Consider the following 144,179-nt stretch of genomic DNA (forward strand, 5'->3'; position numbering starts at 1 on the left):
CACACGATAACAGACCTACACTGTTGCATATACACATACAAAAAAGCCTTTGACGACAGACACATGAAGGAACTGAAGAAGCCAATCACTTCATCGTCGAGGTCTCGTGTGTCAATTACCCTGATAGAAGAAACACGTCAAAATGGCGTCAATTTCACGACAGGGTTGTTGGCAGAAAGACGTCATAAACTTTCGACAAAAATACATAATTTTGGTCAAAAGGAAGACGTAAAAAAGACTTCATATTTAGCCGCCCAAAAGGGCATAAATAAACAAAGATAACGGACGTCATTTCAATGTGTTAAAAAGTGTTAGCTGCTGTCAATTTTCCCTTCTTTTCAAGATAATATGATTTCAGTTAACTCTCTTTGGTGGATTTTACCCAGAGTTGTAGTTAGAGCTAAAACTGCGTAATGTGGGGAAAACAGCTGCTTTGGTTTCTTTGACGAGTTGTGCATTTGTATGTATATGTAATCTTTGTCAAAGCCTCTCGCTCTAGCAGTTGCATGAGAAGCGAGCAGAGGATATGGGAAAGCGGGGCAACTGCGGACATGGGACAATTACGGACACACGTGTTTCACAACCTTCCTGATACGTACGTGGCCTGATCCAGATTCCACCGACATTTCGATGAACAGATAACGAGAAACAGCAAAGATAATCAGCTCCATTGTTCTTTTTTTTTCGGAATTATCATTATTATTGGTAGGTTTACCCATAAACAAGGATGCATTAAAGAATCGGTTATAGTCAATTCTTTTAGTCTATTATGAGTGATTACCTTATATGCAAAAGATTGAGTGCGGACTGAGGTTGCTATCAATAGTACGGTGTGCATGAATATTAGCATGACTTCTTGAATGTAGCTGAAAATGCCATATGGTCAAAAGTCACTTGGTGTAATATAACGGACATATGTCTTCTCTTACTTTGATGTGTTTGTTATAAATAAGATCTTTTTAATCCAAATTTAGTGCATTTTATTAGTGAGAAAAGACACATTTTAGTCAATTTTGAAGTTTGTTATTCACTCTGATATACAAAACCTATTGATATAAATTCTAAATATATGTATGTGTGTATATATATATATATTTACTCACATATATGACATAAAACAACCCTCGACACAAGTAATGCGACGATGATACCTTCTAAAACATTTTTTTTTTTTAATCATGAAGAGCATTTTCACGTAGGTCCACCAGAGAAAGTTGCTATTACAGTTTCCTACTGTCATTGTACCATTTTCTCTGATAAACGTATTGCACATCAAAAACAAGAGCAAAAATAAAAAATAAAATCAATTGTCATAATGTTCATTTGTGCCTATAGATTTAAGATACTTTTCCTACAAAGAAGACAGTGATTGATTGAGAATTGTTTGTTTAATTGAAGATGATGTTTAATAAAAATACCTACATCGTTTGGTTGATTTTACTCCTTATGTTTCTCTTCTGTCATGCCAAAATTAAACACAGGATTTTGAGGCAAGGGGGTTTAGAAATTTCCCCCAGGAAATATTCCAAACATACAATATAATTTATAGGGAAAATATCACATTTTCATTTTTTTTTTTTTTTTTAGATAGGAGTTGAATCCAATGTTTATTATACACCCTCACCAAACAAATAAACAATTCGGCTGCGAAAACGATGTCCATAATTGCCCCCATTGTTGTCCAGTATCGCCAGCTTTGACGAACGCGAAAAAAAAATGGTGGTACTACCTGGTAGGACATTGGAACAGGTTATGAAATGATAGGATTATAGAATTAGGGCACATTAACACCAGATTCTGCCTTTAAAATCTTGTAACTGAAAAGTATGTCAAATAAAACCATTACCTTTATCAATATGGGCAACAGGTGGAAATGTTGGCTGGATTTCTTCAAAGGTTTTGTAAAAGTTCTTTAAAAATTCTTACAAGGTTTTCTAAACGCTTTTAACACATTTTTAGAAGTTTTTCCACACGTTCTTAAATGGTTTTCTGAATGTTCTCAAACGCAAAAGCAAATTCATGAGAGGTTTTTATTGGGTTTTGTCACGTTGAAAATATGTTTTATAAACGTCCGAAACACTGAACAAAATTTGTCCGAAAAAGTTTTAACAAAAGGTCTAAAGAACCTAATAAAAACCTTTCATGAATTTGCTTTTCCCAGACGAATGACCTGCTGAATGCCTTTAGACGTTTTGAGAACATTCAGAAAACCTTTTAAGAACGTTTGGAAAAGCTTCTAAAAATGTGGTAAAGGCGTTAAGAAAACCTTGTAAGAATTTTTAAAGAACTTTTACAAAACCTTTGAAGAACCCCAGCCAACATTTCCACTTGGGGGCTCATATGGTTAAAGATAATAATTGTATTTGACATACTTTTCATTTATGAGATTATAAAGGTAGAATATGGTAGGGTACATGTACACTAATCTGCATCCTATATAATCCTTTCATATCCTGTTCCTATGCCCTACAAGGTAGTAAAACCATTTGTTTGGACCTTCGTCAAAGCAGGCAATACCAGACAACAATGGCGGCAATTATATATGAACATTATTTTTCCAGCCAAGTTGTTTGTTTGTTTGTTTGTTTGATGAGGGAGGTATAAGGAACATTTAATTCGACTCCTATCTAAAAGAAAATGGAAATTAAATATTTTCCCTATAAATTATATTGTAAGTTTGGAATATTGCCTGAAGCAAATTTCTAAACCCCATTGCCTCAAAATCCTGTGTTTAATTTTGGCATGACAGAAGAGAAACATACCGAGTAAAATCAATCAAACGATGTTGGTATTTCTATTAAACATCATCTTCAATTAAACAAACAATTCTCCATCATACACTGTCTTCTTTGTAGGAAAAGTATCTAAAATCTATAGGTACACATGAACATGGTGCCGATTGATTTTATTCTATTATTGTTCTTGTTTTTGATATGTAATCATTACGTTTATTAGAGAAAATGGTGCATTGACAGTAGAACACCGTAATAGCGTACTTTCTCTAAAGGAACTATGTGAAAATACTCTTCATGATTAAAAAAAAAAGTTTTGGAAAGTATCATTGTGTTACTTGTGTTGAGGGTTGTTTTATATAATATATGTGGGTATATATATATACACACACACACACACATATATATATATATAACATTTATATAAGTAAGTTATGTATATCAGTGTGAATAACAAACTTCAAAATTGACTAATTGAATTTCATTGTACTTTCTTACTTATCCAATGCACTAAACTTTGATTAAAAAGAGCGGAATTATAACGAACACATCGGAGTAGGAGCAGACATTACACCTAGTGACCTTTGACCATAAATATATGGCATTTTCAGCTACATTGAAGAAGTCAGGATAATATTCATGCACACCGTGTTGATAGCAACCTCAGTCTGCACTCAATCTTTTGCATATAAGGTAATCACTCATAATAGACTAAAAAAAATGACTATAACCGGTTTTATAATGCATCATTTTTTTTTATGGGTGTACCTACCGATAATGATGATATTTCCGAAAAAAAAGAACAGTGGAGCTGATTATTTTTGCAGTCTCTCGATAACTGTTCATCGAAATGTTGGTGGAATCTGGATCAAGCCACGTAGGTATTGCTAGGTCCATGGTATTAGGAAGGTTGTGAAACACGTCTGTGCGTATTTGTCCTATGTCCGCAGTTGCCCCGTTTTCCCCTATCCTCTGCTCGCTTCTCATCCAACTACTAGAGTGAGAGCTTGACAAAGATTACATATACATATAAATGCACGACTTGCCACAGAAACCAAGAGCAGTGGTTTTCTCCACATTGCGCAATTTTTAGCTCTAACTACAGCTCGGGGGAAATTCCACCTAAGAGTGTTTACTGAAATTATATCCTGAAAAGAAACATTGACAGAAGCTAACACTTCGAATAATTATTGGCGTGTGACCAAGGAATACAAGACCTCGATGAAGTGATTGTCGTTGATTATTGTTTTGCAGTTCCTTCATGTGTCTGCTGTATAAGGCTTCTTTGTCTTCGTACAAGTTGCAACATTGTAGGTCTGCTTTCGTGTGGGTTGTTGTGTTGAAATGCTCTGCGACTGGATATTAGACATTTTTTTCGATGATGGTACACTTATGTGATTGTTCAAAATTTGTCTGAAGTTTGCGTTTCCCCAGTTTTGCACGTCAGACTGTTTATACAACCTCTTTCTGTTCCATTCTGCTTAAGACGGACGGTGGGTTTGTTCTGATGTCAGTTTGATTTCTTACGCAGTGAGAGAATTTGTCAACGGTTACATCATATACATATAAACCCATATCAGTAGTTTTCCCCACACTACGCAATTTCTAGCTCTAACTTCGACTCTGAGGAAAATCCATCAAAGAGAGTTTACTGAAATTATATCTTGAAAAGAAAGAAAAATTGATAGCTGCTACTACATTTTAACACATTGAAATGACGACCATTATCTTTGTTTATTTATGTCGTTAAGGCGACATATTACGACGCTTTTCTGGCGTCTAAATATGACGTCTTTCTTACGTCTTCCATTTGAGCAAAACTACTAATTTTTGTCGAAAGTTTACGATGTCTTTCTGGCGACAACGCTGACGTGAATTTGACGCCATTCTGACGTGTCTCTGTTATCAGGGTAATTGGCATGTGAGCAAGTAATACGAGACCTCGATGAAGTGATTGTCTTCTTCGGTTCCTTCATGTGTCTGTCGTCTAAGGCTTTTTTTATGTGTATATGCAACAGTGTAGGTCTGTTATCATGTGGTGGGACGTGTTGAAATGTTGTCTGACTGGACATTGAATTTGATTTCTGATGATGCTACACTTCTTTGGTTGTTGAATCGTTGTCTGAAGTTTGTCGTTTCCCAATGTTGCACGCCGAACAGGGTATATACATTACCTCTTTCTGCTGCAATGTGCAGGAGTCGTGCGGAGGGTTTGGCCTTGTGCCAGTTTGACTCCTTATGCAGTGATGGGGAGATTTTGACAAAGGTTACTGATTTAGTAAGAGAAACCAAAAGAAGTGGTTTTTCCCACATTGCGCAATTTGTAGCTGTAACTACGGCTTAAGTAAAATTTCACCTAAGGGTGTTTCCTTAATTGTTTCCTGAAAAGACGAATTGATAGCAGTTAGCATTAATATTTGGCGTGTGAGCAAGTAATACGAGACTTCTTCGAGTTTCATGAAGGAAAATGCACTAAATTATTGTTGATTGTATTCATGTCTTCATGTGTCAGTCATTGAAGGCATCTTTGACTGTGTATATGCAAAAGTGTAGGTCTGTTTACGTGTGATTGCTTGTGTTGAAATGCTGTGCGACTTGATATTGATTTGATTTGTGATGATAGTAGCTGGTACACTTCTGTGGCTGCTGAATCATGTCTGAAGTTGTCGTTTCCACTGAAGTTGCACGTGAGGGTGTATAAAATACCTCTTTCTGTTGCAGTCTGCTAGCGTCGGACAGAGGGTTTGTTCTGATGGTCGTATGACTTCTTATGCAGTGAGAGACTTTTTCAACGGTAACATATACATATAAATGAAAGTCTCGCCAAAGAGACCAAAATCAGTGGTTTCCCAACATTGCGCAATCTCTCGCTCTAACTACGGCTCTGAGGTTTAGATCAAAGAGTTTTTACTGAAATTATATTTTAAAAAGAAAAATTGACAGCAGCTAACACATTTTAACACTTTGAAATGACGTCCATTATCTTCGTTTATTTATGTCGTTAAGACGACATATTACCACGCCTTCTGACGTCTAAATATGATTTTTTTTCTTACGTCTTCTATTTAAGCAAAATTACGTATTTTTGTCGAAAGTTTACGACATCTTTCTGCCGAGAATCCTGACGTGAAATTGACGCGATTCTGACCTGTGAGCAAGTAATACGAGACCTCGATGAAGTGATTGGCTTCTTCAGTTCCTTCATGTGTCTGTCGTCTAAGGCTTCTTTGTATCATGTGTATATGCAACAGTGTAGGTCTGTAATCGTGTGGTTTGTTGTGTTTGAAATGCTGTCTGACTGGATATTGGATTTGATTTCTGATGTTGGTACACTCTGTGGTTGTTGAATCGGTTACAGCTCGTTATTCCGTAGGTTCGTTATTTCGAAGGCTCTTTATTCCTAAGATTCGTTATTCCGAAGGTTCATTGTTCCGAATTTCATTTTTGGATTAACCAATCTTCGGAATAACGAACCTTCGGAATAACGCCACAAATTTTCGGATTAACGAACCCTTTTTCATTTTCGGATTAACGAACCTCTAGGTATAGGGAATTTGCGTGTTTCGGAATAACGACCCTTCGGAATAACGAACAGCACCCGTTGAATCGTTGTCTGAAGTTTGTCGCTTTCTCAACGGAGACAGGTTGGGGGACATGGTTTGCATGTCAGCCTGTATACACTCTTACTGCTGCAGTCTGTTGGAGTCGTACGGAGGGTTTGGCCTGGTGCGAGTTTGACTTCTTATGCAGTGATCGAGAGACTTTGACAAATGTTACGTATACATATAAATGCCTTACTAAGTCACACGAAACATGAGAAGTGGTTTTCCCCCACATTGCGCAATATGAGGCTGTGACAACGGCTTTATGGAAATTCCACCTAAGAGTGTTTCCTTAAGTATCCTGAAAAGACGAATTGACTGCAGCTACTACCAATATCTGGAGTGTGAGCAAGTAATAAGAGAACTGGAAAAAGTGATTGGCTTCTTCCAGTATCATGATGGAAAATGCACTAAATTATTGTTGATTATTGTTTTCAGTTTTTCATTTTCCTGTCATCAAAGGATTCTTTGGCTGTGTATGCAACAGTATAGGTCTGATTTCATGTGGTTTCTTGTGTTGAAATGCTGTGCGACTTGATATTGATTTGATTTCTGATGATGGTACACTTCAGTGGTTGTTGAATCGTTGTCGTTTCCAGCAATGTTTCACGTCAGGCTGTATACATTACCTATTTCTGTTGCAGTCTGCTGGAGTCGGACGGAGGGTTTGTTTTGATGACAGTATGCCTTCTTATGGGCTTGTGCCGAAAGGGTGGGTTGGGTGGTGGCGCGCGTCGCGTTAATGGGAACACCACCCTTCGTCCAAAGCCCCCCCCCCACCCCCCCCCCCCGGTTTTGCCGAAAGGGTGCGTTGGGAGCGTTGGGTCGCGTCGCGTTGACTTGAACCCCACCCTTCGTCCAAAGCCCCCCCCCCCCCGGTTTTGCCGAAAGGGTGCGTTGGTACTTTTTCTCGAGTTTTGAATTTATATTCAACCTTCAAACAACCATTTCAAAGAGGCTATCGTCCGGATCGGTTTACACTCTATTACCACTTGGTCTACAGCCAATTGGTCTAATAGACTGTTTAATATCAGTTGGTCTAATAACCAGTTGGTCTAGTCATCATTTCGTCCAATTACTGTTTGGTCTGATTGTTATTTGGTTTAATTATTATTTGGTCTACAGTCAATTCGTCTAATGATAGCCATTTGGTCTATTTTTGGTCTAACACCAATTTATATCATCAAATACCGATTTGGTCTATTATGAGTTGGTCTAATTTCATTTCGTCTAATCATCAAATGGTCTAAAATAAAACCAAATTTGTCACACATCATTACTTTTGGTCCATTGCCCAGTTGGGCTAGCCTCTATCATCATTTAGTCTACACCCATTTAGTCTAATAACCATTGATCGTATTGTCATTTGGTCTAATAGGCAGCCTCCTGGTCTAATCAGGTACCATTTGGTCCTATCATCGTTTCGTCTATATGACAAACTGTTTTTTTTTTTTTTTTTTGGGGGGGGGGCTTTTTATTGATGTGTACACCAAATTTATATTGGACAAATTTGGTTTTATTTTAGACCATTTGATGATTAGACGAAATGGAATTAGACCAACTCATAAAAGACCAAATCGGTATTTGATGATATAAATTGGTGTTAGACCAAAATAGACCAAATGGCTATCATTAGACGAATTGACTGTAGACCAAATAGTAATTACACCAAATAACAATTAGACCAAACAGTAATTGGAAGAAATGATGACTAGACCAACTGGTTATTAGACCAACTGATATTAAACAGTCTATTAGACCAACTGACTGCAGACCAAGTGGTAATAGAGTGTAAACCGATCCGGACGATAGCCTCTTTGAAATGTTTTTTTGAAGGTTAAATATAAATTCAAAACTCGAGAAAAACTACCAACGCACCCTTTCGGCAAAACCGGGGGGGGGGGGGCTTTGGACGAAGGGTGGGGTTCCAGTCAACGCGACGCGACCCAACGCTCCCCAAGCACCCTTTCGGCAAAACCGGGGGGGGGGGGGGCTTTGGACGAAGGGTGGTGTTCCCATTAACGCGACGCGCCACCACCCAACCCACCCTTTCGGCACAAGCCCTTCTTATGCAGTGAGAGACTTTTTGAACGGTTACATATATACATATAAATGCACGTACGTATCACCACAGGAACCAAAATCATTGGTTTTCCCCACATTGCGCAATGTCTCGCTCTAGCTACGGCTCTGGGGAAATTCCATCAAAGAGCGTTTACTGATATGACGTCCATTATCTTCATTTAGTTAACGTCGTTAAGACGACTTATTACGACGCCTCTTTGACGTCCACATATGACGTCTTTTTTTACGTCTTCCATTTTAGCAAAATAACGTATTATTGTCGAAAGTTTGCGACGTCTTTCTGCCGACAGCCCTGACGTCAAATTGACGCCATTCTGACGTGTCTCTGCTATCAGGGTAATTGGCATGTGAGCAAGTAATACGAGACCTCGATGAAGTGATTGTCTTCTTCAGTTCCTTCATGTGTCTGTCGTCTAAGGCTTATTTGTATATGTATATGCAGTAGTGTAGGTCTGTTATCGTGTGGTTGGTTGTTTTGAAATGCTGTGTGACTGGACATTGCCTTTGATTTCTGATGTTGGTACACTTCTGTGGTTGTTGAATCGTTGTCTGAAATTTGTCACTTTCCCAATGTAGACAGCTTTGGGACATGGTTTGCACGTCAGCCTGTATACACTCCTACTGCTGCAGTCTGCTGGAGTCGTGGGGAGGGTTTGGCCTGGTGCTAGTTTGACTTCTTATGCAGTGATCGAGAGACTTTGACAAAGGTGAAATATACATATAAGTGCACACACGTCTCGCCGCAGAAACCAAAATCAGTGGTTTTCCCCACATTGCGCAACGTCTCGCTCTAGCTACGGCTCTGGGGAAGGTTACATATACTTATAAATGCCTTACTAGTCACAGAAAACAAGAGAAGTGGTTTTCCCCACATTGCGCAATTTGTAACTGTAACTACGGCTGTGGGAAAATTCCACCTAAGAGTGTTTACTGAAATTATATCCCGAAAAGACAAATTGACAGCACCTAGTACTAATATTTGGCGTGTGAGCAATTAATACGAGACCTCGAAGTGATAGTCTTCTTTCAGTTTCTTGATGGAAAATGCACTTAATTATGTTTGATTAATGTTTTTAGTTCCCTTATGTGTCTGTTGTCGAAGGTTTCTTCGTCTGTGTTTATGCGACAGTGTAGGTCGGTTTTCATTTGGTTTCTTGTGTTGAAATGCTCTGCGACTGGATATTGCATTTGATTTCTGATGATGATACACTTATGTGGTTTTGAATCGTCTGTAAATTTTCGCTTTTGCAATGTAGACAGGTTGACATGGGAACATGGTTTGCACGTCAGACTGTACACACTGTTTCAGCTGCAGTCTGCTGGAGTCGTGCGGAGGCTTTGGCCTGGTGCCGGTTTGACTTCTTATGCAGTGAGAATCTTTGACAAAGTTTATGTATATCATATGAATGCACGACTATCCACACAAACCAAGAGACGTGATTTTCTCCAGATTGCTCAATTTGTAGTTCTAAATAGGCTACTGCTTTTAGGACGTTCCGCCTACAAGTAAAATGGTTTTCCCCAGACTGCGCAATTTGTAGTTTTAAAATGCAATAATGCTCCGGGGAAGTTCCACTTAAAAGTAAAATGTTGAATTGTATAACACCAAGGTAGAAGACATCAAGTTCTCTAGCTGTGAAACTGTTCCTGCTTAGGCATTCCCGCGTTGGTATGCGTCTTTTCTCTAAAGGTCGACGCCGTCGATCGCTAGGAATACCAATTATAAGGCAAACTATAAGCTGTTATTCAAACTGTTGAGGGTAAGTATTAAAGAGATATTTATACTAAAATCGTTTCTTCAACATGTTTCATGCCAAGTTTTAGCATATCCCCATACACACACACACACACACTTACACACTAATATCCTTTTGCAAAAGGCAATTGTACCGTTGTTTACAATAACAGGGTAGAGTCCTTCGAAGTCCTTCGCTGAGTATTGCTATGCTTGGATCTAACTGTTGGCTTTGGTCTCTGTCTCGCGTGTGACTCTATAGTGGAGAGTGGGGCAATAACAAACGTAATTTTCAAAGTTACTCTTTGATGGCACTTCCCCAGAGCCGTAGCTAGAGCGAAACGTTGCGCAATGTGGGGAAAACCACTGATTTTGGTTTCTGCGGGGAGACGTGTGTGCACTTATATGTATATTTCACCTTTGTCAAAGTCTCTCGATCACTGCATAAGTAGTCAAACTGGCACCAGGTCAAACCCTCCGCACTACTCCAGCAGACTGCAGCAGTAAGAGTGTATACAGGTTAACGTACAAACCATTTCCGAAAGTTGTCTACATTTGGAAAGCGACAAACTTTAGACACCGATTCAACAACCACAGAAGTGCACCATTATAAAAAATCAAGTCCAATACCCAGTCAGACAGCATTTCAACACGTCCCACCACACGATAACACACCTACACTATTGCATATACACATACAAAAAAGCCTTTGACGACAGACACATGAAGGAACTGAAGAAGCCAATCACTTCATCGTCGAGGTCTCTTGTGTCAATTACTCTGATAGCAGAAACACGTCAAAATGGCGTCAATTTCACGTCAGGGTTGTTGGCAGAAAGACGTCATAAACTTTCGACAAAAATACGTAATTTTGGTCAAATGGAAGGCGTTAACAAGACTTCATATTGAGACGCCCGAAAGGCGTCGTATTATGTCGTCTTAACGGCACAAATAAATAAAGATAACGGACGTCATTTCAATGTATTAAAAAGTGTTAGCTGCTGTAAATTTTCCCTTCTTTTCAAGATATGATTTCAGTAAACTCTCTTTGGTGGATTTTCCCCAGAGTTGTAGTTACAGCTAAAACTGCGTAATGTAGGGAAAACCGCTGCTTTTGGTTTCTTTGGCGAGTTGTGCGTTTGTATGTATATGTAATCTTTGTCAAAGCCTCTCACTCTAGCAGTTGCAAGAGAAGCGAGCAGAGGATAGGGGAAAGCGGGGCAACTGCGGACATAGGACAATTACGGACACACGTGTTTCACAACCTTCCTGATACGTACGTGGCTTGATCCAGATTCTACCCGACATTTCGATGAAAAGTTAACGAGAAACAGCAAAGATAATCAGCTCCACTGTTCTTTGTTTTCGGAATTATCATCATTATTGGTGGGTTTACCCATAAAAAAGGATGCATTATAGAATCGGTTATAGTCATTTCTTTTAGTCATGAATATTATGCATGAATATTAGCATGACTTCTTGAATGTAGCTGGAAATGCCATATGGTCAAAAGTCACTTGGTGTAATATAACGGACATATGTCTGCTCTTACTTTGATGTGTTTGGTATAAATAAGATCTTTTTAATCAGAATTTAGTGCATTTTATTAGTGAGAAAAGACACATTTTAGTCAATTTTGAAGTTTGCTATTCACACTGATATACAAAACCTATTGATTTAAATTCTAAATATATGTATATATTATGCAAACATATGTGACCCGCTACAACAAAATGATCCTAAAGTCGGGTGAGGTCGATTATTTGAAAATTGCATGACAAAATTCCCTAATCCTTCTGCTTTAAATTGATATGTAACACAGCTTATGAAAATAATCGGCTGTGGAGATATCGATGTTTAAAAGAGGGCATGTCGAGACGTATGGGAAATCACTGTTTCGAGAAAAGCGCCCTAAAAGTTTTCCTCGCGACGCAATCGCGGTCAAGCACACGCAAGTCAGTTTTCACCTCCGGACAATAGAAGGTAAACCCCAGCAACCCCCGAAATGCTCATTCAAGCACAGCGTCAGCGGTCTCCTCACCGACCAATCAGTGACCAGAATGCCAGGAGAAGCGGCTGGGCATAGCGCACTCCGCCCGCACGCACCAGTCGACTTGGCAGTGTGCGAGCTTCACGCTTCGGTTAGCGGCAAGCAGCAAACTGACCAATGAGATCACTCCGGTCGTTGTTAGGGGCGGAGCCTATCTGTGGCGCTCAATCCAAATTTTCGAACCGGTTTCTGCTTGGTTGAAACGCCAAAAACATGGCCCAGAAAAACGCTATTTTTTGGTCTTTCCTTTCATCATTTTGCTTCAAAATTTCGACAGATGATAGAAAACATGTCAGACTCCAATAATATGTCAAAATCAGAAAATCGTAAGTTTTGACCAATTATGATGCTCTGACTTCAAACTCGATTTTCACGGCTTCGACCGTGCGCGACTTTAGGACCTTTTTGTTGTAGCGGGTCACATATATAAAACAACCCTCGACACAAGTAATGCGACAATGATACCTTCCATTTTTTTTTTTCAAATCATGAAGAGCATTTTCACGTAGGTCCACCAGAGAAAGTTGCTATTACAGTTTCCTACTGTCATTGTACCATTTTCTCTGATAAACGTATTGCACATCAAAAACAAGAGCAAAAATAAAAAAGAAAATCAATCGGCACAATGGTCATTTTTGCCTATAGATTATAGGTAGTTTTCCTAAAAAGAAGACAGTGTATGATTGAGAATATTGTTTGTTTAATTGAAGATGATATTTAATAAAAATACCAACATCGTTTGTTTGATTTTACTCCTTATGTTTCTCTTCTGTCATGCCAAAATTAAACACAGGATTTTGAGGCAAGGGGGTTTAGAAATTTCCTCGAGGCAATATTCCAAACATACAATATAATTTATAGGGAAAATATTAAATTTTCTTTTTTTTTGTTTCAGTTAGGAGTGAAATCGAATGTTCATTACACACCCTCATTAAACAAATAAACAATTCGGCTGCGAAAACGATGTCCATAATTGCCCCCATTGTTGTCCGGTATCGCCAGCTTTGACGAACATGGAAAAAAAAATGGTGGTACTACCTGGTAGGACATTGGAACAGGTTATGAAATGATAGGATTATAGGATTAGGACACATTAACACCAGATTCTGCCTTTAAAATCTCATAACTGAAAAGTATGTCAAATACAACCATTATCTTTACCAATATGGGCCCCAAGTGGAAATGTTGGCTGGATTTCTTCAACGGTTTTGTAAACGTTCTTTAAGAATTCTTACATGGTTTTCTAAACGCTTTTAACACATTTTTAGAAGTTTTTCCAAAACGTTCTTAAAGGTTTTCTGAGTGTTCTCAAAAGCAAAAGTAAATTCATGAAAGGTTTTTATTGGGTTTTGTCACGTTGAAACATGATTTATAAACGTCCGAAACACTGAACAAAATTTGTCCGAAAAACGTTGTAACAAAAGGTCTAAAGAACATAATAAAAACCTTTCATGAATTTGCTTTTCCCAGACGAAGGACCTGTTGAATGCCTTTAAACGTTTTGAGAACACTCAGAAAACCTTTTAAGAACGTTTGGAAAAGCTTCTAAAAATGTGGTAAAAGCGTTAAGAAAACCTTGTAAGAATTTTTGAAGAACTTTTACAAAACCTTTGAAGAACCCCAGCCAACATTTCCACTTGGGGCCCATATGGTTAAAGATAATAATTGTATTTGACATACTTTTCATTTATGAGATTGTAAAGGTAGAATCTGATAGGGTACATGTACCCTAATCTTTATCCTATATAATCCTTTCATATCCTGTTCCTATGCCCAACAAGGTAGTAAAACCATTTTTTTTTTTTTTACCTTCGTCAAAGCAGGCAATACCGGACAACAATGGCGGCAATTATATATGGACATTATTTTTCCAGCCAAGTTGTTTGTTTGTTTGTTTGTATATGATAAAGGACGCATAAGGAACATTTAATTCCACTCCTATCTGAAAAAAAAAATGAAAATTAAATATTTTCCCCATAAACTATATTGTATGTTTGGAATATTGCCTGGAGGAAATTTCTAAACCCCCTTGCCTCAAAATCCTGTGTTTAATTTTGACATGACAGAAGAGAAACATAAGGAGTAAAATCAAACAAACGATGTTGGTATTTTTATTAAACATCATCTTCAATTAAACAATTTTCAATCATACACTGTCTTCCTTTGTAGGAAAAATATCTAAAATCTATAGGTACACATGAACATGGTGCCGATTGATTTTATTATATTATTGTTCTTGTTTTTGATATGTAATCATTACGTTTATTAGAGAAAATGGTGCATTGACAGTATAGAACACTGTAATAGCGTACTTTCTCTAAAGGAACTATGTGAAAATACTCTTCATGATTGAAAATAAAATTGTTTTGGAAGGTATCATTGTGTTACTTGTGTCGAGGGTTGTTTTATATCATATATGTGTGTAACATTTATATAAGTAGGTTATGTATATCAGTGTGAATGACAAACTTCAAAATTAACTGAAATGTGTACTTTCTTACTTATCCAATGCACTAAACCTTGATTAAAAGAGTAAGAGCAGACATATGTTCGTTATATTACACCAAGTGATCTTTGATCATATGGCATTTTCAGCTTCTTTCAAGAAGTCATGCTTATATTCATCCAGACCGTACTATTGATAGCAACCTCAGTCCGCACTCAATCTTTTGCATATAACGTAATCACTCATAATAGACTAAAAGAAATGACAATAACCGACTTCCAAATGCATCATTTTTTTTTTAAATTGTTGTACCTACCAATAATGATGATAATTCCGAAAACAAAGAACAGTGGAGCTGATTATCTTTGCAGTTTCTCGTTAACTGTTCATGGAAATGTCGGTGGAATCTGGATCAAGCCACGTACGTATCAGGAAGGTAACCGTTGTGAAACACGCTCGTCCGTAACTGTCCCATGTCCGCAATTGCTCCGCTTTCCCCTATCCTCTGTTCGCTTCTCTCGCAACTACTAGAGTGAGAGGCTTTGAACAAAGATTATACATATAAACGCACGAGTCGCCACAGAAAGCAAGAGCAGTGGTTTTCCCCATATTGCGCATTTTGTAGCTCTAACTACGGCTCTGGGGAAATTCCAATTAAGTGTCTTTACTGTATTATATCCTGAAAAGAAAATTTGACAGCAGATAACACATTGAATTAATTAGCGTGAGAGCAAGCAACACTGGTCGCCGACTAATGATAATCTGATCTGCAGATAGTTTTCAGAGATTGAAAAGGGTTTCTTGAAGTCGACGGCCAATATGTTGATAGTGTTTAACAACCGGTTGCTCGAGTTATATCAATCTTGCTTGGCTTTATTCATGCTTTCGTAGCTCACATTACCAATCATTTCAGTAGTCGGCGATTATAGTCGGCGATCGGTTTTCGCTCATTTGACCATACAGCTAATTGTATTTGGTCAGCACTTTTTATGATAGCTATTGAATAATATAATTCATTAAATGATTGTAATGATCCAGGAAGGGTGATCCATACGTCAGGACCTATAAAGAAGTATGATGGATAGCATATTATGCATTTAATGTATAAACTGATTTGCTTTGTGCTTCCGCGTATCAAACGCCTTCCATAAATCCATAGAAAAATCTATAGCATGTGTTATTACTGTAATTTGAATATTCTCTGTCTAATAGTTGGAATAGTGCCAGATCAGGACAATGATTCTTTTTTCTGGAACCGCTTTAGTGAAAAGTACATCAGGGGTTTGGAAAAAGTGATCGGCTTTATTATATATTATTACGTTATGACAGAATAAATTGCTGAAGATGCCTGTATATTATCTATGACAAAAATGGTATGGAAATGGTAGGTTTGTCTGTAAATTATTGATGATATTATTTGGGACAGAAATTAGGCCAACTCCAAGTACTTTAAGCAGGAGAAAATCTTAGGTGCGCAATATAAGGATTTTCTAAGGTTTTCTATTTCACAGCAATAAGATTTGTATTACACAAGTAGGATTTACATGTGCCGCGGGGAGAAACGTAACACTGTCCGATTAGATTTTTCCCTGTGGTAACAGAAAAAAAAAAAAAAATCCCTGCCAGTTTTTCATACCTGCGTGTATGTTATCAAGCACTTTTATTTTCAGAAGTTTCCACACTTACTAGGTTACCAATTAACATAGGACCTACAAGGTCTATGTAGTAAGTTTGATATTTTACTGACAAGAAAGTAAGAAACAATGAAAAAGTAACAAAAAAAGTCATTAAAACAATTATCTTTTTAACTTACCTGTAGAGTAGTTGGCTAATACGTCTATTTTGAGGTGTGCCGAGGCTCATCTTTTTACTGATATGATTGGATTGTTGATTTTCCGAGCATTTTTCAAGTAACATGAGTGTCCCATATTTCTCTCCGTGTCCCATTTCTCCCCAGTGTAGTTTTGTGTAGTTTGACTTCTTATGCAGTGAGAGACTTTGACAAAGGTTACATGTTGTGGAATACACTAACTAAGCAATTTTATAGCGTGAGGGACAAGGTTTTTTTTTTTTTTTTTTTTTACACACAAATAAATAAAAATATGTTATAATGTGATAAGGTTACACGTAGAGAGGGATATTAAGACAAATTTGATTTTTTTTTTTTTTTGTGTGGATAAGTTGAGAGTCATGTGCCTGGGCGTGGTCAAGAAGTTTTAGAGGACCAATAACGAGGGAAAAAGAAATTCATCCCATAATTTTCACCAATAACAGATTAGACACAGTGATTAATATGATGATCATGATATAATCAAATGTTCTTAAAAATTTTATCATTTTCTCTGATTCCGTTGAGAACACCTCATTCCATTTCACTCTTGGGGAACCGCACACAAACTTCCAACAGTGAGTGTTATTTTGCTTATTGTGTAGGTCAATTAGAATTATCTAATATTCAAGAGATGTTTTGAATTTGATTGTATAGATATGCAGGTACAATTAATATATCCATATATCTTTATGGTTCTATGTTCAAAGATTACATATACATATAAACGCACGACTCGCCACAGAAACCAAGTGGCGTGGTAATCCCCACATTGGGCAATACGGCTCTGGGGAAGTCCCATCTAAGAGTGGTTACTGAAAGTATATCCGGAAAAGACATATTGACAGCTGCAGCTAACACTAGTATCGTATCGATTCCCGTGTGAGCAAGTAATACGAGACCTCAAAGAAGTAATTGTCTTCTTCCAGTTTCTTAATGGAATTGCCCAATTTGGGGATTACCACATTGTTGATTATTGTTTTCAGTTTCTTCATGTGTCTGCCGTATGTCGAAGGCACTGTGCCTGTGCATAAGGTGCAACATATTGTAGGTCTGTTATCATGTGGTTTGATGTACTGAAACGATGTTCGAATGGAAATTAGATTTGATTTCAGATGATGGTATACTTCTGTGGTTGTTGAATCGTTGTCTAAGTTTTTCGTTTTTTCAAGAGCTTGGGGACATTGTTTGCACGTCTTGCTGTATACACTACCTCGTATTGTTGCAGTCTGTAGTTGTTGAATTGTCTGAAAATTTGTGTAGTTTGACTTCTTATGTAGTGAGAGACTTTGAGGAAGGTTACATATTGTGAAATACACTACCTAAGCAATTTCACAGCGTGAGGGACAAGGATTTTGATGTATTTAAAAACAAATAAAAAAAAAGTTATAATGTGATAAGGTTACACGTAGAGAGGAATAGTAAGACAAAATGTGTTTTTTTTTTTTGTGTGTGTGGATAAGTTGAGAGTCATGTGCCTGGGCGTGGTGAAGAAGTTTTAGAGGACCAATGACGAGGGAGAAAGAATTCCATCCCATAATTTTCACCAATAGCAGATTGGACACAGTGATTAATATGGTGATCATGATATAATCAAATGAAGAGTTTGTTTGCAAAAACCGATAAGTCCATATTTGTCAAATGGAGATATTTGCGATCAAAGGTCAAGAAAAATAAAGAGAATAATAAGAATTTTTTTTTTTGCTTCTTTTGACCATAACTTCAAAAATGTACCTTTATATGTAGTGACCAATATATCATTTAAAAGGTATTATTTTGTACTTAATGGCAGAGACCGTACTTCAAAATCTTCAAAAATGGACTTATCGGTTTTTGCAAACAAACTCTTCAAATGTTCTTTAAAGTTTTATCATTTTCTCTGATTCCGTTGAAAACACCTCACTCGATTTCACTCTTGGACAACCGCACACAAAACTTCCAACAGTGAGTGTTATTTTGCTTATTGTGTAGGTCAATTAGAATTATCTAATATTCAAGAGATGTTTGGAATTTGATTGTATAGATATGTAGGAACAATTAATATATCTATATATCTTTATGGTTCTATGATTGGAGTATTTGATATATTTATGTATATTTGTTGGAAGTTTATGAAGTTGTTATTGTTTATATCCTTTAGCATATATGTAACCCCTTTCAAGTAACAACTTTTGTTGAGGTGAAGTATGTATTTTTGGATCTCCAAATTATTTTTCTTGACACACTTTTGGTTGTGATGTCACTGAATTCTAGCTTGAGTCAGGTCGTGTTAGCAGTGAGACTGACTGTTGATATTGCGCTCAAGCTATTGAAGTCTAGCCTCTTCCAGGGTGGCCACTGTGACAAGTAATGTAATACAATGCAATGTGTCCTGAAATGTTTCTACTTAGTTGTTAATGTAAATATTTTTGTTTTCTCTCTCTCCACTCATATTGATATAACATAGGTTTTGTATTAGTCTTTCGTAGGGAAGAGTAGGGAAGGTGTGGAATTCCGGTAGGATATTTTGTAAACAATTGGCTCGATCGATTTAGGTTTGGACTACACTCAATTTGCCTTGACAACTGATTTTTCTGTACATGAACTCTTTTTTTTTTTCAGTGATTTTGTGACACAATAATTTGTTTGGTTGAAGTTCAAAGACAGAAGTTGACAAGCATCGAATTCCATCAATAGTTTACGTATTTGAAATTCATCCACTGATTCTTTCGGAAATTAGCCGAAAGAAGGCTAATTTTTACATTCCACATAAGTGTGTCTCATTAGAAAACAAAGTACTGTAATGTGTTCTTAAAATAATCATAACTTAAGTTAGAACTAAAATACTGGTACAGTACTGAGTTAGAGAGTGACATATCCCCCGCCCTTGGGTCCTTCTAATAGTTCATTCTTTTGAAGATTTGTGGAACAATGTATTTAGACAAGATGTTAGCTCAAAGTTGAGAGTTACAGAGAGCAAGGGATGGGTGATCACTACAACAGTCGACCTATTCAGATAATTCCTAGACAGGACTTCTTAGTAGAAATTGTTCTTTTTGTTGTAATCAGCTGGGAGTGTTAGGTAACACTTGAGGCCAGCTTAAGATTACCAGAGACAGAAAGTCAATGAGCAGGGCCGCCGACAGAGTGAGTGGTGCTTGCAGAATTTGTAGCGGGCTATCATTTCCCGGGAAAATCCCAAAGAAAAGTGAATAGAGCGGTTTAATTTCATGACTACTGATTGTAGTTGAAGAGCTTGCTTCCAAAAGGCGCTAAATTCATTCCGGCTACTTGCAAATTAATCTTTTTTTAACTGCACATATTTCATCTTGTATATTCATTAGCTCTTGGCGCCTAGAGGAAGAGCTATCACAGTAGCTAATAAAAAAATCCTGCACACACCATTTATTTTTTTCATGATTTTTTTTTTTTTGGGGGGGGGGGGATTCAGTGCCTTTTGGAAGAACTCGTGGATTTAGCGCCTTTTGGAAGAAATATTTTTGAGTTGTTCAATAACATCGATATTAGGGAATGTCATTCATGTGCAATCCAGGTAAATGCTAGAGAACTGGATGATTTTACATCACAGTAGCCACACACACCCACACACACACACACATGCACACACAAACACACACAAACCCTCCCCCATCCACAAACACCTACACACACAAATGCACCAAAATACACACACATCGAAATGTGAAATCTTCCCCAGCATGCTGCTTTCAATTTTACTCATAGCAGCATACTCTACACCCATACATTCCACACATGCACAACAACACAAAAATACTCGGATCACCTAATGACATTTTGTACTGTCAAACATCATGAAGTCTGTACAGAAGGTGCAGTGACTCAAGGAAAGTGAGGACTTGCAGAGATTGTGAAATCATGGTAACTGATAGTATTTACTTCAGGTGGTGAAAATGAAATACAGGTTGTCATGCAGAAATCTGACTGCAACAGACATGAATACGAATCACTATGACAAGCTCTCACATTGTATGCTTTACCTAACTACTATGAAAGCATCCAAAGGCTTTGCGGGGGGGGGGACTAACAAAACATCTTTTGCTACTGTATTACCAATTAAGAAGGCATCAGATGTGCATGAAGCACATCTATGGGCAAAATTCTTTGTTTACACTGTATGCGTAAGTCAACAGCTATAAGGCCTACATCTAAGCATCTTGCTGCGCCTTCTTACCATGTTCATTCGTTTAAAAATAATAATAATAATAATAATAATAATTGAGTCATTCACAGCCAACACAGCAAATATAACTCAAGAAATGCATACCGTCGAGTCCATGGCAGAATATCTCAACTGGTAAAGGTGCCTGCCCTAGGAATCATAATGGCTTGCCATATGCTTGAGTCAGAGTTCCTTTCATCATTGGTGGCCACTATTGCTTCGTCCTCATCGCTTGAGATGTCCGCTGTATTCAATATCAAGGAATTCATTCAAAGCACTGGCCACATTTTAGTTAGCCCCTAGCCCCATTCCGGTCCCACCCCTCCACGCAAGCAATATCATCTGGTTGTTGTTTCCCAGGGATGTTTTCTCCTCCTCTCAGCTTATGTTCAATGATGTCAAAAACATTTAGCCACTCGTAGTATATTTCACTTACCAGCGTACTCAGGAAAGCCTGATTCAGAATTCAATGAGGTTAAAGAACAATGTGATGGTTTTGTTGTCCGGTTCAGTATGCATGAGCTCAAAAACGAACGATAAGCTCTGTGATTCCTCGAAATCCTCTGTTTCACTTTAGAAATCTTTGTCTTTGGTGTACTGCAATGAATGCATCCTGTCACTCTCCTGGGTAAAAGGCATTGTAAAATGTTTAATGTCATCGATGTGCGATCAGTGACACTTGCTGCTTGCTATTATTAGAGGTGGGCTATAGAGGGTGACATTTTCAGAACATGCTCATCACACCTTAATTTGATGACCTTGTGCCTACTGACACCATCTAAAAAAAAAAAACGAAAAAAAAAAAGCGAAATCCGGGGTGCCTCGGCCAAAATCATAAAAAAATCCAAGATGGCGGCAGTTTCGGCTTAAAAAAGACATTTTTGGGTGTAACTCGGCTATTTGTTTGGTCTATTGTGATGGTTTTGGTGTGTAACCCCATGTTTTAGGGGTGAAGGAAATGGAATATAATAATAATTTTAGTGTAAAACCAAATTTTCCACATAATACTAACCTTTCCCCATATTTAAGATTAAATTTTCCTTGTCCTTACCCCTACCCCAACCTCCATTTCTAGCACTTTTTTTTCTGTATTTTTATTTTTCAAGTCATGTTTACTGCCATATTCTTATTAACAAGTTCTAGCTATAAATCTGGTGTTTTCTACCAACAGTACAGCAAGAAATACAAATAACTTACGCTATACACGATGTGTCGTGCATGGATGCATGGTAACTGTGCAACCAGGGCTAATACTGTTCTGCTTTATAGTGCCCATTAACATTTGTTCCTTAGACCTTTAACAATTTAGTCAAGGTGTACAGTTCTACTGAAGGTGTACAAATTTGTAAAATGACTTTAAGAATAAGCCTTCTATGATATGCTGATTGTTCAGCAAATAAGAAATGTTTCGACCGGATGATGTACATAATGTGCATCTGCCGTTTTGCCTAGAAAACACTTTTTTAACCATAACTCGGTCATTTTTTTACCTTTTAGCCTTGTTTTTGGTGTTTCACCATCATCACTTGGTCCCTTATTTCTCATGCCTGCTTTTCCCTACCATGTATAATTGCAGTACTTCTGTAAAGCAATAGATTCTTCACGTTTGATGGGAAATTTGATACCATTAGAAGGGTGATTTATCCAACCTGTTCTATGAAAAACAAATGTTATGTACAATGTACATGGTTGATGTTCCTCACATAGCATCCGCGTTATGGTAAAGTCATCATCTCACTCACTGTGACTGAAAGTGCCTAAAGCTGAGGTAATTAATGACTTTATTACTTCATAGTTCCAGTTCTCCTTTCCAATTCCAAAATGTGTCCCAAGCACAACAAACAGTTAGAGTATGTGCATTAGCTGTCTGTTACAGGAATGTAAAACATGGGGAGGCCCATTTGCAATGTTGATGAACTTAAGTATACCTGGATACGCAAGATCCCACCAAGCTCAAAGCTATTTGTGACCGCGCATCACAAAACGAACAAAAAGTCGCATACACTGATTTTGTGTGAGGACAGAAAATGGGTGAAATGGGTCAACTTAGCCAATTTCATATTTTGTGAAAGAGCAAGTCTCCTTCTACATTATGCTAAAATTTGGGATCATAAAACGGGCAGGAAAGTGTGTTTTTTAGCAGTTTATCTCGGAACATTTTTGGTAGAATAGAGTAATAAGGTCTGTCTTTAGAGTCCCCTTTTCATTATTCTTTAAAAAAAATTGTACACACTCTTCACTTTCAACTCTAATAACTTTTGAAAAGATGATGGTGCTGCTATGAAAGTTGGCATTAATTATGGACAGAATGTGTTAATAAGGCATGCTCAATTTCAATTTAATCTGATAATCCCTTCATTCTTGTTACTCCGGCAGTTTACATCCTGGTTTTGGTTTGTTTGTTTGTTTGTTTTTTGATCCCATTCATCGCACAGCCAGCACGGCTTCGTAAAGATTAAGCGCTCAAATAGACACTGTCTTTCAGAGCCTCTTTTCTCAGTTCACACTTTTCCTGAGTGTGTGCTTTCTTTCAAGTATTTTTAGATAGGTTAGGAAAGTCCATTTGATTTGAGTTATACATCATTTTAAATCTTAAAATCTTCTCTTTCAGAACGTGCTCTTATCTAAAATATCACGTCTGGCGACTTTTTACTTGTTTTGTGGTGCAGGGTCACATTTTATGTGGAGAGCTATCATACAACAGACTCATATCCCATTGAAATTATTGTGTGCCCACAAGTGCATAAGGTCTTGATACCAAATTTCTGAGGTGGAAATGAAGGTGAACTTGACTCTTCTATTAGCTGAAAGAGAGTGAGTCTGATAATCTCCCTGCCTCTGATCTGCCTACTAAAGATGACATGGTGATTGCATTCCATCGAAAGTCAACCAACAGCATCAAACAACCAACTGCCCATTCCAACCCTGAAGAAACTGTTGATAGTGAACATGGGGAGGCCCATTAACAATGTTGACGAACTCAAGTATACCTGGATACCCAAGATCCAACCAAGCTCAAAGCTATTTTATGTGGAGAGCTGTCATACCACAGACTCGTATCCCATTGAGATTATTGTGTGCCCACACGTGTATAAGGTCTTGATACCAAATTTCTATGGTGGAAAAGAAGGTGAACTTGATGCTTCTATTGCCTGGAAGAGAGTGAGTCTCATAACCTCCCTGCTTCTGATCTGCCTACTAAAGATGACATGGTGATTGCATTCAATCGAAAGTCAACCAATGGCATCATACAACCAACTGCCCATTCCAACCCTGAAGAAGCTGTTGATAGTGAACTGGGCATCAATGAATTCTGCATTGTGATATTAGATCCAAAGGTGCACAAACTAATATCATGGTATGTGTTGAGACCAAGAGCATGAGGCATATGGAAACAAACACATGGAAAGAATGAAAACGACAGATGAGCATCAGTTCTAGTGATTCCCAAAGCAAACTGATGTACAGACAGTAAGCGCTGCTGATGCAGAGATCATTCTTCCATGTACATTATAATGTAATTGGCTTAAGGGATACATCATCCAGTCGAGGCATTACCTTTGTGCTGGACAATTGGCATATCATACAAGGCTAAAATTCAATTCATTTTACAATAAATTCAATTAGTGCACCAGAACTGTACACTATGACTACAGGTCTAATGACTAAATGTAAAAATGTTAAAATGTGACCAATAATTGACACTCTATAGCCCACCTCTATTTTTTTTTTTCACTAACTGTAGTTTGTATGACATCCAAGGATGATTTGCCATTAACCTGAATTGGGAGAATAAGGAGAATTATTAAATCAAACCTAATTAATACTGATTGCTAAGAATTTCTGTCCACAAGTAGCGAACACAACCTCAAACTTCCATTTTGATACCTTTATTAATAGCTGCTAGACAGCCATAGTGATTTAGAGCAACACTTACTCTACTTAAAGACCAAAAAGAAAGAGACTACACTTGTAGTTTGTTTTACAGATTTTTGAACATAATTTCTTAACGTTTAAATCAGCCATTAAGAAAAATACTAATGCAATCATATCAAGATCATAAAATCATCCAGTGAATATTAGACAGGCTCTATCTAATTGTGGTTTGCAGGAACTTTGCAGCGATGCGACTACAATGCCTCCTACACAAGCACTGCACGTAAAGAGGCACCTTATAAATTCATGAAGACAATAATGCAATACATGTAGCTGATCTGATTGTGCCTGCAGTATTTTCACTTCATGAAAAATAAACAGAGAACGTGAACATGAGAATGAATTGTGTCAAAGATTACAATTCACACTTAAGACATGCCTCGCCCAATTACTATGTGCACTGCACGAAGTGAACAGTGAACAGTTACAAAGTAGGTATCCAGGTCATTACCGTACCATTGCAACACAGCAGTACTGTGTAGAATAGTCTTATATAGTATGATCTACAGATAACTAAACTGAGGAAATGAGTGAAGGTGCACCATGCAACTTCATACAACTCAACAGATAATTAGTGGTATACTTGTGAAATGGACCCCACCACTGTCTCTCTATATCGGTACTAGAAAATACGACAACTTACCTCTTATACTCATGAATACAGCCCCACCATGTGGTGTTCAATATGGTGCTTTCTTGCACAGTACAGGCCTAATACTAAGGAATGCGGCCCCACCAAAAGACGCTTTAATACGCATGATTGATACAGCAACAGGACCAATTTCCACTACATGCAATTTAGCAATACACTTCATTTTATCTTTGGAAAGACTTTATGACCTTGATTAATCTTACCATAGGTAACAACCCTACACTACCCTGGTAACTAACTATACACAGCCCAGCCTGTCGCTATAAGCCCACCCTAGTATACTAGTAGTATGTTAGTACCTTGCTTGGTACTGCATCGCCGACCATTGTACTAGATCACAAGGTTACAGGTAGCCAACACACCGATGCACGAGCCCTGTGGTGGTGGGGCCCATTTCACGGTGTGTTTTTTTTTTTTTTCCAGCAGATTGACTTCAGTGAATGATTTATTAGAACAATTCCTGATATATCCACAATTTGATTTATACGTTGCTAATAATCAACTCAATTATGTTCTATGTTGTGTATGATGCACATCTCGGTGTCAACACTAAAATGTACAAAATGGACCTACTTAATCTCGGCGTCGTAAAGAAAAGTAAACTCACCTTTCACAACTAATTTTCCACTGCTAAGCCTTGCTTGCTTTAAAGGGACTGTATATGTTTTGGTTGAGACGTAATTTCAGGTTTCTAACATGTTTTGGTTGGATAATGAGAAACCTTTTATGAAAAAAAAATATGAAAGAGCATGTAATTCCATGAGGAATTTAATGTTTATTTGATGAAAGCTGATTTTGAGATGGCTGAGATATCCAAAACAGAGCGATTTTAATAAGTGTGTGACCCACACTTTTTTACGATCGCATTGTTTTACTTTGTTTTTGGATGTTTCAGTCATTCCAAACCTAATTTTCATCAAATAATTTTTGAATTCCTTTTAAAATGAGATGCTCTGTACTATTTCAGAAATGTTTTTCTTGGTATTTCGAAAAAAAAAGTTAAAAGCCCAATTCTCATCTCCACCAAAACTGTACCATCCCTTTAACACTGCTTCATTTTTCCACTTTTCGCACCAATTTTTAAGATCACCGGCAGTCTTGGGTCTTTCATCTAATATGAAACTGTCATGTACTTTCGACTTTCGCCTTTGCTATGGTTCTGTACAGCACTACAGACAACAGTGGTCTAGTGATCTATGAACGTGAAGAATTGCCATTGAACTGTGTAGTACAGTATTACTGCATGTAATACTACAGAGTAGTAGTATGTTCTCATTGGTCAGAGCACCCCTAGCTGGCATGTTTGTGTACCAATCACAGGCAGGAATAGAGAATTGGATATATATTTCGTCTTTTGGTTGAAATGAAAAAGGAATTAGCGCCTTTTGGATTTCCTGAAACAATTTTGATTCAATTTGTAAATGACAAAGCTCTGTTCGAATCATGCGAAAGATGCTGTCCGATGAAAATCGGATATTTTGAATAGCGTCTTTCGTATAAGCTGTTCTTTTATTTTGATAGAAAAAAAGACTTGGCCGGTCTTTAGGGTTAGGTATCTTTTTTTTTTTGTACTGGGGTAAATTAGTTAGGTACTACGCGTCTGGGGCGTGGGATGTACGAATGACAGAGCAATGGTTAGCAACGTCGATGGAAAAATAAGGTCCATCATTGAACTAAAATCAGAAAAGAAAAAAGGAAAAAAAAGAAAGCAAACACTTTTTCAGATCGTATTTGTCATAGAATATTTCAATAAAAATCAATGTGTTGTATACCATATAAAAGGTGATATAATTGACTATCAAAGTAGTTGGTGAACATAAATGGGAAATTTACGTATGAGTGAACACATTATTTTTTGTTCTCAAAGGCACAAAAGTACAATTGCAAAATTTGACATGTTCTTCATTTTGTAATTTCCTTCCATTTAATGATGACAAAACACCAATTGAACACACTGAGAGACATGAAATAGAAAAAGTAAGTTTTCGTCTCGGTATTTCTTTATAACCTCAAACAAATCAAAGTACGAAAGTAAAGGAAAAATATAATATGAATTTTCTATCAACTTAGACGTCAAGTGACAGAGGGAGTAAGGGCACAAATATGATTGAATAAACATAATATCTGTATTTCATTCTTTCAATTTAGTAATTTAAGAATTCATGAGACAAAATCAAGAACCAAATGTGTTCTATAATTTTTCTAATTTGAGAAATCAGTTCCATTCATTCCATTTTTGCTTATATTGCTTCATCTCTCATTTCATTTGAATTTGGAATTGGCAGAAGATTCTTAATTTTCCTCCATTATTTTAGCCTTTATTGATCTTTTGAGTTTCAAAGATTTAACAGAGGTCATATGTGACCGTGCACCTCAAAACGAACATATAGTCGCACACACTGATTTTGCCTGAGGACTGAAAATAAGTGAAATGGGTCAACCTAGCCGAACTTGACTTTTTCATATTTTCTGAAGGAGCGGGTCTTCTTTTACATTATGCTAAAATTTGGTATCGTAAAACGGGCAGGAAAGTGTGTTTTTATAGCAGTTTATCTCGAACACTTTTGGTAGAATAGTGTAATTAGGTGTGTCTTTAGAATCCCTTTTTCATTTCTGAAAAACCTTGTCCACACTCTTCACTTTCAACTCTAATAACTATTGAAAGGATAGTGCTACTGCTTTGAAAGTTGGCATTAATTATGGACAGAATGTGTTAATGAGGCTTGCTTAATTTCAGTTTGATCTGATAATCCCTTCATTGTTGTTACTCTGGTGGTTTACTTCCTGTTTTTTGTCCCATTCATCTCACAGCCAGCACGGTTTGGTAAAGATTAAGCGCTTGAATAGACACTGTACTTCAGAGCCTCTTTTCTCAGTTCACACTTTTCCTGAGTTTGTGCTTTCTTTCCAATATTTAGATAGGTTAGGAGAGTCCATTTGATTTGAGTTATACATCATTTTAAAGCTTAAAGTCTGCTCTTTCAGCATATGGTCTTAACTAAAAATTCATCTCTGGCGACTTTTTGTTTGTTTTGAGGTGCATGGTAACATATAGCTTTATTTTTTCAACTTAATTCATGTGTTTTATTAGGTTACATTTGTCTTTTGTTCTAATTGTTACAATGAGGAATATTTATGGAGAGAATGCATGAATGACAACTTGTTCATTTTTGCAATTTTTACTTTTGTACCTTTGAAAAAAAAAACAGGTGTTCCCTCATGCGTAAAGTTAACCTTTTTATTGACATACCATGTTTATAGCCTATTACAATTGTAAGTAAATACATTACCTTTCAGCTAAATATACCATGAGAAATATAAACTTGTAAAAGTGTTCACGTTCTTTCTTTCTTTCTTTTTTGCTGAGTGTAAATTATGTTGGTTTCATAACTTTGTTGTGAAATAGCAAACTCTCTGTTTATAACATCTGTCTTAACTACAAATTCCACAACCTTATTCAGTGCCATCCTTTCATTTTGGTGATTACCTTCATTTATTTTTTTTTTTTTTTGGGTTTAAAAACCACCTTACGTGAGCATATAGAATCCAGTTAAACAACATCGAACCCCTTTCTGTACATAATGTATTGAGTAATATAAGTATGCTAGCACTACATGTAAAATCTCAATACTGTGTAGTAAGTTACAGTATAAGTATGCACTCATAAACTAAAATTGACCAAGGTATTACAATGTGATATTGTACAAATTGCCAAGTTATGTTACAATGTGATTTCAGAATTGAGACTCCACAATTAAAATTGTCTCAACTGATAACTTCTGGTTAAAACATTGTGTTTATTGGTAACTTGCTTGCCGTAGAGTAGTTAACGAGTGTTGAATGAACGACGGTTGAATGGCGATTGTTCGATGTTCTGGTAATGTTATCGTTAAGTGGTTAGATTATAGATTGAACATATACTAATAATCTAATACATGAACTCCACCAGTTCATTTACAGCGCTTACCTCGTCATCGAAGCTCGGAGGAAATGAAAAAAAAAAATACTACGCTACTCGTGAGACGTTTGAGAATAAGTATGTGAAATGTGCAATGCTGACCAAGTGAGTGTGATTGACATTGTGGAATGATAGCCTTGTATGAGTGTGTGGATGAGAGCAGGCAGGCTAACTACGCTGATCTGGATATAGTGTGACTTGAGGTCGTGCAAGTGGTAATAAAGTTGATAACAATCATTAGGTGAGAATACAAATGTTTATGGGTCAGAATTTTAAGCGATGTACAATGAAGCCAAAGCAACACCATATTTAAAAAGTTGTAAATACTCAAAATCATTTATCTTACACGAAAGAGTATAATTCAGGCTATGAACCCAATTATATCAGGATCTTTCCAGAGGAACAAGTTTTTATTTACTACGGAAGTTTATCATGTCCAGAGCAGCGAACGTCAGTGAGTTTCAGTTCAGTTCAGTTCTGAACTGAACTGAAACTCATACGATAGTTAAATCCTTACTCCGAAATAATACGATGCTTTTCAAGATGTATCTGATCTAGGCAGTCTCTATACCCCAACAAACATAGCATAAATTTCATCACGGAGGTTCACATATAACTCACGGACGTTCGGAACAAACAAGACACTGAAAATGCAGTTGTTTGGAGTTGGAAACGCATTCTATTCACATCAAACAGCGATTCCATGTCGAGAACAAACTCCTTTGTAAAATCCTGAATAACTATTACTATTTCTCAATTATAAAATCTTGTTTATCTTTTCATGCTGAGGAATTAGGAAAACAAACACTTTTCCAACTCTCATATAGAAAAACGTACAAACGTACGTGTAATCTCAGTGACATAGTTCATCTGATGAAACATTACGCCTCCTCGATAGTATGTTCCATCAAGCAAATCAGTGAAGTCTGTAATTATAACCACTACCATTTGTAGATTTACACTTCAGGTTTAAAGAATCAAAGAAATGTCATGTCTTGTCGGTTGTAAGCATGCCATCGGTAACCTTTGAAAATTGAAAAAAAAAAAAAGAAGAAGCTATTTTCTGCACACATTGCTTTCAGTACTATTTAACAACCAAATAAATGGGATCATGTTTTTGGTTATAACTCTAGATGTCTTAACTGAAGATCGGTTATTAACCCGAGTCCGCATGAAAAAAAAAAAAAGAAATATATATATATGGAAGAAGATCGCATTGAGAGTTGACTGATTTCAAAAATTTAACGTTCCCATGTAATCGCGATATAGTGCATGTCCTCGAGAACGAATACATTGATCAAAATTTAGTAATCACGAAGTAAAGATTCAAGTTCTATATTTGTTATCTAATGTCTAAAATTCAGAGTTTGCTTATAATGAACAAGGTCATAGCTGAATCTGACAAAGACTTGACAAAGAAAAACAGAAGAAATGTGCTCCGTTATCGAAATAACGAAGTTTAGCTGCGGAGGGCAAACGCTTCACGTTTCAATGTGTATAAGAAGAAATCCATCTGCGTTTGCTCCTTGTGTTACACACTGGTACCGAGGATAATTTTTGTTATTATATCAGTCAGAAATGATGCAAGGTTAGTTACTGCGAAGTTTCGTCATAGCAAAACACACTAAGTCCATATTCGATCCAACTTTGATGGATGGATGTTTGTGACTTCGATTTATACAATAATAATTTGTTATAACGAATATTTTGTAGCACGTAATTCCGGAGGCTCGTTGTTCAGAAGGTTTGTCAATCCGAATGATAAGGTTCGTATAATCATGAAGCTTTTTTTTATTCGGTAAATGATAGGAATCTCCGAAGGTTAATCGAAAGGTTTGTATACACGGGAAGCATCTGTCACTAAAAAGCGGCACTGTTCTTCTATCTCGTACTATGTACTGTATACGCCATATATTTCGCGATTTTCGCGAATCAGGAATTCCCGACAATTTCGCGAGTGGTTAAATTCGCGATCGTGGTGTCTGTGCTGAACGGAGAAATGTACATGCGTACGTCACATTCACATTGGAGATCAGAGTCAATATTTTTGCGTGTCTTCAATTTCGCGAATAGCACCTGATTCGCGAAAATAAAAACCCCGCGAAATGTTCGGCGTATACAGTAATTCATGGACTTATTCTACCAACGAACAACCGTAAGCAAAATATTTTCCTTTTATTATTACAGGTAAATTGAATGTTGAACCTTATTCACTTTTTGGTATGAGAGACTCAGTGATTAAGTGATATTTTTCAAGTAACATTAACTTATCGTACAGTTATGTATTTGTTATTATCATAAATTTCCTTTCTCGGACCGTCCGTGGGCGAAACGTTCAGAACCTATAGCAATATAAATTGTCTCCAAAACCTCATCAGAAAGAAATTTAAATGCACGGAAATTACAGATTACGCAAAATTCCAGTTTCTTATGACTTAGTTTTCAGTGTTTATAGCTGTATTTATAAGGGAATACAAGCGTAAACTTGCTTGTAAATTTTGAGCTGTTTGTTCATTATGATCACCGCCTGAAAAGTTCTCAAACTACTGCTTTAAGCTTATTGTTTACTTTATAAAACTTCACTTTTCGTTTCTTGAGCTGAAAGTTTCAAAAAATAAAGGACACTTTCGAGACAAGTTATCCCTATCAGTCGGATTGTTCACGTCACGGACGTTCGCTGAAGTTGTCACGGACATTCGTTCTCCCACTAGGGTCATGTTCCACTAATCGACAGAAAGTGCGTAGCCTTTTCCTAAATCTTTCAAAATTTTGAAAAGGTATTTTCAATGCAAATTACTATAAAAATTTTGCACCCTTTCAACGTATATATTTTTCAGAGAGGGAGTAGAAGGTGGATTTTTAGAGAAACTATTCAAATTTTGTTCGGTTTTCGATGAATCGTATAGTTCAGAAACTGCAGACGAGCCCCACTCCACTCCAAACGTGGCATGCAACTCCTTGGCTAGAGAGCCAGAGGTAAAATGTACCTGCACCATCAAAGTAAGATGGTGCCCCACTCGATAAAGTTTTAGTTATCACTGACGTTCTTTTTTTTTCTCTCGGAGGTTCGTCCAAAAAATGTGAATTCCGTTCGCATTTGACAAGGGATGGAGTAATACTCAAACAAACATGTTACCATGTGGCTAGATCTTAGTTGATTACGGCTCAGAACATTATCGCCAATAACGTATAATGGGCTACAATCTTAACTAGTAAATAGCGGAAGCACGTCCGTGACGAAAACTGAGTATAATCTTGTATGAAGAAATGTTACGTCCCATGTACAGCCAGTAGACGTACAATTTTTGCAGGATATGTACATTACGTGGAACACCAATTTTTCGTATACATTACTCTTACAGTTAGGACAACAAAGTAGAATTTGCAGCAGCGATAGACATGGAAGCATCACGGACATTCGTCTGTTCAGGACTTTGATATTTCAATTGTTCTCTGTTATTTCATACATGCCCATGGAGTTCTTGTAATTTCGTGGTACACACCCATGATATGTCCGATTCAGAACACGGTCAGATAATAGATACCACGTAGGCCTACCTTAAATAGGCATATCATTGGTTTGAAAAATAAAAACTATCGTGAAAATAGCTTTTTTACCATAATGAAATGTTTGCTTTTTAAGTCCTTGTCAAATGCAAAATATCAGTCAAAAGTAAACCAACCCATATATTTTCCTGAAAGGAAATTTACCAGGCTTTCCTTTGGGATGGTATGAAAGAGACTGGTTTCTTATATGATCCTGATGTGTTCTAAGGAAAAGAGTGTCATGAGTTGCGAAAATTGGCAATTGTACATCGTTCAAAAATCTCATTCTTGTACAAATATGGTCATGAAAAGAAGGTACACTTACCGATAATCGACACTTGGTAATCTAGCCAGAAAGCAACATCCACACACGAACATTAACATTCATTTTAGTACGTGCGATATGGCTTGGTAGTCAGTGTATGGTAAAGAGGCCAAGTTCATTCAGTCCACTCTACATGCACATGGTATGGCTTGATAGCCAGTTGATTACGAAGCACGGTAGCCTTCCAGTCATACAGATATACTATGTCGGTTATTACCACAAGGCAACTCAGACATCGAGGTCATGACTCGCTAAAACATGTGGCAGCATACTACTATGATGACGGCGTGAGGGGGTCTCACGTTACAATATACATATAAATGCACGACTAGCTACAGAAACCAAGAGCTGTGGTTTTCCCCTCATTGCGTAATTTGTAGCTCTAACTACGGTTCTGGGGAAGTTCCATCTAATATTGACAGAAAGATCCGTCTGTCCGGAGGACTCTTTTATATTTTGCCATTAACGCTGTCCTCCGTAGACAGACGGAAGGTACCAGTACCCATTGCTGTGTGGATATTCTTAACCACTGTCTCTATGGAAAATTGGGCGAGGTACCTCACCCTTCTCGATTGCGTCTAATTCACAGCCCTAGGTCGGCAAATTTAAGCTTGTATAGTTATATCAACTATTCAAGAATAGACTACACTCACCAGATCAATGAATAATCCAACATTTCAGTAGAATTTTCAACGTAAAACACACATCAACCAGCCCGTCGCGTCGTCACGTTCAAACTCTAGAAACATACAGTATGAATCTATTAGCCAATCACATACGAGGTAGTTTCTACGTGTTTTTTTTTTTATTACTAAACACGTACCTCGCATATGATTGGTTTACAGATTCAAAATGGCGACTTACTGCTAGCGAACGGCGATGTTGCGATATGGATAAAAATTTTGCATTGTAACCGAGTTACTGTGAGTATTTCGATTGCACCATGTGAGAAATTAACCCCAAATATTGCTGGATAATGTGTTATGTCGTGTCAAACTTGTTTGAATGTAAAAAAGCTGTCTGAAATTTGTTTTATCGTAACGTTGGATCTGTGCGCGTTACTCCACACAAGAGCTGGGATCATTGACTTCGGTCTGTATACGGAGGGGATCCGTGAAGCCAGACGCAGTCTCCGCGGAACATTCCCCGACGGACAGATGCAGACCGATCTTTCGGTCAACATCTGAGAGTACTTACTGAAGTTAGTCCTAAAAAGAAAGCCCTGTGCGTTGTGCATAGAATTGACCGAAAGATCGGTCTGTATCTGTCCGTCGGGGAATGTTCCGCGGAGACTGCGTCTGGCTTCACGGATCCCCTCCGTATACAGACCGAAGTCAATGATGCCAGCTACTGTGTGGCAGTAGCGCACAGATAAAACGTTACGATAAACCAAATTACAGGCAGCTTTTTTACATTCAAACAAGCTTGACATGATATTACACATTATGCAGCAATATTTGGGGTTAATTTCTCACATTTTGCAATCGAAATACTCACAGTAACGCGGTTATAATGCAGAAATTTTATCCATATCGCAACATCGCCGTTCGCTAGCTGAAAGTCGCCATTTTGAATCTGTAAACCAATCACATGCGAGGTACTTTATTAAGTAAAAAAAAAACACGTTGAAACTACCTCGCATGTGATTGGCTAATAGATTCATACTGTATGTTTCTGCAGTTTGAACGTGACGACGCGACGGGCTGGTTAATGTGTGTTTTGCGTTGAAAATTCTACGGAAATGTTGGATTATTCATAAATCTGGTGAGTGAAATGAATTCTTGAATAGTGAATGTCACTATACAAGCTTAAATTTGCCGACCTAGGGCCGTGAATTAGACGCAATCGAGAAGGGTGAGGTACCTCACCCAATTTTTCATAGAGACAGTGGTTAAGAACATCCACACAGTAATGCCTACTGCAACCTTCCGTCTGTCTACGGAGGACGGCGTTAATGGCAAAATACAAAAGAGTCCTCCGGACAGACGGATCTTTCTGTCTATGCATAGAACAGACGCGCACGCTATATTACACTAGTGTTATGAATGCACGAGGTCATGACTCGCTAAAACATGTGGCAGCATACTACTATGATGACGGCGTGAAGGGGGTCTCACGTTACAATATATATACATATAATGCACGACTAGCTACAAAAACCAAGAGCTGTGGTTTTCCCCTTATTGCGTAATTTGTAGCTCTAACTACGGTTCTGGGGAAGTTCCATCTAAGAGTACTTACTGAAGTTAGTCCTAAAAAGAAAGCCCTGTGCGCTGTGCATAGAACAGACGCGCACGCTATTTAAATTACACTAGTGTTATGAATGCACGCATGCGTGTTTCTCGAACTGACCTTGTTTCGGTAGAAGCCACGCCCACTATGTAAAAGTTATAATGTGATAAAGTAAGATGTTGTGAGGAATATGAAGAGAATTTGGATTTTTTTTTTTTGTGAATAAGTTGAGAGTCACGTGCCTGCTGGGAGTGGTCAAAAGTTTTAGAGAACCAATAACAAGGGAGAAAGAATTTCATTTAATTATTTTCACCAATGACAGATTGGACACAGTAATTAGTAATGGGATCATGATTCATAATCGAATGTCTTTTAAAATTCTGTTATTGTGTTTTTCTGACCAAGTTGAGACCACTTCACTCCATGTCACTCTTGGGCAACCGGACCCAAACTTCCAACAGTGAGTGGTATTTTGCTTATTTTGTAGGTCAATTAGAATTGTCTAATATTCAAAAAATGTTTTGAATTTGATTGTATAAATTTGTAGGAACAGGTGAATATATTCATGTCTTTTCTGGTTCTATGATTGGAGTATTTGAAGTATTTCTGTATGTATATATATATATATATTTTTTTTTTGGAAGTTTATGAAGGTGTTATTGTAATAGCCTTTACCATCAACTTTGATTGAGGTGAAATATATATTTTTAGATCTCCAAATTACTTTTGTTGACACACTTTTGGTCATGATGTCACTGAATTCTAGATCGAGTCAGGTCGTATTAGCAGTGAGACTGACTGTTGATATTGCGCTCAAGCTATTGAAGTCTAGCCTCTTCCAGGGTGGCCATTGTGACAAGTAATGAAATACTTTACATTGAATCGTCTGTAGTTTCTCGTTTTCCAAATGTTTTCACGTCAGGCTGTATACACTACCTCTTTCCCCTGATAGCAGACTGACGTCAATACGACGTCTTATTTGGTCGCAACTGGTAAAAACTGGTCGCACGTCATATTAAGGCACTTAAATGGCGTTCGATTTACATCATTTTTTTTACGTATTGTTTACGTCATTTCAGCGACGTATTTATGACGTAAAAATCACGTCTACCAGTCATGATGAATTTGAGCTCGCCATTGCTGCAAATGTCGAAACTTTACTCAAAAGTCCGTTTCCATCACTCCTATTACAGTCCTTGAACCTTTCATTCACTAGACCTACTCAAATTACGTGTTTGAGGACAGCGCGATTGTTCCAAAATCTCTAAACCAGAAACGTCAAAACTTTCAGGGGTAACAACGAACGCATGCAATTGCCTTGCACACGGATACGAATGGGACAACATGATAACATGCTCGCACAGATCTGATTGTTCACGGTACAGTCCTGAGTCGATCAGCTGCTGACGAAACGGCCTTCAGCGTTTGCATATTCATTACTTTTGCAGAGATCCACGCCCATGGTTTTCCAACTTGTATTCGGGAGGCAGCAGCTTGTGGTCTCGCGATGTGGGAGCAGCGCCTTTTCTTTTTTCCCTTCCTTTTTTCCCTGCATGGCGCGATGAAAAGGCTTTTCGCTACGTGCCTATGAGGGCGCAAATTGAAGAATTAAAAAAAGAAATAAGGCAAGAATCGAGACAAGTGTATTCACAGGCTTCTTGTCGTCTGGTCGTACCGTGCTCTGTGCCTCGGCACTGCTCGCTACTCCCAGGGAGGTGGGAAGATCTCTTCCCACCTCCCTGGTGCGAGGGGATTCCCCTGTGATTGCATCGGCACGGTGAGTTTTCTTTCTGCCGTTGGTTTGCTTTTTCTATTCACTTGTTTGGGTTTGCAGTGTTTTCCCGTAGAAAATTCGCGTTTCTTTGATCATGGGGGTTTTGGCTCTTGCTTAGTTTGCTTGGCAACGTGAAGCGAGAGTGCGACAGAATCAAGGCGATCGCACAACACAGAACACCGTGAGTTCGATCACAGACGTGAGAAAAGAGTAAGAGGAAGGGAGGGGAAACATGCAGATGAGACGCGGAGAGAAAAACGCGATGCCGGACCAATCCAACGGTCGTTTGTGGCAGCAGACATCTGGCCATTCTCCCGGCTTCTAGCGGGGGACTCTTTCCTCTTCGTATAGAGGTATACAGGGGTCGCGCTCATTCCCCCCCCCCTTTTTTTTTAACTAGCCAGGTGGACCAGTTAGACTCATTTTTGGTTAGGCCGCAAAATTTTTGACTGGTCAACAATTTTTTTTACTAGTCCTTTTTTTTTTTAATCGCATGACTATTAATGTCCATTTTGGGAGGGCCCCGAATCCTTTTCAATTATCAAATTACAACCAGCTACCCAACACGAATATGCATGGTCTCTCCCCGGCATACCCCTCCCCCCCCCCCCCCCGCTCACATGATGTTAACTTATAAGGAAATGTCATGGGATTTTACTTTGAGTGACCATCATATCGAATAAGGGGTTTACCCCTACAGTGGTTTTCTAATTACTTGTTAAATAGAAAACAATACGTTGGTGTTGATGGTGTCGAATCCATGCATGGAGAGGTAAACAACGGTGTAACTCAGGGCTCAGTGCTGGGGCCACTGTTATTTTTAGTATGTGACCGTGCACCTCAAAACGAACATAAAGTCGCACACACTGATTTTGCGTGAGGACTGAAAATAAGTGAAATGGGTCAACCTAGACGAACTTGGCTATTTCATATTTTCTGAAAGAGCGGGTCTTCTTTTACATTATGCTAAAATTTGGTATCATAAGACGGGCAGGAAAGTTTGTTTTTTAGCAGTTTATCTCGAACATTTTTTATAGAATAGTGTGATTATGTGTGTCTTTAGAATCCCTTTTTCATTTCTGAAAAACCTTGTCCACACTCTTCACTTTCAACTCTAATAACTTTTGAAAGGATAGTGCTATTGCTTTGAGAGTTGGCATCCATGATGGACAGAATGTGTTAATGAGGTATGCTTAATTTCAGTTTAATTCGATAATCCCTTCATTGTTGTTCCTCTCGTGGTTTACTTCCTGTTTTTTTTTTTTTTTTGTCCCATTCATCGCACAGCCAGCACGGTTTGGTAAAGATTAAGCGCTTGAATATGCACTGTACTTTAGAGCCTCTTTTCTCAGTTCACACTTTTCCTGAGTTTTTGCTTTCTTTCGGCCAATATTTAGATAGGTTTTATAGGAGAGTCCATTTGATTTGAGTTATACATCATTTTAAAGCTTAAAGTCTGCTCTTTCAGAAGATGGTCTTAACTAAAAATTCATGTCTGGCGACTTTTTGATTCTTTTGAGGTGCAGGGTCAAATAAATTAACGATACTGTAAATTGTTCAGAAATATTGCAATTTTCTCTTTTTGCTGACGACACTGTATATAGTATCATATTCTCATAGAAATGTAAGCGCATTTATATCTACCCTGAATAATGAATTACAATTGTTGAATGAATGGTTTAAACGTAATAAGTTATTTTTAAAATTTTACAAAAACAAAGTATGTTTCATTACACTCTAAGAGAAAGAAAATTTCTGTAAATTCTGATTTGAATAAGATTGAATATGTAATTATTGACAGAACTCAAATTATAAATTTTCTTGGTATTTTCATTCATGAATCTCTTGAGTTGAAGCACCACTTAGAAAAACATATCTTCGAGAATATCAAAATGTGTTGGAGTGTTATCTAAATTGGTAGACTTTGTACCTAGAAAAAAATTATTATGCAATAATATTACCACATTTTAATTATTGTAATGAAATATGGGGTAAGACATATAAAACTCATGTTGAGAAATTACATATGATACGAAAGCGTGCGATAAGATTAATTTCTAAGAGCACTTCTCGCAGTTCAAGTTTGCCAATCTTTGTCAAGTTAAAAATTTTACCAATCTATGAACTTGTTCGTTCTAATATATTAGTGTTCATGTTTAAGTATCATAAAGGTATTCTTCCAACTTTGTTTCATGATATGTTTAAATGGTATTTGTGTTTTCATGATTATTCTACTCTGGAAAGATATAGCCTGAGAATGCCATTATCCCGTTTAATAGTTAGAACTCATTTAATTCGTTTTACAGGTGTAAATGAATGGAATTCACTTAGTCCAGATCTCAAGTCCAGCACTTAGTCTACACTTTCTCGCTTCAGAACATTATTCAAACAACATACTTTTAAGAAACTGTTATCCATGACTGAGTAGACGGCTTGCTACCAAATTTCTCCTGCTCTTCATTTCTTTCATCCTCACATTGATACTGAATGAATGAGTGTGTAGGGCTGATAAGTTTTTTTTTTTGTGTGTGTGTGTACTTTTTTTTTCTTTTTTCTTTGTTTTCATTTTGGCACCATATGGTATTTAATAACTGTATTTTGTATAAACTTGTTTTGGGCCCCAAACAAGAAGCACCAGATGCCTCAACCGGGCCCCGGCATTAATTTCTATAATATGTGCATGTATGTTTATACACATTGCTTTTGTTTTTATCGTGTACATAATGTACTTTTGATTTATTTTGTGCCGAATAAAATTTAATTGAATGAACTTACACACCAAGCACCATAATGTCAGTCATGATGAATTTGAGCTCGCCATTGCTGCAAATGTCGAAACTTTACTAAAAACTCCGTTTCCATCACTCCTATTACAGTCCTTGAACCTTTCATCTACTAGACCTACTCAAATTACGTGTTTGAGGACAGCGCGATTGTTCCAAAATCTGTAAACCAGAAACGTCAAACTTTCAGCCGTAACAACGAACGCATGCAATGAGCGCAGCACACGGATACGAATGGGACATGGGGTCGGGTCATTAGCTATGACAACATACACACACTGATCTGATTGTACACGGTACAGTCCTGAGTCTTCTTGTCGTCTGGTCGTACCGTGCTCTGTGTGCCTCGGCAGTGCTCACTACTCCAAGGGGATTCCCCTGTGATGAGCTGCACAACCGTTGGATTGGTCTGGCATGAAGTCGCGTTTTTCTCTCCGCGTCTCATCTGCATGTTTCCCCTCCCTCCCTCATACTCTCTTCTCACGTCTGTGATGGAACTCACGGTGTTCCGTGTTGCACGATCGCCTTGATTCTGTCGCACTCTCGCTTCACGTTGCCAATTGCATCGGCACGGTGAGTTTTTTTTTTTCTGCCGTTGGTTTGCTTTTTCTATTCACATTTTATTTGGGTTTGCAGTGTTTTCCCGTAGAGAATTCGCGTTTCTTTGATCGTGGGAATTTTGGCCCTTGCTTAGTTTGTGGCAGCAGACATCTGGGCATTCTCCTGGCTTCCAGCGTGAAGAGGAATACAGGGGTCGCGCTTTTTGTCCTCTTTTTTTAAACTATAGCCAGGTGGACCAGTAAGATTCAATTTTGGTTAGCCCTCACAGTCTTTACTGGTCAACAGTAATGTTTTACTAGTCCGTCTTTTTTTTTTTTAAATCGCATGACTAAATGTCCATTTTAGGAGGGCCCCAAGTCCTTTTCAATTATCAAATTACAACCAGGCACCCAACACGAATATGCATGGTTTCTCCCCGGCCCAACCCCCACACCTCCCCCCCCCCCCCCACATGATGTTAACTTATTAGGAAATCAGATGTCATGGGATTTTCAACAAATCGTATTCTGTGATGAACTTGCTGTTGTGGTTGCTATACTTTTTGGGGCCATCGCATTATTATCATATTTATTATCATTATTTCGTCATCCTCATTAATCATCACTATGTTTTGAAACTGTTTTAGGATAGGTTAAATTATATTGCGGGTAAAAGGGAAGACATACAGCCTACAAGCCTTTTCGGAAATGTTGTTGTTAATTTATGAACGCACGCACGCCGTAATCACAAGAAGTGAACAACAGGTATATTATTCTTTCTTTTTTTCTAAACATACGTTTCAGTAGTGACAAATACGGGCTTAATGATGAGGATGATCGATTCGTTTTATGCTAAGCATTTTTGAGGGATAAACGTCACGTGCTCACACGCAAAACCGGAAAAATATAAAATAATAGTAACTATCTATTAAAACTCACAATCTCTGGTATACAGAGTTGACAACCTCTGGAAGCACAGATTAGTATTCAGCAGTTCAAAAATCTCATGTTTCCATAAGAATTCATATTTGTTTAAATCTCCTTCGTTTTGCTATTTCAAAACCTAAAATAAACTCACCGACGTATGAAGCCGAGGGGCGCTAAATAAACATTACGACACATGCCGAAGTATCGTCGAGCTGGTCACAGCAGCACGATTATAAAGATTCAGAACAACACGATGTTCAGCGTTGATTGATTGTATAAGATATTTGGACAAAACGCAATAAAATTTTCCTCATTTCCGGAATTATTGGGGGACAAAATGACATAATTTGCAGATGGTCCCGAGTTGCACGCGTCACTCATAGCATGTTTACATGTAGGCCTGTATTATTTTACGTTGTCAACATCTAGACCAATACCTTATGTCGATTTTACTAGTGCTTTCTTCGCGAGCGAGCGAAGTGAGCGAGCGCTTCAGAAAATTCTGTATACATTTTCCTAGAAGATAGAATATTTTATGTTCATCTCTGTTACCTGTCTGAGGGCGGGGGTACGAACGTCATGCAATATGCCAAAATTAATACAATCAAATTTCTGCTTCCTCCATTTTTCCCTCAAATTTCAGGGGGGGGGGGGTGATTGTACAGGCCATCCCCCGTCCATTAAGGAGGGGGGATTCATCCCCCCCCCCCACCCACCCCCGGATTTACGCCCATGGTCCAAACTCTTTCAGTAGACGCGTAGGAACATCTCTGGGGTGTGATGCCTTTGACAGTCAGGGAGACAGCCGATTATTTAGGGAATGGAGATATTCGCGAATAATCGGGAAAGTTGGACTTAATGAATTATTCATGACCTTTCCGCAGTCTCTGGCCGAAGCTCGACGCGTACAAAGTCAATGGCTATCACTGCATCGTTTTGACATGCATGTCTTGAAGAATTCACTCCCCCCCCAAAAAAAAAAAAAAAAAAATCCTCATTTAATGTTGATAACTTCACACAATGAAAGATGAATAAATAAAGTTTATCTCCTCCAAAAATCAGTATTCACGTATAATGAGGAAAATTTGTAATTGAAAGATGAAAACGCGAATCCAAAGTGTATTTTTTTTTTATCTTCGTGTCACAGTTTCTTTCCAGGCGTTCTTATTTTGCAGCGATTATTCAACGAAACGCAGGGACGGACTGTGTGTGTGTGTCTGCAATGCGCTATGCATGAATCGCGTTAACACAGTGCACGCACGTACCGTGCGTACGTGAGCGCTGTTACCGCTGAGCTTCAACGTCTATGGGAATTGTGGTAGCCTGTCATGTTTTTGCCGATATTTCTATCAAAAATTCGGTAATCATGTAGAAATGCACACCTACCGTTCGCTTCGCCGTTTGTCAATAAAATGTTGTGCAGCTATTGCAGATGCTAAATTGAACCATATCAGAGAGTTTTCATGGAATTAGAAAGCCGAAAAGGTAAGAAAAATGAGAAATTGGACTTGAAAAGTACGTCGGTCGCGAACATAGTCTCCGATGTAAGCAGTGCACCGATTTCGCTGAGAACGATGTCAACGATTATAATCCATTCTGGTAGTCTCTAATTAGCCGTTTACTAACAATATCGAACTTGACTCGTGCAATACGTGTAGCCCCTATTTTCTTTTTCGTATTTTTTAGTTAGCTCACCTGAGTCGAAGGTCCAAGTGAGCTATTGTGATAGTTCTTTGTTTTCATTGCCACTATCATAATTATCACTTCTCAAATTATTGATACAGATTATTCATACCAGGATTTAGACATCGATCCTTTCTCTAAATATTGTGGCAAGTATTGATTTTATCATGACAAAAGTTGATAATAATAACTTAATTTGAATAGTGTTGAAGGGAATAGAATGAGGTTGAAGGAAAAGTGGAAGAAAAAGGTTAAGCTATTTATTACGGTATTTAGGAGGGAGAGAGAAAGAGAAAAGATGATGAGAAGGAAGTTGAATTCAAAGGGGATTTGTTTCTAGTTATCTACATAATTTATAGGCCTAATTTAAATAATAAATTAATGAGAACAGTATTACAAAAGTGCATGTTATGTTATACAATCATGTATTAACGTTAAAGGGAAGATAAACCCCAAGACCAATGTGGACTGAGTGAAAGCAGCAACATTAGTAGAACACATCAGTGAAAGTTTGAAGAAAATCGGACAATCGATGCAAAAGTTATGCATTTTTAAAGTTTTGGTGTTGGAACCGCTGGATGAGGAGACTACTAGAGGTTATGACGTATGAGTGGACAACAATACCAAGAAAATATAAAGAAAATTCTACAAAAAAAATCCATTTTTCATGAAAATTACAAATTCCATCAACTTGATATTGACATATGTTAAGGGTAGCAATTATTCCCCCTGCTTTCTGAGAGAGGTTGGTCCATTGCTCTTTCATAATTCTAGAAAAGTGAATTTTTGTAATAGTGTACCATGCAGATACTTTGTCATATCGTCAGGGTCAGGCATATGTTGTAGTTCATTCCACTATAACTTAGTGATCCAACGACCAAATTCCCTCACGAAAGAATCACGAATTGGTCTAAACGAGCGTGCCTTTGCCCTTTCCGGTTTGATCGTGTTGAGTGCTCGAACTTTCACAACACGACAGTCACTTGTTGCAATCGGTGTTAGCTGTTTTGTGTGTGTTTTTTTTTTTATTATGCACCCGCCTGTGCAGTTATTTATATCTGTATTACTGCTATATTGGCACCCATATCACCACCCCCTTTAAAGATGTACCAGTCTTTTACTATTCATTACTTTGTCTCCGTTATCTTCTGTTCTATTCCTGCTTCACTTAACTCCAGCAGCTATGTCAAATTGCTTGTGTTCAACGATGTGAATACATCCTGTATTTTGCATTTCCGTTGTATATTCTTATATGAAAAATTATGTATGATATGATTCATGATGAAAAAAAAAATTACCTGAATCTTATTTTGATGTGCCTGATTTAACTCAAAATATAAAAATGGTACATTTTCTGATCCATTTTCGTTAGTTCATTTCAATTGTAGAAGTTTGTCGAAAAATTTAGATAATTTGAATAATTGAGTATATGAATATAAGAACGACCCAAGTCCATGGAAGATCATTTCGAGTAAACTAAAAAAAACTTCATATCTTTTTTATTTGTCCAATAATATTCTATTTAACTGTGATGGGAAGGCGACATTGTATATACAAATTAGAACATACATTATTATGACAATTAACATTTACATTAATTGTGGAGAGGCCATTTTGTGTGGTGGACTTGGGTCGTTCTTTGATTCATATACATGATATTCTGCTATAGAGATGGGAGAAGGATGAGAGAGGGCGCTATTATATGAATGTAATAATGACCCAAGTCCTTCATTCTTACATTAATATAAGATTTAAACTCATTCATTTCAGGCACTTCCGGGGGTAATTAGGATTTATCATTTATACACAAGATGAGTCCATGCATAAGCTACAATTTCCCATGTCAAACTGAATTTGGCCAAAAATTGGACTTGGGTCGTTCGTATATTCATATACTCAATTGTAAGCAGAATTGATCATAATTTTAAGGTAATAGGACTTATTGAAACTTGGTTAAATGAATCTTCTTCAGTTGAAGTTTATAATTTAGATGAATATAATTTTGTAGCAATAGAGTTAACAAACGAGGTGGTGGAACAGATGTATATGTTCATAATTCTTTACATGCATTTAGTAAACAAGAGTTGACAGTTACTAAGTCGTTTGAAAATATTTTTGTTGAGTTAGTAAATTACAGTGCAAAATGTAGAAAATAAAAAATACAAAAAATGATGTGGTATCTCGTCCCCCGAATTATGATAGTGATATTTTCTGAATGAATTTGCAAATATGTTACATAAGGTTAATCCACTTTTATGTAATTATTTCACAATGGGTGATTGAATTAAGACTTAGCGAAAATGTGTTTAAATTCCAAACTTGATTTTTTATGGATATTTTCTATAGATTTTATTTGAAACCTTTGATTAACAGTCCAACTCTGATAACTGCAACCTCTACCATTTTGTTGGATGATATATTTACACATGTTAATATTTGTACTCACTCAGGAATTTTTATTAGTGATGTAAGTAATCACCTGCCAATTTTTGTCGAGCCCACCTGAGGTGAGGGGAGACTAGATCGCCTGCGGCGTCTGTCCGTCCGTCGTTCGTCCGTCGTCCATCCGTCCGTCCATCGTCCGTCCGTCCGTAACGCTACAAAAACTTCAATAACTCTTACTCTGGGCTTCGATTGCAATCAAACTTCGAGGGAAGAGGGGTCATACAAAGTTCACATTTTACCATAAATGTGACCGTGCACCTCAAAACGAACATAAAGTCGCACACACTGATTTTGCGTGAGGACTGAAAATAAGTGAAATGGGTCAACCTAGCCGAACTTGACTTTTCCATATTTTCTGAAAGAGCGGGTCTTCTTTTACATTATGCTAAAATTTGGTATCATAAAACGGACAGGAAAGTGTGTTTTTAGCAGTTTATCTCGAACATTTTTGGTAGAATAGTGTGATTAGGTGTGTCTTAAGAATCCCTTTTTCATTTCTGAAAAAACCTTGTCCACACTCTTCACTTTCAACTCTAATAACTTTTGAAAGGATTGTGCTACTGCTTTGAAAGTTGGCATTAATTATGGACAGAATGTGTTAATGAGGCATGCTAAATTGCACTTTAATCTGATAATCCCTTTATTGTTCTTACTCTGGTGGATTACATCCTGTTTTTTGTCCCATTCATCGCACAGCCAGCACGGTTTGGTAAAGATTAAGCGCTTGAATAGACATTGTACTTTAGAGCCTCTTTTCTCAGTTCACACTTTTCCTGAGTTTGTGCTTTCTTTCCAATATTTAGATAAGTTAAGAGAGTCCATTTGATTTGAGTTATACATCATTTTAAAGCTTAAAGTCTGCTCTTTCAGAATATGGTCTTAACTAAAAATGCATGTCTGGCGACTTTTTGTTTGTTTTGAGGTGCAGGGTCACCAATGAAGGTCACCTGAAAGTCAAAGCTCACAGGCAGGTGTCAATGAACTTTTAGGGCCCAATGTGAAGTTTTTTTTATGGCGCGTTTCTATTATTGGTCATAACTTTTGATCCATAACTCCATTTGTGACTAAACGTGGATGGCAGATGTCCCTCGGGGAGTGGATGGTCACCACAAGGTCAATGGTCACAAGCATGGTCAATGAACTTTTAGAGCCCAATGTTAAGTTTTTATGGTGCACTTCTATTATGGGTCATAACTTTTGATCCATAGGTCCGTTTGTGACTAAACTTGGATGACAGATGTCCCTCTGGGAGTGGATGATCACCACAAGTTCAAAGCTCACAAGCAGGGGTCAAAGAACTTTTAGAGCCGAATGTTAAGTTTTTATGGCACGTTTCTATTATGGGTCATACCTTTTGATCCATAGGTCTGTTTGTGACTAAACTTGGAGGGTAGATGTCCCTTGGGGAGTAGATGATCACCACAAGGTCAAATGTCACAAGCAATGGTCAACTAACTTTTAGAACCCAATGTCTAGTTTTTATGGTGCTTTTCTATTATGGGTCATAACTTTTGATCCATTACTCCACTTGTGACTAAACTTGGATGGTAGATGTCACTTGGGGAGTGGATGGTCACCACAAGGTCAATGGTTACAAGCATGGGTCAACGAACTTTTAGAGCCAAATGTTAAGTTTTTATGGTGCGTTTCTATTATGGGTCATGACTTTTGATCCATAGGTCCGTTTGTGACCAAACTTGGATGGTACAACATTGTAGATGTCCCTTGGGGAGTGGATGGTCACCACAAGGGCGCGACACATTTTGGCACTTGCCTTGTTTGTGTGTCCTCATCCATTGCCAATTATACAAACAAATCATTTCCCACTTATGTAAAGCGTAATATTACTCAGTCCAATATGATTCCTTATTTGAACACATGGAAAATGTTGAATGGAAAAATTGCATTGATAAACGAAGTGTTGATTTTAAGTATAAGAGTTTTTATGTTACTCAGTCAAATATGATTCTTTATTTGAACACACGGAAAATGTTGAATGGAAAAATTGCATTGATAAACGAAGTGTTGATTTTAAGTATAAGAGTTTTTTTTATGTTTGCAAGTATTCAAAGATATCTATGATGAATGTTTCTCTTACGAATCATATGATTTTAAGAAGAAGAATAAGAATCCATGTTTGACCAAGGATTTGATTACGCTTTGTCATGAAAGAATGAGCATGAATAAAAGATATGTTAAGAAACCTACCCATTATAGGAAAGAGGTATATAATAAATTTCGGAATTATGTCACATTTGTGACAGTGCACCTCAAAACGAACATAAAGTCGCACACACTGATTTTGCGTGAGGACTGAAAATAAGTGAAATGGGTCAACCTAGCCGAACTTGACTTTTTTATATTTTCTGAAAGAGCGGGTCTTCTTTTACATTATGCGAAAATCTGGTATCATAAAACGGGCAGGAAAAATGTGTTTTTCAGCAGTTTATCTCGAACATTTTTTTGTAGAATAGTGTGATTAGGTGTGTCTTTAGAATCCATGAAAAACCATGTCGACACTCTTCACTTTCAACTCTAATAACTTTTGAAAGGATCGTGCTACTGCTTTGAAAGTTGGCATTAATTATGGACAGAATGTGTTAACAAGGCATGCTTAATTTCAGCTTAATCTGATCATCCCTTCATTGTTGTTACTCTAGTGGTCTACTTCCTGTTTTTTGTCCCATTCATCGCACAGCCAGCACGGTTTGGTAAAGATTAAGCGCTTGAATAGACACTGTACTTCAGAGCCTCTTTTCTCAGTTCACACTTTTCCTGAGTTTGTGCTTTCTTTCCAATATTTAGATAGGTTAGGAGAGTCCATTTGATTTGAGTTATACATCATTTTAAAGTTTAAAGTCTGCTCTTTTAGAATATGCTCTTAACTAGAAATTCATGTCTGGCGACTTTTTGTTTGTTTTGAGGTGCAGGGTCACATTTAGAGTAAAAGGCAAGCAAAAAAATAAATATTTCAATGAAAATATTCATCAAGTAAAAAATGATCGAAGATCAACATAGAAAATTATTGATAATCTGTTAAAGGGTAAAGTCTTGACATTGGGAATGATAAGATAACAAATATTACAGATAACGCTGATTTTTTGATGATTTTTTTTTGTTAGTATTGGTAAGAAACTGCAGATATATAATGTTAAGGGAAATGAAAATTCATATGATAAATATTTGAAATTTCTCAATAAAAATAGTATCTTTTAAAGCCAATATCTAACAAAATATGAAGAGTTTGATCGCAAAAACCGATAAGTCCATTTTTGAAGATTTTGAAGTACGGTCACTGTCATAAATTACAAAATAATACCTTTTAAATGACATATTGGTCACTATATATAAAAGTACATTTTTGAAGTTTTGGTCAAAAGAAGCAAAATTTTTCTTGATGTTCTCTTTATTTTTCAAACTCTTCATGACGATTGTAGAGAAATTGAAAAGTAATGTAAGTTCAGGTGTAAACGGTAAAAAAGTAATCAAATTTGTAATCTCTGCTATATGTGAACATTTTTTTTCCAATGACTGTATGTCTGTTGTTGTTTTTTTCCATCGAAAATAAAATCGCACGTGTAATACCTATTCATAAAAAAGGGTAACTGTTACGAGATGAATAATTACAGACCAATATCGGTTTTTAACTTGTATATTTTCAAAAAATAAGGGAAATGTATGTTTAATAGATTAATTGAGTTTATAGATTAACAAAGCATTTTGATAAAAAGTCAGTTTGGATTTACAAGGAGTCATACAACAACCACAGCAATATTAGGTCTTGTGAAAAGATAAATGATGCCATTGATGGAGAAGAATATGCTCTGACAATATTCATTGATCTTACCAATGCTTTTGATATTATAGATCACTTTATTTCATTACAAAAAAATTGAGTATCTAAATAAAAGAACGACCCAAGTCCTTGGAAGGTCATTTATAGTAAACTTATGAAACAAAAACTTTTTATCTTTTTTAGTTATTTTGTCCAATAATGTTATATTTAACTGTGATGGGAAGGTAACATTGTATATAAAAATAAGAAAATATATTATTATGACAACTAACATTTACATTAATTGTGAAGAGGTCATTTTGTGTGACGGACTTGGGTCATTCTTTGAATCATATACAGGATAGGCTGCTATATGAGATGAGAATAGCGATGAGAGAGGGCGCTATGATATTAATGTAAAAATGACCCAAATCCTGGACTTGGGTCATTCTTACATTTATATAAGCTTTCATTCATTAATTTCAGGCACTCCCGGGGGGTAATTAGGATTTATCATTTATACACAAGATGAGTCTATGCATAAGCTACAATTTCCCACGTCAAACTGAATTTGGCCAAAAATTGGACTTGGGTCGTTCTTATATTCAGGTCTTCAATTATGTATCATGGTGTACATGATCCCCCCCCCCCCTCCCCGACGATCTTTGAGATAAGTACTTAAAAGTGCGAGTGGGGGCCACTTTTAAGTAGTTATCATCAATCATTACAGTTAACTGTAGTTAATCGAATGGAATCTGATATCAGAAAAATGGCCTAAATTCATGTTTCTTTGTGCTGTAATGCCCGAAAATGGATTTGATAAAAACATAAGAGTTCATTCTGTCACCACAATGTTCTCTTCCCTTTGTAAAAGATGTTTATATCACATCATTCTTCCTTTTTTTTTCTGATTTAGTTTGCACCTGCTTTGCTATAAAAACATGAACATGTACATAGCGATCGAAGCTGAGCTCGAGTGGTTTCTATGTTAGCTGACCCCAGTCATCCCATTCAAGTGCCTGGTTTTGTCGACCCCAGTCATCCCATTCAAGTGCCTGGTTTTGTGTAGAACAAAAGAGTCTATGAGCCCATCAGCGCACGCTCTATTCATAGCTTGCGCTCGAGCGATATTCACTGGCACATGTAGTTGACTATGGAAAGGGGTTACATGTACCGCTTGACTGCTTTTCGCTCAGGTTGCTTACCAACCTGTTCGTTCTCTATCGACGGGCAAAAATAATCTCGTTAGGAGGCATTTAATACACTCAAAGAATTGCGGAAGGAACGGGATGATGCAAATGTTGTAAAAAAGAAATTATGAAAGCGGAAATAAATGAAATGAAATGAAAAAAAATAATGAAATGAAACCCTTTTCTGTACATGACTGATCTAGGTGATGGTCCGCTGAAAGGTCCTCGGTAGACCCTCAAGGGGGTGCACGTCACGAGACCGACACCCACGAGTCATACTGTAACAGCCAACAAGTCATACAGCTCACAAGTCATACAGCCCACGAGTCATAGAGCTCACAAGTTATGCAGCCCACTAGTTATACAGCCCAGGAGTTCGACACTGAGTAAATTAAGCCCATGAGTTCGACATCAAGTAAAATGAGCCCACGAGTTATATTGCACATGAGTTCGACATTGCGCACAACAGGCTCGCGAGACCGACGCTAGGCAAAAGAGGCCCACGCGACCAAAACTAGGCAAAGAAGGCTCACGAGACCAACAGGATGAACAGCGCCCCCTATAGAACAATTAATTGTATGGGTGTCCAGATAGTGGCATAAAGAAGGAATATGAGATGGAAAAGGAGAGTTGCTTGGGGTTTACCCCGTCAAAATGCCCTCCCTCACACCCTGAACGGTTCAAGATCGTTAATTGTGTTTGCGTAACTATGTGTTTGTTTGTGAAAAAAAAAAATAAACAAAATTCGGTAAAAGTGCATGAGATGTTTCAACACTACTTTTGAAAATGCCAAAACACCCTCGTTTCCCTATCTGCAAAGCCAATACCGGTATATACCTACGTAGAAAAAAAATGATAAAATGATGTGGACATTCGGATCAACATACTAGAAAAAAATACCCAGGTATTAAATGAAGTTCACTACATTTACAAAATTGTCAATGTTCAAGTGCACAACTGCTTTACATGGTGGGGATGGAAGGGGCGGGGGCAAGTCATCTGCAAAGGTGTTGAAATAATGAAAAATCACAGAAAATAATGTAATTGTCAATAAAGACAGCGATAAGAATTCGGAAAACGAAGATGCATCCATGAAAGTAACTTTTCTATTTCATGAAAAATGTACTGTTTTGAGAAGAATAATTTTACAAACACAAGCTACTGAAATCGGGGTGAATCGCTGCGATAAAAAAAAAAAGCAACGTTTTCATCTGTTATATTTTCATACATTAAAGTTATAGAGAAAATTAAAAATCAAACTCTAAGCAGGCGGGTAAAAGCGGGCAGACAGGATATCCAATAACATGAATAAGGCCTACTTAACTTGTGAAGCGAGAAAGAAAAGGGCGAAACAAAAAAAAAAAACAACTTATATTCTGTCCACCGTCTAAGCAGAAATTAGGGAAGCCTAATGAATATAGCATGATGATTGGGGGGGGGGGGGGAGAGGTCCTATAAAAAGGACAATTGTATCAAGAAGAAAAAGAAAACAATGGTAACTATGTCGCTCCCCGTAGCGTGTCAGAGCTGCCCCCTAAAAGCCACACGTGTAGAAATACATACTTAATGTCGTTGATATGTAGATGGTGCTGTGACAGCGTAACGAAATTTCTCCCGCCAGTTAGTATGTAATTTCCCCTTGTATTTGAACACCCTGTACAGGTACATATTTGTAATTGACATGTAGATGGCGCTGTTCATCTTGTCGGTCTCGTGAGCATTATCTGCCTAGTGTCGGTCTTGTGGGCTTTCTTTGCTTAGTGTCGGTCTCGTGAGCCTTTTGTGTCTAGTGTCGAACTCAAAGGCTGTATGACTCGTGAGTCGTATTACTCATGGGCTGTATGACTCGTGAGTCGTATTACTCATGGGCTGTATGACTCATGGACCTATTTTAGTTGTCGGTCTCGTGAACCGTATGACTCGTGGGTGTCGGTCTCGTGGGACGACTTCAGGGTGCACGTCACGAGACCGACACCCATGAGTCATACAGCCCTCAAGTCATACAGCTCACAAGTCATGCAGCCCACGAGTCATACAGCTCACAAGTCATACAGCCCACTAGTTATACACCCCGTGAGTTCGACACTGAGTAAATAAAGCCCATGAGTTCGACATCAAGTAACATAAGCCCACGAGTTATACAGCCCATAAGTTTGACACTAGGCACAAAAAGCTCATGAGACCGACACTAACATAGAAAGCCCATTTACGAGACCGACACTGCGCTTAAAATGGTCACGAGATCGACACTAGGCAAAAGAGGCCCACGAGACCGAAACTGGGCAAATGAGGGTCACGAGACCGACACAAGGCTAAAAGGCCCACGAGACCGACACAAGGCAAAAAGGCCCACGAGACCGACAGGATGAACAGCGCCACCTATAGACCAATCAATTGTACAAAAGGGTGTCCAGAAATTAATGGCATAAAGAAGGTATAAGAGATGGACAAGGAGATTTGCAAGGGTATTACCTCGTCAATTGCCCTCCCTCACCCCCTGAACGGTTACGATCTTTCATTGTGTTTGCGTATGTGTTAGTGAAAACAAAAATGAAATTCAGTAGATGTGCATGAAATGTTTCAACATCACTTTCGAAAATTCCAAAACACTCTCTTTTCCCTATCCGAAAAGGTCAACCCGGTACACACCTACTTAGAAAAGAAACAATAAATGATATGGACATTCAGATTAACCAACCAGAAAAAATACCCAGTATGAAATAGAATTCACTACAAGAAAATTATTCACAAAATGGTCAGTGTTGTAGTGCACACCTGCTTTACATGATATGGGGGGGGGGGGGTATATAGTCATCTGCAAAGACGTTGGAATGGTATAAATTCACAGAAAATAATGGAATCGTCAATTAAGGCAGGGTTAAAAATTCGGGAAAAGATGCATCCAAGAAAACAACTGTTCTATTTCATTAAAAAATGTACTGTTTTGAAAATAATCATTATTTTACGAACACAAGCCACTGAAATCGAGGTGAATCGCTGCGATAAAACAAAAATCATCCGTTGAATTTCATACATCAAAGTTAAAGAGAAAATAACAAATAAAACTCTAAGCAGGCGGGTATAAGCAGGCAGATAGGATATCTAATAAGGCATACTTAACTTGTGAAGCGAGAAAGAAATGGGCGAAAAAAATTACATCCTGACCACCGTCCAATGAGAAATTAGGAAAGCCTATTAAATATACCACGATGTCATCTAAACTTAAACCATTGATCGTTCTTGTCCTCTTTCGCTTTTTCATACATTTTTAAGGGGGGGGGGTGGTCCCATGAAGAGGACTATTCTATTTAAAAAAAGAAAGAAAAAAGGTAAAAATGTCGCTCCTCGTTGCGTGACAGAACTGCCCCCTAAGAGCCACACGTGTACAAATACATACTTCATGTCGTTCATATGTAGATGGCGTTGTTATTGATACAAAGTTGCAATCCCACGCTCGACAGCGTAACGAAATTGCATGCGCTAGTAGGCAGGCAGATAGGATATCTAATAAGGCCTACTTGTGAAGCGAGAAAGAAAAGGGCGAAAAAAAACAACAACTTATATTCTGTCCACCGTCTAAGCAGAAATTTGGAAAGCCTAATGAATATAGCATGATAGCATCTAAAAGTAAACCATTCATCGTTCTTGTCCTCTATCACTTTTTCATTTCTTTTTTCTTTTTTTTTTTTTTTGGGGGGGGGGGGGAGAGGTCCTATAAAAAGAACAATTGTATTAAGAAGAAAAAGAAAACAATGGTAACAATGTCGCTCCCCGTAGCGTGTCAGAGCTGCCCCCTAAAAGCCACACGTGTAGAAGTACATACTTAATGTCGTTGATATGTAGATGGTGCTGTGACAGCGTAACGAAATTTCTCCCGCCAGTTAGTATGTAATTTCCCCTTGTATTTGAACACCCTGTACAAGTACATATTTGAAATTGACATGTAAATGGCGCTGTTCATCCTGTCGGTCTCGTGAGCCTTCTTTGCCTAGTGTCGGTCTCGTGGGGTTTCTTTGCCTAATGTCGGTCTCGTGACCCCTCTTTGCCTAGTGTCGGTCTCGTGGGGTTTCTTTGCCTAATGTCGGTCTCGTGACCCCTCTTTGCCTAGTGTCGGTCTCGTGGGGTTGCTTTGCCTAATGTCGAACTCATGGGCTGTATGACTCGTGAGTCGTATAACTCATGGGCTATATGACTCATGAACCTATTTTTGATGTCGGTCTCGTGGACTGTATGACTCGTGGTTGTTGGTTTCGTGGGATGACCCCATGCAGACCCACTGCCTTCGATACACTTAAAAAAAAAAAAATCACCTTGTACCTTGGACATTACCTCACAGCTTGACGCGGATACCCGCTGATACCGAAGGAAAAATTAGCAAGAAGAAGAAGAATAGGATCCACATTGTTTTCACCACTCTCGCGTTTATGAGATGGTTTACTGCCATCTCGTCTGTTGCGCTCTTCTCTTCACCACTGGATTGTGTTAGATACGTTTTAAGCCTATTGTACCCACTAAAAACAAACACGCTGAAATCTGCCTTCGTCATTGAACCTGAATTTTTTCTTTGATTCATTTCAGAGTTATCTGAAAGAGGACGTGAAATCACCATGTTCGGATATTTTCTCGCCTCCGTACTGTTAACTCTAGTGGAGGAGTGCCCTGCTAAAGCGGAAAAGCTGTGTTGTTCCAGCAACGGCAATTTGAGCAATGTCGTGACGCTATCCTGGTATAGGAGCACTTCGTTGAATGGATATGAAGATGGAGAGCCTGCGATAGCAACATGGTCAATTCCTAACACCACATTTGTTATTTCTACAAAATACGAAGTTGATAATTCCGGTTGTCTGCATATCTTTAACGCGACAGAGGATGACGAGAGGGTGTACAAATGTGACATTCTACACAAAACGTTTTCAACGATGACTATATCGCACCAATTAACACTCTCCCGTAAGTACTTGGCAGAACTGTTTTAGACCTTTCATATTCATGGGAACAAAGCCGGAAATCTAAGGGGAAAAAATACCAAAAACAGATCGAAATAACTGTATTTTTGCTTAGCCCCCCCCCCCCAAAAAAAAAGAGAGCAAAAAACAAAAGACAGAAAAGTATATATCTTCATATTTCAGAAACTGAGGATCGGTTTATGTTTTTATCTAATCCCCTCAAAAATTACAAACATATAAATTTAACTTTATTTTACTTTCTGCTATTCATAAGTGGATGATCGGCACTAAATTTAGCATCTTAATACATTGTATAAGAGGACTATTGAACTTCATCCCCATTTGATACAATCAAAATTGATAATAGATAGGGCCTGAGCCAACAAGCGAAAACAGTCAACTGTGTAAGGTTACATGTTAATCGGAAATTGGTCTGCATTTACTGATATTCTTAGTAGTTTATTGCAGGCTCAAATCTACAACATTGCTAAGTGTTCGCGGGCCCCAAAATGGGAGGTACTTCGAGTAGCCTTCTCCGTCTTTTTTGTAGGGCGCATCCATCAGCTTAGCTGTCCATAAATTGATGTAATGTTTTAGAACGCTCCCATTTCTTTTGTAAATATACATGTTTAGCGAGAAAACAATGACGGGAACATTATTACATTTAAATAAATGTTATTTCTTTTTTAGATTCATTCTTATTACAAATCCTCAAACTTGCACTGCACTCAAACCCCGAACATGCACTGCACACGCACAACACACACACACACACACACACACACACACACACACACATACACAAAACACACACAAACGTACAAACAAAATAAATATATTGCATACTCAGTACATTTACATACAAGGAAAGAATGCTGCATTTAACATTTATTTTTTCATCATGAGATGACTCATTACAATATTCTTTCCGAGCATGGTATGATTATGTTATCCCTATAAAAGAAAACAAATAAACAAACAAACAAACAAACGAGAAAACACTTTCAGAATTTAATATTTTTAGTTCCCCTATCAATCCTCTTTCAAGTCCCTCAAATGACTTTTTTTGTGGTGTATCTCAAAATGATTATTACAATCCTTCAGCATATTCTTAGTATTTTAACTTTGCTTGAATGCTTGAAGTTTAAATGTATAAAAAATGAAATCATGTTCATCTTAACATTTTTTTTTACCTCTTTACATTATTTTCCTTCTCGTATTACTAAAGATACATCTGAAATATGGCTTGGTCACAATCTCCCAATATTATGATTAATTTTGATAGATAAGCGATGTTTCATTCTATTAATCACAAGAGTGGTCAAAATGGAAGGGTAGGTTTATCTATTTCATGTGTATTTGTAACCAGTTGTGTGTAAAACATTATCACGAAGTAATATATCTATTGAAGATTGCAAATGTTTGTTTGGGGGGAATATTTGATAACGCGAAAAATTGGATAATCATGGGGTTCTATATAGGCTACCAAGTACCACAATCAATATTTTTTTTTTCTTGATAGAATATCTCAAGAAAAAAAAAGAAAACAAATCACACAGTCGTCTTAGATTATGCGCGATTACAGTGACATGATGAGTTTAGGGTTTCATTGCAAAGAGGTGACGGCAAAACTCAATTTCGATCATAAAGGCATATCTTTCTTAAAGAGTGACTAATCATGATACAATTCTACACAAATCAATTGTTTTCCTACCTGCGGGGCAGCTCTAGTTTAGCATAATATGCTTCAACTATTTCTGATTGGCGGCATTAGAGATGTGATCAAAGGAAAGACGAGTATTGTTACTCCATCTCTTGAACATACTTGGCCTTAAAGGGACTGTACAGTACTGTTTTGAACATTCCTTAGTGAGATAATGAAAAGCCTCTTATGAAATATGAAAGAGCATGTAATTCTAAGAAGGAGTCAACGTTTATTTGATGAAAATTGATTTTAAAATGGCTGAGATATCCAAGAAAGTGCTAATAATAAGAGGCGACATGCCACAACTTTATGAGGATTTCTTTGTTTCACCTTGTTTTTGGATATCTTAGCCATTTCAAAACCGATTTTCATCGAATAAACTTTTGATACCCCTTAGAACTGCATGCTCTTTGACATCTGAAAGAGTGGTTTCTGAATATCTCGCAAAATGTTAAAAGCTAAATCTACACCTCGGCCACACTCTTATTTCTGCGGCGTCAAAAATAACTTGGAAAGTGTGAAATGTGACTCGGAAATGGCGCCAGCTGGGAGTCAACTCCTTCCGTGTGAAAGCTACTTGGACTTCCGAATCAAATGATTTCACTCGGATTCCGAGTCACTTTCCGAGTCATTTCTGTGGCGTCAAATTAACTCGGAAAGTGTCAAATTTGACTCGGAAAGATCAGAATTTCACTCTGATACGATGTCATTTCCCGCATTGTAAGTAACCCATTTTGGTGTAGTATGACTCGGATTTGGTGTGCATTTTTTCTAGAGGAATGCGGAATGGAGGAATACTTAAGAGTTTTCATCGGTGAGTACCCACCTCATTCGCAACACTCATATACATCAATTTTATTTGGGGCAAATTGAACTTTCGACACGGACACATTGACTGGTAATGGCGTAGCCGTAGGCCGCCGCACGGTAGGTTCGCGTCTGTTGTAGATTGGTTCTAACATATAGCATATTGCCCAGGGCCACGTACAAAAGGTACGAGCTACAGTACGGACGCCTACGGCTACGCCATTCAGTCAATGTGACTGTTCATTTTGCCCTAAATAAAACTGACTGTGTAGACCATGTTTCAGGCAATTATTTATATGAGTGTTGTGAATGAGGTGGGTACTCACCAATGAAGACTCCTATGTATTCCTCCATTTCGCATTCCTCTAGAAAAGTGCACACAAAATTGTCCATCTTAAAGACAAAAAGTTGCAAGACATCTCGCGTTCGCGGCGGATCGTCGAGAAATGACGCTTTTTTTCCGCGGGGGTACTACGTCACATAGGACACATGACATGTTTTGTCCGATTGTAGCGCGCATATGCCATGTACACCGCGCTGGGTATTTGTGATGTGACTCTGCGCACGTGTAAAAAGTCCGATAACCAAAATGATAACTCGGATTTGAGTCAGAAGTACACGGTTGGTGTTAAATTTACACGGATCGGAGTGAAACATTTTTGACTCGGATTCAGAGTTGAAATTTTGACTCGGCAGAAATAAGAGTGCAGAACTCTACACACCCTTTAACTCTTTGTATGCCATTATGGAAACCCCCTGTGTGCCACGTTGTTCTGAGACACGAAGGTAGTCATGCTTCGAGAAAGACTTCTGTTTTTCCAATTTGTATAACTTCTACAAATTTCTGTTAAGATGAGCATAATATTAGGCAAAGTTAAAGAGGAACGCTAAGCTTTGTTTCGATATAAATTGTATGACGACTCTATTTTTAATTTTTCTTTTGAATGACTAGTTGCTACATTACTGTAAAGGCATGACTTTTGCACATAAAACCGTGACAGAAACTTAGAATATACGAGCAAATCTAGTTGGGAACATCGCTTGATAGTCAATCACCACATAGAATGCAAGCCGTATATGAGAGGAACAAAAGCACGAGAAACGCTTTCATTGTGCCGCGGGATTAGCAGTAATTAGCGGTTTATCGATCGGTCTTGGCGGCTTTGTTTATTGAGCAGAATATGCGAAGTTGGCACGCCGTCGACTGAGTCTTACGTGCGAACGTGGCACATAAAGAGTTAAGCTGTGGTAGTTGTGCGACGAATGAGACCAAAAAAACAAAAAAAAAAAAACAAAAAAACAAACAACAAGCACAGGATGTCAAACACCATATCAACAACACTGAAGGGATTATCAGATTGATCTAAAGTTGTACATGCTCTATCAACACATTCTACCTAACCCTTTGCCAGCTTTCAATGTAGTTGCATCATTTTTATTTTTATTTTTACTTACTAGAGGTGAATGTGAAGAGCGTCGTTAATGGATTTTTACGAAATGAACAGGGGCCTCTAGGACACACCTAATCACAATATTTTATACAACACATGTATGGAATCTTGCCATCTGATTGGATGAATGCGGGTCACATGACATTCAGAGGAATCAGCTATCCAACGCTCACTCTCAATGGCAGTGCAATAGTCGACTATTGAACGGTACAAGCGAGCCGGCAGTGCAATAGACCCTAGGACACACTGAACTTGTGTATCGTACACTAGCTAGCTGGCATTGATGGCGCATACGCGCACCCGTAGGGTTTGGTTTGCACCCGTAGGGTGTGCGCTGCGCCAGCACGCAACCAGTTCACCACCACCGTACCAGTCCACCGTTATACACGCATGGCCATGCCATAAAGCGCCACTACGTTATCATGGCTACGTAAACCTACTTGTACCTCTTCTCACCCGAGCTTTGTTCTCGTCTCTGATGAGGATCTCCGCGCATTGCTAATCATGAGTGAAGTGCAGCAGCAAATACTAAGAAAGTGGTCAAATACAGTATGCTTTAAATAGTGGTAAGCAAACTCTCTAGCCCTATATATAGGGTTTAGTTAGACCTTTTTTTCAAGACCTAGGCCTACAGCAGATCGAGCCATCCAGTGGCAGTACGCTACGTATAGCTATAGTAGGCATAACGTTTAATAGGAGTAGGCTTTCGCATAGTTCTCGACCTAGGGCCTACTTATTTAGGGTTAAAGCATATCTACCTTGGTCTAGACTCTAGACCATGCCTAAATATTTCAATATCATGTGTTGTATAAAACAAATATTCAATGTTTATCATTCGTGCGACGGTACCGAATATTACATTCGGTGCAAGTTTAACCGTTCTATTCAACTCCGCTTCGCGTCGTTGAATAGAACGGTTAAACTTGCACGCTCATGTAATATTCGGAACCATCGCACTCATAAACATTGAATATTTGTATACTATAAAATAAGTGTTCTAGAAACACTGCTAAAGTTGTAACTTTCAATTTGTTTTTCGACTAGTAACATTAAACTAATGTAGGAAAAGAATTGCTTTTTTCAGAAATATGAAATATCAAAGATATACCTCTAAGAGTCGAATATCGCACATGTCAAAGCACTTTTCTCATTCAAGAGTAAAGTTTATATGTTAAACATAGAAAATAATTTCTGTATCTTATATCATACTTTGTTTACATAAAAATAACATTCTTGAAAACGGCTTCACCTTTTCTTCTTTTTTTCCCCAATGTAGTGCCAACCACGCCCATAGTGAAATTAACGTCGCAAGCACCAAGAGTCTCAAGCCAGCCATTACCTAAATATGTTTTCTCTCACGGCAAGTCATTCTTAGACATTATTCCCTTAAAATTCACTCATCACGAGCGTTTTTCTTGGCTGAATTTACCTATATATCGCTGAATCTCTTGTTAGATGTCTTATGAACTAGTTATATATTACCATTGGGCAATTCCTTTGCAGGTAACTAAAATATTATTCTCTTATCTTATTTCCTTATTCGACTGTAACATAATTATTATGTAATTGATCTTATTGTTAATTGTACAGATAGATCGGTGTTGTACCGAAAGATCACTGTAAATAAACAGTCTGCACAGTATTGCATTGTTTCTTTTGCGCGATCGTTCTCAGTGTGTTTTTGATCGTAACATAAAGCACAACAAGGCTCGAGAAGCTTTCCGGTTGCTTAGGCAATCATGTGATTTCTTTGCTTCACATAAAATCCAACCTGTAATTTTAGAATTTGGAAGGATGGTTAAAATGAAATACTGTTTTCATAGTAATAATTTGTAATTAGTAGTTAACTGTCTAGGCTTAGAATTTTTTATATTTCATTGTGTTTTTCGGGTTTAGCCCATCTTGCTCATGAAAGTATGAGAACATAAAAAAAAAATAATAACATGCAATAGCGCTCATACTTTGTACAAAATGTATTGTAACGACATTTGCTATCAGGTACCCGAAGTGCAATTATATTGCAAATTATCACCCAGCGCAACACAGCACGCAATTCATTGAGACAGGTTTTTTTTTTTTTTTTTTTTTTTTTTTTTTTTTTTTTATTCAATTCAATTTATTTCCACAAATCTGATAAAAGAGACAATCACATTGCACATGACAGCATACAAGGGACATCATGAAGGCAAAATAAAAAATATATAAAAAACATAGGCGCTATATCAAGAGAAGTGGAGGAATCAACATAGGCTTAAACTAGCCTTTTTAAGTCAATCACCAAGAAATACATTAAACTATGCATTGACAAGACAAAACACATCATAAAAATTTAAACAGAAGACATTACAAAGTACAAAACCGACAAGAGACAAAACAACAAGGCAAGTTAGCATAATATGTTAATCCTTATACATAATAATCTAATTAAAAATCATACAAAAACAGACAAATTATTGACTTAGATGTATGCAGATGATACTGTTATGATGTTCAGTGATCCAAATCCTGAAAGAATAGAAATGGTTTTGAACCGAGAACTCAAGAAAGTGAAGTCTTGGTTAGATGAGAATCACCTCACACTCAATGTAGATAAAACACAGGTACTTGTTGTTGGCACACAACAGAAGTTTGTTCAGTCCAATCTGAATATGGTCTTTAAGGTGAATGATGTAATTATCAAACAGGTCCAAAGTGTGAAGTATTTAGGGGTCTGGATGGACCAGCATCTTAGCTGGCAAGAGCAAATCAAATATACCTCAAAAAAGATAGCAACCAGATTAGCATTACTCAGACGAGTTAGAAAATATCTAACTCTTGACAGCGCTAGATTGCTCGGTAATGCACTGGTCCTACCTTACTTTGACTATTGCTGTAATGCCTGGACGAATTGCAATCAGCGCAACAGGTCGATACTGATCAAACAACATAAACAAATGGCAAGGATAATACTGAAAGCAAATCCTTTAACACCTTCCTCTCAAATGTTCAAAACTTTGCATTGGATTCCCATGGAGGAACGTTGGCGGTTCCATCGGGCTAAGCTCTTATATGATGTAATTAATGGTTCTGCTCCATCCTATTTGATTGATCGCTTCACGCTATGCAGTAGTACACATCGGTACAGGACAAGAAGGGCGGGCACCCATGGTCTTGTTTTGCCCAGAGTCACCTCTGAGAGTGGGAAAAGGGCTTTGTCTTTCTCTGGAGCTATGCTTTGGAATGCACTTCCTGCAATTATACGCAGTTCTCCTTCAAAAGCTACCTTTTGCTGTAATTATTTGAAACATTTCGCCTCATAACCTGGGTTATTTGTTATCTGATATATGTTGATCTTGTTAGATCCATTTTCTGTAATCTCTGTTGTATATTTCTGTAGTGTTATTTGTCTGTTTCGTTTGACTTTTATGAATGAGTTTGTGACACAGGGCCTCTAGGGAGAACAGTGCATTGACTACTGATAGGGCCACCCTGTATAAATATGACTAAATAAATAAATAAATAAATAAACTTAATAAATGCATTTTATATCTTTTCTTAAATAAATTCAGACTGTTGGTACACTTTAAGTCATTAATTGGCAAGGCGTTCCATAAAGAAGAACCAGCATAACATATTGTTCGTCTGGAGTGATTATATCTATAATTTGGGATATACAAATTATAAAATTGCCGAGTATTATATGTATTTCTAACCTGATTAAAGTAATATAATTACCGAGAAATTTGGGCAAGATATTATTAATATAAGAGTATATAAAAATGCAGACAGCAAATTTGTTAATATCATACACTGTTAATAACCTAAACTTGTTAAAAATGGGCTGTGTATGAGTTAAGGGTTGAGATTTTGTAATAATTCTGATTGCACGTTTTTGAAGAAAATAAATACGTTTCAGTAGATAATTGGCACAATTTCCCCAAATAATGTTACAATACAAAATACGTGGTAAAATCATAGTATAATACAAATTCAAAAGAACATTTGAAGGTATTATTCCACTTATTCTGTTGATTGCACTAACAGCTCTAGATATCTCACAGCATGCTTCATCTACGTGATTCTTCCAAGTCAAATGATCATCTAGTACCCCCCCCCCCCGGAAAAACGCAGTATCTACATCCAGCTCCATTTCTCAACAACCGAGATATTCGCCATTTTATATTTTTGCCAAAGCCCTTGGAAAATATACTCTTTTGAAAAAATCCTTCATTGTGGAATTGTAGTCTATCTAGATACCAATTTTCCTGGAAAATATCATTTTGTGTTTTTGTTTCGTTTTTAAGTTATTGATGAAAACGTAGATACTTTGGGGAAACCCCATGCAATTGACTGATTTCCCCAAGGAAAAACGCAGTATCTACAATGGAACGAATTTCCCCAAGGAAAAACGCAGTATCTACAGCGGAATGACTAGGATTAATCTTCTGCCATAATTATGTAGGCGTCTATGCATGTATACATCATTGTAAAAGTATTCATGATGCACCATCCTCAACCTTGGGCCCTGGGGGATGCATTTATGCCCTAATTACAGAATAGGCTTCATAACATTAACAAATAACAGATCGTTCTTGGGACGTTTTACTTACATTCCCAGACCGATCTTGCTGTAACGTTACGTGTTTAATATGAAGCTTGCCAGGGCTGTAATGTGATGCTACATGTAGCATCACATTACAGCCGCTAACTAGCCGCTAACTAGCATCAAGCATACTAGATCTTGATCTGTACAGTCTAGGCTAGAGTCTGTCTAGACCAAAATAAATCTAAATCGGATGTCTGGACCTAGATCGATCTGGACTAGTTTTATATCGTTTATTCTAGGCTGGCTACGTAGCAGGCTACACGGGTCTACAGCCTCAGGCTATTATGCACGATACTGACAGAAAAAAAAAATAGCCTAACTGGGTTAGAAGGTTTAGTCTAACCCCTACACGAGACAAGAATCTTCAATAAGAAAAAAAAAAATACATCTAGAACCGGTCTAGATTGAAGTGACATCCGCTTTCTATACTGATATAGGCCTATTCCTTCTGTCTGGATCGAACCAAAGTTTTTCTTTTATGTCATGTAAATTTGTAATGTAACTTTTTTTTTTCACTTGTAAGTTGTAACGTTAGCATGCAGCATGGGATCATGCATGCATTTTACGCAACCCAGTCTCACCAGGGTCTACATACGAAATAAAATACAACTTATTCTTAGGGTAACTGTCTCTATTTTGTCCATTTACATATTTTTCACATAGATCTAATCTATTGTCAGGTATAAAATTTGATTTTAAGACAGTACGGTATGGAGTAGGAGTAGATAACTGAACATTGACACATCACTGACTTAACAATTATAGTAGGATTCTAAGTGGTCAAATTTTAACGTTAGTTTTAGACTTCTTAGATCTACTTAGTACTTAGTTTTATAAACAGGCCTGCCCTAGTAGGCCTATTCTAGTCCCACACTAGATCTTTCTTTAGACTTTCGGAATACGGACCCTGAAAGTTCTGATTAACGTTAAGTCTAACGTTAGAAAAGAGATGCAAGCCTCAAACGTCACTGTCTAGACAAGTCTTAGACTTAGACTTAGATGATCTATATCTACTGTCGTAATGATAGGGTCTAAGCATGTTACGAAGCGAGGTAAACACAAATGTATGCATTTGGGTTTACCTCGCTTCGTGTGACAAACATGCATTTGAGTATTTGAATATAAGAACGACCCAAGTCCATGGAAGACCATTTCGAGTAAGCTAAATAAAAATTCATATCTTTTTAATTTGTCCAATGATATTCTATTTAACTGTAATGGGGAGGCAACATTGTACATACAAATTAGAACATATTATCTTGACAATTAAAATCTACATTGATTGTGGAGAGGCCATTTTCTGTGGTGGGCTTGGGTCGTTCTTTGATATTATGGACTTGGGTCGTTCTTTGATTCATATACATGAAATTCTGCTATAGAAATGAGAGAAGGATGAGAGAGGGCGCTATAATATGAATGTAAGAATGACCCAATTCCTTCATTCTTACATTAATATAAGATTTAACTCATTCATTTCAGGCACTTCCGGGGGTAATTAGGATTTATCATTTATACACAAGATGAGTCCATGCATAAGCTACAATTTCCCATGTCAAACTAAATTTGGCCAAAAATTGGACTTGGGTCGTTCTTATATTCAGGTCTTCATTTGTTTTTACCTCGCTTCGTGTGACAAACGATCAGCTTTATTTGTTCAATATTGAAATAGTTTTGAATAACTTACTCATTATCTGCAGATAAATTTTCATTGAGGGCAAGGCTCACGAGTAATTTTCCCCGCGACAACATTTTGTTTTAATCCAAGTACACACTGTATGCTGACCAGCCGGGCCCTGTGCTGACTGCATGCTCAGTGCAGTGTGCAGCTAGCTGCAAGCTGCTGTCATTAACACTGTTGTGTTGTTCAGTTTCCATCCGTGAAGATGGCTGGATAGCCCATATTCAGCTACACTAAGCTGGTCTTCCGTAGGGTCCAGTTGGATGTGGGGTGGGACCACTTCACCGGGTTAGACACCCTGCTCTTTGCGATGAATGAATGAAGCGGGATCTTTTACGTGCATGAGCTGTGACTCTCTCATACACGGGACCTCCATTTTATGTCCTATCCGAGGGACAGAGTGTTTTGCCTCTTGCTAGAGGGGACGGTATGTTTACACACAACATTGCTCAGTCCAGACTCGGGTTCGAACCCGGGCCGCGTGATCGTGAGGCAGACGCGCTACCGACTGAGCCAACTCACCGCTCTGTGCTCTATTGTTTTAATGTGCACTCGGTTACTCTTAATCACACACTGTATTTTATATTAGGATCACGATCTCATCAAAATATTTACTAATCATTATTGTTTCGGTTAGATATTTTGAACATTATGTCTAATTATTGAGCAAGTATATCTAAAGAAAGTAGTTTACGTTCAAATTACAGAACAACCGGCAAAGAATTCACATATATTAATAACAGTGTCTGGTAATTAAGACTAGCTTTGTAGATACTGCGTTTTTCTTTGGGGAAAGTGCAAGTTAAGTGTAGATACTGCGTTTGGCAGCTACGGAAAAGTAGCTTTCCAATCTGAATATGTCATATGAACAAGGATTGCCCACTGACTATATTTGTGCTAAAAAAAGTGAAAATCGACAAATATGTTAGATACTGCGTTTTTCCTTTGGGGGGGGGGGCAGAGTATTACTCATAAGAATCTATATAGCTGAATGTACAAAGGGAATACTTGTGCCTGCAATACATATATTTACATGTTCCGTATTATTTATTCTATTTTTGGTTCTAAAAATCATTCATACAGTCCTATCAACATTCAATTTCAGCTTGATAGGTGTGCTAAAGACCATTGGTTTATTTTATTCAATTCAGTGTTTGATATTGCACATGTGTCCCTGAAATCTTTACCAGAAATAAATAAATTGTTATCATCAGCATATAGAGTGGCTTCTAAAATGTTACAAGCATATTGCAAATAATCAATGTACAATATAACAAGCAAAGGGCCTAAAACAGATCCCTGAGGTACACCAACATTGATAGACTGTAGATAGGAGAGGAATATCCATTAACACAAACATACTGCATACGATTCTGAAGATAGTTCTTGAACCTGTCTAAGTTTATCCCTCTGATGCCATAGTACTGTAATTTGTCTTAAACAGAAAGAGGTTTGAGAAAGATAACCAAAGACGACATCTTCTGGGTATGTTTATTAGGTGATACGCTATTAGCGTATCACCTATTGTGATTGTCAAAATCTCTCTTTATTTTTAGGTGATACGCTTTTAGCGTATCTAATATTGTGTTTGTCAAAATCTTCCTTTCTTTCTTTTTATTCTTCTTTCTTTCTGGCACATTTTGTGTCGTGAATATCTCAACATTGACATGACGGAATAGCATGACATTTTCAGTCAACATGTCTCATGACAATATCTAGCCACAATAAGGTTTTCATGACAGTAACGTATCTATGACGTCATCTAGGCGCCATTTTGTGATTTTCGGACATGTTACATGATCGATCATAACTTCATAACTAAAGGACATTTCTGTATCATTTTCGGTGGACATAAAGTTCAGGTCACGCTCAATCTTACTTTGTAATGCTAATTACCAAGGACATCTTTACGCGCGCGTACGCGCGCGTCAAACTTTTTAAAGGCTCAAAACAACTTCCCAATGGGAAATCTCGAAGTTTCAGACAATTTTAAGCGTTCCGCGCGTTCGCGTCCGTCCGCGGATTTCCGCGCGCAGTGCGCGTAAGCAAAATGAAAATGCACATTTTTTGACAGATTTGGATTCCTGATACATTAAGTAACAATATCCATTGATTTCCGATCAATTTCGACCTATAACAAAGGAATGCGCTGGCGTCAAAGTTGAAATTTCGTGTGCGCGTCTATGTGGAAATATAGCGAAAAACATGTCTTTATTTATTTCGCCATAGCTCTTTAAAACGTCAGGTGACCCTATATTTTTATTGCATATTACAAAAGCATATGAATTGAAAATAACGTTTCAAGTATCATTATTTCCATAATTACAATATGACGTCATCATATCGTCATCTGAAATCAAAAAAGTGGAATTAATTTTTTTAAGGTACTGTTTCTGACATTCATTTGCTCGTATCTCTGTTGTTTAAGCTCAATATTATCCCAAATTCAGATATGTTGTACTTTGAACATTTGCCTTTTAAGTCCATGTCATGCTTTTGATATTTGATGATGTCATCATACCTTAAATTGTGATTAAAGGTAAAGACGCAAAGTCGGACAAGTTTACGTGTATTGTCTATTGGAGGTGATTTTTTTTAAAACCATGCATTGACTTAACAATGTTTAAGCACCTTTATCTCAGCTGATTTTGCTTCATTTCCTCTGAAACTTTAGTATGTTTTAGCTGAGACAATAAGCTGCAGTAATCATGCATTTTATTTTTTGAAATCTTCTCATCAGATTGACAATTTTGCAGTTTAAAACTGAAAATGAAAATGGAATGTGGACAAAACAATTCCTCATGTATCTTTCACATACATAAGTTTACGTTCCCCATATTTTCTCGTCGAGACGTATGGCCGAGTGGATAAAGGCGACGTCTCAGAGACTTGAGGTTGCAGGTTCGAACCCCACAAGATCACGACACAAAATACTTAGCTATTTTACTTTTTTTTCTTCAATTTTATATTACATATTCGTCCATGTAGAAATCACGTTCGTATATAAACGCACCTATACACACACACAGACACACACACACGCCATATCCCTCTTTTTTTGTGTGTTGGAGACCACATTGCTTCGATTGCAGCAAAATTTTGCAGGTTGACTTTGTCAAACCGATCATAGTATATATATAATGACGACGACTGAGGTGTTGTACTTTGAACAATTGTCTTTCAAGACGATGTCATTGTTTTGTAATTTGGTGACGTCATTACACTGAAAATTGTGATTAAAGGCAAGGTATCAAAACCAGCCGATTATAGGTTTTATGTCTGCGGGACGTATTTTTCCCAAGTTGCCAGAAATGGCATAGCGACCTCAGTTGTTACAAGGCCGCTTTTCCGTCTAGCAATGCAATAGATGTTCACACGGCCACGTTAGTTGAGTGGCATTGACTTTCCCCCTGTTATATCTATACATTGGTGTTTTTTAGGTGATACGCTTTTAGCGTATCTCCTATTGTGTTTGTCAAAATCTTCCTTTCTTTCTTTTTATTAGGTGATACGCTTTTAGCGTATCTCCTATTGTGTTTGTCAAAATCTTCCTTTCTTTCTTTTTATTCTTCTTTCTTTCTGGCACATTTTGTGTCGTGAATATCTCAACATTGACATGACGGAATAGCATGACATTTTCAGTCAACATGTCTCATGACAATATCTAGCCACAATAAGGTTTTCATGACAGTAACGTATCTATGACGTCATCTAGGCGCCATTTTGTGATTTTCGGACATGTTACATGATCGATCATAACTTCATAACTAAAGGACATTTCTGTACCATTTTCGGTGGACATAAAGTTCAGGTCACGCTCAATCTTACTTTGTAATGCTAATTACCAAGGACATCTTTACGCGCGCGTACGCGCGCGTCAAACTTTTTAAAGGCTCAAAACAACTTCCCAATGGGAAATCTCGAAGTTTCAGACAATTTTAAGCGTTCCGCGCGTTCGCGTCCGTCCGCGCATTTCCGCGCGCAGTGCGCGTAAGCAACATGAAAATGCACATTTTTTGACAGATTTGGATTCCTGATACATTAAGTAACAATATCCATTGATTTCCGATCAATTTCGACCTATAACAAAGGAATGCGCTGGCGTCAAAGTTGAAATTTCGTGTGCGCGTCTATGTGGAAATATAGCGAAAAACATGTCTTTATTTATTTCGCCATAGCTCTTTAAAACGTCAGGTGACCCTATGTTTTTATTGCACATTACAAAAGCATATGAATTGAAAATAACGTTTCAAGTATCATTATTTCCATAATTACAATATGACGTCATCATATCGTCATCTGAAATCAAAAAAGTGGAATTAATTTTTTTAAGGTACTGTTTCTGACATTCATTTGCTCGTATCTCTGTTGTTTAAGCTCAATATTATCCCAAATTCAGATATGTTGTACTTTGAACATTTGCCTTTTAAGTCAATGTCATGCTTTTGATATTTGATGACGTCATCATACCTTAAATTGTGATTAAAGGTAAAGACGCCAAATCGGACAAGTTTACGTGTATTGTCTATTGGAGGTGATTTTTTTTAAAAGCATCAATTGACTTAACAACGTTTAAGCACCTTTATCTCAGCTGATTTTGCTTCATTTCCTCTGAAACTTTAATATGTTGTAGCTGAGACAATAAGCTGCAGTAATCATGCATTTTATTCTTTGAAATCTCCTCATCAGATTGACAATTTTGCAGTTTAAAACTGAAAATGAAAATGGAATGTGAACAAACCGATTCCCCATGTATCTTTCACATACATAAGTTTACGTTCCCCATATTTTCTCGTCGAGACGTATGGCCGAGTGGTTAAAGGCGCCGTCTCAGAGACGTGAGGTTGCGGGTTCGAACCCCACAAGATCACGAAACATTTTTTTTTTATTTTACTTTTTTTTCTTCAATTTTGTATTACATATTCGTCCATGTAGAAATCACGTTCGTATATAAACGCACCTATACACACACACAGACACACAGACACACACCATATCCCTCTTTTTTGTGTTGGAGACCACATTGCTTCGACTGCTGCAAAATTTTGCAGGCTGACTTTGTCAAACCGATCATAGTATGTAATGACGACGACGGAGGTGTTGTACTTTGAACAATTGTCTTTCAAGACCATGTCATTATTTTGTACTTTGATGACGTCATCACACTAAAAATTGTGATTAAAGGCAAGGTATCAAAACCAGCCGATTATAGGCTTTATGTCTACGGCGCGTATCTTTCCCAAGTTGCCAGAAATGGCATAGCGACATCAGTCGTTACAAGGCCGCATTTCCGTCTAGCAATGCCATACATGTTCACGCGGCCACGATTGTAGAGTGGGCATTGACTGTTTCCGGGGATGTCCCGTGGCCGAGTTGTTAGAAAAACGGTTTTGCATGCACGCTCAATATAACTTCAAGGTGCCTATATCACATTCTTTTCTTTGTCGATCACAGATGACCGACACCTGATGACCCCAAGCGTATCACCTAACTCGTCAGCGTGACGAGTTTCATATCTCGTTTTTTATTCTTCTTTCTTTCTGGACAATTTTGTGTCGTCAATATCTCAACAATGACATTACGGAATGACATGAAATTTTCAGTCAACATGTCTCATAACAATATCTAGCCACAATAAGGTTTTCATGACAGTAACATATCTATGACGTCATCTAGGCGCCATTTTGTGATTTTCGGACCTTGTCACATGATCGATCATAACTTCATAACTAGATGTCATTTCTGTATCATTTTCGGTGGACATGAAGTTCAGGTCACGCTCTATCTTACTTTTTAACGCTAGTTACCCAGGTCTTCATTACGCGCGCGTACGCGCGCGTCAAAATTTTAAAAGGCTCAAAACGACTTCCCAATGGGAAATCTCGAAGTTTCAGACAATTTTAAGCGTTTCAAACATTTTCTCGCGTGCGCGTCCGTCCGCGCAATTTCGCGCGCAGAGGGCGTAAGCAACATGAAAATGCAATTTTTTTGACTGATTTGGATTCCTGATACTTTGAGTAACAACATCCATTGATTTTCGATCGATTTCGACCTATAACAAAGGAATGCACTGGCGTCAAAGTTGAAATTCCACGTGCGCGTCTTTCTGCAAATATAGTGAAAAAACATGTCTTTGTTTATTTAGCCATAGCTCTTTAAATCGTCCGTTGACCCTATATTTCTATTGCATATTACAAAAGTATATGAATTGTAAATAACATTGCTAGTATCAATATTGCCAGGAAAACGCGATGACGTCATCATATCGTCATTTTAAATAAAAAAAAGTGGAATTGATTTTTTTGAGGTACTGTTTCTGACATTCATTTGCTCGTATCTCTGTTGTTTAAGCTCAATATTATCCCAAATTCACATATAATGTACTTTAAACATTTGCCTTTCAAGTCTATGTCATGGTTTTGAAATTTGATGACGTCATCATACTTTAAATTGTGATTGAAAGTAAAGATGCAAAATCGGACAAGTTTACGTGTTATGTCTATGGGAGGTGATTTTTTTTTTAAACCATCCATTGACTTGACAACGTTTAAGCACCTTTATCTCAGCTGATTTTGCTTCATTTCCTCTGAAATTTAAGTATGTTGTAGCTGAGACAATAAGCTGCAGTAATCATGCATTTTGTTCTTTGAAATCTTCTCATGAGGTTGACAATTTTGCAGTTTAAAACTGAAAATGAGAATGGAATGCGGACCAAACGATTCCTGATTCATCTTTCACGTACATAAGTTTACGTTCCTCTACTTTTCTCGTCGAGACGTATGGCCGAGTGGTTAGAGGCGTCGTCTTAGAAACGTGAGGTTGCACACGTACGGGTTCGATCCTCACAAGAGCACGAAAGAAAATAATTTTTTTTTTTACTTTTTTTCTTCAATGGAGTACTACACCTTCGTCCATGTAGAAATCACGTTTGCATGTAAACACACCTATACGCACACACTCACACAGTATACCTTTGTTTTGCGTTGGAGACTGCATTACTTCGACTGCTGCAAAATTTTGCAGGCTGGGCTTTTCAAACTGATATAGTATATTCAACAAAGTGAAATTTGTTCATATCAATTCAGTAACACAATGTAGTCGTGGTTACTTTGTGCTGATTTATACATGTAACAAGCTATACATTTTTAAAAAGGTATTCAGTCTTCTGTATTGATGATTATTTGTCATTTAGTGGTTTTTGTGGAGTTTCAGATAGTGATAAAAAGTATGGATGATAAGTGCAGCGATAATTCCTACAGTTAGTTCAAAGTTGTGTTACAGATGTTTGATACATACATTTAGCATTGTGTGTGTGTATATACGTGTGTATACAGGTTGGCCATATAACACATTCTAGACAATTAATCTTAATTGATTAGCAAACGTGATCAGCTATGGAACTAAATATGGTACTAATGTGTGATGTTAATGATTCTAATTAAACTGTGACGAGTTTAAAGGGATAGCATAACTGTGTGTAAAAATAAGGCAATTATAAGGAAATTTTAGGGCAATTTGATAACCATACCTATAATAATTTCATACAGGTACTAATACCTGCCTCATCTTCGTATGGTAGATCGTCGTGTCAGTAGCAAACTGACAACGTACGATGAATGTGTTATATATTGAACAACTGTCTTTCAAGTCCATAACGTTCCCCATATTTTCCCGTCGAGACGTGTGGCCGAGTGGTTAAAGGCGACGTCTCAGAGACGTGAGGTTGCGGGTTCGAACCCCACAAGATCACGAAACAAAATACTTAGCTACTTACTGTTTTTTTTTTCTTCAATTTTTTATTACATATTCGTCCATGTAGAAATCACGTTCGTTTATAAACGCACCTATACACACACACAGACACACACACACGCCATATCCCTCTTTTTTGTGTGTTGGAGACCACATTGCTTCGACTGCAGCAAATTTTGCAGGTTGACTTTGTCAAAGCGATCATAGTATGTAATGACGACGACTGAGGTGTTGTACTTTGAACAATTGTCTTTCAAGACGATGTCATTGTTTTGTAATTTGATGACGTCATTACATTGAAAATTGTGATTAAAGGCAATGTATCAAAACCAGCCGATTATAGGTTTTATGTCTGCGGGACGTATTTTTCCCAAGTTGCCAGAAATGGCATAGCGACCTCAGTCGTTACAAGGCCGCTTTTCCGTCTAGCAATGCAATAGATGTTCACACGGCCACGTTAGTTGAGTGGGCATTGACTTTCCCCCTGTTATATCTATACATTGTTGTTGTTTTTTTGTCTTACCATTTCCGTGGATGACCCGTGGCCGAGTGGTTACAGAAACGGTTTCGCATGCACGCTCAATATAACTTCAAGGTGCCTATATCACATTCTTTTCTTTGTCGATCACAGATGACTGTCATCTGATGACCACAAGCGTATCACCTAACTCGTCCTCAATGTGACGAGTTTTCATGTCTCGTTATGTTTATTTATGTTTATTATTAAGTTTATTAGTAGTCTGTCGAATCTCTAGACCTCTCTAGATCTCTAGACCTTTACATTAGTTACGTTCAGACGGCAGGCCCTAACCTCGAGGTTAGGAAACCTCGAGGTTTAGCTCTTGCCCCCTAACTACGACGTGTGTCCACACGACGAATCTTAACCTCGAGGTTACGAAACCTCGAGGTTAAGCTTCTGCCCCCCGTAACTACGAGTGGGTCCCACTCGATGTTAAAACCACAAAACCGGAAGTTTCAGCCCACACTGCTATCAAGGCGTCTATTTATTCTTTAGTCTAACCCTGTCGGACTCGCTTACAGGTACTCTTTTTCTCTGTCATGGTATGCAGAGATAGCACTGCACTGATGACTTTATGCCTTTATGAAGATATTCGTCGAAAACATTTTTTTAGTGTCGGAGAAGAATATAGAATACAGTAGCGAGTTCGACGTGTTCAGTTTCAGAGATCAAGCGCATGGGAAGAAAAGATGATGTTGTTGTGTCGTGCGTCATAGGTTTTTCACGTGTAGTGTATTTGTGGTGTACGTTTGGGAGGTTGACCCGGAAGCAAAGGGAAATTGTGGGGGCTGGAGTTTACGGCGAGGTCACTCTTAACTTCGAGTTCGTTGTTTTCCTCGAGGTTTGCTCGATGTTTCGAGCCACGAGAAATCTTCTGGTTAGCGCTCTAACCACGAGCCGCGGGGGGTCCTCACTCGTAGTTAAGCACCGTGTGGACACAAAAAACAACGAACTCGAAGTTAAGAGTGACCTCGCCGTGAACTCCAGCCCCCACAATTTCCCTCTGCTTCCGGGTCAACCTCCCAAACGTACACCACAAATACACTACACATGCGCCCGAGGTGAAAATCCTATGACGCACATCACAATTACAACATCATCTTTTCTTCCCATGCGCTCGATCTCTGAAACTGAACACGTCGAACTCGCTACTGTATTCTATATTCTTCTCCGACGCTAAAAAAATTGTTTTCGACGAATATCTTCATAAAGGCATAAAGTCATCAGTGCAGTGCTATCTCTGCATACCATGACAGAGGAAGCTGGTGCCGCCGGTGGGGAAAAGAGTACGTTGGACTAAAGAAGAAATAGACGCCTTGTTAGCAGTGTGGGCTGAAACTTTCGGTTTTGTGGTTTTAACATCGAGTGGGACCCACTCGTAGTTATTGGGGGCAGAAGCTTAACCTCGAGGTTTCGTAACCTCGAGGTTAAGATTCGTCGTGTGGACACACGTCGTAGTTAGGGGGGCAAGAGCTAAACCTCGAGGTTTCCTAACCGCGAGGTTAGGGCCTGCCGTCTGAACGTAACTATTGTAAACGTTTAATACAATAATTATACAAGTCCCATTGGCGGAGTAGTAGCAGTTATTTGTGAATAATAACTATCGTTATTTTATAAGAATTTCCTTCCTCATTTGTTTGTTCAAAACTAAGAGAGCCGGCGTGCTGCAATATTCTTTACCTTTACAGCCCTTTTCTTTCTCTCTGAAGTAGACTCTAATGTTTCTTGAGCTGGAACTTTCTGTCCCCTTTTCCGGTTCAAGCGCAAACCCATCTGCTCTTATCAATTACCATTTCCTTGACCCTAATCCTATCCCTAACCCTTTTCCCAATCGTCACACTTAAATCCTGGCAATACCCGGTTAGAAGATTAGGGGGGGGGGGGGGCAATGTCCAAGGGGGGGGGGGGGGTTGTTGTGTTACGCTTCTTCTTTTTTTTTTTCTTGGGGGGGGGGGGCTGGTAGGTTAGCAAAGTCTAAATAACTTAATATGAAGCATGCATAAGTAAGAAGCTGAAAGTATCATGTCTTGTTTGGTTGTGTGAGGTAAGCTCAGATTGAAGAAAACCTTGTACCTGTATTTTGTTCGTTTGACATCATGTTGCTTTGCCTTTGCTACATTACCTTGCGCGGGCACACAAACACACACAAACACACATTTACCACGAATATGACGAAAGAGCCGAATCTGCCCAGAATGCCCCGAATACTTCCCCGAATCCGTCCGAATCGTTACCCGAATACAGAGTAGAATACAGGCGAGTGAGCCGGATAGGCCAGGATACGGCGGAATAGCAGACGGAGAACAGAATGCTCTCGAATCCACCCGAATATGTGTATTCGGGTAGATTCGCAACTGATTCGGTTCCAGACCAAGGCTTAATAGATGATATTCTAAATGTGAACTTTCATTTCTATTTTTTTTCTTCCTTTGTTAACAATCACCTCAGCAGTGGATGTCACTTCACAGCCATCGAGCGTCTCAAGTCAGCTATCGACTGATCATCGCGTCTCTAAAGGCAAGTCGCACTTATGAAAATTATTCCCTATCCAAATCATAATGTTTACGGATTTCAGCACCTCCTGTAATGAAATGGTTCTGCGTCTTTTGGAAATAAATGTCCACATGTCATATGGGTGCACATGCTCGTTCTCGCTTATTGGGCCGCATGTATCTTGCCATAAATCGTGTTCAATATGATGTTTGAATGATCATGAAAATTGATTGCATAAACAATTGTTATGCAATCTGTTTTTTTTTTTTTATGTTTTTATCATTCATGGAGTCAAAAGGGGCCTGAGCTTTCGATCCTAGCAGAATCTTCGTCAGAGGCAAAATGACCAGAGGCAAAATGTTCTCCGTCTGCTATTCGGCCGTATTCTGGCCTATTCGGCTCACTCGTCTATATTCTAACTCTGTATTCGGGTAACGATTCGGATGGATTCGGGGAAGTATTCGGGTCATTTTGCCTCTGACGAAGATTCTGTTAGGATCGAAAGCTCAGGCCCCTTTTGACTCCATTTTACTCCATTGGCTCGCCACTATTGGATAAGCAATACTTTTCAGCAGCTTTTTTGTTGTTGTTGTTGCTACACTTTTTATCATTCACATAGATGTATGTGAGAATTCAATTCAAGAAGGTACAGAATCCGCTTCTGATGGTAGGGAGTACCAAAAAAAAAAATGACGAAAATTCAATGTTTCTGACATTAGGGTCTGAAACATGATAAAGTTCCTGGTTGAATAACTTCAGAAAAGTGATCAGTTAAATGTACCAGGATGTGAGCCTCGGGCATCATCGCGTTTGATGAAAAACTGGAAATTTCAAAATTTTATGTACAAAAGCTATGGCAAGTTGTGAGGGTATGACATGCTTACTCTGCCATTTGCCATTATATCATTGCCATAATTATTCATATTGACTGTTCAAGAACTGTTTCGTGAAAAATTAGCGAAAACTTCAAAATGTCATAACTTCCTTATTTTTCACCCGATTTAAATCAAAATTTTACCATTGAATTCGTAATATTTTCCTCTTTCTAATCAACTAAACTTTTATTTGAACTGGATTTCTCTTTAAGTGTCGAGAGCATTTAATTTGAAAACTAGCAGAATTATACCTGTATGTAAAATAGGCTGTAATTATACTCTTAGGACAGATCAGAGCACCCTTTGATAAAATTTGCCAGCTACGACAACTTCTTAGTCTCTGTTACTTTCAATAAAATCCTGGGTTCTGATTGGTTGAGAAGCTTTGATCACTGACTTGTTTCCATGGACCTGCTTGGCACGACCTACAACGATTGGTAATTGTGTGGGACTGACTGCTTGTCAAGACTGACGACTTTTATAAAACCGTGCCGGAACGTGTCAGAAATTATGGCTTTATGATATCGAGGGCCCCTCGCTTATGTTAAGTGAATATGAATTGCAGTGAAATCAACTCTCATTTAGTTATGTTTTTCGTCTTATGAGTTATAACGGTAATGACACGCAAAAATTAATGATGACAGTGCAAGAGAAAGGTATTTTAATGTAGATGAGCTTTGTCTTCTGACATGGTGTTATAAGCTTATGGAAAAAATTACAACGGGTGGTAGCTTTCGGTTGGGGATTTCCACGGAGAGTAATTATCCTATAGGAGGGTAGTTGTCAAGTGGGTAATTACCCGGAGGTAGTGATGGGGGGGGGGGGGGGTGTCCTGGCGGTACTTATCGGGGGGTAGTTATCCGGGTGGTAGTTATCCTGGGGTTAGTTATGGGGGGGGGGGGTAGTTATCCAGTGGGTAGTTATCTGGGGAGTTATCCAGGGGGTAGTTCTTTGGGGGGGGGGGGGGGGAGGTTGATATCGGGGGGGGGGTAGTTGCCCTAGGGGGGAATAGACGTGGGGGAGGGGGAATTATCCGGGTGGTAGTTTACCATCCGGAGGGTAGTTGACCTAGGGATAAGTGCCCGGATACGTGGAAAACCAATTTTATGCTAATCGATTTAAAAACCAGCAGCTACCTTTGATTGAGCATGGAACATTCTTCTATTCTGTTAATTCTAGTAATATCCTCCGTTGTTGAAATATGGTCTGACAATTATAAAAGGGAGCAGATGTTGGATATAATGTCCATACATAAATGACCAAAGGGGCCGACCAAAGAAAACATACCTGGATCTTGGGTGGTAATCCCTTCATTGTTGTTACTCTGGTGGTTTACTCCCTGTTTTTTGTCCCATTCATCGCACAGCCAGCACGGTTTGGTAAAGATTAAGCGCTTGAATAGACACTGTACTTCAAAGCCTCTTTTCTCAGTTCACACTTTCCCTGAGTTTGTGCTTTCTTTCCAATATTTAGATAGGTTAGGAGAGTCCATTTGATTTGAGTTATACATCATTTTTAAGCTTAAAGTCTGCTCTTTCAGAATATGGTCTTAACTAAAAATGCATGTCTGGCGACTTTTTGTTTGTTTTGAGGTGCAGGGTCACATATAAGCCCTCAGTTTGTCGTCATCGACAACGAAATGGGCAACGATGTCGACAAAATTCAACAAAATTTTACAAGATTTGTGCAATTTTTCAAGTTTCACCCTTTAAGTTTGTATATTTTTGTGAAAAACTTGTTAAATGACTTGAAATTTGGTCTGGATATTAAATGAATATCCCGTTTTACGAATACAAAAGATTTGGGCCTAATTGTAAACCGATCTACTTCTGTAGACATTCGAGTTCGCATGCGCGGTGTCTGGAAATTAGCCTCCGAAATGCCTTTTTTTGATGTCCAGTATAAAAAATGATTTACAACGAATCTTTTTATCATGTAAATTCACAACTTTAATCAATTTTTGCAATCAGCAATCACCTGATTGAATAAAGTTGCCTTAAAATGAGAAATCAAAGATGACTATGTGTTTTTTTTTTTTTCATGATGACTTTGGTCACGACATCGAAGATGAAGACGACGTCAAAGACTAGAAATACGACATAGCAGGGATTCGTTTACAAATCTCATTTTCACCTGATTGATTTTAGCGATAAATTTACCGTAAAGGAAATCAAGATAATGAATTTTCAATTCTACTGGCATTTTATCTCTTTGAAATAAACTCAAATCCTGCTTAAAGGGGAAATCCAGTCTAAAAATAAGTTAGTCTGATGAAAAAAGAGTAAAATCTTACGAGTTCAGTGGTAAGAATCTGACTGTAACCTGATGAAAAATAAGGAAGCTACAATTTTTTGCTAATTTCTGCAAAAACATTTTTTGTACAGTCGATAAGAATATGCAAATGAGTGACCATGTCACAACCTCACAATTTTCCATTGATCGTGTACAAAAGATAAAGAAATTCAATGTTTCAGTCATTGAAGTCTGACAAATTATGTTATTCCTGGTTGCATAACTTGGTAATAGTGATGTTAGATATATCATGATTTGAGCCTCGAGCATAATTGCGTTTGAATGAAAAACTGGAAATGTCAAAATGTTATGTACAAACTATATGGCAAGATGTGAGCGGATGACATGCTCACTTTGTCATTTGCATATTCATATCGACCGTTCAAGAACTATTTCTTCCAAAAATAGCGAAACTTCAAAATTTTGTATAACTTCCATATTTTTCATGCGATTTCGATCACAATTTTTACCTTTTCTTATCGGACTAACTTTTATTTGGACCGGATTTCCCCTTTAGATAAAGGCTTATAACTAGTTTCACAATTAAAACACTTATCTCAACTACGCTGAACTCACTGGCACATTAAACTGTATCAGGCGTGGAAAATATTTTTGACATGAAATTGCATCCACATTGAACTTGTCACCGAAATGACACTATACATGATGCATAATAGAGACAATGGACTTTTAGAGGCCTAAATTACTTTAATGTTTGTTTAGGTTTTTTTCTTTTTTTTTTAAATTTGGGAATGCTAACTTGTGGGTTCTTGGCGGTTCTGTGGCATAGTGGGTAAAACTTTCGACTCTCGATCGGAGGACCCGAGTTCGAGTCACGATTTAATCACGATGTACAATTCCTCGATGGTAATGACATCATTTTCATTTTATTTCGAAAATTTGAAAATATGGACTTGCAGGTCATCGACAATGAAGTTGGCATACATGAGGTTGACAAGTTGACAAGTCCACGCAGTTTTTTTGCAAGTTCTCATGCTAAAACATCTAAATATCCATTATTTGTGGTATAAATGAAATTAAATCTAGTCTGGATATTAAATAAATAACCATGTTTAACAAAAACAAAACAAATAAGGCATTATCTTAATTCAGGCATCTTCTGTAGACATTTAACTTAAAGTCAATACTGTTGTTAGATCAGCCATGGTGTCTTATGGATGTCCAGAAGCTGACGCTGATTCACCGGGTGCACCTCACGAGTTCGACACCCACGAATCATACAACCCATGACTCATAGAGCCCGCGAGTATTACAGCCTGTGAGTCATACAGCCCATGAGTTCGACACCCTTGAGTCTTACACCAGGCAAGCCAGGCCCACGAGTTTGACACGTAATAAACAAGACCCATAAGAAAAACATATTTACGACCCTGCGATGTGAATATCGAACTCGTGGATCGTTTTTCACTTGTGAGGGTTTGTTTTTTGTTTTTTGTTTTTTGTTTTTTGTTTTTTTTTTTGGGGGGGGGGAGGGGGTTGTTGCTTGAAAAGTGTGAAACTCGTGGACCTTGTTTTCCAAGTTTCAAACTTGCGGGCCTTGTTTTCCAAGTTTCAAACTTGCGGGCCTTGTTTGTATACTGTCGGACTCGTGGGCCTTATTTGCCCGCTGTCAAAGTCATGGGCTGTACTACTCGTTTGCTGTATAATTCGTGGATGTCGAACTCATGGGATGACAACGAATCACTTTGCCATCCTTTCAAAGTCTGAAATTCTTTTGAGCTCTGAATCGAATTCCAATGTCACCATCATTGTTATTTTATGAGTGTATAGGTTTAATGAATTCATTTTTGCTCCTGTCACTGCTTCTATGCCAGTATCGGGCTTTGATACATCAGCAATGGTGCCTTTCAGAACGTCCACAAGCTGATGCGGCATCACCTCCCCTGAGGTGAAGTCAACAGAGGTCGCATTAGATCTTCATCCTTCGTCTATCCATGATCTTCATTTTGGTCCGTTGCTAGCTTCCATATTCTTAGTTTGATAATTGCTACAGAGGACATGCTGTTCAGAGACGTCTCTGAGAAGCCAGATCAAAAGTTTTTGCCTTTGTGACATAAATCATTTTACCGCACTTAGACTGTATTGTCAAGAATCGCAGAGCACTCACCTCCAAATTCTTCTGTTACCATGCAAAGCACAACAAAATATTTTCAGTTCATCCATCACCTCAGCTGTCCCATTTCATGATTCAGCCCTTGTATGTACATAATTTCTAGGACTCCACGCATTTACTGGCTGCAATACCACTAGTGCCTTATAGGTAAGGGGAAGATAAAAACAATGTCGAGACTGATGAGTCATTTCATGCTGTATTTCCAAAGCTTGGTGAATCTTGAAATGTTAAAGCTGAGATGATGATGAACTGGAATGATTTACCTGTGCCTTGTATGGTAACAGAAGAAGGTGAATGCCCTCCAAACTCTTTTCAGTCCAAGTGCGGTGAAACGGCTAATGTCACAAAGTAAAACATAAACAAAAACAAGCAAAAACAAAAACAAAAACAAACAAAACTTTGATCTGGCTATGATACTGCCCTGCTGAAACGTTTTAGAGCAGCATGCTCTATGCAATTATCAAACAAGAATATGAAAGCTAGCAACAAACTCAAACGAAAGACATGATGGACAAAGGATGAAGATCTAATGCGACCTCTGTGGACCTGAAGGGAGGTGCTGCCGCGTCAGCTTGGGGACATGCATCCTGGAAGTTAATGTGGCTGATGAATCGGAGCCGATACTGGTATGGCAACAGTGACATGAGTAAAAATGGATTAATTCAACGTATACCACACTCAGAAAATGACCATTATGGATATTGGAATTTGATTTGGTTCAGAACGCATTCGCAAATGAATATCAGACACTGACAGGATGGGGAGATGATTCCGCATCAGCTTGGGGACATCTTGTTAGGCACCATGACCTATGAATCGGAGCTCGATACTATGATAGTGACAGTGAAAGTAGTGAAAATTAATTCGTTCAACCAATAGAATCACAGAGTTACAATGATAGTGACATCGGAATTTAATTGTAACAGTGTTCATGGGCAAACGAGTGTCAGACTTTGAAAGGATAACTTAGAGCTGGTAAATGACTCCATCAATTTCAACATATCGGTATTAAACCGGTGGTAATCATTTGAAGCATTTCGATGTTGGACCCTTAATAATTTCATCGGAAGTAAATCATGCTGGAAAAAATACATAATAATTAGCAAATAATTTTTTATGAAACATCATATAACCAATTCTACTGTGAACAAAGTTACATTTACAAAGTTTCTTTATACTTTCAGATGGAATATGAAAATTTTAAAAAGAGGTATCACAAATATAATTGTTGGTGTTGACTATTAAGTATGAATGCTAATGATATTTCCAAAGCATAAGTTACGAAACCTGACTAAACAAAAAAATACTCTTGAAAAAAAAAGGCTATTGGAATTTGAGTATCTAACAGCAACCAACTTTTAGCAAAGAATGGATGTATTATATGCCTCATTATGATCTATGAAATCAAACTCTTATTACTGAACTATCATTGTCTAATAACCATTTCAGATAATGTCCCATGAATTGGGATATTGCTTATAATAAACATGCCTTTATAGTTATATTAAATGATTTGTCGTGGTAAATTATGATAGAATTATGTTGTCATTATGATTAATAGAAATGGTGACAAGAGAACTGTATAGTTGCCTCCAATTTCTCATTTTAAGCCAAATTTCTCTAAGTAATTTTCATTTATATTTTCTTTCATGCAAATTATAATACTTGAAGATTTTGATCTTTTGACGAAAAACTGATTGCTAGACAGCAGAAAAGAACTTACGGCGGCTTGTTTCACACACCTTGCATGCACACTAAACATCTTAAAAGACTTCAGAATTATTTAAAAAAACATACTAAATTCTCTTTAAAGGATTCGAGTTTGTTGAGAAGGCAAAATGCAGTTGTAATCAAAATGTTCTTTTCCTCATAGCTAATGGTGTTAATCTTTAAGGGTCGTCTTAAAGTAATTGCTAAATTCAGTTGAATTTGGTATTTAGACGAAACTCCAATGTGAATTTTGTCATCGACGCCGCTGTCTTTGCCGTCATCACTGAAGTCAAATGTATTTCAGCAGGTGTTTGATGATTTAAACAAAATGATTAAAGTTCCGATTCTACTGGAAATATACGAGTTAATATATCAATTTACTAGTCACCAAAAAGGACACTTTGTTGGTTCTTATTTCGCACTCCTCCTGCCCTCTTGAACATCTACAGAAGAGGCCAGGATTAGAATAATGGCTCATTAAATGTTCTTTTTTAATGAAAGATGGCTGTTTATTTAAAGGAAAAGTTCAACTTGACAGACATGTGACATGTGGATTGAGTGAATACACCAGTATTAGTAGAACACATCAGTGAGAGTTTGAGGAAAATCAGACAATCCGTTCAAAAGTTATGAATTTTTGAAGTTTCTGCTCGCTCACTGCTGGATGAGAATACTAATACAGCTTGTGATGTCACTGTCATGTGTAGAACGATATAAAGAAAATAAAAATAAAATTCAACATATCTTCACTTTTCTTACAAAATAAAGAACACTTGACTTGTCTCTGTCAGAAGGCAGGAAGAATAATATCCTTAATATAAGTCACTGACATGTGGAAGAAATATGCACGTTTTTCAAAAAATAAGATTTTGTAGAATTCACTTTATATTTTCCTTACATTGTATATGTGACCGTGCACCTCAAAACGAACATAAAGTCGCACACACTGATTTTGCGTGAGGACTGAAAATAAGTGAAATGGGTCAACCTAGCCGAACTTGACTTGTTCATATTTTCTGAAAGAGCGGGTCTTCTTTTACATTATGCTAAAATTTGGTATCATAAAACGGGCAGGAAAGTGTGTTTTCTTAGCAGTATATCTCGAACATTTTTGGTAGAATAGTGTGATTAGGCGTGTCTTTAGAATCTCTTTTTCATTTCTGAAAAACCTTGTCCACACTCTTCACTTTCAACTCTAATAACTTTTGAAAGGATAGTGCTACTGCTTTGAAAATTGGCATTAATTATGGACAGAATGTGTTAATGAGGCATGCTTAATTTCAATTCAATTTGATAATCCCTTCATTGTAGTAAATCTGGTGGTTTACTTCCTGTTTTTTGTCCCATTCATCGCACAGCCAGCACGGTTTGGTAAAGATTAAGCGCTTGAATAGACACTGTACTTCAGAGCCTCTTTTCTCAGTTCCCATTTTTCCTGAGTTTGTGCTTTCTTTCCAATATTTAGATAGGTTAGGAGAGTCCATTTGATTTGAGTTATACATCATTTTAAAGATTAAAGTCTGCTCTTTTAGAATATGGTATTAACTTTAAAAATTCATATCTGGCGACTTTTTGTTTGTTTTGAGGTGCAGGGTCACATATGTGACCGTGCACCTCAAAACGAACATAAAGTCGCACACACTGATTTTGCGTGAGGACTGAACATAAGTGAAATGGGTCAACCTAGCCGAACTTGACTTTTTCATATTTTCTGAAAGAGCGGGTCTTCTTTTACATATTGCTAAAATTTGGTATCATAAAACGGGCAGGAAAGTGTTTTTTTGTAGCAGTTTATCTCGAACATTTTTGGTAGAATAGTGTGAGTAGGTGTGTCTTTAGAATCCCTTTTTCATTTCTGAAAAACCCTGTCCACACTCTTCACTTTCAACTCTAATAACTTTTGATAGGATAGTGCTACTGCTTTGAAAGTGGGCATTAATTATGGACAGAATGTGTTAATGAGGCATGCTTAATTTCAGTTTAATCTGGTAATCACTTCATTGTTGTTACTCTGGTGGTTTACTTCCTGTTTTTTGTCCCATTCATCGCACAGCCAGCACGGTTTGGTAAAGATTAAGCGCTTGAATAGACTTTGGTTATCATTGAAAAATAAAGGCATGGGGACCACTTTATTAGGATAATACCCAAATGCTATTCCCCCCATATTCGCGAAAAGGTCGTTCCGGAAGTGACGTCACAAAACGTCACGGGGCGAGTCTTGGGACCTAACTTTTTTTTTTTGTTAACATCACTTTTCTGACTCTCCAGACCACGGGCTACATGGAAACAACAATGAATGTTAGGTGCAGAGGGGGTGCACGTTGACCCCTACTAGCCCATGGCCTATTGATTTCTCGTGAATACTCATGACTCACGATGGAACGTGACGTGAGGTGATGGGAGGAGATGCGAGGTGATGCAGGGTGATAGCAGGTAATAGGTGTGATGCGGGGTGATTGGAGATGATGCCGAGTGATAGGAGGTGATAGGAAGTGATGCTGGGTGATGCGGGTGATGCGTGTGACTGAAGCGGGGTGATGCAGCGTGGTGATGCGGGGTAATGGGAGGTGATGCTTGGTGACGCGAGATGATGTGGGTTGTTGCAAGGTGATGTGGCGTGATGCTGGGTGATGCATGGTGATGGGAGGTGATGCGGGGTGATGCTTGATGATACGTGGTAATGCTGGGTGATGGGGTGATGTTCAGACATATTGCTTATAAAGAAAAAACCTGGTTATGTTCACGTCTTGTGTATTGAATGTGTTAAGTAATTATAATTGTTCAAGATAAGGGCATGTATTCTTAGGTTACTCATGCATATTAGTGTAGACGTTATAACAAACTTCTGCCTCCTCAATTATCAGACCATATTATCAACAATGGATGACATTAACTTTTAATAGAAGTGAAATTTGGCACCTTTTTATTATTGATTATTCTCATTTTTACCACAAAATCAATGTTTGGCTTCAGGACGTGAACACGAATAAAAAAATCTTAACGCTAAATCAATATCCATTAGCATGGTCCGAAGGATTTAATTTGTATAATTGCTTATGTCGGTGTTCACTGAAGCGTAACATAAAGGGATTTTTATTCAAAAAAAGGTCGAAATAGAAGAACGCTTCAATACTTAACCAAAGGTAGCTATTCTATTTTAGTCACGTAGCATAAAAGTGCCTTTTAAGACCAACATGCTCATTGAGGCGTACGCTTTTGAATGTAATGTCATATGAATACTGATACATTTACATCTGGTAAATACACAATGATAGAAATGTTATTCAGTATATTAACATGCAGCGCACGAAATTAAATCAATACTTACTGCACAATTTAAGTGTGGTATTAGCTTTGTAATGTGCTCTTTCAACCGTCAATTGACACATGACTGTGTGCAAACATCGTAATTAGCTTTCGAAAACATGAATTCAATCGCTTAAGTTAAAATGTACCACATGAAACACGTCAAAACTGCAATATTGGCAATTTACACCCCGTGGTCACACAACTGCGAAATTTTGCCCAAAAGTCATATGGTAAAATATTAGGCACATAAGTTGTATTTTACCTGCCTCTTTATGCTGGAAATGTGAAATTTGTTCCGATATCACTAAATTTAAGATATAAAATTGACTTTGCGCACTTCAAATATTTACAATTTTGCCTTTAGAATAGGCTCACTAAATCGTGACCGACTGATATCTACTGAATATCGCATGAAGGGTAGCTAAGGAATACTGCAAATATGCCCCTTATTCAGATTTTCTCCAAGGTTTTAGTTTATAACTGAAATTACAGTAATTTGCTTTGGGAGGAACTTATTGTTTATTTCGTGTTTAGTCCACATCATCAACCTCGTTGAACCTTCAAGGTCGTCAGCGACATTGTCAACCCGTTGCAAGACAGCCGGCATCATGATCGCCAAGTCCGTCATTAGGGACTTTTACACTGTGTGGACACGACGGTGTTCAGGCCGCCCGAAATTGCGAGCAAACCTTCTGGGCGAATCCAGTCGACACCAGAACAAACAAAATAAATAAAAAATAAAACATTGAAATACCAGTCGACGGTGAGTACGAATCGACAGATGTGATGACGTCATAATCGTCACTCCAAATACCAGCATCGCACGCTGCCATTGTCACTCCCGTCCTCAATCTGGGAGGACATGGAATCCTTATTCGAGGACGCGTTCTTGATTCTGGGGCTGGAAGTGTCAGAGAACCTGGAACATTCGCAGTAACATGAAATAACGTCATCACGTCGTAGTCCACGTTCTAGACGGGAAATCTAAAAGTCCCTATTATTCGTCGCAGCAACGATGCAGAAATCATCGTCGTGCACCAGCATTCTTCACCTTGCGTTTGCTAGCCGTAACGGGGCTTTAACCACGAACTATCATTTTTCAAAGTGTGTGTCTGAGTGTGCTTCTGTATGTTTGCGTGCGTGATTTCTTTCGCCCGTGTAAACTTAAAAGATTAATTTGAATACCTGAATATAAGAATGACCCAAGTCCAATTTTTGGCCAAATTCAGTTTGACATGAGAAATTGTAGCTTATGCATGGACTCATCTTGTGTATAAATGACAAACCCTGATTACCCCTGAAGTGCCTTAAATGAATGAGTGAAATTTTATATGAATGTAAGAATGACCCAAGTCCAGGTCTTGGGTCATTTTTACATTCATATTATAGCGCCCTCTCTCATCACTCCTTTTCCAGGCCCATTCATGTATACACAAAATAAACATGACTTCCTGGACAGTGATGAGAGGTTAGTTTGGGAAAAACGAAGGAATGGAAGCAAAATAAGAGCAAAAGGCTTTAGAGCAGTGGGGGAAAGGTACAAACATGATAAAAGAACCAATTTCTTGCCATTTTAATATGACAAAATTATTGGGGGGAAATGTGGCGAAATTCGTATTTTCAGTGCGCATGTTAGTAATAGGCCTATATGTATGGTCTGAATTCAGGAGTAACTAGAAATGTAGCAATCAAACCATTTTAGAAGGTGGGGGAACTAGTGAAATTACAGCATTTTGCCTTACCTTTGAACAAATGGCCAAACAGATTCAGAGAACTGATGTCTAGTAATACGTGTGTATTATTACTTTATGAAGATACTCTCCCGCACTGCAGAGACACGAGGAAAATTGTGACATTTTGCAAATTAAACTTGACTAATGACCTTTGACAGGTGACCTTAGGTATGTGCAACCATAAATTGATGGGGACAACTTTATCGACTTATTCATGTGCAAAGTTTCAACTGGGTACCTATAGTGGTTCCTTAGTTATATCTTCCACATATTATTCCTTATAAGAGACGGATGGAAGACGTTTCCACGCATTTAACACATACACATAATTATGCACATTATAGCTCCATGTATACACACAGACGTGCATACACACACATGACGAATTAGTATAGTGATGATGGACATTATACTATGGTAGACAACTACATTTGTAGGCCATACGGATTTAAAGCTGAAAAAAGTAACAAAACTCTCTTTTCTATTGCTTTTACCATACCATTAATATAGCAGCCTACCCTGTATATGATTCAAAGAACGACCCAAGTCCATGTGATTCAAAGAACGACCCAAGTCCACCACACAAAATGACCTCTCCACAATTAATGTAAATAATAATTGTGATAATAATATATGTACTAATTTGTATATACAACGTTGCCTTCCCATTACAGTTAGATTAGATAATATTTGACAAATAAAATAGATATGAAGTTTTTTCAAGTTTACTCGAAATGACCTTCCATGGACTTAGGTCGTTCTTATATTCAGATATTCATTTCCAGAACTGCTTGCCTGTGTAACTCAGAGGATGCGAAGACAGTTTGCCATCAAGCTATCTTATATTATTTACTATGTAATTTAAGATTTATTAAGCCTTTATTAAGATACTGTAAACAAATGAATCACTTGAAAAGTGGAAAATCGGGCAAGTCATACAGACCCACAAACCAGCAGACAGATACTTCCAATACCAAGGACCTATAAGGAAGCACCATGACAGATTTACCACACATCACCACACGATTAAATAAAATCAGTCTAGGGTATGAAAATATACACTGATGTGTAGTTTATCATCGTATGCCAGATAATAAACTGCCACATGAAACTCGTCGCATTCTGGCGCATTAATTATAAAAGGAGGGTGATCCCAGTTTCAGCCAACACTGGCGCTTGACAGATTTTCATCTGTCAGAGTAACCGTGCTAAAAGGCTTCATCAAGATCCTGATCGTGCTGATTGTGAAGATGGGTCCAAGGAAGAATACGACTGGTCAACCACTCAAGGTAAAGATTTCGTCTGGATTCGAAGATGCATCCCTCTTTAGAATTGTAATTGAGAACAGACTCTCCTTTGCCTCCCAAATTTGGATGCGGTAATGAATGTCCTGATACCTTCGTCAACTTGCCTCCATTGTCGTGAGCAGAAGGCAAGAATCCATCCCGCAGGCGACCATAAATCCTTTGATGATAAGCCGGATAAATGGGATAATACAAACATCCCTCTGGGCGCAAGGACGAACGCTAAACCGAAGATCGTAAAATTCATGACCGATGACCAGCAGTTTCCTCGAGGAAGACAAAGGAGACCGTTTTCAGCTCCTCCAAACTTTATTTCAGGTTGAGAAATATCTTGAATATCTTCTGCTGTATACAACCGTTTCTTGCGTTTCATTAAAATTGAGCAATGCAACATCCATCTGCGTTCACTTCTGAGACTCTGGAACCAGCAACAACCAGCAACGCTAATTCCTTTTTTTTTTTCCTTGATCATTTAGCTACCAGATTTCGGCAGATGAAAGACAAAACAGTACACTACAAAATTACGCCAACAACTAAAATTCGATGGGTACGACCGATTTTGGTGATCTGACTTCAACATCAATGTTCCCGGCTCAACCGTCAGCGACTTTTGGATCTTTTTGTTGTGGAAGGTCACATATATGTATATTATTGAGCATGATTTGATCAGACGTATATTACTTTACTCAGATTTTTCCCCATTAGCGTGCATGCTATTACAAATGCATTACATATACTTTCTTTTGTACTCCCAAAGAAGTTTGATTTTTTTTTTTTTCGTTTTGTGATAAAAATTGTTTCGAGTCAATCCATTCAAGTTTACGAGATTTGACTTGGTAGTAAACTGTTTTACGTTACACGTAATATGTTATTAGTTGATTTTCTCCTTTTCTCCGCTTTCGATGTTTCATAATACTTATTTGTTTTGAGAATTACATGTAATCGGCTTATTTTTTTTCTCTCTCTCTCGCTCTCTCTCTCTCTCTCTCTATATATATATATATTTTGAACGTTCTCATGTTAATTTTCGTTCATGATTTGATATATCATATATATATATATATATATATATATATATGTTTTGAACGTTCTCATGTTAATTTTCGTTCATGATTTCATATATCATCGCATTCTTTTTTTTGGAAAAGCAACCATTAAAGGATGCCGTGCCCACTAGTACATATCGGAATTTCTATGATATTGTATTGCTATGTTTATGTACATAGACATGAATAATAATATTGTACAGGTATACCTCTAGCAGTTTTAGCTGAATTTACAAGACCATCTTTCTTCATGAATACCACCATTAAGTTCGTGACACTTTGAAAAAAAAAAAAAATGATCATGTAGCCAAACACCGCTGACCAGTATAGCCAATGTAGATAATGCGCGCACTGTACTGAATATGTTATCTATAAAAATAGAAGAAACAAAAAACAAAATAAAATGAAAACAAAACTAAACAAACAGACAAGAAACACTGACATTTTCAAACTTTTCCTCTTTCGATAAGATACTGTTTAATGGAAGTACCATGAAAAGGAAAATAATTTAGTTTTTTATTTACTTATTTTTTTTTTTTTATAGATGTCGACTTGAATAACTTGTACATAATATTCTTTCCATTGCGGAGTGTACAAAGTATAAGCTACTGCTTATTACAACAACAAAATATGCATGTTATCCTTTGCAATGCCATGTCACTTCCAGGTGAAGGCCGTGACCGTGACCGTGACCGTGACCGTGACCGTGACCGTGAGATAGATGGAAACAAAAACATCTTTGAAGTGATAATGGGTGTTGTCACGCCAACTGTGCTCATCCTTTGCATCGCTTTCATCATCATCAAATACAGGAGACATCTTGCCCACAGAAGTATGTAGCTCAAGAAGAACTGAAAAAAAATATACCGTCTTGTATTTTCATGTAAATTATTTTGTACAATGTAAGTGGTTGCAAACACATTCAAGAATATAATGTTGAGATTGAATACAATCTGGTGCGCAAATAATTAAACATTCATGTAGTTCTGACATTTCAAAATATTTGTTTATTTTGTCATTAACATGTATTCTTCTTGTAACATGGTTTGAATGCGTTAGCAAAGTTACATGGTAGAAATTTCTGCTTCCACTCCAGAAAACTAACTTCCATATTAACCCCAGCTATACCACCTGTCAACACATCTTGGATGGCAGAAATACATGTTTACATCCGCCAAGGGAGGAGGTTGTGTTTTCGTTACTTTTGGTTTGTGTGTGTGTGTGTGTTCGTTAGTTAGTTAATTTGTCCGTGTGCAAAATAACTCAAAAAGTACTTGACGGATTTGGAGGAAACTTGCAGGAAAGGTTTAAAATGATACATGTAACAAATTATTAAAATTTTGATCCGACAATTTTTGGGGAATTTACAAAGGATTTTTGACATTTTGAAAGGTAGGGTCAATGAACTTGGGAGTTCAGGCTGCGCGTATTTTAGGTTTGCATGCGCGCACTAAAGTGCGTGCTATAGTTTCTGCATTTCGTTCAAGATTTTCGCCAATTATATCAAATGTATATTATCTACTGTGCTTTGCTGTTGATTTGTAAATAATGTAAATAGTAGTTATAAATTGTATTTTTCTTCGTTTTTGTGTTATTACTCTGTGCTATGATTTGATTTTCCCCAATACTCTATATTTGAGTGACATGGGAAAATAAAAAAACATTGTCATTGTCAAACATTGTCATTGTCATTGTCATTGTCATTGCAAAGGCGAGGCGCGCCGTGCAGCTGAGGGCTTATGACGTAACAAAGGCTTCTATATTGGGAAATCGGGCGAATTTCAGCACACAATGCTACTATGGAAGAACAAGATCAGTGATGGAAATGAGTTGCATGCTTGGCGGAGATTTGCGCTCTCAGAGTGCTTTTCTAGTGTCTTAATGGTACAAACAGGAGTGCGTCATGAGAACGAAATACCACATTACTATGATGTATCTGATCCAGGTAAAAATAAATGTTATTAGACCAGGGTATAGGTGGACACGGAACTCGAACCCAATTGGTAGTACACATGTATATGTAGCAAAACACTTTTTTTTTTCAAACGTTTTATTGGGCAACAGTCACTTAACTCTTTATGTGCCATGGTGGAAATCCCCAGAGTGCCACATTATTCTGAGACACCAACATTGGCATGCTTTGAAAAATATTCTGTTTTCGAATGTTATGTTAAAGGGTGTGTACAGTTCTGGTCGAGGTGAGGATTTAGCTTTTAACGTTTTGCGAGATATTCAGAAACCACTCTTTGAGATGTCAAAGAGCATGCAGTTGTAAGGGGTATCAAAAGTTTATTCGATGAAAATCGGTTTTGAAATGGCTGAGATATCCAAAAACAAGGTGAAACAAAGAGATCCTAATAAAGTTGTGGCATGTCGCCTTTTATTATTAGCACTTTTTTGGATATCTCAGCCATTTGAAAACCAATTTTCATCAAATAAACATTGAATCCTTCTTAAAATTACATGCTCTTTCATATGTCATAAGAGGCTTTTCATTATCTCACGTAGGAATGTTCAAAACATGAATCCCCACCTCAACCAGTACTGTACAGTCCCTTTAAGCTGGACATATAGTAAATAATGTTGTAGAGAAATGCCAAGCTTTGCTTTGATATTCATTGTATGAAAAATGTATGATTGTTTTTCTTTCAAATGACTAGTAGCTAATATTACTGTAAATGCATGACTTTCGCATACAAAACAGTGACAGAAACTTAGAATGTACACGTAAATTCAGTAGGGAACATCGCTTCATAGTCAATCACAACATAAAATGCAATCTCTATGTGAGAGGAACCGAAGCGCGAGAAATGCTTGTATTGTACTACTGCGGCATTCGGCGATTTATCGATCGGTTTGGGCGGGTTTGTGGGTTTGAGCAGAATATGCGAAGTTGGCACGCCGTCGACCGAGTTGGACGTGCGAACGTGGCACATAAAGAGTTAAAAACAAATTTCAATGGAGCTGAAACTGAAAAAATAGCAATAGCAATATTCTGCCATCCAAGTGAAACAAATCACTTTGATTGTATTACATGTATTTCTTTCTGACATATCAGAATACCTGATTTAAAAAAAATGATCAGAAATGTCACACACAATGGTTTCAAAAAAGTATTATGGCAAATATACAATAAGCACACCTGTTTTTGTTCTATGAGCACACTTGTCTCACACGCTTTCTGTCGGCTGAGGTCCTTCAGCACATAGACATGGGCATACTGTATACAGTACAGTGTATTGCCAATATACCTGCAGCATTAAGTGTCTGGCATACATCTTATCATTGTGCTGCTACAGTTGTAGTTACGTACCTACATACTATGCGTGTACTTATAGAGATAGTATTTTTTTGTGTTATTATATCTCAACGACAGAAATAATTTTTGGTTTCATGTGTCTATGGTATGAGATTTTTTTTTTTTTCTCGCTGTATGGTAGCAAAATTACATCTCAGGAAAGGTTGTTGTTTTTTAATTTTCATACAAGATAGCTCGTTCAACCTAACATTATTACACTGAATACAATGCACACAATATACATACATTTTTTGACGGAAGCGAAAAAGATTCAATACACTTGATTTCTATTTGTTAAAAAGTCAGCATTTATATTCACAAAATCTACAGTGTCAGTTTTTCTCAATCTCAGCTGGTATACAAGTGTTTTTATCCAAATTAATTGAATTCAACTCTTGAATACAGGAGCAGATGGTCAAGGAACGGAACGCCAAAACCTGTAGACCAAGGGCGGTGAGTTGGCTCAGTTGGAAGCGCGTCTGCCTCACGATCACGCGGCCCGGGTTCGAACCCGAGTCTGGACTGAGCAGTGTTGTGTGTATTAAAACATACCGTCCCCTCTAACAAGAGGCAAAACACTCTGTCCCTCGGATAGGACATAAAATGGAGGTCCCGTTTGTGAGAAAAGGTCTACCAAGCGCGATTCAACCTCGGGAAGCAATGTTCAAAGCACAAAACCGTCTTCATTAACGAAAACTTGACGAAACGACGAAAATCAAGCGAGACCAGACCGGCCGTAATCTGGCAGAACTCCCTAAGTCGATTTTGGTCGATTTTCAGGTTTTGAGTGTTTTGTGTGTTTTTTCTCATGCTCTTTCAAGTGGGCCAAAAAATAAGTTGTGATTCGGTACACAAAGTTATTTTTAGAAAGTGATTTTGGCAAAATTCCTGAGGAGAGAGGGCGATTAATCTGGCAGAACTGCGTAGGCCCTAAGGCGAGATACGAAATGAATTTTCCGATGTTAATCAGGCAGAACTGCGTAAGTCGACTTACGACAACGCTTGGACCAAAGAGGTTCTATATGTAATAGAGTAAGCGCTAACCATTCAGTGCGTGCAAATGAAAACGGGGCCAATTGAACAGTGGCGCGCGCGCACGAAAGAGGTCGACTACCAGAAGCCTGAACCCGGAAGTGCCTATAGTAATACACGTAAAGTACAGCTTCGAAGATGGGGTTGGGTTGGAAAAAATCATTCTAATTTTAAGGGGAATCAATATTTGTCCATATACCTCCGGATTTTATAAGTTAGATACATTCTCAACACAGTATACGTGTTTTGATGAAAAAAGGACTTGCTCTAATGTGTCAAATATGTGCCTTATGAAGCCAAAATTGCCAAACAGGCATTCATGCATTCTGAGATTGCAGAAAGGTACAGTGTATACTCTTTGGTATGGGAGTACTGATTTCACATAATATACGTCACTTAGAAACATCAGACACACATACAACACACACTCCCACACGCATACAGCACACACTCCCACACACACCCACAACAAACACACACACACTCACAACAAACACACACATACGCACACACACGTACACACCAAACCACTTTTTTTTTTCAAATTCCAACACACATACACACACACACAACACACAGCGTGTTTTGTGTGTGTGTGTGTGTGTGTGTGTATGTGTGTTGGGATTTGAAAAAAAAAGTGGTTTGGTGTGTACATGTGTGTGCGTATGTGTGTAGGTGTGTAGTGTGTGTTTGCTGTGGGTGTGTGTGGGAATGTGCGTTGTATGTGTGTGGGAGTGTGTGTTGTATGTGTGTCTGATGTTTCTAAGTGACATATTAATATCATATTGTGTGAAATCAGTACTCCCATACCAAAGAGTATACACTGTACCTTTCTGCAATCTTTTATGTAGTATGAATGCATGAATGCCTGTTTGGCAATTTTGGCTTCATGCTTAAGGCACATATCGTCGGTCGCATTACGAACCGGCGAATGTTGGATTTTGCGCGGAAACGCGATTTCGAGATAATCGCGTTTAAAGAATCAGGACTTCTTTGGACGTGTAAAAAAGTGTCTTATATCCACCCACTGATTACAATGTTAAGACAGTGATGAAAGCGGGATTTTCTGCTTTGTTTGATACTAAATATCACTTCGTAACCGCACCGAGGGCTCTGCGGTAACGATTCAAAGTGTATTTGCCGGTTCGTAAAACCCCTCATTTCAGCGTTTTACGTACATCGCGTACTAAGGAGAGCGCATTACGAACCGGCAAATGTATACATTTGCCGGTTCGTAAAGTCCACGCTTAATACGTATGTACTTCAGGGAGTGCGCATTACGAACAGACGAATGTAACAAAAAATGGCGCGTATCATAACACATTCCAGACGCTTAAGCGGTACGCGCGCAGTGTAATGTATACATTCGCCGCTCTGGATAGTGAAATTGTAGTTCATTATGTCGGTTGTATAGGATAATCACTCATAAATTTAATTGCAAAGTATAAAAACTTCGTAAACTATTTCTTTTTTCACAGTAGACCGAATACATGCAGTTGATACTGTAATGTTAACTGTGCAATGGAGTCTTATTTGGTAACCACGTGTGCATGAAACAGTGTTAACTTGATCGTCAACTTTGAGAGAACTTTTAATTCCGACAAGCACCCATTCAAACACACACAAACAAACACACACACACACACACACACAAACAAAACTATGCTCACACATAAACACAAAATACACACTCCACTCTTACTTACAAGCAGTCATAATCAATGTTGCTTTCTCTTTTTCTTTCTCTATCTTTCCCTCTTTGTCCTCTTCTTTTTCCTTCTCTAGGTCACCTTTTTTTTTCTGCATTCAGCCCCTTTCTTCATCATTAACTGAAATAGCCCTACGGGTAACCACTTTGTTGTTGTTGCTGTTGCTAAATGCATAAATTTAATGTAACATGAAAAACATAATTTGCATCACACTTGAATGTAGCCAATTCTATTAGGTCACACAAAGATACTAAAGACTCAATGATGAGATATTGGTACGATGTATACCTGAACGCATGATACATTTTATTCGGAACACTTCCATGTACAAGGTTCTCATAATTATTGTACAAAACATTTACATCAAGTCATAACTACAATCAATCAAACTGTAAGCATGCATCAAAATTTCATTTCATTCATTTTCTTTAAATCTAATTCCCAATAATAATGCAAGTATACTGTCCAACACATTCATTTCCGTAGTTTGTACAAAACCAAGAATGTACAAAGAAAAAATATAGGATGGCACATACATGTACGTACAATTACTCAATGAAAATTTCATAATGCTGTATCACAACAAAGTGGTTCAATGTAAATCACGTCTACGGCCAATTTCATTAAGGTATACTGATTGAAAAAAAAAAGAAGAAGAAAATCACATAAATATACCATTTATTTGTGCAGCATAGTAATGGCATGGCAAGAAGGTGAACAATTCTACACTGTTCATAATTCACATAGTATGTACAATCTTATAATTATCAATCTACAATAGTGCAATTTCATATACATACTGTACATATAGGTATATCATTATCCAGACTATTCACAAGGTACACTGGTGGAGTTACATAGGTCCATATTCAGAATGTGTCAGTATGCACATTTTTGCAATGATTATGGGCAATTGCATATAAATATGTATTCTGTAGCATTCTCCCCCACACTATTTTCAATGCAATTTGAGTCTCGTAACTTCACAATAAGTTTCGGGTTTTCATAAACGGTACCTTAAAAAGAATGGACAGTATAAGAGTGCTTGTTATACAATACATCACAAAGGGTGCAACTACAGAGACAGTATGTACATTGTAGTATTCTCCCCACACCATTCACTAGTGAAATGTGCTGTAAGTTGGGGGGATTTGCATTTGCTACATACATGGTAATCCCCCCCCCCCCTTCCAAAAAAAAAAAAGTCTCATTCTTTCAACACTATTTACAAGGTAGTCTATGAATCACAAGACTTGTGAGAAATTCTTCATTTTATATACATGTACTTCAAATTGTACCAGTTCATTCATAACTTAAAACAGTAACTTACAGAGTAAGCTTTCTTCTCAAACTTCCAGAGTAATATGATCAAATTTTGCATTTTCTGTAACTCAATTAATGTAGACTTCTCCCGACACTTCATGAGGTAATCTGAGATAAAATTGTGTAAATTTGTCAGAAGTTCCAGCTGCATTTCGTCTGCTTGAGAAATATGCATAAGTATGAATGTTTAATGGTGCAGTAACATGTACAATGGGTGGCATTCTCCACACACTTCATGAGATAATCTGACTTGTAAATCAGTGCAGAGTTCTGCATTTGCTGCACTTCAGGATTGTATCAGTATTCATGGTAATACACAAGCATTACAATTACATGTACAAAATATAGCATTCTTCCAGCACTCTACAAGATAATCTGACCTGTTAATTGCTGAAATGGTCGGCATTTTTCAGAGTTCAGAAATGTTTTAGTAACGGTCTGCATGTTAATCTGCAATGGCACAATTACATTCCATAAGCAGCATTCTCCAGAGACAATTGAGAAGGTTCTCTGATCTGTACAGTGATAAATGTTTTAAAAATTTCACACTTCACATATGTATTAGTATGCATGTCAATTCGCAAATAAAGCAATTATATGATAAAATGTAGAATTATTTTCACAGTAATCTCAGAATAAAATCTGTAAATTGCTGAGACATGCATTTTTCATACTTCACCTGCATACTTCTATATACATTGGCAAAGGATGCAATTACAAACAGAGAAGTAGCATTTTTCAAACAGTATTCACAAGGTCATCTGAACTGTAAATTGGTGACAATTTTTGATTTTTTTTTGTGTTAAATGCATTAAATCCATGGAAATTCACAATTGGTCCAATAGCATGTTAGCATGTAGCATTTTCCTCACACTCCCCGATGTAATTTGACTTTCAGATTTTTAAGAATGTCTGCATTTTTATGCTTCACAAGTGAATTAGTATGCATGTTAAGTCACAAATGGTGCAGCAACAGGTACAAATGGAGCATTCTCAACGTTTCCATGGTAATCAACCTGTAAATTGGTGAGAAATTCTGCACTTCCTTGACTTCACAAAGGTGTTAGTATGCATGTTTAGTCACAAATGGTGCAGTAACATGTAAGAATGAAGCATTCTCCTCACACTTCACAAGTTAATCTGACCTGTAAACTAATGAGAAGTTCTGCAGTGTCTATTATACTTCACAAAAGTATTAGTATGCAGGTTAAGTCACAAAATGATGGTACAATTACATGTACAAACGTAGCATTCTCCTCACACTTGACAAGGTAATCTGACCTGTAAACTGGTGAGAAATATTCATTTGTTTCATAGTTGTGCGTGTATTAGTATGCATGTTGTTAAGTCACAAAATGGTGCAGCAACAGGTACAAATGTAGCATTCTCCTCACACTTTACAAGGTACTCTGACCTGCAAATTGGTGAGAAATTCTGCATTTCTATGCTTCACAGTTGTATGTGTATTAGTATGCATGTTAAGTCACAAAATGGTGCAGAAACAGGTACAAATGTAGCATTCTCCTCACACTTTACAAGGTAATCTGACCTGCAATTGGTGAGAAATTCTGCATTTCTGTGCTTCACAGTTGTATGTGTATTAGTATGCATGTTAAGTCACAAAATGGTGCAGCAACAGGTACAAATGTAGCATTCTCCTCACAAGGTACTAGTAATCTGACCTGTAAATTGGTGAGAGCTTCTCAATTCTGTGTGCTTCAGATATAAATGCATTACTATACATGTTAACTCACAAATGGTGCAGTAACACGTACTGTTATATGCATGTTAATCTACAATGGTACAATTACAGTGTACAAAAAGAGCATTCTCAGGCATTCCACACCTTACAAGGTAATTTGACCTGTGAATTGGTGATAATTCCTGCATTTTTATGCTTCACAGATGAATTAGCACAAGCATGTCAATTTCAAAAATCGTGAAATTGCATAGGTGTACATGTAGCAATTTCCCTGCACTTCAAGATGTAACCTGACCTGTAAATTGGTCAGAAGTTCAGCATTTCCTTGACTTCACAAATACAACTGTATATGAGTATGCATGTTTAGTCACAAATGGTGCAGTAACATATAAAAATGAAGCATTCTCCTCATGCTTCACAAGGTACGTAATCTGACCTGCAAATTGGTGAGAAATGATGCATTTTGTGTGCTTCAGAAATATGCATTAGTATGCATGTTAAATCACAAATGGTGCAATACCGAATAACATGTACAAACGTAGCATTCTCCTCAAACTTCAGGAAGTTATCTGACCTGTCAAGTGCATGGTGAAATGTTCTGCAATGTGCAATGCCACATTTGACATAGTATATCAGTGTGCAAGTAAATCAAAATCACATTGTCAAGAATGACAACAAAATTTTACCTGGAAGTGAAGGTCAAATATAATAGAAAAGGCCAGGCACTGAGTCTTGCTGCACATAAACCCTGTAAAAGACAAAAAACAAAACAAAACAAAACAAAACAAATGATATTAATTACTTACAATAGTGACGTCTTCTATTTTTCAATGAAAGTAAAACCAAGATTACCAAACATTGTTACAACAGTTTAATCTATTTTCGATATGTGTTGTACCATAAATGGATTAATTCTTTATAGCCAAATTGTTATTTTCCATTTGTAATGTTTCCCTTCTCTGAACAGGAATAGATTAAATCTTTCAAGTACATGTGATTACAATTACTCATGTGGGAGATTCTGGTAGAATTCCACCACATCTTGTTGAGCAATGACAGGGTAGTTGCCAGTGCAAAGACTTAACAAGTCTTGATATTTGCCTAAGGCAAGTTTGGGCCTTTCTCTGTACAGTTTAGTGGGCATGTCATTGTTTGGATTGCGGTGACTCTTTGATCGCAAGCACACACTGCTGCCAAGTTCTAGGGTGACAAAATTCTTGTCAACATGTGAAGTCTTAAACATCATGACTGGAGGCAAATCTTCATTTTTGGCAACTCTGATTTGTTTGATCTTTTTCCAGTCAAGGGGCATCCCATTGCTTGTTTTCCTACACTTTAGGATCGAGAGATTTTGGCCATAAGACCTCCAATCCAATTTGTCGTTCGTTCTCACATGTCTAACTCTGTAAGGCTCTGGCTCTTGCCGAGCCTCTGCGATGGCAGAATGCAGCTGGCTGGGGTGAAACACTTCTTCTTTACGAGAAAGGCACTTTTCGATTGTTGCATGGATGCTGTCCCCCTCATTTTGGCCATGGTTGGACTCAAAGAAGTGGATTGTTACTGATTCAACACAAGTGGATTCGGACAGAAACTTGTGACACATTGCAGCCACGATTGAATTTTTATTTTGTCCAACACAACCATCGCAGAACAGATCAACTGTTCTTTTACCTTGCTGATCCATGTTCTGTAAGAAATCAAACAAGTAGGTGGAAACCTCACATGCACCACGCTTGGTGATTGTTTCATTCGATAGGTAGCAGTGCCCCTCATGACTTGCCAAATCATAGATAGTGAAATTGTAACACGCAAGGCGTCTCTTGTAGAAGAGTTCCCCCCTATTTGATTTAGGCAAATAGATGTTTTGCTGTAAGTCGAATACTGCTGCACCATGAGTGGGATCACTCTGGGAACGGTTCTTACTTTCCTCTTTCAGTTTCCTAACTTCAGCAATTTCTGATCTGTGAACCAAATACTCATCTTTGATTTTAGCTCTCTCGGCTTCAGACATCTGTCTATACGACTCACAAATTCCACACTTGTCTTTTTTGGGTCGATGGAATTTTAGATTTTGCTCTCGCATGACAGTTCTGTACAAAGAATACGAAGCACAACCTGGGTTCTCTTTGCAGAACATACGGTACATTTTCCGTTTTGTTAGATCTCCACTCAAGTACTCACATGTAGATGAGGATCGACAATAGTGGGATTCAACTCGTGGGAATTTGGATAGGTGTTCTAAGATCTTTTGTCGCTTTTCAGGTTCAGGCTTTTGATTGCCGCCCCGCTTTTCTCTTCCAAGCACACCTGTTACAGGATTTTTCTTGTTCAAGACTGTGCGAATTTGCTTTTCTGTGATACCAAGTGTGTTCATGAACATGAGCCTGCAAACTTTCACAGTCTGGCCGCGACTGGACTGATGGGGAAGAGTGTATGTCATTTTCCTCTTTTTGCGGCCCTTAGGATGGGGGACAACATGACAAGTAACATGTCTGGCTAGCCATTCTCGCTGAAGGGTCAGACTTTTCAATGCATAGTAATCTTGCCTGATAGACACTCTGTCGTTTTCACTGAGGCAGTCACAGCCAAAACCTTTATGGTAACGTGTCGTATCACATCTTTGATATTTCACATATTTTCTGCCCTCTACAAATTTTCCTGACTTTTCAGAGTTGTAGGCTTCCCCACTGTTACGCTTTTCTTTGACGATTCTGTTTTTAGATTTCACTTCTTTAACTACTGGAGGAGATCTATCAGACAGAGTACTGATATCTGTACCTACAGATTCTTCCACAGGAAAATCTTCTGGTTTCTCACTGTCGTCAGCATCCATTCCCTCGACAATCTCCAAGGGCATTTCAGTTTCCAAATCTGCAATGAAAAGAGAGTGAATGGAATACATACTATGAACATCAGACATTACTTCTAATGTTTCTTTTGTATTTTGATAAGGTCCTGCAAAAAGGATTAAATCAGTCAAAGCTGGTGAAAAACTGATAACCAATTTATGTGAAACTGTGTTGAAATTATGAACAACCTGTAGAAAATATGTAACAGTGACGATAAGATAATTACTGGCAATAATTACAAACTTAATCAAGACCAAGGCTACATTGTGCAATGAATAATGAACAAGAAATTCACCAATAATTCCCACTCTTTTCTCTACAAGAAACATGATACTTACACGTTTGTCCGTATTTCTTTTTTTTTTTTTTTTTTTTTTTTACTGTCGTTCAGTTAGTGCAATAGATATAATTTAGTGCAATAGATATATTGTATATTTATCTCGAGATGAATACCTACAAGACTAGAGGGCAGTAGAGAACATATACTGCATTTGTATTTACTTCTATTACACTTAACAAATATTTTTCTACTACCTTCTTGTGTCATGCTATCATCAGAATCGATGGACATAGGTTCTTCAATGTCTGACAGCGACATCACTGTCTCAAGATCGAGAAAGTCGCTATCATCCAGCAAGATTGGGTATTCGTTGCAGTCTGAAATAAGGAAATTAAAGGATGTGGAGGGATAAGTCCGCTTTTAAATTAAAATCGCATCCACATAATGTGGGGAAAACAAATATTTAATTGATGAAACTGCTAAATTGGGCTGAATTGTTGTTACATCATTAATTGGATATCTCTTACTACTACTGTTTGCATGAGATTGCTGCAGCAAACTTTGGGTATAAGCATGAAGAGAAAAACAATTTATCACATCCTTAAACTATTGATATTGGAAATTAAGCTTTTGATCATAGTTACCCTCAGTTGTTAGAGATGTATGCAGAAGATGAGCTGATGCAGACGTACACTCAGGCGCTGTTACTGCTGCTACTGCCTGAAGCAATACTGCTGATGTTCCTGGGACTGCAGGTGCAAAATAACATGAATAATACGTACATACATATAATGCTCACATTCTTTGAAAAGATATGTAAAGTCTTTTCACATGGAAATATGACAACTGAAAAAAAAAAATGGAATGCTTTAATTTCCATCCTTTACTAGTTAAACAGTCTACTACTTTTAGTAGCATCCAAGTCTAACACTTTCAAAAGTACAAAGCGATGACAATTAACATAGATCTGCAATTGGATACTAAATTGTATGATCACTGATTAGGTCCACATTGTAACCATTAGATTCAAAATATCAAAACATGGATCCCGTTAAGTGGCATCAATATTCCCATCATGAGCTACACAGACAGTAAGTGAACAAATTAAATGAAACATGTAATGAACCAAAACTTAACGTGAACTACATTGTATACAAAGATTACCTTGGGCAGAAAGAGAAATATCATCATCGCGATTCTCATCGGTTGTCCAAAGATGCTCTGCTACTGCTTTCTCTGCTGGCAGCTGAGCTGCTGATGTTTCTGGAGCTGCAGCTGCAAAATAACACGTTTAATACACACATATAATGCTCACATGCTTTGAATAGATATGTAAAGTCTTTTCACATGGAAATATGACAACTGAAAAAAAAATGGAATGCTTTAATTTCCATCCTTTACTAGTTAAACAGTCTACTACTTTTAGTAGCATCCAGGTCTAAAACTTTCAAAAGTACAAAGCGATGACAATCAACATCTGCATTGGATACTAAATTGTATGATCACTGATTAGGTCCACATTGTAACCATTAGATTCAAGATATCAAAACATGGATCCCCGTTAAGTGGCATCAATATTCCAATCATGAGCTACACAGACAGTAAGTGAACAAACTTAATGAAACATGTAATGATCCAAAACTTAACAGGAACTACATTGTATACTAAGTCACCTCGGGCAGAAAGAGAAATGTCATCATCATCGCGATTCTCATCGGTTGTAAGAAGATGCTCTGCTACTGCTTTCTCTGCTGGTAGCTGAGCTGCTGATGTTTCTGGAGCTGCAGCTGGAAAATAACATACATAATACATATAATGCTCACATGCTTTGAATAGATATGTTTAAAGTCTTTTTACTTGGATATATACAACTGATAAAAATTGGAATGCTTTAATTCTATCCTTTACTAGTTGAATTGTTTCCAAAATTGCTTCAAATCAATCCTAGCACTGTCAAAAATATGAAGCGATGACATTCAACATCTGCCTTGGATACTACACTGTACGTATGATCACTGATGAGGTCCACATTGTAACCATTAGATTCAAGATATCTGAATCCCTGTCAAGTGGCATCAATATTCCAATCATGAGCTACACAGACAGTAAGTGAACAAACTTAATGAAACATGTAATGATCCAAAACTTCACAGGAACTACATTGTATACTAAGTCACCTTGGGCAGAAAGAGAAATGTCATCATCATCGCGATTCTCATCGGTTGTCCGAAGATGCTCTGCTACTGCTTTCTCTGCTGGTAGCTGAGCTGCTGATGTTTCTGGAGCTGCAGCTGCAAAATAACACGTTTGATACATAGATCTACATATAATGCTCACATGCCTTAATATGTAAAGTCTTTTCACATGGAAATATGACAACTGAAAAAAAGAAATGGAATGCTTTAATTTCCATCCTTTACTAGTTAAACAGTCTACTACTTTTAGTAGCATCCAGGTCTAAAACTTTCAAAAGTACAAAGCGATGACAATCAACATCTGCATTGGATACTAAATTGTATGATCACTGATTAGGTCCACATTGTAACCATTAGATTCAAGATATCAAAGCAGGGATCCCCGTTAAGTGGCATCAATATTCCAATCATGAGTTACACAGACAGTAAGTGAACAAACTAAATGAAACATGCAATGATCCAAAACTTAACAGGAACTACATTGTATACTAAGATTACCTTGGGCAGAAAGAGAAATGTCATCATCATCGCGATTCTCATCGGTGGTCCGAAGATGCTCTGCTACTGCTTTCTCTGCTGGTAGCTGAGCTGCTGATGTTTCTGGAGCTGCAGCTGCAAAATAACATACATAATACATATATACATACAAACAAATTCAATGTTAATAGAGATATATGAAGGTCTGTATCTACAGGAAAACTGAGATGAAACATTTCTAAATACACTTATTGGTCTAGAATAAATCAGTAACAATGTATTAAAATTACCTATGGCAGAGAGGGGAATATCTTCATCATCACTATCGTCTACGTCATCATCTGACATCTTTTGTCCGTCAACAGGAACACTGAAGATTTGCATCACCCTCCCTTTCCACCAACCATGCTTGCCTTTCATGTGTACCAAGGAACCTCTTTTGAGAAGGGTGCGTTGTGCATGGTAGAGGTCTGTTGAGCTTACTAGATTCACAGAACCGTCCTTCTTCCATTTTACCAGAACATCTATGTTTAAGGTGGTTTGAAACACAGAAAAAACATGTATGGGCAATTTGACTGAAAACATTTGACAGTTGTGTCGTACACTATGTAATAAAACAATATCAATACCCTTGGTTTGATAGAATTTGAAAATTGGTATTCCTTATTTTCAGGCATACTTTAAGAAAAAAACAATAACGTGAAATTGCTCATAGATCATAAACTGTAGCTTCTGCACTTGAAAAAAAAAATGACATACATTGTCTTGAACTGAAAATTCATATTAAATTCTGCAAATCTCTCCTGTAGAGCATAGCATTTCAGATTCTGTTGATTTGAGCTTCTACACATTGGGGTTGGCACATGTATTTTTTTTTTCATATTCTTTTAATAGAGTAATGTCTTTTAACATGATGAATACAAAACAACTGAAATTTTTGGAATGCTTCAATTTCTATACTTTACTAGTAAGTTTGCCTACTACTCTTAGTAGCATTCAATTCTAAAATTTTCAAAAGTACAAAGCGATGACAATCAACATCTGCATTGGATACTAAATTGTATGATCACTGATTAGGTCCACATTGTAACCATTAGATTCAAGATATCAAAACATGGATCCCCGTTAAGTGGCATCAATATTCCCATCATGAGCTACACAGACAGTAAGTGAACAAATTAAATGAAACATGTAATGAACCAAAACTTACCATGAACTACATTGTATACTAAGATTACCTTGGGCAGAAAGAGAAATGTCATCATCATCGCGATTCTCATCGGTGGTCCGAAGATGCTCTGTTACTGCTTTCTCTGCTGGTAGCTGAGCTGCTGATGTTTCTGGAGCTGCAGCTGCAAAATAACACATTTAATACACACATATAATGCTCACATGCTTTGAATAGATATGTAAAGTCTTTTCACATGGAAATATGACAACTGAAAAAAAAAAAGTGGAATGCTTTGATTTCTAACCTTTACTAGTTAAACAGTCTAATACTTTTAGTAGCATCCAGGTCTAAAACTTTCAAAAGTACAAAGCGATGACAATTAACATCTGCATTACATACTAAACTGTATGATCACTGATGTGGTCCACATTGTAACCATTAGATTCAAGATATCTGAATCCCTGTCAAGTGGCATCAATATTCCAATCATGAGCTACACGGACGGTAAGTGAACAAACTTAATGAAACATGTAATGATCCAAAACTTAACAGGAACTACATTGTATACTAAGTCACCTTGGGCAGAAAGAGAAATATCATCATCGCGATTCTCATCGGTTGTCCTAAGATGCTCTGTTACTGCTTTCTCTGCTGGTAGCTGAGCTGTTGATGTTTCTGGAGCTGCAGCTGGAAAATAACATGTATAATACATATAATGCTCACATACTTTGAATAGATATGTTTAAAGTCTTTTTACTTGGATATATACAAGTGATAAAAATTGGAATGCTTTAATTCTATCCTTTACTAGTTGAATTGTTTCCAAAATTGCTTCAAATAAATCCTAGCACTGTCAAAAATATGAAGCGATGACATTCAACATCTGCCTTGGATACTACACTGTACGTATGATCACTGATGAGGTCCACATTGTAACCATTAGATTCAAGATATCGGAATCCCTGTGAAGTGGCATCAATATTCCAATCATGAGCTACACAGACAGTAAGTGAACAAACTTAATGAAACATGTAATGATCCAAAACTTAACAGGAACTACATTGTATACTAAGATTACCTTGGGCAGAAAGAGAAATGTCATCATCATCGCAATTCTCATCGGTTGTCCGAAGATGCTCTGCTACTGCTTTCTCTGCTGGTAGCTGAGCTGCTGATGTTTCTGGAGCTGCAGCTGCAAAATAACATACATAATACATATATACATACAAACAAATTCAATGTTAATAGAGATATATGAAGGTCTGTATCTACAGGAAAACTGAGATGAAACATTTCTAAATACACTTATTGGTCTAGAATAAATCAGTAACAATGTATTAAAATTACCTATGGCAGAGAGGGGAATATCTTCATCATCACTATCGTCTACGTCATCATCTGACATCTTTTGTCCGTCAACAGGAACACTGAAGATTTGCATCACCCTCCCTTTCCACCAACCATGCTTGCCTTTCATGTGTACCAAGGAACCTCTTTTGAGAAGGGTGCGTTGTGCATGGTAGAGGTCTGTTGAGCTTACTAGATTCACAGAACCGTCCTTTTTCCATTTTACGAGGACATCCATGTCTACCGTGGTTCAAAACAAACACAAAAAACATGTATGGGCAATTTGAATGAAAACATTTGACAGTTGTGTAGTACACTATGTGAAAAATTATTACACATACCTTCAGGTTTTTATGAAATATGAAAGAGAATATTTCTTATTTACAGGCAATCAATTACACTTTCTTTATCTGAGACAAAATGAAAATAGGGCATACAAGTACCTATGTGAACTGCAAATTGCCATCAAAGTCTGCTGATTTGTATAGAGCACAGTAATTCAACTGCTATCAGTTTGAAATTTTACACCTTGGGTTGGCAAAGGTAAAACAATGACAGTGTCAAACAATGACAGTGTCTAGACATTCTTTGCATAGAAACGTAATGTTTTTGTTTTTTTCATGTGGAAACATAACATTCTTCGTGTAGAAGTGGTCACATTTCTCTCTTTTTCTAGTTACAGCATGTACATGTATATCTTATTCTACATGTACTTTGAGTAACGTTCAATTCTGATATTTCTGTGAGTATGAAACAAGTACAGGAAAACCATAATTGAAAATCCATCATGAGTATTCTCAGGCATGTTTTAGTGGGAAGTGTTTGTTCAACATTACCTGTCCTCAGCAAGTTAATATCTACCTAAGATGTTTGACAGTGTCAAATTCACATTACATTTAAGGCATTAAATGTTTGTTTTAAAACAGATATATCTGTCCAGTGACATTTACAAGTATTTCAATCATTGTTAGTTGCAATGACAGTAGCAGATGACCAATTCCATTCATCTACATACTATGTCAACTGAGAAATAATGTTTGTGAATACACTTTATGATCCACAATTAATCAGTTGTTACTTATCTAAACCTACCGCAGGCAGAAGGGAAAATATCCTCATGCACATCCTCTCTGCAGTTGTACACAGAGGTCTTGTTGCTGCACTTGTGATGCAGAAGCACAGCTTGCTGCTGTGAATTAAACAGTCAGGCTCTGCTACTGATGCTTCAAGGTGCTGCTGATGTTTCTGAGAAGCCAAATACCAGTCGTACAAGAGGAGCTGCTACTAAGCTGTATAATATACAGCACTAGCGGTGACTAGCAGTGATGCCTTTGTCAGTGGAAACTCAGCTGCTGCCTGTAGTGTAGTGGTGCTGCTTCTAGAAAGAATTATCCACAAGATATAAATCAGCAGAGCATGTCTGTATTACCGGTATATCATTTTCCAAATCCATTTCTGGCTATTAACTATTTATGCATGAAATGTTTCACAAACCGAAGTGAGTGTAAACTATTCAATTCGGTTAATTTTTTCTCAGAAACCACATTGGTATCTTTTGAAAATCAAAATCAAACCAAACATAGAACTTAGACCTAGAGCCTACGTTTGTATCACATACCAATTTACTTACATCGGGTTACGACTTAAAAGGAAATTATTTAGACATTACGGTATGTGGTCTAGGCCATCCCAGAGATATCTAATTAACGACAACGTTAGTTAGGGGCACCTAGGCCTATCTTTCCTTATGATACACTAAATATATAGTGTTAGTCTTGACATAAATCAATGACAAGCTATTGAGCACTTAACAATCTTATCATGCTATCTTACCCAACAACCTTCCTGTGTCATGAAACTTCATGAAATATACCATTACACTAGTAGTGTCTAGCATTAGATTAGGGTTTTGTAATAAGAATACTACCGTAGTAAAGACACAAGTAGCTAAACAGACCTCGATCCCTCTAACAAGTTATGGTTCCCTATGCAAATGAAATGCACAGGCAAGGTACCGCGTACCAGTACAACTGTCAGTGATCCTTATCAAGCATTTACTTCTTTGATGAAATATTTTACGAAGCCTACTTCACATTAATAAAATGTATTTTTAATTCCTTTAATTTACTGCAGATTAGAAAAATGGGCAACAAAAAATGCCACTAGAGTTACCCACCAGCACAATTCCAAGTGCATGGGACTGAATAACGCAAAATACTAAAATAGATAATGTATTGAGACTTATCATTGTATTAGCCATATTTGAGAAAACAAAAAAGTCAGATATATTATCAAATCACTTAATCAGAAAGAACAGAAAGTATAGAATCGAGCGAACTTACTCTGTACATCACGTAGACCTTCGACATAAAATAGATCTAGTAAAATGAAGACAACCGTATAGCTGAGCCGAGAGAAGTCCTCGCTCGGTCGCCTCGCAGGCCAGTAGAGTAGGTATCCTCGATTCGCCTCATACTGACGTGTGTTAACGTCTGAGCATGGGATTTTACGAACCGGCGTACAGAAACATTCGCCCATTTGTAATGCTACACGCATCTGTACGTGTTTGTATGTAATCTCTACGTACTGCATGGGATTGCGCGATGGATTTTACGAACCGGCGTATACAAACATTTGCCGGTTCGTAATGTCACAAATGACAGCATTCGGACATTTTGAAAATTTGTCACCACCGAAAATACGTGTTTTCGTGAATTTTGCGATTTGATATTTTGGGGATAGATAGAGTATGATATGAACATTCCAAAAATGGAAAAAAGTGAATTTTGAAAAATCGACCAAAATTCGAAGATTCGCCGGTTCGTAATGCGACCGACGATATTTGACACATTAGACCAAGTCCTTTTTTCATCAAAACACGTATACTGTGTTGAGAATATATCTCTCTTATAAAATCCGGAGGCATATGGACAAATATTGATTTTCCTTAAAATTAGAATGATTTTTCCAACCCAACCCCATCTTCGAAACTGTACTTTACGTGTATTACTATAGGCACTTCCGGGTTCAGGCTTCTGGCAGTCGACCTCTTTGAAAATGGCGGCGGGTCAATTGGCCCCGCTTCTGTATGCGAGCGCGCGCTCTATTACATATAGAACCTCTTTGGCTTGTACCAAGGTGTTCCTGCATCCCGCATGGACATGCTATAATTATCTTAAAGGTACTAGCCCACATTTGCAAACCCACGAAAATCAAAACTGCATAAAACAGGTCCAATATGACTTCAAGTACAAGTTATAACAGTAACATACCTCACCTGTTGCTCTTTGTCTTACCATTCGATAAAAGAGAGAAAATCATCGTTTTAAAAGCAATTTTCAAACCGGGTCAACCCGACCCAAAATCGAATTACGAGGGCGGGCTAGCTACGTACTACCTGCGACCAGTCCCAATGTGCAGCGTTGGGGCTGTGCCGTTTTCGCATTCAGATCGAGGAGTTGCACAAAACGGGTGCCGTTTCGGCGCTATATTTCCTTAATTTTTCGACAAAAACTACTAGGAATACTTACATGGGTCGATTAAACCTAAATGATTAATTTCGGCGACTGTTTGATGCATTTCATTGCTTATGATGCATAAAATGTTGTCTTATAACGCGAATATCTTCAGCTCACCGATGCTCACTGAAACTCACAATCACTTGCACAGGCGCACAGCATGCATGCAGTGCAGTGCATTGAGAGCATGCGTAATGCGTACTAATGGGTATAGCAGCAAGTCTCTCCACTGTTGCACTAGGGCAGGCCGCTTATTACTCCTAAAAAAAAAATGTCGAAAATTTTGCAGTTTCTAGATAAATGGGTGAGAAAAACAAAGTCGAAAAGGTAATGTATTAATTGTCACTGTGTTTATGATAAAAATTTAGCCGTGCTTTATTTGTGAAGTCGCCGTGAATGTGGCAGTGATTTTTGCTCCCGCACAGCTGCGAGGTAGCCGCCAGGACCGCGCCTTGCGGTGCGGTCTCCGGGGCTAGCTACTAGTAACTTACACATGTATCGCATGCAAGTAGTACGTACGTGGACCGGAGCAAGCGAGCGTTATACGCATGCATACTGTGCATTTTCATTTATTTTTATGAAAGTAATGGACTAATTGGAACGAAATTTTGCACAGGTGTTACTGCAATCATACCCAAACTCCATGCTAACTATGAGACCAATTGCTGCAGGTTCACAAATGTAGGCTAGTACCTTTAAAGGGGCATAGTCCCGGTAGTATAGATGGCGCTGTTGATGATACTGCCGATCATCTTTAGCATTGATACGAAGATTACCGAAGTTGAGTTGTCATCAAGAGTAAAGTGCGTAGGTGTTGCTAAGTAACGTTACCTTTGTTGTCTTCTTTGCGCATCGCGCAGTCTGTAGTAATGCCAGGGTGCGAGCGTATGTGCTTGTTATTGTGACATCACAAAAGAAGTTTGCTAAAGCTGTCATCCCCCTCAGCCGATTCATGAGCCGAACATAACTTGTGATCGGACCACTGACTACACTGAATCGGACTTCTTCGAACTCGGGAAAGTGGGCCAAAGCGTAAGCGCCAAAGAGAAGTCGATAGCGTAGGTCTCTATAGGAAACTTGCGCCGTGCGCCCGCGTACGCATTTGACTAAAACACCGGGACCATGTTTTTTTTTTTTTTTTTTTTTTAAAACCATCTGCATACTTTGATATATTAATTACCCACATACATACTCAGTCAAGATTTTCATTCATACATACATGCATCTGTTCTATTGTTGTTTTTACTGCTGATTGTAAATAATGTAAATAGTTTATCAAACGCATTTCGTTCAAGATTTTCGCCAATTATATCAAATATATATTATCTACTGTGCTTTGCTGTTGATTTGTAAATAATGTAAATAGTAGTTATAAATTGTATTTTTCTTCGTTTTCGTGTTATTACTCTGTGGTATGATTTGATTCTCCCCAATACTCTATATTTGAGTGACATGGGAAAATAAAAAAAAAAAAATGTGATGGATCACAGTATGCTGTCATTGAATTATAGAGGGCCTCTGCCAATTTTGTTGGGGCACCTCTCCCATTGTTTTATACAGGTGAGTGCGTCCGTTATGTGGAACTCCGTCATTTTTCATGAAATACCAGTTTATGGCACAATGTCATGCAGTATCCATTATGTCATATTATACATACATATTTCAGGTTTGGAAGTGTTGTTGTTAGATTGTATAATGTTATTCTAAAGATGGATAATTTGGTGTTAAGAGTATGGTTTACACTTGGCTTGATGTAACACCTAGTATGTATAGTACGCACGTCGATATTACAGTCGTAATGTGTGTGAATTAGCCTGCAGATATGTGTGTTGTGTATAGGCGCATTGAGTCACTGCGGTCGTAGGTTTGTACGTATGATATACTGCAGTACGTAAAGACTGTAGGCCTAAGTGGGGTTGGAGTACACGGTCAATTCAAGATGCGTTGGATAAGCGTAGTGAGTCAGTGTGTTATGAGTAAAGAAAGAATGCCTAATATAGTGTGATAGGAAGAATGGATGGTTTTTATTGACTATCATTGCTTAATTAATTAGCAACTATGTAATATGATTTTGGTGGAACAGTTTAAAGATAGAGTCAGAGATGTACGGTGCAGTGTAGGAACAATGTTGTGGGTTTATGATGTAATACCACTGAAGTTGTAAGAGGGAATATTAGTCCTTTTGCTTCCCTTAATAGAGTAAGATTCTGTGTTGATAGGAAGGACCAGGGTATTTTGTAAATGTGCTGTCTAGCAAGAGATTTAATAAGCTACCTGAGTATCGATCATAATAGTTTTGCCACACACAATGGAGGAGTTAAGAATACAGGTGTATTGCACTGCCATTACCATCATTTAAGGTTTGTTATGATGAGACATTGTGTAGATTTGCATGTGTTTTTCATAGTTGGTGTACCCTGTGATCTGAAGTTGTAAGATCCGCAGTAGTTTGGTATAATGTAATTTTTCAGCATTATTATACCCCCATCTTATCTTGCTGACATTTCAGATTTGATGTAGTACTAGTAGGACCTATATGGATTAGATGTGTGATTGTAATTGTTTTGAGTAATATCAATAGTTGATTTGACTGACGAAGTGACCTTTATATGTTAGGAATGGTTGGTGGAAGAGAGGATTTGTCTGAATGATATTGCGTGACTTTTATTAAAGAGCAAATGTGATCTTAGAAAGGTTATATGAAAGTGTTAATAATAGATGCATTTACGTTTGGGCAAAACTGTTCAGCAATTTAAATCAGTGAAGAGAGAACTGCTGTCTCACTTGTTTTTATTATCATTCAAACAAAATAGCATAGTTTGAGTCAGATCTCTGTTGGATTCTAAAACAAAACAGGTATTATTCTTTTCACAAATAATGATGAATGAGATATGTATTGTATATTCTATATGCAAGGACTGGTAGTCACACATGTAAAATGCCTTTATTTTACTATATGGGGTCTGACATTACACTAACAGAGTGGACATAACACTGGCTGCTTGTCATGAAGAGTGGAGAGTATGATTTTATTTCGTAGAGTGAGCTTTCTATGTGAATAGGCATTACAGTGTTGTAACATACAGAATGTATAAGTCTCAAAAAGCAGATATTGTTACAACACATTTACATTGTATCAGATGGTTCCACAATACAACTATTTGTATCCAGCCATTTACAGTCTGTTTAATGCATTATAAATGGTTTTGAAAAGTTATGATTAGTGAAACAATAGAGAGAAAGAGAGATTTATGACACATACAGCTTATGACGGCAGATGCTTTCACTAGTTATGATACTACAAAGTGTATTATTGATACTCCACTGTGGATTTACCAGGCTTAAAGGATGATAACTCATTTGGTATTTGTGTGTTACTATATGACTAAGATGGTTTTGGTGTTAAACATGTACGGATTTCATGATATCGTACACTACAGTGTTTCGAGAGTTAGTGTTTCAAGTGCATTTCAAGGTATGTATTTGTGTTGGACAAAGATGTTTGTTCGTAATGATATTATCATTACATACGTACAATCATATTAATAAAGACCTCTCCCATTATTTTATACAGGCAGATCCGTCTCCCACTCGGTCATCTTTCATGGTGCCTCGTGTTCGCCCCTTACCCACTGGATTGCCATAAGAACCCCGCAACAGAACCAGTAGGGCGTACTCACACACCTAGCACCCCATCACACTTCTAGTAAATCATCCAGTTCAACACACATACACCCACACCCCGCAATAATCCCCCGAGAGGACACCACACCTCCCCCACTACAGCTATTTTTGGCGACGAGGATGGGATTCGAGACGGATCTTTGCATACCCATCCGTGTAGGATATCGATGGCGGTGTGCTACAGTAGGAACTGAGAGAGTTGGACACGCCTTATGTCTCGTGGTTGGCGCCATGAGTCTGTTGCTGTAGGATGGATGTTGGATGTCTTCGTGGACCTGACTTCGAATGAGGGAGCAGACCAGACAGATGTAGCCTTCGTGTACAGCAGTGATTTAGCGACGGAATTGAATAGCAGCGGAGGAACATTGAACCAGTGGGGCTACCGTTGTTCAGCGCTGTGACTGATGCGGGTATATGACGTAGCATCCTAGCTGTAACCGGTGATGTGGCTACGTTTTGGTGACATCTATCTTATGGAACTTTGAGAATGTGTAGGAGTGAAGACTGAATTGCTGCTAAGGAGTTCTACGGACTCAGCGTTTCATGGACTCAACGTCATCAAAGAGCGGACGATTGTCGCGAAGGACGGATTGACAGGGCATTGTTACAGATTGAAAAAACTGTATTGGACAGGTGTGGACAGCATTAACCAAAGTTCCACAAATGTCTTTAACTGATTGATATGACATGTTATACTGTTCATGTATGAATGAGAAAAGTGTATTGTAGGGCTACAGTTATATATGCATGTCATTGCATGTTTATATGTGATGGTATTCATAACTTCTTGTCATGTCACAGTGATATTGCTGGTACCCATGCATGTGTGTATACTTAGGGGGATTGATTGATTGTGATGGTCAGTTAATACCATTCCCCTTGAGAGTATTGTAAGATCATTTTTTGACAAGGGATGATTCAGTTGCCATTGTGACTGCAAGTTATTGGAAGTGGGCCAGGTTTTCCCATCAGTGTACCTCTTTTTGTAAAGGAAAAGAAACGTTTTGATTGTTTCTTTGTTTGGAAAGAAGGCTAAACCTTTGTTGTTTATGTATAACTAGCAAGTTATAATATTGTTGAAGATGTCTTACATTCAGATTGAAGATGCACCGGGGGATGTCTCTGAATATCCCTTGCAAAGTGAGGGACACCTGTTGTTGGAAGTTCTACAAGGTGTTCATCCTCAGGCCACTGGACTGGTTTTCACGGAGGAGGATGGTAGAAAGAGACGAGCCATGGCAGTGCAAGGGCAAATCCCACCCCCAGTTGGTGGCTGGAAAGACAAGGTTTACGTCCCTTTTGTTCCTGGTCGTGCAGACGGTGATGCAACGAGTAAAGAGTTAGCAGACCTGAGAACGCAACTCCAGGAGCTGTCTATGAGAAAGTCTTCCAAGTTTGTAATGGCCCCAGAACGGAAGATCCCGGTGTTCGAAGGAAGGGCGTCGGAGGTGGACGACTTCATCACCAGTATCAGAGCTGCCTTCTCGAGGTACGACATCTCCGAAGAAGAAAAAACTTCGTACCTCCTTGATTTTGTGCGAGGACTCCCCAAGGCTGAGGTCAAGGCCCTTATTAAGGACGAGAAGACTGCGGAGGAGATCCTCCAGTTTTTGCAAGACTCTTACTCGGGTGCCCAGAACCTTGGAGAGCTGCAGAGGTTATTCCTGCAAAGGAAACAGAGAAGGGGAGAGCCTCTACGAGACTATGCCATTGATTTGGAGAGACGGTTCAACAATCTTTGTCGCCGAGATGAAAAGCTTTACTCGGAGCCGAACATCATTCTGGTTGAGCAGTTCATCGAGGGATTGGATGACCAGATCCTCCGGAATGCTTGCCGGGACCGTTACGAGGGAGATAGCACCATCAAGTTTCGAGACCTGAGAGAGTTCGCAATCCGCAGGTCCGGACGGGAGGAGTCGCGAATTACAGGTCATGACAGTGCGAGACAAGCGGCGTTACAGACCAAACAGGGTGGGCTCCAAACCCCTTCGTCTGAGATATTGGTGGCCCTCAAGAAGATGGGAGAGAACCTGGTGCAAGCAGTGCGTGAAGTGGTGCAACCTCTTCGTTCAGTTCCCCCTGGTACTGGTGGTTCTCGTCCTACCTACCCAATGAGACAACCAAGAGGAGCCTGTTATGCGTGTGGGATGTATGGGCATTTTGCACGAGAGTGCCCTGAAAGGTGTCAGCAGAGGCCTTACCCTAGTCAGTACGCATATCAGCAATACCAACCACAGTTCCAGACTGGTGAGCGTTTTACTCAACCTGATCAACAGAGGTTCCAAGATCAGCGGGTGCAACAGCATCAGCATTGGTCTCATCCCGAAGGAGTGAATCAACCAAGCCCTACCGGAACCAGTATAATGCCAGATCAGGGAGACCAGAACAGCAGGCATCTAGTCCAGATCAGAGGGTCACTCAAGACCAACAGAGGCCTCAGCCAGATCGGAGGAATGAAGGACCAATAAGGGCTGGAACCTCACGTGTTGATGCAAGTTCTGAGAATGTGGATACTGACTTCCTGGCCAAGACAGTCGGAGATTGTTATGCAGTTGAAGTCGAATTCGAGGGTGTTGAAGTATCCTGCTTGCTGGACCCAGGCTCTCAAGTTACAACGATCTGTGAGAGTTTCTACAGGGAACACCTTGAACCGCGTGGCATAGTGTTGAAGGAGATTCCTTCCCCATTCACCCTAGTCTCTGCTAATGGCAGTACCATCCCCTACGTCGGATGCTTTGAGACCGATATCAAGGTCCTGGGAGAGATAGTCCGGGAGAGGGTTGTCTTGGTCCTGGCTGATTCTGCTGAAAGAAGGGAACCTGACTCAGTCCAAGGGATTCTTGGTATGAATGTCCTACAGGAATGTTGGGAGAGGATTGAGCTACCAGGACAGGGATACCTTACGAGACTTAATCAGCCTACCTCGAAGCAAGCTTGGCAAAAGGTGATGAAGTTCATCAGCGCCAGATCCAAACTAGGTGATGAGGATGGCAGAGTTGGCAAGGCATGTCTGAGTGGAGGTGTTGTGATCTCAGCTCGACAGTCTGTGATCATTGAAGGCCAGATTCCAGCAGGCAATGGGTTCAAGTTTGATGCTGTTCTGGAGCCCGACCATGATGGCGCCATACCATCTGGAGCAATCGTTCCTCCCTGTTTCGTGCATGTGCAGGATGGCAAGTTCTCCTTGGCAGTGCACAATGAGGGTGAATCTGAAGTGGTTCTACCGGATACCACCAGACTTGGTCACTTATACCTTGGGGAGAGGTATTGTCAGGATCAGCCTGTGCAGGACGTCTCAGGAGCTGCTGGTGTTTACAGGATATCAGCTGAGACAAAGGACGAGCATGACCTTCCTGTACCCGTTGACGTAGATTGTTCCGGTCTGGGTGTGGAACAAGTGGGTAAACTGAAGAAACTTCTTGTGCAGCATCAGGAAGCATTCTCTACAACTGATAATGATGTGGGATGTACTGATGCAATCACACACCAGATTGATACTGGGTCAGAAGCTCCCATCAGACAACGACATAGGCCACTTCCTCCTTCTCAGTACCAGCTTGTCCGCCAACACATCCAGGACTTATTGGAGAGAGGCATTATTCAGGAGAGTCAGAGTCAATGGGCTTCCCCAGTGGTTGTAGTGATGAAGAAGGACTCCAGCATCAGGATATGCGTGGATTACAGGAAGTTAAACTGCATAACACGTCATGACTCATTCCCACTGCCACGCATTGAGGAATCCCTACAGGCTTTGGGGGAGCAAAGTTCTTCAGTGTCCTGGACCTTACGAGTGGGTATTACCAAGTGGCAGTACATGCGGATGATGTGGCCAAGACAGCGTTTGTCGTCCCATTTGGACTCTTTGAGTTTACCAGACTACCTTTTGGGCTAACCAATGCCCCGGCCACGTTTCAGAGGCTCATGCAGCGGTGTCTCGGTGACAAGTGTTACTCCAGTGTGCTGATATACTTGGATGACATTATCGTGTATTCAGCCGATTTCGACTCACATCTACAGCATCTGGGCGATGTACTGTTACGGATGAAGGCCTACGGTCTGAAATTGAAGCCTGCCAAATGTCATCTTCTGAGGGAGGAGGTGCAGTATCTTGGCCATCGGGTATCAGCCTCAGGAGTTTCAGTAGATCCGTCCAAGATAGCAGTTGTCAGGGAGTGGCCAGAATTGGTGACTGTGAGGGATGTCCGAGCCTTTCTGGGTTTCACTGGCTTCTTCAGGAGATTTGTGGAGGGATATACAACTATTGCCGCACCTCTGTTCAGTTATCTCCGGGGCTCACCAACCAAGGGAAAGGGCAAGAAGAAAGCTGTTGTCCCTGGATCCACCAGAATACAGCTCAACGAGGAAGCACGAAAGGCCAAGGAGACTCTAATGGAGCGCTTGACAACTGCTCCTGTTCTGGCATATGCAGACTTTCAGAGGCCATTCAGAGTGGAGACAGATGCCAGTGGAGTTGGACTTGGTGCAATCCTCTACCAGAAGGACGAACTGGGGGAGGACCATGTCATAGCATATGCCTCACGGACCCTGAAGCCAGCAGAACGAAGTGGTCGATATAGTGCATTCAAACTGGAACTATTGGCTGTCAAATGGGCCCTGACAGAAGTTTTCAAGGATTATCTCCTAGGCAACAGATGCACAGTGGTAACCGACCATCACCCTTTGTTGTTCTTAGACAAGGCAAATCTTGGCTGTGTTGAGATGAGGTGGGTCCAGCAACTCAGTTCATTCGATTTCGAAATCGTGTATCGTCCTGGCATGGCAAACCAAGCCCCTGATGTGTTGTCACGCAGAGATGACCGTGACCCAGATGAAGGAACCATTACCGTGACCAGTTGTGCGATGAGAGCTGCATTTGAGTTAAGTTCTCCAGGAACCAATGTCCCCCACATGGTTTGTAACCAAATAGAGGTCTGTCGGCAAGGTGGGATATTATGTCTTCCTGGACTCTCAGAGTCAGAAGTTAGGAGTCAGCAACTGTCAGACGAGGTAGTGAGAGAAGTTGGGAGAAACGCAAGGTCACCATGTGGTATTGATCCAAGTAGGGAGGTCCGACATTACAGAACAGTGCCTGGTTACGTCAGAAGACATCAGAGCCGGTTGAAAACAGCCCGAGCCATTGCTGCCCGACAGGCAAGAGGAATCATAGCTGCTAGACAGGTTAAGCAGGCTAAGCGAGTGTTCGAGGCACCACTTGGATTGGGTCAGTACGTCCTTGTTCGGAAACAAGCATTCAAGGGCAGACATAAGATCCAAGATTGCTGGGAAGCGCAGCCCTATCTTGTGGTGAAGCAACCGTTTCCAGATCGTCCAGTGTATGTTGTAAGGAACAAGTCTGGAGAGAAAGTCTTGCACCGCACTCAGATGAAACTATGTCCTTGGCTTCCGTCAGAGGATCCTCGTTCTGTTCATCATGAGGTTGAGTCTTCCAGTGTCTTGGACAGTGAAGGTTCTGAACCAGTGGCCACTGCAGCATATGTCTTGCGCTCACGTGGGAGACCGGATGATGATGTCCCAATAGTTTCCAATGATGATGACCCGGTTGTCGATGGAAATGATGAAGTGGAGGAAGAGAGCATGAACGGGATTGAAGGTAATGAGATTGAAGAAAGGGATGATGACACTGAAAACACTGATGCCAGGTCAAGCAGTCCTGTTAGTGAAGATGGCCAACTTCGTCGGTACCTTGAGAGATTTGGTCGGGGTCAACCACCTTCTAGGTTCAGGGATTATTACATGTTTTAGAGTAAACATTCCCTTTTTTATGTCATCAAGGGACGATGACATAGTTAAGTGGTGGGGGATGTGATGGATCACAGTATGCTGTCATTGAACTATAGAGGGCCTCTGTCAATTTTGTTGGGGCACCTCTCCCATTGTTTTATACAGGTGAGTGCGTCCGTTATGTGGAACTCCGTCATTTTTCATGAAATACCAGTTTATGGCACAATGTCATGCAGTATCCATTATGTCATATTATACATACATATTTCAGGTTTGGAAGTGTTGCTGTCAGATTGTATAATGTTATTCTAAAGATGGATAATTTGGTGTTAGGAGTATGGTTTACACTTGGCTTGATGTAACACCTAGTATGTATAGTACGGACGTCGATATTACAGTCGTAATGTGTGTGAATTAGCCTGCAGATATGTGTGTTGTGTATAGGCGCATTGAGTCACTGCGGTCGTAGGTTTGTACGTATGATATACTGCAGTACGTAAAGACTGTAGGCCTAAGTGGGGTTGGAGTACACGGTCAATTCAAGATGCGTTGGATAAGCGTAGTGAGTCAGTGTGTTATGAGTAAAGAAAGAATGCCTAATATAGTGTGATAGGAAGAATGGATGGTTTTTATTGACTATCATTGCTTAATTAATTAGCAACTATGTAATATGATTTTGGTGGAACAGTTTAAAGATAGAGTCAGAGATGTACGGCGCAGTGTAGGAACAATGTTGTGGGTTTATGATGTAATACCACTGAAGTTGTAAGAGGGAATATTAGTCCTTTTGCTTCCCTTAATAGAGTAAGATTCTGTGTTGATAGGAAGGACCAGGGTATTTTGTAAATGTGCTGTCTAGCAAGAGATTTAATAAGCTACCTGAGTATCGATCATAATAGTTTTGCCACACACAATGGAGGAGTTAAGAATACAGGTGTATTGCACTGCCATTACCATCATTTAAGGTTTGTTATGATGAGACATTGTGTAGATTTGCATGTGTTTTTCATAGTTGGTGTACCCTGTGATCTGAAGTTGTAAGATCCGCAGTAGTTTGGTATAATGTAATTTTTCAGCATTATTATACCCCCATCTTATCTTGCTGACATTTCAGATTTGATGTAGTACTAGTAGGACCTATATGGATTAGATGTGTGATTGTAATTGTTTTGAGTAATATCAATAGTTGATTTGACTGTGACGAAGTGACCTTTATATGTTAGGAATGGTTGGTGGAAGAGAGGATTTGTCTGAATGATATTGCGTGACTTTTATTAAAGAGCAAATGTGATCTTAGAAAGGTTATATGAAAGTGTTAATAATAGATGCATTTACGTTTGGGCAAAACTGTTCAGCAATTTAAATCAGTGAAGAGAGAACTGCTGTCTCACTTGTTTTTATTATCATTCAAACAAAATAGCATAGTTTGAGTCAGATCTCTGTTGGATTCTAAAACAAAACAGGTATTATTCTTTTCACAAATAATGATGAATGAGATATGTATTGTATATTCTATATGCAAGGACTGGTAGTCACACATGTAAAAAGCCTTTATTTTACTATATGGGGTCTGACATTACACTAACAGAGTGGACATAACACTGGCTGCTTGTCATGAAGAGTGGAGAGTATGATTTTATTTCGTAGAGTGAGCTTTCTATGTGAATAGGCATTACAGTGTTGTAACATACAGAATGTATAAGTCTCAAAAAGCAGATATTGTTACAACACATTTACATTGTATCAGATGGTTCCACAATACAACTATTTGTATCCAGCCATTTACAGTCTGTTTAATGTATTATAAATGGTTTTGAAAAGTTATGATTAGTGAAACAATAGAGAGAAAGAGAGATTTATGACACATACAGCTTATGACGGCAGATGCTTTCACTAGTTATGATACTACAAAGTGTATTATTGATACTCCACTGTGGATTTACCAGGCTTAAAGGATGATAACTCATTTGGTATTTGTGTGTTACTATATGACTAAGATGGTTTTGGTGTTAAACATGTACGGATTTCATGATATCGTACACTACAGTGTTTCGAGAGTTAGTGTTTCAAGTGCATTTCAAGGTATGTATTTGTGTTGGACAAAGATATTTGTTCGTAATGATATTATCATTACATACGTACAATCATATTAATAAAGACCTCTCCCATTATTTTATACAGGCAGATCCGTCTCCCACTCGGTCATCTTTCATGGTGCCTCGTGTTCGCCCCTTACCCACTGGATTGCCATAAGAACCCCGCAACAGAACCAGTAGGGCGTACTCACACACCTAGCACCCCATCACACTTCTAGTAAATCATCCAGTTCAACACACATACACCCACACCCCGCAATAATCCCCCGAGAGGACACCACACCTCCCCCACTACAAAAACATTGTCATTGTCATTGTCATTGTCATTGTCATTGTCATTGTCAAACCTTTAACACGCGCGTGCGCGGCCTTGGTAGTTCCGCGCTGCGCGTTGTTTTAGCAAGCTACTAGCTAGCAGCGCAGAGCACACGATGACAGTCACGCTAAAGCAATGGATCCAAAAGCAATGACCCTCAACTCTTGGGGGAAATTGCCACTTTCTTTCCCTTCACAGACTGGCAGGCTTCAAAGCAGGTCAATATGCGGTATGCCTTACTATTAAGTTTTGCAACAATCTAGGGTTTTTTTAAGCCTACAGCATTTCTAGATCTAACAAACGTTATAGTTTGCATCTTGTCTGACAAAACGCTTCAGTCAACTTTAGGCCTAGGGTCTACTAAGTACTGCAGCACTTGTCCTTAATTGTTAGTGTACGTGAAATCAATGTACTCTGCGCGAACAACAATATCTGTAACCCTAATCCATAGCTTCTCATTTTGTTTTTCATTGTAATAAGCGGTTAGTTGGCTTGGATCTATGGGATTGATTTCGAGAAGTTTAATGAATATCTAGGATACCGTCCATAATGATGGCATTTTCGATTCAATCCTAAAGACGTGAGAAATTGGCCGATAATAACACTTCATGTTTACTTTTTAATACCGGTAACGTACCGGTACTCCCGGTAGAGTTGTACAACTGTACATTACTACCGTTACTTAGGCCGAATCGCCGGTTAGGCCTATTCTGTCTTTACTCAGTTTTCTTGTTTTTTAGATTTAATTCGGCATAGTACACACTAAGAAATCAGGGTTCAAAATTGAACCTCTAGGTGTGATACAATAGCAGCACCCCTTTTCCCTCAAAATTTGAACCCCTGTCTAGGGTTCAATTTTGAACCCCATAAAAATGAACCCTCTGAGTTCAAAACTGAACCTCAAGGTTTATTTTTTGCACCCCTGCAGTAAAATGTTGGACTATCAAAGTTCACTTTTTGCACCCAGGCAGGTTAAAAATTGAACCTCTGAAGGATACATTGTTTAACCTCAAGGTTTTAAAAAGGTTCATTCTTCCACCCAAAAGGGTTAATTCTTGAACTTTTCAGATATCAAAATTGAACCCTTTGCGGTGCATCTACGCTCCCTGGTTTTTATTTTTCCTCCTTAATGGGTTACATATATACTTTATATGTATATATATATATATATGTAATACATACATTTATTAAATAGACATATATATATATATATATCATATACAATAGTATATACAATATGTATATATGAAGGGTTTGTTTGCAAAAACCGATAAGTCCATTTTTGAAGATTGTGAAGTACGATCTCTGTCATAATGTACAAAATAATACCTTTTTCAATGATATATTGGTCACTACATATAAAGGTATATTTTTGAAGTTATGGACAAAAGAAGCAAAAATTTTCTTATCATTTTCTTTATTTTTCTTGACCTTTGATCGCAAATATCTCCATTTGGCAAATATGGACTTATCGGTTTTTGCAAACGAACTCTTCATATATTATATATAGTATATATCCTGCTGAAATAATGGAGATGTTCAAGCTTAAAGTACAGCACAGTGTTCAGAGTTGTTCAATCAAACACATACTCCTTAACAATGCCACCACCAATTCATTGTACATGCTGCTCATACTTCATGTTTGGCACACACTTTGTACAGAGAAATTAAAACATATCTGCATCACAGATGATTACATTTCATGTTTGTTTAATAAAGTCTTGGGATGATAACAAACGAGGAAAATTAAATAAAGAGAAATTCCCCATTTTCGTACATTATCTAAGTACAGTTCATCATTTGTTACATACAAACTTGTCACTTTCATTTGTCAAGATGGATGCATTTCTGCATTCACACAAAAATGCACATGTATTAATTTCATAGGCTAGGTTTTCATCATTCAAAACAAAGAATTAAGTCGAATCAAGTTTTTGCATTATAATGTAATACATGTACAATTAAGAAAGTTAAATACAATACATGTACATAACATATACTCATATAGTAATGGAATACAATGTATATTCAAATTTTGTAAATAAGGGAAAACAATATTTCCTGATGAAAAAAAAAATGTATCAAAGATCTGTCATTATATTATCATTACATCATTTCATTTTCCTATAAGAATTTCTTTATGACAAAAAATAAATATAAAAATCTCCCCCAGCAGAAAAAAAAAATGAAACATTTGCAATCCATGTGTGTTGTGCAAAAAGTACATTTTTATCATCTAAAGAAAGCAGAGCTGTTACTTCCAGATGTTGCATTTGCAAGCAGTTACAACACAGTGAATTCAGGTAAAAAAAATAAAACAGTTGAATGAAAAGTATACATGTACATTACAAAACCTTCATGGTTAGTTTCCACATGCATAGAAGGAAACAAAATGGCCACAATACTTTCCAGCTACATGTATATGCAAATGAATGAAAATACTTCATAAATTAAAGATTGATATCTAGAAACCTTCAAAAAAGAAAGATCATTAACAAGTAATCAAAGCACAGTACACAAATATTGGTAGGATTTCCGTGAACACATCTTTACATGGCTAATGTTTACATACTATAATTGTAAAGGTTAGTATCCTCACCTGTTACATAACAGAAGGAAAAGAAGGATACCAAGTTTGCTGAAACTGCATAAACATAAAATAAATAATCAACACCACTAATACACACACACATGCAATTTAATTGTGACAAGCAAAAAAGGAAAAAGGACCCCCCCCCCCTCCTTCCTCAAACAGCATCCAATTAACCCAAAGTATGGGGATATGTCTATTCCATCGATATAGGGAAGGCATTTGTAACTAGAATCACATGGTACGAGATATGAAAGAAGAGAAAGGAACACTCAGAGATAATAGTAGGATAGCATAGGCAGGATAGGAGAGGCATAAAACAGGAAGGTACAGGAATTGTCCAGCTTTATACAGAAAGCTTGAATGATACCACTGTACTACAGTGTAATTCTCAGTGCTGGCTCAAGGCTAAAATTCATCTTCCACCCAAAACATCAAAATGCAGCTTATATTCATAAGCAAGAATGACAAGAAAACCAAACTACTCTAGCTGCAAGAATTTCTATAACAACCTCGAGGATGATAGCACTGTACAAAGTGTCAGCATACAAAACAATACATTTTTTAGTGTTTTAGTCATTTAGGCAGAGGATGATACACAATGCAAAGCAGATACAAGTATTAACTCATCATGATACAAGTAGCCACAGGGTTGTAACTCTACAGTGATTTCTTTAAAATCATTCGATGAATTGTTCTTCACAATACAATATTACCTTCCAGTATTCTACACTGATTTTATGAAGACTGTTTCAGACTGTAGTTGATTGCCCTGGACAAAGGTTTCATCATGGATGCATCTGTAGAACTGAGTGAAGTTGTAGCGATTCATTCCACGAAGACAGCTGAAGAAGGTGCCTCAGTCATGCAGAATACCTGGGGGAAAACAACAACAACAACAAAAGTGTTACACTCTCCTCTGTATAGTGATACAAAAATGTACAATATATCATACATTTATTGAGAAGATTAATTTCTGGAAGGAAGGAAAACACCAAATTGAACATTTCTATGGGTTGCACTTTCCTGACAAATCACAAGTACAACACACTCTACACACCCTCTTAAGCTTAAATTTGATTGTAGGGTAACAATCTCAAAACAATGTTATACTACATGTACAATGTAATTCTAGAACTTTAATAGACCATACACTCTACACTGAAAATCTGAAAATGCTCTGCCATCTGGGTGAAATATATGCCAATGAAGAACAGGTGAAGTCAAAATTACTTGTGAGGGCCATCAACCCTCTCCATGAAAAAGGTCATACTGATCATGTACCGAGTTTTCACATTCAATGCAAAAATGCAGATTAACCTTGAACTGGGAACAACAGTTGATTGAGAGAAGAGAGATGACCAGTCCAGTCATATACTGGGACAAACGTCTTGTCCAGGATCATCCTCCTTTTATGTTGATGCAGTGACTGCATCAGCAATTCGGTACAGCGTATTTGGCCCAGTATACACTGGACTCCTGTTATAATGAGATCCTCAGGGCCTACAGTTTTCTTTCGTTTTATCAAAGTTTTTTTTTTACAACCAAACAAGTAAACAATAAAGCAACATATGTAGAGCCAATAACATTATGGCCTCAATTTCAATTTTGTTGTAACGTTATTTATCAGAACAGGAGTGCACTGTGTGTATGTATAAAGACTGATGCATTAAAGAGTTCCATAAATAATACATCTGAACATACAATGCAAAAAAAAAAAAAGAGACATAGCAGTCTCGTGATCAACTCACAGTATTGTTCTTTGGCAGATCCAGTACAGGTCAGTTGCAGGTTAGGTGGCAGCGACATTATGGCAGCAGACTTTTCCGGACTTTGCGAAATGTTGGCAAGGTTTCTTTCTTCCTTGGCGTTGAAGTGTTGCGATTCCTGCGTTAAATCTATTAAGTACATGTACAAAAGTAAACCGAATACATGGTATGTCATCTTTGATAATCCAACTAAAAAACAACAGTAATGTAGAGCTGTGCAAGAAAGGATTGGATGCTATATACATGGCCACAGGAACCAGGGGGACTCGGGCCCCTACTTTTTCGGCACAATACAAAGGAAAACATTATAATTGTCCCCACTTCGAGTCCCCATCCCCCCCCCCAACTTTCTTTACCCGAAAGTGTGTAAGTGGCACTAGAAAGAAATACATGTAGATAAAAACCTCGAGGCGTGAGCACCATAAGGATCTGTTTTTGCGCTGAATACTTTTTTGTTTTGTTTTGTTTTTTTTGTTTTGTTTTTTTTTTTTTGCTTGTAAGCTGAAACCTGGAAGTGGCACCAGAAGTTGCATTCAAGACCTTTTTTTTTTTTGCTTGTTAGCTCATGAAACTAGGAAGTGCCCCCCCCCCCCCACTTTTGAAAACCTTCCGCCAACAGTGATACAAAGACTCTGCATGGCATACTGCAATTAATCTTGCAAGATTAACCATTCCATCTTTGCAACTCTTACAGATAATTAATGCTGCATTTGCAACATTCATAAGAAAACAGTTTTTATATCAAAGGAGCAAATGTGCATTTTCCTGGCCTGCAGAGAAAACTCACCTTTGCCTTGGTGTCACAAGTAGAGAAGAAGCTTTGACATCAGGTTTCATACCGAGAATACTCCCAGGGAGTAGGATGCAGTTCAGCGCAGCATAGTCCATAATGAAACAAACAACATCCTTCATTTGCTGTAAGGACAAGGATGCTTCAAGCACCTTTGACCTGAAGAAAGAAAGAAAGAAAGAAAGGGGAAAAAGAAAGAAACTTGCAATGGTAACACAGAAATTTGAATTTATATTGAACTGTTCATGTGCTGTAGGCCCTATAACAAATCTGCAGGTAACAGTGCCGTCAATGCGATACAAAGCATAAGGGTCTGAGTAACGTACATTTGTTGTACCAGTACGGGTACCAATTGTAACCTCAAATTTACCACCACCCACCAGTTTAATATGTAGATGAATGATGTCTGCACAGCGCATGGTGATGTCAATAGGCTATTATATAGATTGCTCACACTTAATACAATGTACTAGTCTGCTACATGACGTACAACGCTGCTGGCAACTTGTATTTTCACTTCGAAATCAGTATAATCATGATCGACTGTTGTTCACCATGTCCATAAATATAAAGTTTGGGCCATAAAGTTTGTAGCCTACATGTACTGTAGATCTACTTGAAATATCTCTTCTTTGTTTTTGTTTTGTTTTGTTTTGTTTTGTTTTTGATAATCAGTACCGGTATCATCAGCTTCACACCCTTGCCACACTGACACAGCTAAATCTTTAAGTCTAGCTAGTCGGCCACTATTCGACCGTACAAGAAACTTTATTATACCAGTATAGGATTCTACTGTGTGGTACTAAGTCTGCACTACTGTGTACTGTACTTGGTACTTACTGCGGCACTGTGCAACCAAACCCAAGTAAGAAGGAATTTCTTTCACACTGATGATTACTAGCTGTACCTCCTCTGCCTTAGTACAGTTTGATGCACATTCTCTCATTCAGTGTTTCAATCACCGGTATCCGTATCATGTAGGCCTATCGCCGACCGCGACTCTCACACAGCTTATCATGCAGACTGTATCAGGGGCATGCAGATATGACTAGTGACAGTGCGCGATCGAGTCTTATAGTCCCATACACAGTTGTAAACTGTGGGAGCCCGAACGCTTCGAGTTCGGGCAGGTCGCAGCAGTTAGCCTACTGACTCTGTAGACTGTACAGTATAAAGTCAGTCTTGACTGTCTCATATAAGCACATGCAATAGAAGACGAAACAGTATCACAAATCACTATACTTTAAACTACCATTAAATTAAACAATGCAAACTGTTTTGCCTTATTTCTTGTCCGATAGTCTCACTCAGAATGCGTGAGACTTGGTAGCTCTGCTAAATGGCAGTACATGTAGTAGTAACCGTAAAAAGGCCCGTATTACTTCCCATTAGGTCATGTGATTTTGCATGTACAGTGTATTAATACACGCGTGAACGTGGTAACAAAGAACGGCACGACAAACGATTGAAATTATTACCGAAGAATTAAAGGATCTAGCCGTACAGAAGCAACCCAAATAAGTCATGATTTACAAAGTGATCATTTACTCACCTTAATCTTGTATAAATCAGCAAGTCTTGCAACGAAAAAGCGCCGCTTCAATGCAATTGCATGGGAGTTCTATTCTAGAACGAAATGGAAGTGAACTGTCGCGACGCTTTGCTTTGTGACACGTATACACATAGCTAGCTCGCTGTATGCGATGAGCTTTCAAAAAGGCCGGAGCCTCGATCGTCTTCTCTGATGTGATTGGATTATTTCCGGGATTGGCGTGTTAGTCTTTGTTCACGTACTGTTTGTGAAACTGGCACGAACAAAAAATGCTATTTCATTTTATCAAACACCAACAAACATCTTTATATTGATTAATTGATTTGCAATCTTAAAGATGAACATCATCCACAATTCAAATCACTACTGATACTGCATTAAAAATCATAACATGTTTGAACGCAACACTATGATCTAGGTTTTTGTATTTGGAGGTTCAAAAATTTAACCTTTCTCAAAAGTGAACCCGATTTGGAGTAAATAGCACCCAAAAGTTAAATATTCAACCCTAGTCCACGCAAGGGTGCATTGGGTCAAACTCAACCCCAAATTGAACCCTGATTTCTTAGTGTGTATGGTTCTAGATATTCTTTAAGTCTGTAATATGAACAATCTAGAATCTACAGGTTAAAAGCTAAATTACAACCATTTAGCCCTAAAAATAGATCTGAAACTAAGATCTAGAGCTGTGATCTATGGACTACACATTTGAGTATTAGGCCAACTAACTGTTAGACACTAGGACCTATATGCTAGGCCCCTAGACCTATAGATTTAGATAGGCAGGTTAGGCTTTACGTTGTTCTTAGATCTACTATAACATTAGTACTAGATCCCTAATAGACGGTCTAGCTCTAGATTTAGCCCCTACCTAGATAAGAGTCTAGACTATAAACTAATTTTCCTTGATATTAGTCTGTTAATGACGCTCCAAAATAGACGTCTGGATGTTACATAGACCTAGACGATCGAGTAGGAAGAGTTCGAGAGTTCTAGTACGTTTTAGGCCTGCAGCGTAGAGAGTAGAACACTACTACCCTAGTACCGTAGTACTGTAGGAGTGGCTAGTACTTGTAGTACAGTCGGCACAAACGAGACCAGGGTCTATTTTCTATTTCTAATATTAAAAGCTGTGAATAAACTGTTAGTCAGCCCTAGCTCCTAGTATTCTTTAGTTTAGATAGATTTTAGGCCTTCAGCCTAAAGGGTCTAGAGCTCTAGGCATACTCTTATTTTGGGCATAGAGTAGGAATGATGAGATCAGTAGGCCTATCGTATGCAGATCCCTATACCGCTCTACTAGTCTCTAGTCTACTAGTCTAGTGTATCGTTGGCCTGAATAGACTACGGTCTAGACGGTCTACAATGTATTAACTGTAGTCTTGATGAACATACAGGTTAACATCTTGTCTAATATTATTCTTAATCCAAATGCAATGCTTCATGAGATCTACAATGACCCAAGAAGCAGCCAGGCTTTTGATGTAGCGGTACTTCTCTTGCCGCTAAATAAGACTGAAACATGAACACAGAGGGACAATATTTGGGGAAAGCAAGTTTTTTTTTTTTTTTTTCACGTACAAATGAGTGGATAAAATGAAATTAAATGTGAATCTATAATGATGACTTTATACAATGTGAACAAATATTAAAAAAAAAAAGAATGTACTCGATCTAAAATATTCATTGTTTTGACACTGCATCCGCTGAATAGTAAGGGGGATGGAAGGTAAAATCCGATAGACAATCCGCAGAAAATAGACTGAGATACGTAGTTCTGGCTCATAAACCACGTGTTTATCAGCCAAAACTGCGTGTCTCTAGGAGATACGCAGTTCTGGCTGATAAGCACGTGGTTAAGGACGAAAAGAGATACGTAGTTCTGCCTGATGAAACACGTGCTTATCGGGCAGAACTGCGTATTTCTACCCCCCCCCCCCCCCCCGCATGGCCAAAGACATACGCAGTTCTGACTGATCAACCCGGGCACGTGACCATGCAGAGATACGCAGTTCTGCCAGATTACAATCGCAAAAATTTGGCGACGATTAATCTGGCAGAACTGCGTAAGTTTTTTAAAATGGTAATTATTACTACTTGAAAAGGTCAAATTGTCATTATTTTCCTGGAAACAAATTCTTTAGGCCAATTATGACCAAGAAAAGAAGAAAAATGCAACTCATCGTATCCCAGTTTAGAAAGGTGTAACATTGAATCTTGAAACCCGATTTCTGGCGTAATGGGTTAAAGGAGATACGCAGTTCTGCCAGATTACGGCCGAGACAAAGATTGTAAACTGTGGACGCAAGACGGTAAAAATAATCATCGCGAAATCATTCTTTTATATGACAAAAATTGCCTTTTCATGGTATCATGACATGGAGCTAGAAGGGACTACATCATAACTGACCGACAGGACTCAATGGCCAGAATTCACGAAGGTGATACAAATGAAACCATGGTTTAAACCATGGACAAAAACCATGGAGCGCCGAGTGTCGCACGGGATATTTCGTTACGAAATTGGTCATTTCGTCGGCAAAATGACCGTTTCGTTAACAAAATTATCATTTCGTGGACGAAATGTTCATTTAGTTACAAAATGTTGTCATTCCGTTACAAAATATTAATTTTATCGACGAAATGACTGATTTCGTAACGAAATATTTCATGCGACACTTGGCGCTCCATGGTTTTTGTCCATGGTTTAAACCATGGTTTCATTTGTACCACCTTCGTGAATTCGGGCCAATGTGTATTTTATGATGCAGCACTGAGCAGTTTTCTCAAAGTTAAAAAAAAAAAATGTACCACAAGGGTCAATAGTTGGACGGCTTTTTGTTTTGTTTGAATATAAATGACTTGTGCAACATTAATCAATCAAAAGTATTCTTATACGCAGATGATACGGCCATTTTTTTGTGAGAGGAAAGAATGTAAATGCTGTTCAAATTACATTACAGAATAATTTCGATTTGATGTGTAATTGGTTTAATGTAAACAAAATAGACAGACAGACGACCGTGAGGTTGGAATGATGAATTAATCTTTTTGATGAGCCAAACGTTGTGAGTAGATAATTGTACTGTAATTCCGTTGAAAATATTTCACAGTAATCGATGATGATATGTGTGAATTATGCTCATAGAATGCTGAGTGGTGAACACTGATGCGAAAGAGTTGTATCGAGGTGCATGTGTACTAACATGTCAGAAGTGCGATCATACATACAGTAAAGCATAGCGAATAAGTCAGTGAAAGTGCACGGTAATACGGAAAGCCTCAACCAAGGTACTAACTACGACCAACAGCCCCATACGCATGGCGTAATTACGCTATGCGTATGGGGCTGCTGGACTCAGTTACCAAGGTACGTACGTAAATAGGTGACCGGATATAGTCGCATCATTTTCGTTAATGGGAATTATTACGTTTGAGCCGAGTTGAGGCTCAGTTGGATATTGGTTTCTGTGAAGTTGACAGAAAGAACGATGTAGGCATGTATGATGTGCCTAATGAAGAAAAATAGTGTTCCTGGTTCATTTAGGAGAATTTAAGACATGTATGAAGATTGAAGTCAGAAAATTTAGGTTGGCCTTGACTCCTTGTTGTCTATCAATGAAAATAGAATGTGTGTTATAAATTAGCAATGCCATAGTCACAGAGCATAAGCAATGATACACGATATGTGAATTTAGATAATATCCACTGGAGAAGTTGCATGTGCTAGACATGACATAAAATAAGTCACACAGACAAGGTATGTAAACGGTAAATCACTTCAGAAGTACAACTGGGTATATGAATATAAGAACGACCCAAGTCCTATTTTTTGCCAAATTCAGTTTGACATGGGAAATTGTAGCTTATGCATGGACTCATCTTGTGTATAAATGATAAATCCTAATTACCCCCGGAAGTGCCTGAAATAAATGAGTTAAATCTTATATGAATGTAAGAATGAAGGACTTGGGTCATTCTTACATTCATATTATAGCGCCCTCTCTCGTCCTTCTCTCATCTCTAGAGCAGAATATCATGTATATGAATCAAAGAACGACCCAAGTCCATATGAATTAAAGAACGACCCAAGTCCATCACACAAAATGGCCTCTCCACAATTAATGTTAATGTTAATTGTCATAATAATATATGAAGAGTTTGTTTGCAAAAACCGATAAGTCCATATTTGCCAAATTGAGATATTTGCGATTAAAGGTCAAGAAAAATAAAGAGAATGATAAGAAATTTTTTGCTTCTTTTGACCATAACTTCAAAAATATACCTTTATATGTAGTGACCAATACATCATTTAAAAGGTATTATTTTGTACTTTATGACAGAGACCGTACTTCAAAATCTTCAAAAATGGACTTATCGGTTTTTGCGAACAAACTCTTCATATGTTCTAATTTGTATATACAATGTTGCCATCCCATCACAGTTAAATAGAATATTATTGGACAAACAAAAAAGATATGGAGTTTTTTTTTTTTTGTTTACTTGAAATGGTCTTCCATGGACTTGGGTCGTTCTTATATTCATATACTCAACTACTTGATCCCATACTTTAGCAGGTAGATATTGCAATATTGATTGTATGTTGAACTTTGTTTTATTCAATTACAGGTTGAACCTTGCTGATCCATGCTGATGCATGGTGTTAGCTTGGTCTCATACTGGGCCAAAGGGACCTGTGTTTGATTGATTATTTATCATCGAGTTCACTATGCATCAGTTCAATAATGGTCTTCAGGATGAGTGATGCAGGTCAACCTCGAGAGACTGGTGAGCCATATAGGATGCCAGAGCTGGAGATGGAAGATGTTCAGGATGTCAATCCTGGTTCCTCGTTGAGTCAGCGTGGAAGCCATGCCAGTTCTTCTGAGAGTGATGGCCAGAAGGGCATATTTGGCAGCTGAAGCAGCTGCTATAGAAATGCATCAAAAACTAGAGCTCGAGGAGTTTCGACTTATGCAGCGTAAGATGAGATTAGCTATGAAGACCAAGCTGCAGGTTGCTGAAGCAGAGGAGCAGATATACCTTGACTACGAGAACAAGAAGTTGGGAGTCGGCTTTCCTGTGAAAGCAGAGGATGAAACCTTGCTGTACCCAACTGAATGCGCCAACCAACCAGTACACACGAGTACACCGATTTCCCTGACTAGAGAAGTAGCAAAAAAGTTATTTTGAAATTTTCTTTGACTTTTTGCAGATATAGTCCAAAAGCCAATAAGATCATCAGCATCATGTAGTATCCCTGAACCAGGTTTGATGAAAGCCCATCAATTTTTCCGTAGATACATCCGTACAGACCGGGAGACAGACAGGCAACCTGAAAACATATGCCTCCGGCACCATTCAGGGCGGAGGCATAATAATGAGACTCCTATATGTCATGTATGTTTAAACCATATAAAATTTGAGACGGGTCACATTGAATCCCCCCCCCCCCCCATTAGAATTGCTAAACACCACGGCTCTAGAAACATCTTTCCATTTTAATCCAGAAAGTAATCACCTCCCTGTTTTTAGCCGAGGGTGAGCATAAAGCCACTCCATGAAATGAAGATTAGTTGTTTTTTTTTTGTTTTTTTTTTTGCAAAATATATGTGAAAATGTCTAATTTCAGAGATAACGATAACTATTTACTCTGTCTCTAAACTGTTGTCAGGTTATTCCCTTTCTTAGAATGCACTGGCCTTGAATATTTACAAGAATACTCTAAGAAATATATAATAGAAAAATACAAGAGAACGAACTTGCAAATTACAAATTTAGACACAACCTAAAGAGAACTTGACTTCTATTCACTTTTATCCTTTTTCTTTTTTTTTTTTTGGGGGGGGGGGTGGATTATGGATGAAAATATGAATCTGCTAATGGATATGAAATACTCAAAAGTATACTTTCCATTATATTTCATACTAGATGGGGTTAGTTTGTATTGTTCATATTTTAGTTATTTCTTCACCATCGATAGCCTCAGTGCTCCAACAACACATGCACACTTTGAATTGATTGTTTAAGTAGGGAACAAACAAAAAAAAATAAGTCGCCTGCTTTTTTTTTTTGTAGTAGACAGCCACACAATTAGACCGGGGGCCCAGAAGATTTATTCAGCTGAAAAGGGTCACACTTTTTAATGGTCTCATCATATAAAGATGTGTCCTAGGGTCAATAAAATGAATTGCTGGCTAGTCACATCCTGTACCGTAAGCCTAGGGACCACAAAAAGGGACCCCGAAAAATGGATTTATTCAGCCGAAGGGGGTCATGGACAAAAGTTGGTGGATATTGTTCCTTTGGGTGTACTTATCATGAAAACAGCAATGCCAGCTATTTTATCCTGTACGGGGCCCCAGACAGTAGCCCCAAAGGGCCCCACAAATATGGTGTTATTCAGCTGAAAAGGGTCACGGCTAATTTCTTTTGCAATGGAAGTAGTTCCCATCAGAGATATCCAAAACACCAATGCCAGCTATTTCATCCTGTACGGGGCCCCAGACAGTAGCCAAAGGGCCCCACCCCCATAGGCCTACGCACAAACACACACAAACATTGATTTTATTCAGTTGAAAAGAGTCACGGCGAATTTCTTTTGCAATTGAAGTAGTTCCCATCAGAGATATCCAAAACACCAATACCAGCTACTTTATCCTGTACGGGGCCCCAGACAGTAGCCCCAAAGTGCCACCCCCCATAGACCATACGTACAAACACACACAAACATTGATTTTATTCGTGCAGCTGATAAGAGTCACGGCTAATTTCATTTGCAATGAAAGGAGTACCCATCAGTGATATCAAAAACACCAAAGCCAGCTATGTTATCCAGTACGGGGCCCCGGACAGTAGCCCCAAAGGAGCTCCCACCCCCCCCCCCCCCCCCACACACACACACACATTAGTTTCATTTAGCTGAAAAGAGTCACGGCTAATTTCTTTTGCAATGGAAGTAGTACCCATCAGAGATATCCAAAATACCAAAGCCAGCTATTTTATCCTGCACGGGGCCCCAGTCAGTAGCCCCAAATTGCCCCCCCCCCCACACACACACATTGATTTTATTCAGCTGAAAAGGGTCATGACTACTTTCTTTTGCAATTGGAAGTAGTAGGCATACTCATCAGAGATATCCAAAACACTAAAGCCAGTTATTTTATCCTGTACGGGGTCCCAGACAGTAGCCCCAAAGTGCACCCCCAACACACATTAGTTTCATTCAGCCAAAATGGGTCACGGCTAATTTCTTTTGCAATGGAAGTATACCCATCAGAGATATCCAAAGCACCAAAGCCAGTTATTTTATCCTGTACGGGGCCCCAGACAGTAGCCCCAAAGTGCCCCCCCCCCTCTCCACATACACACACACACACACACACACACACACACACACACATTAGTTTCATTCAGCTGAAAAGGGTCACGGCTAATTTCTTTTGCAATGGAAGTAGTACCCATCAGAGATATCCAAAATACCAAAGTCAGTTATTTTATCCTGTACGGGGCCCCGCACAGTATAGCCCCAAACACGGGTAATTTCTTTTGCACTGGAAGAAGTGCCTATCAGAGATATTCAACACACCAAGGCTAGTTTAATATTTCATCCTGCACAGAGCCCCAGACAGTAGCTCCACAGTGTCCCATCCATTATACATGTACTGTGAATCAGCTGAAAATGGTCTTACAAATTCTTTTGTAACGTTAATATCAGGGCCTACTGAACAGAGATATGACAAACACTAAAGCAAGTCATCTTATCCTGTATACGGGGTCCTATAGGTCACAGTAGCAAAACACTCAAGAAATTTGCAAAGGAAGCATACTTCTGTATAGTGCACAACCAAGGTGACCATATTACGAAAACCAGTCATTTAATCTTGTACTGGGCCCAGGTTACATTAGCCATGAAGTGCCCCTCCCCCACATAATTATTATGACATCATTTAGCTGAAAAGAGTCATAGTTGTTTTTCTTTTACAATCGAAGTAGGCCTTAGTTTACATCATAGATACCCAAAACATCAAAGCCAGTTAGGTTTTCCCAGCCAATTTCGCACTTTTGTTGGTTCATTTGATAGAAGGTTCGAATTCGTAAAATGGGTATTCAAATTGGCTGGTACCCTACGTTCACTCAAATTCGCCTTGACTTGCCGAAAAGGGTATTTCAGTCATTAAATCTCGCGAAAGACAGTTAAATTCCAAACGTATTCATTCAAATTCAAATCATGCTATTTCTTTGTTTCAGATCATTTTAACATGTCTTTCTATGTGTGTTTTCCTTTCATCTATAAATTAATGTTATAAAGCAGTAGAATTATCATATTCAGATATATCTTATCTAGTATAACTGGATTTGGTTGTTCTGTAACCAGACTGGGTAACGCTCCTTCTCTTTCGTATACATGTCATTATAGGCCTATACGTGTACCAGTAATGCAGATTAACTTCATTTCTTATAGTCATGACAGCACAATAGATACAGACGTATATCTCTAGAAGACATAGAAAGAATTGTTAAAGAAAAAAAAAAACGTTTAAGGATCATAACCTTGACTTCTTGGAACTGGCCGACCGCTCGTAATAAAGCGCTCGTAACGGCCAGATGATTTGTGGCTTCTTACTTCTTTGGATTCAAAAAGCACGTTAAAAAATGGTGTCAAAGTCTCTTAAACGAATATGAAATGCTATGATGCTTACAATACAATAACTACGATGAAAGAAAATAAGGAAAGAGGGCAAGCATGAACATTTCTGTTTAATTGACTGCAGAACATGTTAAATTAGATGGCCAGAAATCAATTTGAATGAACGAGCGCAGCATGTAATCACGTGACTATATCATTATGAATTTATGAATGAACGGATAGTGGAATGGTACTTGTCTTATATATGGATTTCAGTTGAAAAAGTGTTATTTAGAATAAGGTTAGAGGTAATGTGAATGTTTCGAAATAGATTTGAATGAAGAGATTAATATGAAATTGAACTACCACGTCATCTAGGCGAAATTTTTGTTAAATTTAATTCAACATTAAAGAATTCGATTAAAAGAGGTGCGATATTGCGATGTTGGGTCCTTGACAGGTATAGCCCCAAGGTATTTCCACCCCATATGAATTAAGTGTTTTTAGGTGAAAAGAGTCATGTATGCCTATTTTCCTTGGCAGATGAATTAACAGCTGAGATACGTAAAACACAAACCCATCCAGTCAAGGGCCCCCCAGCCAGTAGCTGGAAAATGCTCCCGTATTATTTTATTCTAAGTGAAAAGAATCACTGCTATAATTTCTTTTGCAATGGAAGTAGTACTCAACGAGGTATCAAAAACACCGAAACCAGTTATATAGCTGTACGGGGCCCCACGGAGTGTTCCTAAAGTGTCCCCACATGTAATTCCACTATCAAGATCTGTATCCCGATCTATTCAATCTGTCAGATCGGGAGAGAGCGGCAAAAGTGTACGGGGACCGGGAGCATCGTAGCAGCAGCGTTTGGGTGATGGGGTTGGATCTGACAATTTTACAGATCGGGAAGAAATTTTGAACTGGTTCAAAATTTCTTCCTCATCTCCCCATCAAGATTGACCTATTTTGAATCGAAGCTCAAACGGGGAGAGAGCAGTGACAGTGTAAATACCGCGGGATGAGCGTAACAATTCCAGGTTTTTCTGACCGTAGTAACAGCGGCACAAGAACGGGAAATATAGTCTAAACTAGACACCGACGACATGGTCCCGCTGCTGGGCCGCTTTCTTGATCAAAGCACGTCCTTCCCGCTTTAGCGACGCTCTCACTAAGTTCTCTACTCTCAAGGCCTGTTCCTACGACGCTTCATTCCTGCTTCGATAACGCTGTTGGCCGCTTTAGCTACGCTGTTCCTACGCTTTCCCAGATTCAATTATGCATGTCTTCCGCTCTCGCCGCTCTAAAATCGAACGTAGCCGATACGCTGGAAAATGTTTGCCAGAACAGCAAAACTGATGATGATGAGGAGAACGTTGTTGTCGCGAAAATGAAGACGAAGGAGCGCATATTTAAGAAGAAGAAGAGATGCAAACAATAAAGAGAATAAAGCAAAACACTTTGGAGCTACATGGGGCCCCGTGCAGGATAAAATATCTGACTTTGGTATTTGATATCCGATGGATACTACTTCCATTGCAAAAGAAATTAGCCGTGACCCTTTTCGGCTGGATGAAACCAATATGTGTGTGTGTGTGTGTGTGTGTGTGTGTAGGGGCACTTTGGGGCTACTGATGTCTGGGGCCCCGTACAGGATAAAATAACTGGCTTTAGTGCTGTGGCTATCTCTGATGAGTACTACTTCCGATTGCAAAAGAAAGTAGCCGTGACCCTTTTCAGCTGAATAAAATAAATGTGTGTGGGGGGGGGAGGGGTAAGGGGGAAATTTGGGGCTACTGTCTGGGGCCCCATGCAGGATAAAATAACTGGCTTTGGTATTTTGGATTTCTCTGATGGGTACTAATTCCATTGCAAAAGAAATTAGCCGTGACCCTTTTCAGCTGAATAAAATCAATGTGTGTGTGTGGGGGGGGGGGGGGGAGGGGGTAAGGGGGCAATTTGGGGCTACTGTTTGGGGCTACTGTCTGGGGCCCCATGCAGGATAAAATAACTGGCTTTGGTATTTTGGATTTCTCTGATGGGTACTAATTCCATTGCAAAAGAAATTAGCCGTGACCCTTTTCAGCTGAATAAAATCAATGTGTGTGTGTGGGGGGGGGAGGGGGTAAGGGGGCAATTTGGGGCTACTGTCTGCGGCTACTTTCTGGGGCCCCATGCAGGATAAAATAACTGGCTTTGGTATTTTGGATTTCTCTGATGGGTACTAACTCCATTGCAAAAGAAATTAGCCGTTACCCTTTTCAGCTGAATGAAACTATTGTGTGAGTATGTGTATAGGGGGGGGGGGCACTTTTGGGCTACTGTCTAGGGCCCCGTACAGGACAAAATAACTGGCTTTGGTGTTTTGTATGTCTCTGATGGGTACTACTTCCATTGCAAATGAAATTAGCCGTTACTCTTATCAGCTGAATAAAGTCAATGTGTGTGTGTGTGTTTGTACGTAGGGCTTATAGGGGGTGGGGCACTTTGGGGCTACTGTCTGGGGCCCCGTGCATGATGAAATAGCTGGCTTTGGTGTTTTGGATATCTCTGATTGGTACTCCTTCCATTGCAAAAGAAATTAGCCGTGACTCTTTTCAACTGAATAAAATCAATGTTTGTGTGTGTTTGTACGTAGGGCCTATGGGGGTGGGGCCCTTTGGGGCTATTGTCTGGGGCCCCGTGCATGATGAAATAGCTGGCTTTGGTGTTTTGGATATCTCTGATTGGTACTCCTTCCATTGCAAAAGAAATTAGCCGTGACTCTTTTCAACTGAATAAAATCAATGTTTGTGTGTGTTTGTACGTAGGGCCTATGGGGGTGGGGCCCTTTGGGGCTATTGTCTGGGGCCCCGTACAGGATAAAATAGCTGGCATTGGTGTTTTGGATATCTCTGATGGGAACTATGTACTTTCATTGCAAAAGAAATTAGCCGTGACCCTTTTCAGCTGAATAACACCATATTTGTGGGGCCCTTTGGGGCTACTGTCTGGGGCCCCGTACAGGATAAAATAGCTGGCATTGCTGTTTTCATGATAAGTACACCCAAAGGAACAATATCCACCAACTTTTGTCCGTGACCCCCTTCGGCTGAATAAATCCATTTTTCGGGGTCCCTTTTTGTGGCCCCTAGGCTTACGGTACAGAATGTGACTTGCCAGCAATTTATTTTATTGACCCTTGGCCACATCCTTACACGATGAGACCATCAAAAAGTGTGACCCTTTTCAGCTGAATAAATGCTCTGGGCCCCCGGTCTAAATGTATGTCAATTTTGGGCAATCGCTGGCAATGCAATGTCATAAGTGGAGTAGCTTTGTGACACTTGACAAAAGCATGATTTTCTCACAAACCCTTTATGTATATAAGGATTGAAAAATAGAGTTTGTTCCAAAACCTGAGAAAACCCAACATATCATATCTACCTTTTTTTTTTTTTTTGCATATAAAAGAACACTGGACTTCACTCTTTAAGAAGGCAGAAACTATTATCATTGCCCTTACATACGTCAGTGACTTGGGGAAATGTGCATGTTTTTCCTAAAAGAAAAAAAAAATGTGAAATTCTCTTTAGGTTTTCCTTGAATTGTTCTACGCATGTGACATCATAAACTCTTCTCACTCTGCTGCGACTGCACAAATGATTTAAAGATTATCAACTTTTGAACTGAATGTCCGCTTTTCATTTTTTTCTGATGTGTTCTAATAGTATAAGCCAGTTCGGGGTACCAGTTTGAGCATGTGCAGAGAAAGGTTATTTGTACCGAGAGACAGGTTGGTTTTTTAATTTCACTGAGATAAGCATCTGTAATGCTGGGATTATTCATGGAATCCTTATAAATGGTGCCTGCCAGTACATCCACTTGACAGCAAGCCTGGTAATTGGCAATGTTAACACACAAAAAAAGTTTGTTAACATATTCAAAACAGCACTTAATAAAATAGATGATTCCCTAAGTGTTGATTGACGAACCATACTGGTCACTTCATCTACACTGGTTAGGTCCATTCTTTGTTTGAATATGAGTTCCATAAATGGCTATGGTGGGCAAGCTGCTGCATTATGTCAATTTGAATTGAGTGAAGTGCCTAACCAACTGAGAAAAATGAAAGGTCATTTGTACCTATGTGCACATGAGCTATCTCCGGACTGGCTTATTGCTGCGCATTCACTCAATCCACATGTAGGTCTATATGAAGGTGGACTTGCCCTCTAACTCTGATAATAATTTTAAGCTTTCTTTAAGTACACTGTAAAAAATGCGACATGCGACATGTTTATGAAATAAACACAGTGTTAAAAATCTAAACACTTTGTTTAACATCTAAACACCCGGTGTGTATAGCACGAGTCAAGTATTGAGAGTTAAAGTGTTTAGCTTGGAGTGTTTAGTTGGAGTGTTTATTCTGGTCACGCTATGTTAATCTCAATATGTACATATATATATGGAGAAGTGTTGGAAATGGTGTGTAAATTTCAATTTCTAGTTTCCTTTTATCACGAGAAAGTGGAAACTGTTACGACATCAAGATGCACTATAAATAATTCATGTTTTAGGCCTTTCATGGAAATGCCTAATCAATAAGGAAAAGGGATAACCTAGAAATATGTAATACAACTGTAATAAATTTATATTTTGGTTTCGCATGTACAGTCCTATATTTTAACTGCTAGAAAAAAATGGGAGTTGTCTTCGTTAATGATTTCGTTCATGGTTTAGGGCATTACCCAAATGTTTGTTGGTTAGGCCTAAACACTTCTACTGTCAGGGTAAACAGACGCGTTTACATTTAGAACGCCTCGTAAACACGTTCTAAACACCGCACATGTTTAACATAAACACTGTGATACTCGTACTCTACAAGTCAGCAGCGCATGTGACATGACGGCCGCGGCCACAACGCACGCAGTGGTGCCCTGTGTGTGCGCTTCCAGCGCACACTCGTGCTATGCATAATTATGACCATAATCAATGCACAATTGGCGGGAAAGGAGATGTGTGCGTACGTACCTGTACGGATAGATCTGTTGATTGGCTGGCTGGTGCTGCCCTAGCAGCGTGATGTGCGTAGGCCTACAGTACGTGCGCATTCGTTCTAGGCTTGGTATCGTCCACTACATCCACTGTACTTACGACTCGATCGACTGCACTGACTGTTGTACTGCATAGCGGATCTAGCTAAGATGGAGTCGAAGCGATAAAGTTCTAGCCTGGCCGGCCTGCATGAAAGCGGTAAGTCTGCTAGGTCTGCTAAGTCGGCGAATAACAAGATTTATTGCAAAATTGCCCTCGTTTAATGTAAAACTGTAGTAGGCGTAGAAATAGGCTACGCCCTTAAAGATTTTGC

General features: G+C 38.3%; 2 protein-coding genes and 1 long non-coding RNA gene across 3 annotated transcripts; 1 reads left to right on the plus strand and 2 right to left on the minus strand.

Annotated features, from left to right (window-relative positions):
* The first annotated feature begins 34,760 nt into the window (after window positions 1-34,760).
* On the plus strand, window positions 34,761-91,474 carry LOC140245791 (uncharacterized). The gene is made up of 4 exons (XR_011902371.1): window positions 34,761-34,839; window positions 35,713-35,767; window positions 76,316-76,384; window positions 91,431-91,474. It is a non-coding gene; the product is annotated as an uncharacterized lncRNA (long non-coding RNA).
* Window positions 91,475-100,509: 9,035 nt separating this feature from the next.
* On the minus strand, window positions 100,510-108,384 carry LOC140245789 (uncharacterized). The gene is made up of 12 exons (XM_072325307.1): window positions 108,147-108,384; window positions 107,878-107,991; window positions 107,376-107,486; window positions 106,867-106,980; window positions 105,650-105,763; window positions 105,134-105,247; window positions 104,630-104,743; window positions 104,121-104,231; window positions 103,601-103,705; window positions 103,211-103,333; window positions 102,610-102,698; window positions 100,510-100,575 (listed from the first exon to the last, which is right to left on the minus strand). The coding sequence occupies exons 1-12, from the start codon at window positions 108,382-108,384 to the stop codon at window positions 100,510-100,512; spliced, it is 1,413 nt and encodes a 470-aa protein (XP_072181408.1).
* LOC140245793 (uncharacterized) lies at window positions 100,831-102,267 on the minus strand. The gene has a single exon (XM_072325308.1). It carries the CDS (start codon window positions 102,265-102,267, stop codon window positions 100,831-100,833), a length of 1,437 nt encoding a protein of 478 aa, XP_072181409.1.
* Window positions 108,385-144,179: the final 35,795 nt, after the last annotated feature.

Source organism: Diadema setosum, unplaced genomic scaffold (genome assembly GCF_964275005.1).
Source record: "Diadema setosum unplaced genomic scaffold, eeDiaSeto1 scaffold_33, whole genome shotgun sequence".
In the NCBI taxonomy this organism is placed as follows: domain Eukaryota; kingdom Metazoa; phylum Echinodermata; class Echinoidea; order Diadematoida; family Diadematidae; genus Diadema; species Diadema setosum.

What these genes read in the sequence shown, in the direction of transcription:
- LOC140245793 (XM_072325308.1), bottom strand. Translation starts at nt 102,267, where the DNA reads ATGACATACACTCTTCCCCATCAGTCCAGTCGCGGCCAGACTGTGAAA.
- LOC140245789 (XM_072325307.1), bottom strand. Translation starts at nt 108,384, where the DNA reads ATGGATGTCCTCGTAAAATGGAAAAAGGACGGTTCTGTGAATCTAGTA. An exon ending in TACATCTCTAACAACTGAGG is followed by an intron (nt 103,334 to 103,600) that starts GTAACTATGATC and finishes TCCTTATTTCAG; the next exon opens with ACTGCAACGAATACCCAATC. An exon ending in ATTTTCCTGTGGAAGAATCT is followed by an intron (nt 100,576 to 102,609) that starts GTAGGTACAGAT and finishes TGTCTTTTACAG; the next exon opens with GGTTTATGTGCAGCAAGACT.